The sequence below is a fragment of the Peromyscus leucopus genome, chromosome 3 (assembly GCF_004664715.2).
Source record: "Peromyscus leucopus breed LL Stock chromosome 3, UCI_PerLeu_2.1, whole genome shotgun sequence".
NCBI lineage: Eukaryota > Metazoa > Chordata > Mammalia > Rodentia > Cricetidae > Peromyscus > Peromyscus leucopus.
In genome coordinates this window covers 143,269,408-143,413,586 of record NC_051065.1, presented here as the reverse complement: position 1 = coordinate 143,413,586, position 144,179 = coordinate 143,269,408, and the positions used below count along the sequence as shown (strand labels likewise).

The 144,179-nt window shown below is 48.2% G+C and overlaps 1 protein-coding gene and 1 long non-coding RNA gene across 4 annotated transcripts; both read left to right on the top strand.

The window, feature by feature from the left end:
* The first annotated feature begins 28,325 nt into the window (after positions 1-28,325).
* Positions 28,326-32,270, top strand: LOC119087664. The gene is made up of 2 exons (XR_005091175.1): positions 28,326-31,295; positions 32,047-32,270. It is a non-coding gene; the product is annotated as an uncharacterized LOC119087664 (long non-coding RNA).
* A 40,732-nt stretch (positions 32,271-73,002) lies between these two features.
* Positions 73,003-141,217, top strand: Tspan11 (tetraspanin 11). Of its 3 annotated transcripts, none has more exons than XM_037204125.1 (8): positions 73,003-73,360; positions 99,625-99,720; positions 110,260-110,451; positions 126,941-127,015; positions 127,816-127,920; positions 130,172-130,330; positions 130,660-130,746; positions 130,899-132,658. In XM_037204125.1, the coding sequence occupies exons 2-8, from the start codon at positions 99,637-99,639 to the stop codon at positions 130,920-130,922; spliced, it is 726 nt and encodes a 241-aa protein (XP_037060020.1). In that variant the 5' UTR covers positions 73,003-73,360; positions 99,625-99,636; the 3' UTR covers positions 130,923-132,658. The 3 variants fall into 3 exon arrangements, with proteins under 3 accessions (XP_037060020.1, XP_037060019.1, XP_037060018.1); XM_037204124.1 differs by lacking the exon at positions 130,899-132,658 and adding an exon at positions 136,950-141,217 and having other exon boundaries at positions 73,005-73,365; positions 99,626-99,720; XM_037204123.1 differs by lacking the exon at positions 130,899-132,658 and adding an exon at positions 136,950-141,217 and having other exon boundaries at positions 73,006-73,360.
* The last annotated feature ends 2,962 nt before the right edge of the window (positions 141,218-144,179 follow it).

Genomic DNA, 144,179 nt, shown 5'->3' with positions numbered 1-144,179 from the left:
GCCTGAGGAGACCCTGCAGAACTTTGTGGAAGAAATGAAGTATGTGGCCATAACAGCCTGTCTTAACCCCCCACCCCCACCCCTGGGGACATCAGTGAGAGACGACAGAACGGCCTGTGGCACTAGTTGACAGTTTTTTGGATTTTTTGGATTTGGGAGATGTCCATGGCATTAACCACAGCTAGTAAAACCCCAGACAGTCCATAAGTGGTCACCTGCAGTGGAGACAAACCTGAGAAGCAGTCATTGCATCTTCGCCGAGAACGACGTGGTGGACTCTACATTGTTTAAAAAAATGTTTTGAGACACATCAAACCAAATATCTCAGACTATCAAAGCTGCTATTGTCCCCTTTATTGTCTTGTTCTCTTCAAATGACCGTGACAGCTGACACAACTCACAAGATGCAGTGGGCAGTGCCACCCAGACTGTGTAGATAATACATGAAGCCATGCTTTCAAAGCCTGAGGATGTTTCAGATGAACTCCTGTACGATCCAATTAGATCGTTAAAAGCTCATGATGAAGAGATTACTCCAGGTGCAGGACAAGGGTGGATCCTGACTTTTTTTTTTTTTTTTTTTTTTTTACTGTTTTTCAGCAATCTTTAGGTTACTCAATTTCCATCAAGGTCCATTTGGTTCAAACTAGATGACACGTTTCAGTGGCATAATTTTGCAAAGTGTTACAGTATGTGGACATTAACAAAGGCTAGTCAGGAGGTCACTATCAGCATCCTGTATAACGAATCTCCTCTCGGTCACATGTACCAAGTGACTGCTTGGCACAGGACATCAGTCTTTGTCCAGTATATTCGTTAAATAATCACCAATAGATAACTGTCATAATATCTTCCTTTTGCAATTGCATGATTTTTGTGGCCTTTGCTACAAGCAAGGGAACCAATTTTTCTTCCAGATGTAAAAAGATGAGACACAGGGATGTGACCTCTCGCTACGGGTTACATGATTAGACATCACAGAGAGACCCTGATGAACTAAAAGCAGGTGCTCTCTCCTTACTCTGTGGTGCCCAAGTCCCTTGATCCACAACCCCGAACAAGCTGTTTCAGCACTGATTGAGGCCCCTGGTTCCCATGGAAACAGCTCCCAAATGAAAGCCTCACATTTCACACAGGAGAGCGTCGGATGGAGGAAAGTGAGGCGATACAGCAGCAAAGTCAGTCTAGAAGCCCCTCCACTTGAGTTACTATCAGGTTAAGGTTGACTCTCTCTGTCATCCCCATGCCTGCCTCTCATGCAAGCCATTCTTCAGTTAAATGGAAACAATTGTTGCTGTGGCTGACTTAGTGACTACTGAAAAACGTGCAAGTTATAATAGCAGTTGCTAGGAGTGAACTTCGGAATAGTGAGCTGACAATGGCACTTTATGCTAATGAACCCATCAGAAAAGATGCTGGGATGTGTCTAAGGCATCAGAGAAATGCAAAGATACTAGATGTACTCATCATATTTGCTTTTAAAGGATGACATAATTGACAATACTCCTAGACATGGCAATGCCACCTCTCGAGTTTCTGGAATGTGTCGGAGGACCTATAAGCCTATTCTATGGCACCAGTCCCACCTGAAGAAGCAGCAAGGCAAAGGGGTCTCTTAAAATAGTGTTGAATAGACACTTGGATTTTGCAGAAAATTTAAATTGTGAATTTAAATAGAACAGAAAATTTAAAATTCTACCTATAGTTACCTAGGTTTTGATCTGTTCAAATAAAGACTTAAAAACAAATTGGCAAGCAGAGCCAGTACATTTCAAGATGAAAGGGGAGTATCATCCAAACTTGGAATACAATGTGAAATGCAGTTAGACCTGTTTCCAGTGCTCTCCTTATCCAAGCTCTGCAAAAACTTGAATACAAATGTGTAGCATACACAATGTGCATTGGAAAGTACATAAAATATGTAAAGTCAAGTGATAGATGTAATATTCTTGTATTTTCCTTAGGAGTTAATATTCCTACAATATAAAATACCTTGCAAATCAATATTTTAAAAAAAACAACATTCAGTAGAATACAGGAAGAGTTCTTGAGCCAGAAACTAATCACAGAAATTAATTTTAAAATAGCATTTAAAATTAAATGCTTCCATTTGGAAAGGAAAGCACTATCATTTTTAAAAGAGGAAAGGAAAGACGTTTAACACCAAGAAAGCAATCACTGCATCTCCAAGGGTCAAGAGCAGCCCCATAAATTGAGCCCATTCAGCATTGTGGAAACTCATTGCTATCTCCTTATTTTTCTCATTTCACCATGAGATGAACCAGCAACTGAAGTCAGTCTGTGACCTGCTATGTGGATCAGTGATCGAGAAAATTCTGAGCACATACACAAGCTTTTGCCAGTCAGGGATGGTAGAGACAGCAAAGGGGACCACCGAGGGTGTGTTGGCCCTACATGGAGCAGGCTCTGGTGAGAACACTCCCCATGTCCCTGGAGCCTGTTGTTGAGGAAGCTTTCCCAAGTCACCATGGTGATCTCTTGGTGAGAGAGCAGATGTGCTCAGGAAACTGCCCGCCTTAGGCCAGATCCTATCTGTTCTAAGTTTTTAACACAGGAGGTTAGTGCAACAAGGGAAGTTTTAATGACATGAGACAGTGGCTGAGCAAATGGTGAATGGCAGATAGCCACACAGAGCCATTGGCTTTGGTCATTTACACAGTTATTTGACAATGGCTGCAGCCTGCCAGCTGCCTGACAAGAACGCAAGGTGTCAAGAATCATGGTGTGAGGACCCTCCATAGGGTCCCTTCTCTAACCACAGAGCCTCCCCTCAAGATAGGGTGGAACTCTCTAGAGTGAGGAGCTCAAGAACTGAATAGAGGCAAGAAGCCCACCTCCCACCCACAGCTGTCCAGGGACACACTCTCTGTCCTCTGCTTCACGAAGACTATGCCTTTGGAGATATGATTGGCCTAGATCAAGCTGGACCTGCGTTTCTCTAACGTCTTCCTCCTGAGACCACTTCCACAAGACTCTGCACAGTCCCCTCCATATACAGCAGAGAAAACTTTGGTGAGGCAAAAGGACTCCCTAAACCCAAGTCACTGCAGGACTAAGCAGGCACGGTCTCACAGATTTCACTGGACACCTCTTCTCCTTCTAGCCCGACCGTGTCACTGCAAGCTGACTGCCACCCCGCACTTTTGCAATTGAAGACATTGGCATTAGGAAACTAAAAGAAGGTCCCTAGTATCACACAGTAGATGGCAAAGATGTGACTCAAGCCTCATTCTATCTATTCCCAAAGCCCTTATTTAAGCTCATTACATTCTCAGAATAGATGGGATAGGGAGTGGCATCAGCACCTTGAAACAAACCAAATACACCCCAGAAGAGGAAGGACTAAATCTGTAGCATGTGTATTGTGCTCATAGCATGTAATTATATGAAGGTATTAAAGAGAAGTGAGCTAAGTTTTAATGTTGGTCACGTCTCCTGCGATAAAAATGACATATTTAACAATGCAGGTCAATGATTGGCTTGACTAACATGACAAAGAGATTCAGAACATGATCAAGTCCCTATCAGGTTTTTAATTCTGCCATCCCATTCAAGATGTCACTCTTGAGGCCTGGAGTCTTCCTTTCTTCCTTCCTTCCCTCCTTTTCATTTCTATTTTTTCTCTAAATTCATTGGTGCTAGGATGGAAGCATATCTATCAGTCTGGAGAAGAGCGACCTCTGAGGGAGTCCGTTCGGGTACAGCCTGCAAGTCCTGTCCTGAGGCTCCAAATATTTCCTTGAGCCAGCTTGCGTCTTACCCCAACATCCCTCAATTCTTAAGTGGTGGTTTCTGAAGGTCATCTATCTTCCCTTATTCCTATCCTCCAAGGTAGAAAGGGACTCCTTATTTCATTTGCAAACTCTGAATGTTCCAGCAATTTTTCTCTTCTTCATATTTGCAACTTCGTGCCAATTTTGGGGATTTTCTTGGTGCTATTTCCTCTCATACCTTTTGAGCCTTGAGGCCTTGGGGTATGGGTCTTAGCACCATGTTTTTCTTCTAACTTCTGAGTAATTCTCTGGAAGGAAGCTGCTTCTGCTACAACTGCTGGTAACACAGCAGTGTGAGTTACACACTGCCCACACCAGCCTCAGTTGACTAATAAAGGCTCTGCCAGCAAAGCCCACGGTCACATCACCCTCTGCAGACAGCAATGTGGACAAAATCCATATGTCAAAGCCATGATGAGATAAACAGTGAGCAGAGTGGTAGAAGCCTTCCACAAAGTCAGAGTCCAGACTGGTTGGAGGAGTTGGGCCCCCATCTTTGTGGTCAAATACAGTGCATTGAAGCTTTTGGTAACCTGATGGAGCAGGATCTTTTGGGGTTGGTGAACAGCATCGTATATAACCGCAAGAGCCATTTTGACAATGAGATTCTTGTGTCTGTGTTTGTGATGCCCCAAGGAGAAAGTTTTCCTGTTGAATGAACAATGAGGCCCCATCTGAAGACATTAATATTGCAAGCACATCTCTTAATTGTGTGTACAGTTGGGGAAATGTTACTAGTAAAGATGTCGTCAAAGGAGAGACTCACCCACTTTGGTCACTAGCATCACTTTCAATGAGTGGTCTAGAGCAGCGACACAGTAAGTGGGTGCTCCCTCTTTCTTTCAACATCTTTGACTGGAGGGTGACTCTTTCAGAAGTGAGCAATTCACCTGGTTATGGCGATAATAGCATCCGGGATGAAGACCCATGCAACAGCTTTTTACTAAACTTATCCAATGCTTCTTGAAAGCACTAGCACTCTCACTGACCTCCAGTATATCACTCACTGATTCATGGAAGGCTCTTTCACACCTAGTCAAGCAGTCTGCAAGCAATTGCAGAAAAAGATGAATGTACTTGATTAATGGAGTAAGAGAAATTGAAAGGAATTGTCTCCTGCACCTGATCAATATGCAGAGTTTTCTCCCCAACCTCTCTGGCTTCTTCATCAGAATGGGATAAATGGGACCTTTGAAGTCCACGACTCCATTTTACTCTAATGTACTCAAAATAGGCCCTGGAGGCGAGCATTTGTGTTCCTGGAAATGGGTCTTTACAGCGTGCTATGTCCGTGTCTCGGGTCTTTGTCCAGGGGCTGGCCCTCTAGCTCAGCTAACTCAGTAGCCAGCATATCCAGACAGTGATTCTGCTGGCTCATATCTTACCATAGAGATTGCATCATTGCTTCCTTTGAGTCAAGCCTGAAGAATTGAAAGAAGTCATTAGAGCAGGCACCTGAACCTGTGCTTGTCAATTGATACCGTATTTTAAGCTTGGTGATTATGGAAGACTCCATTGGATTGTGCCTTGAGATACACTTTCTTAGACTGCAAAGCTGTCTCTGAGGGGGCCTATACATGAGGTCAAATGTGGAAACTCAAGCCTGGCTATGAGGCTGTATCCTTAGTGATGCAAATTTGGATGTTTTGCTATCCTAAGAGACAAGAGTCTTCTTTGTCAGAAGGAGATGGGGGCAATGTGTGCTTAATGGGTGGACTTTGTTTGAAAATCGGACCCAAAACATTTTCTTAATGTTCTTCCAAGAGCTAGAATTTATGCATATGAATCAAGAAACATACTGTGTGGGTAAATGGTGAAAAGGAGAAGCCAAAACAAATGTATATTGCATTATTCTATTACATTTTTCTTCTGAGAAAAGTCCTGCCTCTCTGAATTTGTTTATAGATGCATAGGCCATATATATATATATATATATATATATATATATATATATATATATATATATATATATATGCCCTGGTATAAACACAATCTAGGTACCTCTGGGGGTGGAGTCAAGGGGGCAGAGAGGCACATTCTGGCCTAAAATGCAAAATGGAGACCCTTGCTATGTACTTTGGACACATACTAGGAAGTTAGTGTTTGCTGCAGAATTGAGACAAATTATGTCAGTAGAGTCCATACTGCCCCCCTGGGGCTCACTACCACCTAGGCAGGCTATTAGAGGGTAGGGATGTGGGGTCCATGACTTTGAGAGTGGGAGGCCACCAATGGAGAGGAAAAGGCAGCCCACCTGCTCAGTCCATATCTCCCATTACCTTGGCTTTACTCCATTGGCTGAAAAACTTTCACCTAGTTGAACGGATTTTAGCATTTCTAGGAAGCGCAACTATGTTAGCAGGCCCTGAGCACAATTATGACTATGCACACAGCTGAGATTTCTCTATGCAAAACGGAGAAGCTGAGCAGGGCCGGCTGCATTGGAGCCTCCTCTTAGAAGTGTTGCTTGTGGATGAAGTCTTTGGTCTATTAATAGAGACCCTACATTCTGACAAAAACGGCTTCCAGGCCTGTAATGGCTAGAACTGGCGTGGCCTCCCACCAGCTAGGCCCCTGGTTTACTCAGGCTGCTGGTGGGGAAGGGATGGAGCGCTCTTGCTTTTCAAAGACCTGAACTTGAAAGTTCCCCCTGAGTTCCATAGTAACCTTAGGAAGGTGTATGCAAAGCAAATGCCTATGAAAGGCAAATGGGCTGAAGGATACTGTGAGGAAAGCCAGGGCCTTCTTCCAACTCTGAGCTGAATTTAACACTCATTTGGGTCCTAATTGTCTTCAAACAAATAATTAGGGCATCCAGGCAAGGGACTTCCTATAGCTGATAAAATGGGTCCCATGTACCTTTCCTTCAAAATCACAAGGTGGTGAAGACCAAGGCCTTTAGCAGCCGCACCACCAACATGGACTCTCCACGAACTCACAGCAGCTCCCTTGAACCCCAAACCCTCCCGACTCATGGAGCGAAGGATGAGATCTCAGTTATGTGGTCACGGCTTCCTTGCTGACCCAGGAACCATCTGACACATGTTCCGTGGGTCTTGGGGATGAAACAGAACAAGAGAAGGAGAAGCACAGCCCTGACCCTGACCAGGGGCAGCTGCACACGCTCACTCACAGCAGACCGAGGAGGCTTCCAAACTCAGATAAAACACGAGCCTTTGCCTTGACACGGAAAAGAATTTCAGAACTGGCCAGTGTGAAGCAAAATTTGGATTTATTTTTAAAAAGAAAATGAAAACTTTTTGTGTGTTTTGTTGTTTCTTTTTCTTTTTTCTTTTTTTTTTTTTTTTTTTTTTTTTTTTGGTTTGGGTTTGTTTTATCAGATGCTAAGCATGAGAATTAAGAGGCAGAGAGCAGTCTGGGAGAAAGGGAGACATACCTGCCAGCATGGGTGTGGGTGTGGCCTACTTCATTGTCTCTTCACAGACAGGATGGGGGGTTTGTGAAGTTACCGTCTTCAAAAATTTGCTAAGACGTTTCAAGGAGAGGCTTCTGGGGTAAGGGAGCACCTGGAAGGACTCAGGGGAGGCCCCATCCCTGAGCTACCTGATGCGAAAAGTTGGGATAGCTTCCTTGTAAGCAGTTCCTCTCGTTTCTTTGAGTTCCCAGAAAACACCTGGGAAAGGAGTAAAATCATACTTGAAGGTCGTACAGGCCTTAAGCCTGGTTCATTACTCATTTAACGTAAAACATACGTAGGAGTATTATCTCTATGCCAGCAGCCTTCACAGGAAATGTTGTTCATTGTGCTGGGATTCTTCATTCTCAGCTGGGGGGAGGCTTCAAACAGATTCCAGATTCTCGTGACCCCATCATTTTTTTTTCATATCCTACCTGAATGTGGGACATGTCCTTCCATATTATTTTTTGGAGCTAGAATATGACAAACATAAACTCCCCCTTACCCACAAGCCTTTGGGACTCAGAAGTGGCACCGAGGAGAAGAAGGTGTGTGGCACTTCACCGGTTGGGAAGCCTTTCCACGGGTTGTGTTTGTGACAGTCACAAAATGCCCGTTTCCCTGGAGTAACAGGGAGGGCTCATGATGCCCGTGTGATACATAAAAGGCTCAAAGCCAGACTGGACCGGCTCTAGAGCCCTCTCTACTCCCCACCCCAGTGTTCCACCTGTCACACAGCAGTGAAACCAAGCAAATGGCTCCAGAGGCAACCCCCACCCCTGCGGCTGACCCCTCCGCCTGACACGTCTGCCTGGCCTGCCTGAGGACAGCTGGCCCGGTGTCGGGCTTCTGGCCAGGCTTCGAGGCCACCCAGAACGGACACTCCCATTCCTTTCTTAACCCCAGATGCCAATTCCCCATTGCCCTGGAAAAGAAGACTGGTTTTAAGAAAGGGAAAATGTCACGGTTGTCCTCCTCGGGGTTTGAAATGTCACATAAAAGGCAGGAGGGGCCATCACAGCTGCTCTCCTTTCTTAGCAGGGGAGGAAGGTGCAAGCGGCTGGGCTGTGGAGGACCGTGGAGGGGCACCTCCTCCTGGGAAAGCATGGCTATTTCATAGATTTGGGGTTTTAGTTTGTTTGGGTGTTCTTGGTTTTTTGTTTGTTTGATTTGTTCTGTTGGTTTGATTTTTAAATTGACCATTACTAACATGGGTTTCAGTCAGAAGAATGGGGTCTGAGTTGTACCCTTGACCTTGAGTGGGTACAACTAAACTGCCCCAGAAAATTTAAGATAACAAAGACATTGTCCTATCCCTTAAGAGTTAACCCGAATGAACCTGTCAATCACCTGGACAGGCAAATGCCACACAGAAAGCCATACCGTGACAGGCTGGAAATGAGGCTCAGCAGGAGTGATTGCAGTCATGAGGTGTTTTTCTCTAAACACCGATAAAGTTGTCCTTGACTTTCCTTCTGAGTCTGTTTTGAAATTCTTTTATCTGAGAACCTGTAAAAGAGGCAGAGCAACCCTGGAAGTAATCCCTGAGCACCACACTGGGTGTAGGACCCAAAAAAGCCCAAGACACAGGGCTAAAAGTGTTATGAGACTGAATTTGATACAAAATTTTAATAAAGAACACACAGAGAGAGAATAGACACTGTGGATGAAGATGCAGCAGGCTAATTCTCAACAGAGACTTGTCCCCCTGAGGCAAATGAAATCCTTTTATAGCAATTGAGAGAAACCTTGATTCTTAGGCCTTTGGCATGAGGTCATACCTAGCACTCAAGAGGGTCGCTCACTCACTACCTTGAGGCAGTTAATCTTATAAGTTAGTATAGGGACCACCCCTGAGACTCAGGCAACTCTCCTTGAAAGATGTAGCCACCCCTCCCCTCGTAGGGCAATTCCCAACTCTTCTCCCCTGTGAGTGTGATTTGGCCAGATCTGTGCATGAGGAAGAGAGATCATCGAGGGCAGCTTGAGCCAGCATGAAGCACAAGCGCAATGACCATGAATCTGCCCTTGAAATGACCCACCAGCAGAAAACTCCGGTTTACCATCTTGGTATATGCTGATAGGGACACACAGCCACCAGTAATTAGAGGCTGTGTGGTCCATGCATACGTAGACCATCCAAGCTTATAATCCATCTGTCAATCAAGATAAGGAGCAGCCCAGCTCCCCCTCCTGAGAATCAGCTCTCCTTTCTACCTCAACTCATTAGAACCCCAAGAGAAAGAGTAGCTCTGGTGCCAGAGCCTGCTGCTCCCTCTCGGCTTCTCTGCCTTTTTCTTCTAAACAAAGCCTTTGCTGTCTTCTGCTTGTCTATGCCTTCTCCGTTGTTTGATAAAGTAACCAGTCCCCAAGGTCACAACCAGCCCCCACAGTAACACAACTGGTTAGCCACCCAGGAGGGAAGCACACCAAAGGCGTCATCACAGCCCACCCCTCTGAAGGTATTTTCCTCTCTCCTTCTAACTGGCTATCTCTAGAAGGCACGGAGAAAATGGTTAAAAACCACTAGAGTGTTCATCATTTAAAGATTCCCATAACAGGACACCAGGTATTAGGTAGCAATATAGGCCATGCCCAGCTCAAGGTCAGCTCACACATTATCTGAGTCTACGTTCTGTGTGTGCACATGTCTGGCACTAAATAAAAAACAAAACAAAACATTGTTTTACTTTTCATTCTCCTGAAATCCTCTCTTCTTTTCCTCTGTATCAAGATATCAGTTCCCAGTTTCCAATTTCATGTATAGATTGAGCTCTAGAGTTCAAGAACCTTCCCTTTAAGGTTTAACTGTCTTTGTTAAAAGGCCCCAGGTCTGATCCAGGACAAAAACAACTCCCTTACTGGCTTAAACCTATGAACCACCTTCTAAAATGCCCCCCCACCCTCCTGCACACACTAATGACTCTGGAGACGCAGCAATCATTAAGATTTACGGCTATCTACATCTCTCAGACAGGCCTAATGAGTTCTTCCTTTTGGCTGAAGCAGAATGCCTGATTCTCTTTGGTTTGAGGTGGTTTTACTTCTCTTACTTTCATTAAATGAATTGATTTGTTGAGAGAGAGGAGCTGGGATGACAGGCAGATGGGTGGCGCACATGCCACGGTAAGCATGTGGAGGTCAGAGGGGTGACCTGTAGAAATCTGTTCTCTCTTCCTCCCATGTGAGTCCCAGGAACCAACTGAGGTGGTCAGGCTCAGCAGCAAGTGAGCTCACCCGCCAAGCCGTGGGCCCCTCACTCTCTGTGAATATCGACAAAACCCAGCCTCCTCTTGTTGGTGTTGTGGGAGTCACCTAGTTCTTGCCCTCAAAAGAATGAACTCAGTCGCAAGACAGACAGTATAGTAGAAGTTTATTTAGCAGAGCTCAGCAGAGCGAGCTGCGCTGAGGAGATGTGAAAGGGACCTGCCTCTTGACATAGAAGGTTCTGAGTTGAGGAATTTAGTGAGGCTCTTATGGATATTTATCAAATGGGTGGCATATTTAGGGGTGAGGTGACCCTTTTTGTGTCCCAAATCATGGTTGACAAGATCTTCCTTTGGGGATATTTCTTCCTGTGATCGTCACAAAAGGAGAGAGGCCCAATTGTGGAGGTGACACAATGACAGCAGGTCTTTGAGTTCCGACCCTTCGTTGGGTGTATGAGTTGACGTGGTGGCCACTGCCTAACTGCAGCTTCAAGGCCATGTAACCACCAAGGGGCATTCTGACCCTCGGAGACACCGTGGCCAAGGCGGAACCGCAGCTGCCCTTGCTGACCTCTAACTCCTTTCCTTGGGGGTGGTCTCCTTCCTGGAATAGGTGGAGGCTTTCTGAGAAGTTATTCTTACAATTTAGTCTGTTGCAATTAGATACATTAGATGCAGGAGCCTAGGAAAGGACAGCAGAGCCTTGTATATATTTTTCAGGTGGAAGCCTGCCAGGACCGACTCTGTTATTTTTCCTAGAGACCGCTGCTCCCCTTTTCGTCTGACCAGCTCAGCTTGCCTATCTCATACCCAGCTGCAAGCCTTCTTATTTCCTCTCTGCAGAGCTCCTATCTGGCCGTTTGAACCCTGGTATTTTGACATTCATGTTAACCCACACCTTTGTTTTCACTATAACACTTCCCACCTCCAGGCAAGCATAGGACACATTTGCCTCTGACTATCTAAGGAATGCCACTGGGGGATGAGGCTAGGTAATCTAGATTGCCGCTAGATTATCTAGATTGCCGCTGTGCATACCCAAGAATGTCCCACCTGGTACAAGGACATAGGTTATGTGGGAAAACCTCCAGCTAAGGTTGGAGACTCCCACCTAAGAGAGATTCCAAAGCGAGGAGCTCCTGGAGTCTTCAGTATGACCTGCTTCCTGAACAGCCTAACCTGCAGCCTCAACACCTCAGGGTGGGAGTAAGGTCCGTTCTTCTCTCTATTACAAGTCATCTTGGGAATCTCCTCTCTTCCAGCAGACTCCTCTCTCAGGTGTATCCTTAACCACTGGCAAAACTTGTGTTTTACTACAATACTGCCTTGCCTCCATACAAACTGGGGGACGGAGAGAAAAGACCTCAAAAATGTTGCCTTAATTAAAATACTATTCTGCAACTAGATCTCCTTCATAGAAGGCAAGGAAAATGGTCTGAGACCTCATGTGTCCGGACCTTCATGGTTCTCTATCAAGATCCATCGGTCTGTCCAGGACTCAAAGGACCAGAGGATATAAGGAGAGAGAAAATCTTGGATGCTCTAGACAACACACTACTTCTAGTCTGAGAGTTTCTCGAGGGGAACTCCGGTAGTCCCTTATCAAATCACTCCTGAACCTGACTCCCAAATCTCTTTTCAAGTTCCCGACATGTGGATAGTGGAACCCCATGTCGACAAGCGCGACAAGAGCTCCCACCACTGAGAGAAGTGTCTGGAACTAAATGGACCGACCATTCAGATACAGGTGCCATTTCTGATATCCAGCAATGTAAGGGAAAACCGAGAAATCGCTTGAAGAACCCAGAGGAGTTTCCCAGTGGCTTACAGACCTGTTTAAGCTTGAAAATGACCACAGTGACTTCTAGGACTGTTTAGACTTCGCTACTCCCCACCCCACCCCACCCCACTCCACACTGCTTGCTTGTTGCTTTGAAGGGCTTATTTTTACTCATGAATTCCTTATTGACTTTAGCTGTTCAGTCCCTTTACTAGGGAGAAACTTGATAAAATTCAAGGTGATTTTACAATTTAGACAGCCCCCCAAAAAGCTCTCCTTGGGACAGAGGCTGGGCACCTCCCCTCTCAGATAGATACCAGGCTGGTCTTTAGGATTTGCTTGCTGATCAACCCAGGTTCGGGACAGAAAAAATCAGCCACATCCATTCAGATCCTTACAAGACCTCTCCTATTATCCTATCAAGGCAGGGAGGCAAAAAAAGGATTCCAACCTGCCACAAACCAGTTCCTAAAGTTTGAACTGTAAACTCTGCCAATCACTCTGTAATACTCCTCTTCTCCAGGTCATGAAACTCTCAGCTGGTCCAAGAACTGAGACTGATAAATGAAGCCATAATCTCTATCTGCCCTTTGCTGATCTTTGGATACTCCTAAGCCAGGTTCCCAAGAGACACCCTGTGGTTTTCAATGTCAGATATAAAAGATGCCCTTTTTTTTTCTCTCTATTCCACTACAGTCAAGACTCTAGTTCCTACTGGCTTTTAAATAAGAATCTTCACAGCCTGAAGTGGGCTGGGGATAAAACACAATACGCTTGTGCAGCATTCCCTTGGAACTTTGGGGATTGCCCACACTTTTGTGCCAGGGGATAAGGAAGGAATTTCAGAGACTTGATGCTGAAAGGGGAGACAGTCTTACAGTATGCAGATGGTCTGGTAATCTCACAGTATTAAGACCCCTAATTTTTTGGCAGAGAGAGGATAGGAAGTGTCAAAATTTAAAAGGGCACAAATCTCTCTCAAAAGGGTAACAAACCTGGGACACATGCTTACCCGGAGGACCATGTGACTCAGATGTGGACTATATTCACACTTCTTATACATGCGATCTCCGGTGACCAAACACCATTTCTTTTTTAGAACAAGGCAATTTTTCTATTTTGGCTCCCCAATTTGAGGCTCGTAGCTAGAACCTCTCTGGGGTAACTAAGGGACCAGAAATGAACCTACTGTGATGGGCTTCAGAAATACAGCCAGCCTTCAAGGCCCTCAAGCAGGCAGGCCTTCCTTGGGTCAGGACCTTGTCCCAGGAATATCTGGCCTGACAATACCCTTGCAGCAAAGGAAAAGAAAACAGCCATTTAAGGCTCTAACCCGGTGGCTAAGCCCCACATCCTGGAAGGTGGCCTGTGCTTTTTAGAAATAGAGACAAAAGTAAACAGAGGATGGCCCAATCGTCTAAGGGTGACAGTGGCCCCTGACCTTCTGTTAGACAAGGCTACCAAGATAACTCTAAGCCAACCATTGGAAGTCCAAAGCTCTACTTTGCCAAAGGCATTCTAGGAGTGAAATGAAATATCAGGATGATAGAGGGGGATTAAACTGATACCAAGCTACTCTCCCCAGTCATAAAAACTTATTGATACTTAAAAAACCTGCTCACCTTATGTCCCTGGGACAGGAAGCCAAACATTATTAGGAACAGGTTATTTCTCTAAATTATGCTGTAAGACCTGATGTAGAAGACCAGCCCGGGCCCATTCCAGAGGAAGAATGGTACACTGGTGGCCGTGGTCATGAGCTCCAAGGTGAAAAGAAAAGCTGGATACGCTATAGTGACCCAGACACAAGACTCCTCTCTCATCCCCACAGGACATCTGCCCAAGAGGATGAAATAATCACCCCGAGCAGAGTCCTTGCCCTAGGTACAGGGAAAAGACTAACATTTATACTGATTCCAGATATGTCTTTATGGTGTTGGCTACCCATGCTGCCATATGGAAGGAAAGAAGGTTGCTGACGGGAAAGCGCTCCTCCCTAAAACACCACGAAGAGATTCTTCGGTTGCTAGAAGCTATTAATCTCTCAGAGAAGGTGACAGTGATCCACTGTAGAGGGCATCAGAAGGACCACAGCTCAACCTCTGAGAGAAATCAAAAGGATGACCGAGAGGCAGAAGCCACAGTGCTGACACCCCCACCCCAAGCCTGTCCCTGTTACATTTCAATAAGACACTAGAGCCACTAGGACGATGGACGCCCAACTTAACATGTGTGTTGCATTGCATTTGTGTAAGCATGCAGGTATACTCGCCTGTGTGCACACATATGGAGGCCAGAGCAGGACATCTGGGGTCTTCTTCTCTTGCTCTTCGCCTTATTGCCTTGATGGTCTCTCACTGAATCAATAGGTCACTGTTTTGTCTAGGCTGGCTACCCAGCGGACTCTCAGGATCCACCTGCCTCCATGCCCCCATGTGGAGGTTACAGGCACACATAGCCATGCCTGGATTTTGAATGTGGATACTGGGCATTCAAACCCAGATCCTCCAGCTTGCACAGCAAATATTCTCCCTACACCAAGCCGTCTCCCCAGCCCACCTCCCATCTTTTGACAGGAATCAGCTTAATGACAGCCATCAAAGCTGGTGTGTCAGACATGTCCCGTCTGTGGAGTTAACAGTCCTAAACCAGGAATGCCTTCCCTGATTAACCCTATTCAAAAACAGAACATTTGTTCCGGCAAGGACTGGCCAGGGCTAAAGGGAACTCCTAGTAGCAGTAGATACCTGTATGGGGTGGATCGAAGGTTTCACTACCCGCTAAGGTGGTTAATGGATTCCTCAGAACAATTATTTCCAGATTCAGCCTCCCAAGGTCACTCCAAAGATGGTCACGACCACCCTTTACTACTTAGGGCACCCAAGGGGTCACAACAATAATACCCACATTGCAGCAGACCTCAGTTTTCTGGAAAGGGCCAATCAGACTTTTAACTATTCATTGGCTAACTTGTGCCAGGAGACCTTAGAAAATGGCCTCACCCTACTCCTAATACCCCTGATGGAGATAAGAAACACGCCATACATTCAAGATGACCCCTATGAAATGCTGCACCTCTCTTGGCTAACTTGTGCCAGGAGACCTTAGAAAATGGCTCACCATACTCCTAACAGCCCTGATGAAGATAGGAAACACATCATGTGCTCAAGATGACCCCTATGAAATGCTGCACCTCTCTCTGCAGAGGCCTGCTTATTGACCCTGAGGCTGTCCACCTACTAAGGTACCTCGTTGACTTGGGCCAGTTTCTACAAGCCACCCACGAGTACAGGACTCCAAGCCCTTTAAACTCTAACCTCACCCCTGGAGGTTAGACCAGGGGAACAAGCCTTCATACAAAACCTGGGTAAAAGGGTTTTATTTTTTTAGCTGACTCTGGCAGCTATATAAATTGCTCAAATGCTTAGCTGGATTCAGCTCTCTAGCGCCAAAGACTCCTCCATCCTTCTGTGCTGGAAAATCCCACCAAATGGCTTTGAGCCACATATGAAATTCTTCTTCAGAGGACACACTGACCAAGCAGATGAGTGACAGTTGATGGTTGTGCTCCGAGGCAGTCTCTGTTCTGGGTAGAAGTTTCTCTAGGATTGCCCCCTCTTATAGTAGATGGTGAGTACCTGCTCACTTACCCTAGGGTTGAATCATTCTTTGGCATGCCAGGCTTACCCTTAACGAGCCTTCCTCTGCCTTTTGCCATCACGAACACTCTACAAACCTTTCTTTCGACTCTTCTGTTCTCTCCCATGTTCCAGCATCTTAAAGAACCCACTGCTTATGACCTAGACAGTCCAACTGCTTCTCTCTGAAGTCTCACCCAGCTCCTGGCTGTGTCTCCACTTCAGGATGGAACCACATACAGCCAGCATCAGCCTGAAGAGTAGGCTTTAGGAAACACACGGAAACATGAGGCTAGTCTTTCTGGTCCTCTGCCAGTTGGTGGCTATTGGCCCAGAAAGAAAGAAAGAAGAAAAGAAAAGAAAAACTTGAGAAAGGTGACTGGAAACTGGTCCACTCCCAACTAACTACAAGTGGGAATCCTTTCCTCCCTAATGGATCGTTGTTCATATATGGGAAGCAACTGCCCGCTTTCTGTATATGTGATGTGGTGAAGGGGCACTGGTGAAAAACTTACCTGCCTATCTTTGCTAATGGAGTTCCTTGCTGGGGACTCCATAGCTACTTATCATTTGACTGGGATTAACCTTAAAGATATCTGTAAAGACTCTTTGCTTTCTGGTGTCTTACCAAACTTCTAACTTATGAATGATCTAACTCCCCTTTTTTCCTGAGAAAGGCCTACCTCTAGGTCACCCTAAGCCTCTTGCCTATAAAAAGCTACCAAGGACGGTTAATTTCCCTTTACTGGCATAGGGGATAGTTTAGCAACCTGGAGCTCCACTTGGCTTAGGCTGTGCACAGCACCTCTCTCCTAATACTGTGCTTGTCAGCCAAGACCTTCCTCAGCTGCACGTATTGTTCACATCTGTAAACAATGTCCCTTGCAACTTTTTAGCAACCCACAGATCCTCATATGGGTGGAGCTGTACACACACACTCCACTCTGAACAATGGAATAAGTTTCTCTTCCCCCAAATGACCAATCACCAAACTTAAACAGACTCTATTCAGTCATATTCTTCATATGTCCAGATATGTGACTAGGAAGGCATTCCTGACCTGAGCTAGTTTTGGATGAGTGTGCAGTAAGGCAAACTGTGTCCTCATGAATCTTTAATGAGAATCCCCGACTTACCATTTTATGACTAGGCATTAATTTCACACTGTCGAAAGGGGCACAACATAGTACAGAAATGGTTATATAATTCAAGCTGTCCATCAAAATAAAGAACGGCCCGAAGTGGGCCCCTAGGACCAACCTCCTCCTCCTCTTGAACCCCATAGAGGGAAAGTCCACACAATAACCAGGCCCTTGACTTGTAGACTCGCTCTCTATCTTGACAATGCATCTTTTTCTCATCTGTCAGCACTTTGCTTTGAATAAAGAACCCTTGCTACTTTGCAGTCTGTGTTCTCCTTTATTCATTCTTGGATAAGATGGCAAGAACTTGGAAGCATCAGGCCCAGAGCCTGACCACTGTAACAGCTAGAGTCTAGGCTCCTCTCAGTCCCTATGGGGTCCTAAAAGAGGTCATTGGTACTTCCAGAGCCTAGAAAAGCAAGCCCAGCCACTGAATTTGGGGTCCAATTTGGCAGCTCAGGGATTGATTCTACAGGGCCAGACTTGGGAGTAATAAGCCCATCATTTACTCAGATCCATATTTAGTGGGGTTTTTTAAAAAAGAATTTCATACAAATATTATTTTTTACATCATTCCCACCTCTTATATGTGTATATAAGTACAGCTTAATCTTTCACTAAATGCTGCTAGTATAAGTATGTGTTTAGGGGTGACTGCTCAAACTCAGGCACTCATTCCCAGAAAAGACTGGTTCTCATTTCAGTTATGTACTGTCTGCTAATTGCCTGATACTCTTCTTGTGGGGGTGAGGTCTTAGGAGACTTCCCCGACCTGTGCTGGCATGTCAGCTGGTGCTGTCATTGTGCAGGTCTTGTTTAGACAACCTTATCTTTTGAGGTCACATCGATGCAGCTTCTCTGTCATAGAGAAGACATTATCTCACAGTAGACTTCCTGGTCCTCTGGCTCTTCCAATCATTCTCCTTCCTTTTCTACAATATTCCTTGAGCCTTAGGTGTGGGGTTGTGTTGTATCAACTGGGATTGGGCACCCCATAGTCTGTTGTCATCTACATGTTGATAAGCTGGAGCTTCTTTCACGAGGAGTGGGGGTTACACTGATCTGCAGGGAGAAGGATCCCTTTTTACAATGCACTCAGAAATTATACTGGTTTTGGGAAGTGACAGTGGTAGAGTCCCCTCTAAGACCCATGGGGTTTACAGGACCAGGCATGCATGGGGTTTACGGGACCAGGCATGGAGTCTGTCCTGTTGAGCAGTCCTTAAGTCCAATTAGTTAGTTGTTGGCTACCCTCGAGACCCAAATGCCCCGATTGCACCACCACAGATGCTTTGCCATGTAGTTATTGTTGTGGTTCGTAGGCTTACAGCTGGATAGGACTGTTGGCTGTTTTTATACCTTGGCAGTTTTCAGAGCATTTTTGCATACCATGAGAGCTAGTTCTCAGAGAGGAAGCTTTCATAGAAGATCCAGCTTGATTCCTCCCCCCAAGTTCGGTGTCCAAAGTACAAGGTGTCTTCAGCAATAGGGTCTAGCCTTCAAGTTCTGTGAGCCAATCAAGGGCAAGAGAAATGGCCCACACTGTTTTGGGAGTCCCTTCAATCCCCTGACCAACAGCCCAAAGAGCGGTTTCCCATGACTGACACTAGAGAGTTTCCTAGCCTATGGTTCTTGAGGGCAGCTATATCAGCCCCAGTGGAATAACTTTATTCAAACTATATCTATATTCATAAAACACACACTTATGTATTAATTTTTAAATAGCTATTTTATTTCACGTATGTAAATATTTGCCTGCATTTAAGTGTACCGTGTGTTGTGTTGTTTGTTGTTTTACTCTTCTTACTCTTTTGGGGGGCCCGCCACCCAGCTCCCAAATAAATCACACAAAGTCTTATTCTTTCTTATAAATGCCCAAGCTTAGTATGGCTTGTTCTTTGCCAGCTTTTCTTAAAATTATCCTGTCTACCTTTTGCCTCGGGGCTTTTACCTTTCTCTATTTCTGTATTTTTTTTCTTTATTTCTTACTGGGTGGCTGGCACCTTGGGTCCTCCTCTCCTCCTTTTCTTGCTCGTTGATCTCTTTCTCCCCAGGTTTCTCCTGTTACTTATCCCCTCTGCCTGCCAGCCCTGCCTACCCTTCCTCCACCTTGCCATTCAGGTCTTTATTAGACCAATCAAAGTAACACAGGTTCACAGAGTTAAACAGATGCAACATAGAAGAATGCAACACACCTTTGCATCACTAAAGACAGGTGCCACAGCAGAAACAAATGTAATACATCTTAAAATAATATTCCACAAAGGTGATGTAGTGCTTGCAGAGGTCAAAAGAGGGCATCAAATCCCCCTGGAGCTGTGGTTACAGATGACTGTGAGCTGCCCTATGGGTGCTGGGAATTGAACCCCATTCTCTGCAAGAGGAGTCAGTGCCCTTAAGCCCTGAGTAATCTCTCTAGACCCCTATGGCTTTTTCAAACACTCTTAGTGGTATATCCTTCCCCCATTCCTTACCTTGCGTTGGCCTCTCTCCCTGCTTCCCAGTTAACCGCCTCACTTTTCTCATATCCCCCTTCATAGCGCCCATGTTCTACTGTCCCCTCAGTCTTCCTCTACCCCTATCTATGGTTCCTTTTTACTCTCCTGGTTTCTATGCTGACTCTAGGTTATATATTCACATCTAAAGCAAGAATCCACAAATAAGAGAGAATCTGCGGTGCTTGTCTTTGGGATCACCACAGTGTAATAATTAGGAACTTATCAGAGAACCCAACTTTAAGACCTCAGACTACTATCTTCTCAATAAGCAAAACTGCCAGATTTTCCAGGTTTCTATTAGACATGTGAGTATAAGGCCTGCCTGATATTATCTTTCATCTAGAGTAGAACTTCCCTCTACGAGACACCAGACAACTCCTTGGCCAGAAACATGCCTCTTTGCATTTTTCTATATAGAAACATACCCCCTAAGCAAGCAGCTTCCTTGTTAACACCACCCTGAGCGGATTACTTGGGGTCTAGGTCTGACAGCCTAACCACTAGGAGAACTACCAGGAATTCAACAATAGCTACCAAAAGAGACAACCAGGGCTCTTAGGGAAATAGCCCAGGGTCTCACCTACATCCAAGATCAATTAGATTCCCTTGACGAGGTTGTCCTTCAAAGAAGAAGGGGCCTGGGATGGAACAATAGCTCAGCCAGCTTAAGAGCAAATATTGCTCTTTTAGTGGGCCAGAGTCCAAGTCCTAGAAGCCAGGCCAGGCAGCTCACAACCACCTGTAATGACAGCCTTAGAGGTATCAGATGTGTCTGGCTTCAGAAGGCACCTGCACTCATGTGCACATACCCCCCCACAAACACACATGTACACACAATTACAATAAATAAATAAACCCAAAAATAATAAAAATCTAAAAATAACAGTATGGATGGGCCTTAGACTGACTTCTGGCATGAAAGTGGGTAAGCACTTTCCAGGAAAGTGCTGCTTCTAAGTTAACAAGTCAGGGACAGTCCCACAAAATGTCAAAAATGCCCTTGAAGGTGGTACTGGCAAACACCTGAGTAATACCTTCTCAAGCACAGGTTGGAAATCTTGGGTCTCATTGGTTGGCCTCCTTCCTCTGGTTGTGTCTGTTCTACCCTTAATTCTACTGACTCTTGCCCTCTCCCAGGTCTTCTCAATAAAAAGATAGTTCATTTCTTCCAGGATTCAACAAATCTAGCTCCAAATGGTATTATAAGGAGACCTCAGGCCATCTTCAGAAAGAGACTCAGATGTTGATGAATGACCCTACTGGAACAATGGGAACAGTGGCCTGATGAGTTCAGCAAGAACACCCCCTAGTCCCCACTTGACCATCTGGAAAGGGAATCGATTGGACAATTTTCAGCCCTCCCCAAGGTAGTCTCCTTAGAAACAACATTTGGAGAGACCATCTTCTAAATTTTACAATGCCCCTATTTCAACAGAAAGCAGTTATAAAATTTATTTTTGCATACTTATAAAGATTTAAGGAGAAAGTTCTCAGAGGGAAAGTTGAGGCAGATTAGTGTAGCAACAACTCCAGTGACCTAGTCAACTCTCCTTGAAAGAATGTCTGTGTGTCCTTCCCCAGCAGGGCAACACCTTGTTCCACCCCATCAGCAATTAGTTTTTGGTCAGATACCTGCTTATAGACAAAGAAGGCCAGCTAACCCAGTAGTTAGCAGGAGTGCAATAAGGACAAGTCTGCCCTGAAATGATTTGTCAAAGGAAAACTATTACCATCTCACGAATATGCATTATAGGGACATTTGCCTACAATTAAGAAATATATGGCAAGCTGGGCGCTGATGGCGCACACCTTTAATCCCAGCATTCGGGAGGCAAAGGCAGGCGGATCTCCGTGAGTTCGAGGCCAGACTGGTCTCCAAAGTGAGTTCCAGAAAAGGTGCAAAGGTACACAGAGAAACCCTGTCTCGAAAAACCAAAAACACAAAAAAAAGAAAGAAAGAAAGAAAGAAAGAAAGAAAGAAAGAAAGAAAGAAAGAAAGAAAGAAAGAAAGAAAGATATGGCCTGCGCACACATAGAGCATCCAAAGTGTATATGTTTAAAATGAGGTTTATGGCTCAAGTGTGCAGAACATTCCAAGTTATATGATAATCCATCTGTCAGCCAAGTCAAGGGTCCATCTAGTTCCCACACCTGGGGATCAGCTCCTTTCCCACCCCTTAACTCAAAAGAACCTTGAAAAACAAGTAGGGAGCCTGCAGCCATCCTGATAGAACCTGATACTAGCTTGCATGATATCTACTTAGTCTTCTAACAAAACTACTTGCTCTCAGTTCTGTGTACGTTCAAGAACCCGGAACTCAGAGCTATCACAAGACTCCACGTTAACACCACCAATTGTCCTTCCTGAGACTTGTCACCTGGAGTGAGGCTCCAAGGACTGTTGAGAGCTGGGCTCTAACCATACGTTTGTTCAAAGCATTGCCAGTCAGTGGGTCAAACTCTGACAGTTAGGGTCTGATCGTCATAGAGTGGGGGTAGGGTTCCTCCTTATTTGGGGCTTTTTGTCTACACTGGGCATGCATCCTCCTGGGGGCCCTGAAACCAGCCCTGCCTTCCCAGAATGGCAGCCCACAAGCCATTATGCACTCTGGGAGTCTCTACTGGGAGGATTCATCTGAGTTCCTTACAATGCCATCCTCCCTGGCACACACCCTGTGCCCCTGCCTCTCTGTACAATGCCTGGGGGCAGCTGTGTGTCCTGAGACAGTCCTTCTAGAACTTGGGACATCAGCTGTACTCCACAGTGAGCGAGGAAAAGCCACCATGAATCTGGTGAGCATCTGGAAGCTGAGCCATTTTGTGTCGTGTATGTTTAAATAGCATTTGCTCCCTAATTTTGTGTTGCTCAGGGTTATGTTAAAATTAGTATGCCCAGGAAACAGCAATGAGGAAGATGGCCTAGAAACCTTTTTTAGACAGCAGGGGGAATGCTGGCCTGCTTTTCTAGGTGCGTACAGGGATGGGCCACAAAGTGAACCAGAACTGACAAAGATGTGTGTCTCCTTACTGCTGTCTTTTTTGTGCCTGGCAAGGAGCAGATCATTGGGGGTGGTCTCCCTGTAACACTCCTTCCTGTACTGTCAGTCTCCTCCTCTAAGGACTACCTTCCTCTGTCCCTCAACAACCCAAATGGTCCCCAAGTTTTGAGTTCCTCATGCCCTCTAGGCCATAATAGATACACAAGTCGTTGTATGAAAGCCCTGGTTTTCCCTTTCATCTTGCCCCTAGCTACCACCTACAGGGACTCATCCAATGTCCTTGGAAGTCTATCCAGTCAGGGGATGACAGTCAACACACATTTCTAACCTGATTATGACATGAGCGTGATCCCAAGTTGCCACTTAACAATTCTTTCCCATTCCTTGGGGAGGGGGTGTGTGCTAAGGCCTCCCGGTGGGAGTCAGAAGGCAGGATGTGGTTCTTTCCTTCCATCACATGGATCCAGGGGATCCAACTCAGGTCATCAGGCTTGGCGATGAGCACCCTTACCTGCTGAGTCAACTCAATAGCCCACGCTTCACTTTGTGATTTCAAGGTCTTGTTGCTAAAGCTGGTTCCTGATGGCACAGAGCACAGTCATTCTCCAACTAAGGGGTTCACACCCCAACACCCAGAATGACTGGCTAAGAACTCAGATGATGCTGAATCCTACATATGCTGTGGTTTGTTTTGTTTTTTCATGTACACTATGATGGTCAATCTTGACTGTCAACTTGCTGAGATGTAGAAATCACCTAGGAGACAAAGCTCTGCCTGTGAGCTTGTTGCTACCAAAGCTGAACTGAGGCAGGAAGACTCACCCTGAATGGGCAGCACCATCCCACAGGCTGAGATCTCAGACTGACGGGAAAGGAGAGAGCAAGCTGAGCATGGGCATTCATCACCGTCTGCTTCCTGACTGTAGGTACAATGTGACCAGCTGCTTCACTTTCCTGCTGCCCCAGCTCTCGCTGCCAAGAAGAACTGTGCCCTCACAGTAATCTTTCGGGCATTTTGGTCACAGTAATAAGAAAATTAACTAATACACACAGATACAAATGATAATTGAATATTTTGTTTTTTAAGTATTTATTTTTAATTATGTGTATGTGTCTGTGTGTTGATGTGTGGATATGACTGTGGATGTTCATGGAGGCCAGAAGAGGGCCACTTGATATGGGGGCTAGGAGCCAAATTTGGGTGCTCTGAAAGATTAATGAGGGCCCTTAACCACTGGGCCATCTCTCCAGCTCCATGAAGCTTCATTTAGGTATTGGACACAGCAAGAGAGTGACAGTTGTAACTGGTGGTAAACTAGGACAATTCCGACAATAGCGTGAGTATTGTATGAGTGTAGTCTCTTCTCAGCAAGTGCCTTATTGTGCTATACTCACCTTCTCCATCTTGTGATGATGCTGAATAGATAGTTCAGTGTGGACAAAGTGCTGAGCCGAGGGTGGCAGTGCCAGGACTCCTTAGGCCAATGAGTAAGAGTCCCTTGAATACAGTGTTTTAATAGCATAACTGTCCATGTGATAGAACAGGTAGAGGTAGCTATAGATGAATACTGGGCGGTGTATTCAGTATGAATGAGCTGAACAGTGACAAGACTCACTTCCCAGGAAAAGCATAACAGGGCGGTGTGTAAATTAAAATGCACGTACTGTTTCCTTCTGGAATTTTCCATATTAATGTTTTCAGACTGTGACTAACCTAAGGTGAGCAAAGCCTCAGAAAGCAATATTGTGGATGAGGAAAAGGCACTGTACCCCATTCTAAGCCAGCCCATGGCACCAGCTCCGCCACTTAGTAGGCTGTGTGATCCACACTGATCGCCCTGTGTCTCAGGTCCCCAATACAGATCACGAGACAGCCAGCATGCTTACACTGCACGATTAAATGGGCTTTTATGACGGGAAGAGCTTTGAGAAATGCTTGGGTCACGAGAAGTGCTAAAACAAACGAACCCCCCAGCTAACAGTATTACTGCTTTTGCATTCCCCTGCTGCTGATGGGTGTGTTGGTTGGGCAGCTCTCTGTAACCTCACACAGCGTGTTGTGGACATCCTCGCTAAGTGTCCTCCTGTGATTGTCCTTGAATTCCTCTGGCTCACTCACTCCACAGGGGTGTTGAATAACTTCCGAATGATGAAGCAGCCGCTCTCAAGCTTCGGGACAGCTCCAGCCACCTAGGCCACTTCCCTGGAAAGAACATGTCTGTCCTTCCTGGGCGGCTGTGGCAGGAGTTCCACCAGCTGACTTGAGAGCCCTGGCTCTCCTTGTCATCATCACACTTGGTAGCAGCTTGCCTTCTAAGGCTGGTGATCAGGTGGCTGAGACATGGCGTCTTGTTTAGTCTCCCTTCTCTGGACACTAATGAGGTTGAGCATCTCTCTGGGTGTCTCTTGGGTTCCCGTGAACTCAGGTTGCTCGCTTGACTTCTGACCAGTTGTTTCCTGCCTCTTCCTTCCTGATTTGTGCTAGTTGCTGCTGTGTTCTAGAAACCTCCAGGTCAGTTTTCTTGTTGGATTTTCATTGCAGTACTGGGGAGAAGAGGGCGCATGCTAGGGAGTTGCTCTGTCACTGAAATATAGCTCTGTCCTTTTGTATTTTGAGACAGAGGCTCTCTGAGTTGTCCAGGCTGGCCTTGAACTCACTCTGTAGCCCAGGCAGACTTTAAACTTTGGATCATCTTGAATCAGCTTCCACGTAGCTGGGATTACAAGCCTGTGCTACAACATCCAGCTTTCAGTTTTAAAAGTTGAAATACCTTCACATCTACCATCAATCTGTTGCCTTGGTCCTTTATTAAATATCATTTTATTGTGTTTTATTTATGCCACACACACAGAGGAGAGAGAGACAGAGAGAGAGAGAGAGAGAGAGAGACAGAGACAGAGACAGAGACAGAGACAGAGAGCACCACCATCACCACTAATAACAACAGCAAAATGTCCCTCTCAATATCACTTTCACATTCACATTTACCTCTGGAGGTCAGAATGTCACCTGTGCACAAGTTATCCTAACTCTTCACTAATGGCCACGCCACCCTCTGCTGTCACCAGACTCTGTGGTACATCAGTGGGTGACAGGAGAATCTCATTTCTAATTCAAGATTGTCCTAGGAATCAATGGACCTCTCTCATGTTATACAGTTTACAACACTTGTTAAGGTGCTCAGTGGTCAAGAGCACGTGTTGCTCTTGCAGAGGACCTGGGTTCAGTTCCCAGAACCTACGTGGCAGCTCAGCACCATCCGTAACTCCAGTTCCAAAAGATGCGACACCCTCTTCTGTCCCCATAGGCGCTGCACACACATGGGGCACATACACACATGCAGGCAAACATACATACACACAAAACTAGCCACCTCCCTGTTTGCTAAGCCAGTGCGCCCCACTCTGCCATTCATTATTCTTAAAGTGGCCCTCATGCGTGGATTCATTTGGGAAGAACTTACATTTCCTGTATTGCAATGAACATCGTCCTAAGTCTCATCACCTTTAATAAAAGTTAGATTTTTGTCATTAAATGTTTTTCACATTCTTTGTTAGACCTTTCCCAAGGAAACAAACTCATATTTTTTTAGCCTGAAAGGAGTGCCTGTTTCTCCTATTCTGCCTTCTAGTTAGCTGTAAAGCACACTGGATATTTCACAAGTGATCCTCGTGGCTAATGACTTTGCTGGTGTTTTATTCTCTTGATTCTGTTGCGTTCCCACGTCTAAAGGAGACTTTGAACTATATTAAGTAACTGTGTTTTCTCAACACCGTGTCTTGTTCCAGATCATAAAATAAGGTTATGAATGGCCTCCCTATTAATATATATATTCGTAGCAAATTTGTGATATATAGACTTTATCAAAGTTAAGGAGTCCCCAGCTGTATGGCCATTTCTTTAATAGATTTCATGATTTTGAGTGGCACTTGATTGTTCATGAATTTACTTCTAGAGTTAATCTACCTGTCTATTATATGCTTTAAAATATGCTCTTGGATTCAGGGAGTTAATATTTAACAATTAGGAAATCCAAATCAGGTAGACAATAATTTTCTTTTACCACCTTATCAGATCTTGAAGCCAAATATCAACCAGCACCATAAAACACGGCAGGCAGAGTCCTCTTCCTGTTTTCTGAAATATTTTGGCTCCTTGCAACTAGCCTGTGCAAATGCAGATATGGGCCTTTTATCCAGGGCATAAGGCCTGGCCTTAGTTTTCAGTTCTTTTCATTGCTCTGTGCTGTAGACTACATTATGTATATTGTACATATCCTCCAAATCACACAGGGGTTTAAAAGGTCTTGCCTTCTTCCTTACTATATTATTCTCTTACTCTTTCTAATGTGTTATGTGAGTCAGCCCCTGCTCCTTCCCAATCCTCCATTCTCTGTCTACGTTACTTATTCCTGGTCACGTTCGCAAATGCCTTGTTTTAGTTTGGCTAAATGTCTCAATGTCACTACTCTCTGCTTCATTAATTTATGTCCTCATTTTCATGGCTTGATTTCTTATTACGTGCATCCTGTAATTGTGTGGTCCTGTTTCTAGCAACCTCAGTTGAGTGACTGGTCTTTTTGTCTGGTGATGGGCACACATCCATCTAAGCACTGATCTCTCTTCTCCCAGACGTCAGGTCAGGCCTCTTTCTTTACTCTTCTTCACTGTCTTGCATTCCTCCATATAAACGCCTCTTTAGCTACGAATTATTTTCAGAGTGGTGAGAATCCTCATAAACGGAACCTCTATTAGTAATTACTGATTCGTGCCATTTCGATACGAGACTCTCCTTACTAACCTCGTTACTGTGGTAGCTTAGTAGAGCTTTGCTGCTGTTCATCTTTGTTTGGCTGCTTAGGGTTTTGTTTGGAGGTTTTGTTGTCGTCTGTTGTTTTGTTTTTTTAAGGCAAGGTCTCATTATGGAGCTCACCCTGACCTTAAACTCTCAAACCTCCTGCCTCAGTCTCCCAAGTGCTGGGATTACAAACGTGCATGACCAGAGCCTGAGAAGTTTTGTTATGTTGGGTTTTGTTGTTGTATTAAGGTTTATGTGTATGCGTGTTTTGCCTGCACACCAGTGTGTGTGTGTGTGTGTGTGTGTGTGTGTGTGTGTGTGTGTGTGTGTGGACGCGCGCACATGCTCTCAGAGGTACAGAAAAAGATGTAGGATCCCCTAGAACTGGAGTTAGGGATAGTTGTGAGGCACAGTGTAGGTGCTGGGAACAGAGGCGGGGTCTCTGCAAGAGCAGCCAGTGCTCTTAACCACCGAGTCATCCTTCCAGACCATTCTTTGGTTTCCTGTCTGTTGGTTAGTTCATTTCAGAGAGGTTTTTGTTGTTGGTTTGGTTTGGTTTTGGGGGGTGAATGGGTTGTTTGCCTTTTCTTTCTCTAGGTTCATATTCCTAAATTTTACCATAGTGCTATCTAGAAAGTTTTTTTTTTTTAATTTTACCTATGACCTCTTCCAATGTGAAGTCTTGTTCTTTATTTCTTTTTTGTTTTGTTTGTTTGTTTTTTGTTTGTTTGTTTGTTTGTTTGTTTGTTTTTTTGGTTTTTCGAGACAGGGTTTCTCTGCGTAGCTTTGCGCCTTTCCTGGAGCTCACTTGGTAGCCCAGGCTGGCCTCGAACTCACAGAGATCCTCCTGCCTCTGCCTCCTGAGTGCTGGGATTAAAGGCGTGCGCCACCACCGCCCGGCTTGTTTGTTTGTTTTTTGAGACAGGGTTTCTCTGTGTAGCTTTGGAGCCTGCCTGGAACTTGCTCTGTAGACCAAGCTGGCCTCGAACTCAGAGATCTGCATGTCTCTGCCTTCCAAGTGCTGGGATTAAAGGCGTGCACCACCACTGCCCGGCTCTTTGCTTTTTTTAATATTTAGTCGTTATATACATTCATATCTCCTCTGCTGAGACATCTTTCATGGACCTTGGCATTTCTTTCCCACCTAGTCTCCATCCTGGGTTCTCCCCTCATCTCTCTCCGCTAATCCCCTCAGAGACCAAATCCCACCTTCGGGCTCGTCGAAACGTTCTTGGGGCCTTTGGCTCCTCTGTCCCACGCTGGTGCCTAGTCATCTACCCAAGCTGGTGGGTCTTTAGAACTGCTTGCTCTTTCTGTTTCCTTCTTTGAAGACACAGTGTCCGTTCCAAATTCTTATTTGCTCCGCTCATTACTGCTGCACCTCCCAGCCCTCTCCAACAGCTGGCTCCTCCCCTGTGGACCACGTGGCCAGGGACAACCACAGGGGAAGGTGTACTTCTGGGTTTCTGCAGCTGTGTCCTCATCAGTGAGGTGAAGGCAAAGAGGTCCTTGTCTCAGGGCAGAGCCTCCAGCAGGGCCACCTGGGCTCAGAGGTGGCCCTGCGCTCCCAGGAGCCCCACTCTCAAGGAATCTCCCAGCTAGGTGCTTCTCCTCCTCAAACCACTTTTACCTGGGCTTGGGGAAGAATCAAAATGAGAGAAAGTAATGGTTAGTGTTCCGTTGTTAACCTGACAGAATCTGAAATGGCCTGAAAGACAGCCTCCATGTGCACCTATAAGGCATTAATTATTCAGCTAGCCTCTGAGCATGCCTGTGCAGGGGTTGTCTAGATTAGGTTAACTGAGGGAGGCTCCAGTCCAGCTCACTTCACCCTGTCTTGATGCTGACCTAAATCCAGAGGCTGGAGTGTATCTATAGCTGCAGAGCTACATTTCCATCCAGGACGACAAAAAGAGGGCACCGCCTCCTGAGGAAAGTCCCTCCTTCCCTCAGCCTGGGTTCATCTCTGCACATGCTCTACATCATTTGTACCTGAAGTTGCTTCTTTTGCTTGCATCTTCAGTTGCAGTGGGGACAAAGGCCAGCATCTCGACTTGTTGGCCAATTTTTTCTGGAAGTGAGGTGGTTCCTTCTACCTGTCAATCAAGGTCCCTTCTGGAGCCAGAGACCAATCCGGATGATGTTGCCAAGTCCTAAAGATGAGACCCCGGGGAGGAAGGCTGGGTAGAGCCTGTGGCTTGTGGCCTCTCACCACAAGAGCCTTGCTCAGCTTTCCTGCCCCTCTTTCCAGTCATGTTGTAACCTGACACTTGAGTCCATAGTCCACTGCCTCAGTTTCCCTGCACTCCAAAAGAAATCAGAAACAGAAAGTGGCAAAGGAAAGTGAATTTTCTAGAGTTTGGACAAACGGGGGAGAGAAAGAACCCACTCTCCCACTGCTGTGTCTCTGGCAGTGAATTTTAGGAGGAGACAAAGGCCAGGTGACACACAGATTTAGCTGTGAGGAACAGCTGACCGTCTTTTCCTGGGAGAGAGTGACGAAGCCCCAGGCTGCCTCCATTCTCAGATGGAAGGGTCTGTTCCAAAGTTCCAAGTTACGCTATTACCGCAGGCATCTCTCAAGCAGTATTTGTCCAGCACTGGCTGCCCAAAGCCACCAGCTTTCCCTGGCAGGAGTCTCCACTCTCCATTGCCTTCCATGTAACCCTCTCTGTCCTCTGTCTCTCCCCACAGAATTCTCTAAAGTTATCTGGGAGGCCTTTCTTTCCTCATAGACAAAACTGTGAGGTCCACAAGGTCACACAGTACACAATGGTGGGCTATGCAGTGAGTGTCTGCAGAGACTGTTCTCTGGTGGCTTAGTGTCTTCTCCGGGCCTCTCCTGCCTCCTAACCCTTAAGGAGGAGTGTTCCCCAAGTCCTCAGCTCCACCCTGCCCTCTGTGGCCTCTTGATCCTGACTTCCTCAGCACTTCTCCATAGTGACTTTGTAACCCTGGACTTCTGCCTCTGCACGTCTTCCTCAGAGTGCTTTCCTTTGAATCTCACATCTACCTGGCCCTCTCTAAGGTGGCCATTCCCTTCAAGTCCACTGTCACTGTGGTTGACAAAAGACCATGAGCAGTCGCTGTAATTTCCCCAACTGGCCCTGCAGCCTCTGCTCTTCCCTTCCCCCACCCAGTCTCTGAAATGCAGACGAGCGGGTATTTCACAAACAACAGTCTATAGCACCCTTCTGTGCAAGGCTGCCCATTGGTTGGCTTCAAAATCAATTCACAACAAGGCAGTTAGGATGGCAGCCTAAGCTCTGATACCCCATCCCCGCACTGTCTCTGCCTCTGGTGAGGGGTTGTTGCTCATCTCCCAAGAGGCTGTGACCCTGCTTCTCTTCAGTGCTTCTGGAACCTCGCTGATTGCTCCCCTGACTAGGGTGTAAACACCTTGTCCTTCGCTTCTGTTTTTCTAACAGCTCTCAGAGTGTTCCTACAGTAGAAATACTGGATGAAGGAATGAATCAATGCTCTGCTCTGTAGTTCAAAACCTGCCTCAAGTATATTTGTTATGGTGACATCTTGGTGTCAGAGTGGAAGGTCAGATAAATGTTTTTAAATTGTTATTTGACAAGTTCAAAAACAGGGAAGGGACAAAGGTCTGGGGAAGAAATGGACCGCTTATTGGCTAGCTACTTATGGCTTCTGAGTAGGCATCTTTAGGAAATGCTACGGCATCTAATCACTACTGGAAAACTCCAAGAGGTTGTTTGCTTTGTTTCTTCCTGTACCAGGGAATAGAACTCAGAGCCTGTGTGATAGACAAGTACTCTAGGAGATAAGGGCTATCCAACTGTTATATCTGCCACCCCATTGATCATCAGGATTAACGCGGCTGATTTGCTGAGCTAAGCAGGTGTCCACTTCCTCTCTCACTGCTCGTGTATACCTTTTGCAAGCTGTACTTGATTGAAGAGGACAGTCTTTCCTAATAGAAGAGGCCCACTCTTTGGTCAAGGGTACGCGAGGATCTGGATTCCCTGGGAAGAACCTCTAAACAAGCTCCTAAGGTAAGTGCTCTGCCACTGAGTTAGATCTGCAGTGCCCTAAATAGTGTGCAACCAGTGTTTTTATCTATTGTGTAGCTCTGGGGTTAAAGTATAGAAAAGGTATTTTCGCTGAGGACTCATAACTAAATGGCCACAGTCCCGTGTTGTGCATGCACGAGCCCCTGTGTCACCCCAAATCCATGCTCTTTCCAACATATTAGGCCACATGATTGCCTGAGTAACCATGCGGGTTAAAGGGGCTGGGGAGATGGCAGAAAGGTCAACAGCAACACTAATGTCAGTGCCTTGGTAAGAGTCCAGACATTTCAGCTAGCATGCTTACAGAGATCTAGACATGGTTCCGTGGGCCACTCAGAGGCCACGCTGCCCAGCTCTGTGTCCGGTGGGACATGTCCGTGAGAGCAGTAAGGGTGATGGTGATTTCAGGGCCTTAAGATGTTTGGAAGTGTCATTTCAGAGAGGTGTCTCCCAAGAGGTAGAAGGGGGTCTGATGTCTGCTCTCTGCAAGGAAGGATTTTCTGGCCTATGTGCAAGGAGATGTCTACACAAGTGTGGGGAGATAGTCCCTGCACATCACCCCTACTGGGACAGCGTACTGTGGGCACCAGTATCTGTCAGGCTTTGGGAGGAAAGGCATGAAGGGAAGCAGCAGTCATCACTAGTGTGTTCCTGCCAGCAAGCCTGTGGTCTGATTCACTCACGGACATTAATTAGGCAACATAATGATTTTTTTCTTTCACTTTTCCCCAAGGTGTCAAAGATGAAGGTTCCTAAGTGTGGTTTGAACAGATCAATTTTTTAGCAGAACTACCTTCTATGAGCCAAATATGGCTTCCTCAGGCTGTCCAGAACTAACAACAGGCTTTCTTCTGTTTTGCTTTCTGCTCGGAAGAAAACCAATGATCTTTCACACCATCTTTAAATTCAATGGTACTAATGCATATAACCAAATAAACTTGCATCATTAAAACAGAATATTTCTGGGATGGTTTCTAGGGATTTGTTTCCATTCTTGTTTTTTTCTTATCTTGTTCCTTTTATTTATTTTCAATCAATAAAATGGCCCTCCTGTACTGCCTTGCACTCTGATGGTCTGAGATCAGGGACTCATAGGCAGTCTAGCTATCCCAAGTTCCTCATCTGTGTCTGAGGCAGCAGCAGATAGCCAATTGATGTCCAGGTAGCTATTGCTGTTGTATTCCTTCATTACCCAATAAATCCAAAGGCACTGAGGCATTTGTCCCGGGTCCTGTTGGGGGACCTCAGGCATCATTGTAAAGACTGATGGAGAAAGTCATACCCCAGAACTGCAGTCTGACCCTTGCAGAGGCTTTGGAGAGTCAGACACTAGAATTAGAAATGAGCTCGGGGAACATAGTGTTATATCCAGATGAAGAAACTGAGGTACGCACAGCTTAAAGGAGGACTGTTCCACCCCAACTCCATGTATGAGTCTGCTATAGACAGTACCCCAGCTCAATGTGCCTCTAATTCTTCATCCCCACCACCCCTCAAGAGATGGAATCCGCTTCCCTAGGCTACAGTTCAGTGACGTTTTCCACAGAGACACCTTCTAAATGGCCCACCGTGGTGGTAGCCTTGGCCTTGGTCTCTAGTTACTCAGCTTAGTTCTTCATGAAGTTAATGGCTTTGCTTTTCTGTAAGTCAACAAGTTCTTTATAGTTTGTATTAGTGTGCACGTGTGCTGCCTGTGCTTGTGTGTGTGGTGCATGTATAGTGTGTGTGTGTGTGGTGTGCGTGTGCGTGTGCGTGTGTGTGTGTGTGTGTGTGTGTGTGTGTGCGTGTGCATGTGTGTGTGGTGTCTATGTGTGAGGTGCATGTGCAAATGTGTCCACAGATGCACATAGCTGTGTATACACGGAGGCCCGAGGAGGACACCGGGTGTCCCACCCCATCACTTCCTGTCTTCTTCCCTTAAGAGTTGTCTCCTGGGGTTACTGAAACATGAGACCACAGCCAGCTTTTTATGTGGGTGCTGGGAGTTTGGACTCAAGAGACCATGCTTACAGACAAGTGCCCTACTCCTTGGGCCGTCTCCCACCTCCATAGTTTTTGTCTTTTGATGTTTGGATGAAATACTGTGTCTTGAAGAGTCTCCCCCATAGACAGAGCAATGCAGGGAAGATGGGTGTCGGGGTGGGAGCCCCAACTGTCCATTTGTCCCCAGGAATGCCCCTCTGACGATTGCGCCTGGAAACTAACAGAAGTGTCAGAAGCAGTACCTGGACCTTGGGAAAGGCCCCACCACTGATGACAGCCAAACCCACAACAGCCTCATGCTGGCACTGTGCTTGCTCTCAGTGCTGAGCATCCGGAGGACGAGAGTCCACCCAGTTTCCGGGAAGGATGCGTAGGGTGAACAGGGCGGGAGAGCTGGCCCTTAGGGAACCCATGCTTCAGTGTGAGATGGTTACCACCATGGCAGAGCCTGGAGCATGGTCAGCCAGATGAGTGTCTTTCTGTCCTTCTGGACCACAAGATAATGGTGGCATGGGAGACTGCAGAGACAGGTCCCTGAGCACCCCACCGCAGGGAATAAATGCTGGTGCCTATGCCGGCAGTCTACTGGAATGGACATTTTGGTTTAACCAAGCGTGTTCCGAAGCTAAATTTAAGACATGGAGGAGGAGGAGTGGGTGGGCTCTCTCCTGGAAGATAAGGAGGGTGCCTACGTTTTCCTTGTCCTTCACACAGAGCCTTCTCGGTACCTTAGCCCCACAGTGGAATACCTGGGGTGTGATATGGGCTCATTTTATTTAGCTTTGTTCTGAGTTTGGGAGACAGGATCTCTCTCTGTGGCCCAAGCGGGCCTTCAACTCACAGATGTCTTCCTACTTCACCTCCCAAGTGCTGGGCCCAGTGCTGAGTCAGTACGGACCACCTCGCCTGCCTGGGATAGCACTGCTTGCTTGTTCATTTGGGCCACCGGCATTTCAGCTTTTTGTTTCGATACACGTGCAGTGGATGCTATGCTCTGGCTCCAGAGTTTTGGCCCACACCTCACTGACGTACCCCCACCTACAGAGCTTGCATCCATCCTGACACCAAGTGAAGCCGTGAACATTCGAGCCAAGACTCTTGGGTCCAATCACAGAATCTGACTCTGACCAATTTAGAAATGGAATTCTGGGGAGGAAATATGGTGTCTCCCAGGACTGACCAGACACACGGGGGGAGGAAGCCAAGTTTGAGCCAGGCATGGCAGCATGTGCCTGTAATCCCAACACTCGACAGGAGGATTACAAGTTTGGGTCTAGCCTGGGCTACATAGTGAGTCCCTGTCTCGGGGTACAAGCCACAGAAAGAATACAAGCTACATTTATTCTACCGGAAGATCCTGACCTGGACTGCACAGTGAGCAGCAACAGTGGCATTTTCCACACTTCCGCTGCCTCTGCTGCCCTCAGATCAAAGACCATCCGACCCCAATCTCACATGGGCAGCTCACTCGTCACTTCAGGGCCCTCGGGGGCCTTTGTTGGCTTCTTGGCCTGGCCACCAGCAGCAGTGGCAGCAGTGGCAGCGGCGGCGGCGGCAGCAGCAGCAGCAGCAGCAGCTCATACAGTGGAGATCCCCATCATAGGAAGGCTACTCAAATGCTGGGCAACCAGAACAAACAGAAAGTCTTCCACACAGAGGCCAGTGAGGGGCACAGGAGGGAGGTGAAAAGGCCCAGTCTCATCGTTCAGTGTCCCAAAGGCAGCAAGAAATGTCACCTCTCTTAAGGTTGCTTCACCCAGTGAATCGGGACATGCTTTGTTGGCTGAAAGACACAGCCAACCAGCCTCCTATTTATTTACTGGGTAATGAGAGGCCAATTAAGCAGGCAAGGTATTGGTCCCCTGCAGCTAACCACACCATCCAAGTGGACCTGGATTCTGTCAGCTCAGCCTTGAATAAATCCTCCTTGGGTCTTGGTCTCCCAGCTGTTGCCAGCATTTCAGGGCTCTGTGGACCTGTATTTGAGGAAGTGAAGGGCTGTGTAAATGTTGACTGCTAATAACAAACCATCCACAGAACGTGTGTGCATCACCTGGGCAACCCAGTGGCTTTAACAATCTTAAGTGGCTCTTGTTCTGATTCATTGCAATCTATGCATTTAACTCCCAGAACAAATTTAGCCCTCAAAATATCTTGGTACATTTTCTACCCACCCCTTAACATTTAAACACTCAATCTTCCACGCCACTTCAACATCTCTGCATCACCTGCTCCCCAGCACACCCGCGTCCTTTTCTCCTCCAGCCACCAGCCTGTCCCCCCACCCTTCCTCCACAGGGGACCAAAGCCACCAGAGCAAGGCTTGCTGGGCCTGCTCCAGCAGAACAAGGAGGGTAGAAGGAAGGATGCCGCTAGGGAAGCAGAGGAGCTGAAACAGGGTCAGAGTCCAAGTCAACAATTACAAAACCCCCACCCACCCACCCGCTGTGGGCATGAAGATTGACACAGGACCCCGTTTTCAGCATCTGTCTCATTCTTTCCAGTCACTGACTTGAGCCCTGGCATCAGCGGCAGTGAGGTCATCTCCCAGGCTTCATTGGAACTTGAAGCGCATCAGAAAAATGATGGAGCTGCTTTACTGGAAACATTTGCCTTAGCGATGCGTGGTCCAGGCCTCACCAACTCTTTTTTTTTTTTTAAGCATAGATTTTCCCTCTCAACTCCAGGATTTGAAACACGGGGTTAAGGTAAAATAGGTGAGTGCTAAGGAGAAGGCTGAAGAGTCTTCCAAGTGTTTGCAGCGGAGAAACGAGGACCTTGAGGGATGTTTGCCTCCTCTGAGAGCCTCAGCCATGGGCTCCTCCACACTTGGCCAGCGCTCTGATGGGAAATGGTTTCAGAACAGCAGGGACTACCATCTCCAAAGCTCATAAAAGGGATAGAAAACATTTCTCGAGTACTTGATACTTGCCAGGAACTGTTCTAAGTATTTGCACATGAATTAACTCAGTTAATCCTCACAACCCTATGGAGGAGAAAGGATTATTTTTATTCATCTTATAGAAGGAAAAAATTCAGGTGCAATGACATTAGGTAACTGGTCCTGAGCTCCCCTCCAAGCTCACAAAGCACCCACAAGGTGCCCAGAAGGCAAAATAAACCAAAGCAATGGGATTTTGTCCTTCATCCCCACATCTCTTTCCAGGTGCCCCTCCCGGGATGGGAAGATTAATTCCATCTGTGAGGGTGGGGTGGGATCAGGATGCAGCAAGTCGGGTCATGCCCCCTGCCCCCTGAAACTCAAGCCAGGATCAGGTCACCAATCCCTTTTAAACTATATTAAGCCGCTTTGTTTTCAAGGCACCAGAAGTTCTTTCTGTCCTGGCTCCTGGGTCCTCACTCACTCGCCTCAAACATTTCTATCTCCAAAGTGGAGCACTTCTCATATCCTTTAAAAACACTTCCCAAACCCACAGAGTCCTTATTTTTAGGTAAACAACACGAGAGCGGATGCTCTTCCCTGTTCCCCACACTCTCTCAGATCTACTTATTCAGAACAACCAGGGTTTTTGAAATGTTAACCCTTGCTAGCCTGGCCTATGAGAAACTGTCCAAATCCTCCAGCCTGGTGAAAGGTGAGATTCACTCTGTTGTTTCATGCCTATGTTGATGTGAACTAAATAAAAACCTCTTTTCTTTGTAAGTTACCCAGTCTTGGATGTATCAAACCCACCATGAGTGAACAGAGAGGGATATACACATGCAGCCTAGTATTCGGCTCATGCCCACAATTAAGATGCGTGTTCCCATGTCACTCAGCATGATGCAGACAGTCTCAGAAGCTGGCCCTAATCTAGATAATCCTCACAAGCGTGCCCAGAGGCCTGCTTTATAGGTGACTCCAGATTCTGTCAAGTTGACTGTTAACACTACCAATCATCTACCTAACTTTCTGATGCACCCCATCCCCCTTCCTGGACACTTATACCGCTGTACACACTGTACACAATGTATGCTGTGCATTTTATTTGTTTATTTTTGCTGGTTGTGCCTCGTTTTGCTTGGGTTTTGTCAACTTGACACAAGATCAGGTCATCTGAGAAGAGAGGACCTCATTGAGAAAATGCTCCCATCAGATTGACTTGTAAGCAGGACATTTTTTTGATTGATTGGTTGGTTGGTTGGTTGATTGATGATTGATATAGGAGGATCCACTCCACTGTGGATGGTACTATCCCCTGGGGCAGCTGGCCATGGGTTATAAAAATAAATAAATAAATAAATACATAAGTACATAAATACATAAATAAATATGCAACCTGAGAAAGCCATGAGGATCAAGCCAAAAGTCAGGGCCCCTCTACGGTCTCCACCTCAGTTCCTGCCTCTAGGTCCCTGCCTTGAGTTCCTTCTTGACTTCTTTTCATAACAGGCCCACAACTGTAAGGTAAGATACACCCTTCCTCCCAAGTTGCTTTCGGTCATGATGTTTTGTCACAGAGAAAGAAACCCGACCAATGCACTCCTCCAGTGCGTTGTAAGCTCCACGAGAGACATTTTGATTGTCTTGTCCACTGCTCTGCTTAGAACAGCATCTAACATGTGACATACGCAATGGGATGTCGTCCAGTGTTACTGTGTTAGGAGCAGGGCTTGCTCATGGAGATCCGGGGGAGCACACAGCCATTCTATAGAATGTCATTCCATCAATGGCTTCATAGGTAAGCAGATGTTCCCTAATTGCCCTGGATTGTGTCCTCCGTCAGCAGCAGGGACGGAGAAAACGCAGCCAGGGCTTGTTACTCTCCGTGCCTCAGTCTAATCAGCCCTGTGTACTCCATCCTGTGCAGAATAAGATCTGAGCGTGGTTTGGATCCCACAACTAAGGAGCCATTATGTAGTGTGCGGCCCTGCAGGCAGGAGGATTGCAGGGCCTCCTGGGGCTGCGGCTGCAATTAGTGCCCTCAGGCAATTATGGCCTGGCTTCTGCTGGCTTCCCCCGCCCTCACTGCTTCTTTCTTGGCTCCCACACCAGGCCAGCACAGGAACACACTGCCTTGGACAGTGTTCCAGCTCTCACCTAAACGTTGGAACCGACAATCAGCTCTGAGTCTCCAATGCAGGCAGTGGGAGCAGCTTGATCAGTTCCCCCCCTCCGAGTCCACGACAGCACTGCCCCTGGACCCTTCCTAACCAACCCCCCCCCACGCACACATTCTTCAAGCCTGCACATTCCCATGCCTTGTCTCCCTTTCCTTGGGAGGTGTCACATTGCCCAGCCAGCTCCTAAGTGGCATTCTTTCTTTTCTGTGACTCAAAAACACTAAATATGTGGCATCCAGAACTTGGTACGGCTGTGGCTATGGACTGACACTTGGTCCACTGTATCCTTGGGTTAAATATCTGTGGTTTCAACCACACCGTGAATCTAAAGGTTCTAGAAAAATGTCTATACCTATCACATATAAACTTCCTCCCCATTACTTATCCCTAAATAGTACAGTGTAGCAAGCATTCACATTGTATTACTCATAATTCATAATTAGAGAGATTTAAAATGTGTGTGTGTGTGTGTGTGTGTGTGTGTGTGTGTGTGTGTGTGACATGCAACCTGCTGTGCCATTTTATAGAAGGGACTTGAGTGTCCTCAGGTGTCGCTGTCTAAGAGTCGGTGTCTGGTGAATGCTGGGGGGGGGACTTATTTCTCCCCCTCTCAGCAGAAACCCCTAGAGGCTGGCACTGTTTCCTTTTGCTCCTGCACCTAGCATAAGGTTTGGTATACAGGAGGATAGTGAATTTGGGGTTATAATAAACAAGAGAAGGAAGGAGAATGAGGGACAGGGAAGGAACGCTTTCAAAGGGCTAGTCCAGGAATGGTGGACGAGGGGACATTGTGACAAAAGAACAGAGTCTGGGAAAGGAGTTGTTTCCTGTCCTGGGCAAGGGTCCGACAGGGCCCATGTGGCATGTGAGCCTGGAGACCTGAGTTCCTGGATCGTGGTTCACCAGCCATAACTCTGAACAATGGGGTCGCCACACTGGGACTCACCTTTGTCACCTGAGTAGGTGGCGGGCAGCTTCAAGAAGCTGTCAGAGTACCTCCAGTTTAGTATGTTACAGCTTTCAAACCAATTATTGGCTGGCAAATTTGATACTATTAGAAAATATGCCTCCTGTCCACATCGTAGATTGCCCAAGGTTTCCCCTTGTGGGACAACTAAGGGCAAAGCTTCTTGCAATCACTCCTCTAGACTGAGTTATGAGCCAATGGAACACGGCCCTGGGCGACATTAGCTCTCATAGAATGACCCTGGCCAGCAGAGTCCTGGGATTCAATCCAAGCAGGACTCCATAGCTTTGAAACCTTCGCACAAACGCTTAACTGACTCTTCATGTTCTGGGTGATGGAGGGGAGCGAATTGAGCGCCACTGTACTTCAGGGGAGGAAAGTACCTGGGGATCAAGAAAGACGAGATCAGAGAGATGAAATGAATTGTGTCGTATGTGATCTCAAATATCATATTGCTCTTGTCTTGCCTGGAGCAAAAGAGATGAGAAAACGGCTCCAGATAATACAGTAGTGAGAGGGAGGATTAGACGCTGCCCGACCCAGAGGAAATCCCAGCTGTGACTCTCATCAGCCGTGGAGCCTTGGCCTCTTCATCCGAAGGGGTCAGAGTGGGTTGAGGGGGGCACAGTGACAGAATACTTGACAAACATGAGTGAAACTCTGGGTTCAGACCCCCAGCACCACAAGAAAACAAAAATGTTCTTGCTGGGTTTGGTGGCATAGACCTGTAGCACCTGGAAATAGGAGTATCCCAAGTCAACCTGGGCTATATAGCAAGAACAATGAAGGGCATATATGAGGGAGGACTGGTGAGGTAATACATCCCATAGTGATATCACAGCCTTGCTAGTTTGTGTGTGGACGCTCTATGGCAACGTCACCTATTGATGTGTATCACAGAATATGGCCTGTCATCAAGCAGTGTGTGACTAAATGTGAGTGATTACAGCACCTACTTCAAGGGGTTACAGTGGGAGAATAGACTGAGTGACACAATTCTCATATATAGATGCTGAGACTGTTGAAGGAATGGCTGATGGAGGACAGACACACAGCCTCAAGCATCCGTCCACAGACTGCTTACTAACTGAAAGCAAAACACCTCCATCATGCAGGCTCCCAGAAAACCGTCCTGTAGCCCAGGGAGCCCCGCATCATCAAGGAGGGGAAATGGTGACATTTTACACCTCCCGAGGTGATGCACGGAGAACAGAACACTCATGTGTCTTCTGACAACAGTGTTTGACATGACCTGTCCCGAGGCAGCATGGCACAAATCCAAACAGCCATTTGGCAGGGTGGCTCCCTTGTGGCCTTCTTTGAAACTTCAGTGCCATGAAAAGCAGGGGATCTGGAAAGGGCTCTAACCAAAGAAGGCCAGAGGAATAGGGAAAGTAAGCTCAGTGTGATGGCAAGATTCTGAACTGAAAGAATGAAAGAGAGGGGGAGGAGGGAGGAAGGAAGAAGAGAGGTGATTACAGAGAAAACCTTTAGGATTTGCATAAGAGTCACTGTGGTTTGAAACCCAAGGCAGAGGTTAAGGCTGGGGACCTTGTGGAGGTGATAAGGTCAGGGGGACTCTCCCCAAACTGATGAACTAGTGTGGGTGTCATGAGAACAGGGTAATTATCACAGGAGTGGGTGCCTGAGGAAGGGATGAGCTCACCCCCACTTCTACCATTTCACCATGAATGACAGACACAAGGTACCCCTCCAAATGGTGCCCGGATCTCAGAGTTCCCAAGCTTCAGAATTATTTGTAATACATACACCACAGAGTAGGTAATTTAAAGAAAAACTTTGTGCGTGAGTGTGTGTGTGTACACATATACATATACACACATATTTAATATGTATTTGTGTGTACATAGATATGTGGAAAGAACAAAATATAAAGTATAAAAATAAGCATTTAAAACTGGATGTTTCGTTTCATATTTTAGATTTTGTTTTAGATTGATCTGTTTCATCATTTTACGTGTATGGGTGTTTTGCCTGAGTGTATGTCAGCACACCATTTGTGTACATGGTACCCACGGAGGTCAGAAGAGGGCATCAGCTCTCCTGGAACTGGAGTTACAGTAATGCGAGTGGATTGACCTCCTACTCACCACATCTCTCTACTTCCTTGTAGCTGGAGGGCTTCTCTCCAGGTTCCCCAAGCCCCGCAGCCCCACAATCCACTTATAAAATAATCACTCAGACGCTTATATCACTTATAAACTGTATGGCCGTGGCAGGCTTCTCGCTAACTGTTCTTTTATCTTAAATTAACCCATTTTTATAAATCTATAGCTTGCCACGTGGCTGGTGGCTTACCGGCGTCTCTACATGCTCTTCTCCTCGCGTGGCTGCAGTCTCTCTCCCCTAGCCTTCCGCTTCCCAGAATTCTCCTCTCTCCTTGTCCCACCTACCTCCTGCCTGGTCATTGGCCATCAGTGTTTTATTTACATAGAGTGATATCCACAGCACTTCCCTTTCTTCTTTTTTTAAAAAGGAAGGTTTTAACTTTAACATGGTAAAATTACATATAACAAAACAATTACCGAGCAAGAATTATAGTTACAATATTAAAGAAGATGTCCTATCTATCTTATATTTGGGAGTTTAAGGTTTTATATCTAACTTATCTTTTATCATAACTGAGGAAATTACAACTATCTAGTTTTCAACCATATCAAAGACCTGAGAAGGAACATAATGGTACCTGAGAAATGGTAGATGGATGCAAGCAACTTTCGGGAATCTTGCAAGAGTAGACCAAGACAGCTGGCAGCCTGGACAGTCACTAATGTTTCTCAGCATTGTTGGTGCATTCAAATTGGCTACAGGCCTAGAGTATCTGACAGACCATTTTCAGAAGCAGGAATTCTGAGAGACCATCTTACCCTGTCTTGGCAGAGTACAGTGGTCGCTTTCCTTGTGTCCCGTTGTCCAGAAAGGACAGCATTGCATTTGTACTGTCAGCCATCAAGGTAAGGGCAGTTCTTTGCCCAGTAGGCCATTTTGTGCCAAAAAGACAAACTTCCAAATGGAAATGTCTTAGAAGCCCAACATTCTCTCGGGATCAAATTGGTGCAGCCAGGAGCAATTGTGTCTCACGTCAACAGAATTCTAAGTTATTTAAATGCCATATTTCCAGGTCTATGAAGTGTTTGAAGATTACCTATCTATCTGAAATATATCTATGTATACCTAGAAGACTTAACTAACATGGCTACAGATATGATTATCATAGATGACTAATTATTAATCTATTTTTAATCATCCATTACAATTTTAAATGAGTTAAACATAATACCTCAAACAAGAATAGAAATATATATATACAGTATAACAAAATTAACTTCAAGTTGTATTAATAAACTAAAATTTTTACCAATGTAAAACATTTTAAACATAAACTAAAATCTATACCAATGTAAAACATTCCAAACAAGTTGCTCTTTAAAAGTAGGTTCATCAATCCACCCTTTTATCTTATCATCTCCATATCCTCCTATATATCTATATTATATCCCCTTTTCTTTTTTAGAAGAGATCACATTTATAATCAACCTGTTTTAAATAAAAATATTGGTTTTTCTCTGTCCCACACCAGAGGCTCTTCTGATTTGGGACACAAGAATCTTTTAACCATTTTTTTTTAAAGCAATATGTCTGGGTTTAGAGGGGGAGTGAGCCAATTCCACCTCTAAAGCCAGCTTGGTATATTTGGGAATTTGGGCGTAGCATCTCTTACTACTTCCTGCTGGAGGGGGGCGCTGTATCTTATGGGGATACAAAGAAAATTTTAGACCTATGGGTAGTCCGTGAGGCTGTATTGTGTGAACCAGTTGCCTTGAAACCGGTCTGGATGTTGGATCATCTGGGCCATGGTGTCATCGGAGACCTTCAGGGGGTCTTGGCTGGTGAAACCTGATGTATCTTAATCTGGAACAAATCCACAGCCTCTGGCTTTCTGTGGAGACAAAAGCAGAACCTCTTTTCCAAAGTAACATATCCTTATATCCAAATTTTGAAGTCAAGGTACTTTTAAAATATACATTTTGGCATAACTCAACAGCTTTTGTAATCAAATGTTTTTCTTCAGTTACGAATATCAAAGACAACATAATCCAGATTCTCTGTGTGATAGCCATCGTTACGTGGCTTATTTTTTATATTACCTTGAGCCTTGAGCCTATTGCTTTAAACTGTACCATTCTAAGACTGAAACGGCGCTGTGGCTGCTGGCTCCACCCACTTCAGCTTCCCAACATGGCAGTGGTACATTTTCCGCCAGCTCTGGGAGTCATCAAGTCTCAGAAATAGTGGGTCTAAGCTTTTATCAAAGCAGCGTGTAGCCCAGAAACCTTTTTTTTTTTTTTTTTTTAAATAATAGTAAAGACTAAATCTACCACACAGCTTAATTTGGCGCTGGCAGATGCCTCATTTCTGCCATACTGTGGGTCAAACGCACCCGCCAGGAACCCGCCAGTGTTCAAACCCGCGTTTTGCGGCGTCTAGCTGCCCGAATGAGACAAGAAGCAGGAACCTGGTTTTGGCTCTGTTTAGAATTTGAGCTCTGACCTCTTGGCTTTCTCTTTTACATTGTTTCTGTGTTTCTTATTTAATAAGACGGTTGGTTACATCAACACTTCCTTGTATATTCTTACAACTGTTTTTAGGTTTGGGGCTTTGAAATAAAGATTTGAAGGCAGGATAATGCATATAAAGCTCTTACCACACACTAAAGGCTGGATTGGTGGTAATAGGGTGTGCTGGCGATGGTGGGGCTAACGTTATGAGAACCTAAAATACCTGTCACCTCCCAACATCACAGCTTCTCCTACTCCACATGGGGTGTCTCAAGCCACTAGTTTATTCTGGGGTTCAGTTTTCCTATCTGTGGAACAAGGGGCCATCGTAACCATACATGGGATGGCAAAGAGAAAAGGGATTATGAGAGGATAAGGAAGATTAAATGGGTAAGGAGTAAACTAAATCATTGGAGAAGTGGAGGTAAATCTACCCATGTTACCATGATGATGAAAACGAAACCCTCTGATTATTCATGGAAGCAATCTCCTCATGCTTTTCACTCTCTTTTATCCCCTTTCATGCTCTGATAAAAGTATTGTTTCTCTGTGCTATTTAAATGTCCTATGAAGCTTTACTAGAGAAAAGGAATGTTTGTTTTAAAAGAGAATTAGGCCCCATTGGATAGACAACACCACCCCATAAATACTGGTTGGATAGGTAGTTCCTCTATGCCAGGTTCATGGGGTGCAGGAAAATCAGTAAGAACTTTTTCTGTCTTTGCTAGAATGGATCACAACCTAGCAGGGAAGAAACACATAATCAATAAACTGGAAAAGCCATTTCGTCTCCTTACTGAACACTGTGTAGAATGTAGAGCAGAGTAAGTAAGTACGTTCATAGTAAGAAGTACCTACTGGGGCTGGAGAAATGGCTCAGCCAGTAAGAGCACTGGCTGCTCTCTCAGAGGTCCCAGGTTTGATTTCCGGTACTCCCCTGTGGCTCACAACCATCTGTAACTCTATTTCCAGGGTATCTGACATCTTCTTCTGAACTCCATGGGTACCAGACACACATGTAGTGCACATACATGCAGACAAAAAAAATCCATACACACAAAAAGATAATAATAAAATCATTTTAAAAATAAGGTATCCACTACATCATGGATTAATGAAAGAAGAATGAATGGATAGGTGAATAGGTGGATTATAGATATGGATGGATGGATGGATGGATGGATGGATGGATGGATGGATGGATGGATGGATGAACAGTTGTCCACGAGGGTCGGTTATGAGTAACTCCAAATCCAAACATAGTTTAAGTGGTGATGTCCAGAGAATTGCTTTCTTAACGCATATGTCTACACCAGAACCAACAGTGGCTGTCGTAGCTTCCGGATTTTTGTGCAGGGAAAGAGGTTCACAATTCCTGGAATCAGTTGGGAAACAAAAGAAAACCAAAGCTTAGACACAGCGTAATTTAAAATGGTGCTTGAGAAAGAAACTGATGCTGGATGCCATATCTTAATTTTGTTGTAATCATATCTTTTCCTAAGAACTGTAAAGCCTGGGTTATAATTAAGACATAGCCTAATAGTTAAACTGTTGATCTAATAATGAGTTTTCTTTTAGGAAAAGGAAAATAATATGGCTGAATCATCCTCTTCATTTCTCCCTAGTCACGCAGAGCCCGAAGTCAATTTATTCCTCTTCCATCTATGGGTCCTCAAATTGGTGAGGGCGGGGTTGCGTACACTCTAGGAGGAGTCATGTGGCCTCTGGAGAGTGCCTTGCTGCCCCCGGAATGCATGCTCGCTGAAGACAGTAAAAGTTTCTTTCACTGGGAAGCAGTGGAGTCAGCAACCAATGAAGCCATTCTAAACGAGACCCTGGGCAACCTCATCAATCTTTCTTAACATCAATTTCTTAGTGTGGTGGCAATCTTCGATGTCCACTTGACGAGCTCTAGACTCACCAGCAGGTGGTGAGAGCCACCTCTAGGTGTGCCACAGAGAGGCTTAACTAAGGAAGAGAGAATCCCTCTGAGTGTGAGTGACACCATCCCATGGGCTATAAAGAGAAAACGGAGGCCAGCTGCCTGTCTCCTGGCCTACACGAAGTGAAGGGCGCTCTCCGCTACACCTGTTCCTGCCATCTGAGCACCTGGGCTGGGTGACCTCAGACTGGATGCCCTGAATCCAGGAGTCAAATAAAACCCTCCTCCCTTCGGCCACTTCTGTTGGGTAATCTGTCATAGTGGGGGAAAACTACTACTCTTACTCTGTGAGCAGCAAGCAGAGGCCCTACAGGGTGGTCATGACCATCTGTAATTCCAGCCACAGGGGATCTGACACTCTCTTCTGGCCTCCATTACACACATGTGATGCGCAGACATGTATGCAGGCAAGCATCCATACACATTAAATAAAACTAAATGCGTCTATTTTTAAAAAGAAAGGAAAGACAATAATTGAGAACTCAATGTATACTGTTTAACTGAAAGAGGCTTTGTGCTGTCACTCCCCTGACCAGCCAGGAACACAGCCCCGCACTCTGCTGGATTCAGTGCTTTCACCTGGAAAAGGACTTTCATCATCTCCAAGGACCCCTCCAATCTAAGATCACTATTAAAACAAGATCCCAGGGAGGAGATGAAGTAAGCCTGATTAAGAAGACACTCCCAGGGCCTAGAGAGATGGCTCAGCAGTTAAGAGCACTTAAGTCCACTTGCAGGGGACTGGAGTTCAGATCCCAGCGAAAAAGTTTCCCTCACCCTTCTTTTCCAACACAGGGCTAGAAGCAATTCAATACAAGCAAAACAGATGAGATAAAAGTTGTCAGACTGGAAAAAAGAAAGAAGTCTCCTCCTTTGCATATGATATGATTGCGGTAACTTCCGAAACTACCCCTAGAGCCGATCAGTGGATGCAACAATGTTTCAAGTGACAAAATAAATGTGTTTCGTTTCTGTATACTACTGGAGAATCCAGGGCCATGTAAAATAAAACATAGGTTATCTTTACAGTAGCTCAAGGAAAACTAAAAAGGAAACCTTTGGGTGTAAATGTAACAAAGCATGGTCATGACTTCGGCTCAGTTAATTTGGGTTGCTGTAGTATAAAACTCATCAGCCAATGAAATTCTTTTTTCGTAGTCTGGGAGGCTGGGAAGTACAAGATCAAAACACCAGCAGATTCAGTGTCTGGAGAGAGCTACTCTCTGCTTCACAGATGGCTTTCTCCGGCTGTGTCCTCGCGTGCAGGACAGTAAACAAGTTCCCCATGTCCTGTTTAATCCGGTTCTTACTATTCCTGTATTACTCGGGGTTCTTTGGAAGACCGACAGAATAGACTCAGGGTATTTATCAGATCTGCTTACACTGTGTAGTCTGGGTAGCCCAACAGCAGCCGTCTTCACAGTGGACAGACTGAGCCCAGTCTTCAGTCAGCAATGGAAGCCAAGTTCTGACATCAGCCGAGGAATGCAAAAGAAGCAGCAGCAGTGGAAACATGAGGGAGACAAACTCAGTTCACAGGTGAGATGTGAAGGCAACGAGGCAAACCGCCAGGCTGTGCCCACCAGCCCGCTTTTATCTGGACTGCCACAGGAAGGTAACCACCCACACTCAGGGCAGGTCTTCCCACTTCAAATAACCTGATTAATAACACCCTCCAGGAGCTCATTTCTCAACTGATTGAAGACCCAGTCAAGTTGAAAACCAAGACTAACCATCCCAGGAACTGATCCCAGCCATGACTTAGTCATCTCCCAGAAGCCTCTGGGACTTCCTAAGATGATTACATTGGGAGTCGGGAGTCAAGTTTTAACATATTAATTTGAGGGATCTATTTGTTTACTTTGTGTTGCTATAGTAAACCAGGTTTAAACATATTGACTTGAGGGGTCTGTTGTTTACTTGTGTTGCTATGGCAAACCAGGTTTTAACATTAGTTTGAGGGGGTCTATGTGTTGCTAAGGCAAACATACTTCTAAGGAAAAGCTTAGTTTTGACTCATGGTTACAGGGGATTTCAGTTCATCTTCAGTGGGGAGGGCAAAGCAAAGTAGCTCACTCCATGGTAATAGGAGCATTTAGCAAAGATCCTCACAGCCCATGGACCAGGAAGAGAGCAAAGAGTACCAGAACCAGTGCAGAGCTATACTCTTGAAAGGTCTACCCCTTGTGACTAGCTTCTGTTAGCCACCCACTCACGACCTTTCCCCAAAACAACATCTGACCAGCTGGGGAATGAGGGTTTAAAACATAAGCCTTTCCAGATTTAAACCACAGCATACCATCTTTGTTCTCCAAAGTTTCATGGCCACCTCAAAATGCAAAACACATCCAGTAAGAATTTATGACTCCCCACAGCCTCGGCAGTCCAGACACTTCAGAAGTCCAAAGCTTAAAGTCTCTTCTGAGATGCAAGGTGCCCTCTAGGGCTCAGAGTCTAAGTTGTAAGCTCCTGTGAAATCGCAAAGGAATTTGTGTACTTTCGCTCTACAGTGGAACAAGGCAAACATTCCCATCCTAAAAGAGAGGAAAAGAAGGATAACAAGGAAAGAAAAAACCCAGCAGGGAAAACATCAAACTCTTCACCTCCACGTTTAGCATCCAGAGCACACTGCAGTGGTTCTCAGCCTTCCTAATGCTGTGACCCTTTAACACAGTTCCTCAGGTTGTGGGCACCCCCAACCATAAAATTATTTTCATTGCCATTTCATAACTGTAATTCTGCTGCTGTTATGAATGGTAATGTAAATGTCTGTGTTTTCTGATGGTCTTAGGTGACCCCAGTGGAAGGGTCCTTCCACCCCCACGGGGTCATGACCCACAGGTTGAGAATCACGTATGCATTGGTTTGGGAGCCTCCCTGCAGTTTCTGTTCTCCACAGCCCATTTGGGCTGGCTCTACTCAGTGCCTGTAGTGTCCTTGGCAGAAAACCCAGGCTCCTCCCATCTCTCTCCAGCATCCTCAGGTCTCCACTGTGGTGTAGTCTTCACCCTCACAGCTTCATTCACCTTGTTATTATGTGCTCCATGCAGGGACTCTGGCCCTGCTCACCCAGTACCTGACCTCCTAGGTGCTTCTCCCAAATATACACAACTTCTGTGATCCTGTAACTCGCGTCCTCTCCATGCCTAAAAAAATGTGATGCCACACAGATACTGCCAAGTTCTGCTGCCAAGATGTAGCCAGAGCACCACAGACAATGGCCATAACCTCGGAGGGCCTCCATGTCTGAACCTGGGAAAAGGGACCCCTAGATGGCCCTTTTCCAGAAGGACACCTCAGTGACAGTCTTTTTAAAGGAAAAGTTTCAAATGAGTGTGCCTTTTTTATATCCCAGCCCTCGGTAGGAGGGGCCTTGCCCTGAAGGCGGTCTGCCTATTGCCCCAATACGAAGTGTATGGCTCCTGTTTGATAGTGCTAAACTCCTTGTCAGTCTCAGCCTCTGTGTTTACCTTTTATTTGTCTACAACTTTAGACAAATTCCCTAACTATGTGTTTATCAAAGCCTTCTGCTTGCTTTTTGTTCTGACTCTCACTATAAACTTGGCTAAAAGGACCCAGCTGTAATCACGCTACAGCCCAGCTCTACTGCACTGTCTTAAAATTTTCTCCATTAAATTAATTGGCCTCTCGCTGAAATTTTCAGGTCACAGGCAGAACATAGTCATTGTGCTGGCTAGATTTATGTCAACTTGCCATAAACTACAGTCATTTGAGAGGAGGGAGCCTCAGTTGAGAAAATGACTCCATAAAATCAAGCTGTAGGCAAGACTTTGGCATTTTCTTAATTAATAATTGATGTGGGGTCCAGCCCATTGCAGACGGTACCATCTGTGGATCTGGTGGTCCTGGGTTCTATAAAAAAACAGACTGAGCAAGCCATGGGGAGCAAGCCAGTAAACAGCACCCCTCCATGGCTTCTGCATCAGCTCCTGCTTCCAGGTTCCTGCCCTGACTTCCTTCAATGATGAACAGTGCTGTGGAAATGTAAGCCAAATAAACTGTTTCCTACCCAGTGGCTCTGCTCATGGTGTTTCACCACAGCAACAGAAAACCTAAGATAACTGTAGTTAGAAGTTTTCCTGTGTCCCGGCCTGCCAGCAGTTGGAACAAATCTCTCCCACTCGCATCTCCCAAGTAAACACACAGAGGCTTATATTCATTATAACTGCTCAGCCATTAGCTCAGGCTTTTTTACTGACTAACTCTTACACTTAAATTAACTCATAATTCTTATTTATGTTCAGCCATGTGGCTTGGTACCTTTTCTCAGTTCTGCCTTGTTATCTTGCTTCCTCTGTGTCTGGAAAGATCAGCCATTACAAGTAAACACAAAAGTCAGGCAACAGTAGCACACACCTTTAATCCTATCACTTGGCAGGCAGGGATCTGTCTGGATCTCTGTGAGTTCAAGGCCACACTGGGAACAGAACCAGGCATGGTGGCACATGCCTTAAATTCCAACACTAGTAAACCATGGAGGTCTGGAGGTCTGTACAGACAGACAGGAAGTGACAGAGCTAGGCAGGAAGAGGAAGTGATGTAGCTAGACAGAGAGCAAATCAGATGGCAGAACAGCAAGGCATACAGGCATGGGTAGACAGGAAGTAAACTGCATTTGGAAGCTGAGGTATTGGTGAGGTTAGCTTGTGGCTGTTCCTATTCCTCTGATCTCTCTCAGGCTTTAACTACTATACCTGGCTCCATGTTTATTATTTAATAAGACCATTTAGAAATTCATCTACAGATAACCACATTCTTTGTCAGAGTGTAGTATGAATACTACCGAGTTTGATTTTTAATAGACTCCTTGCTCCCACCTGAAGCCTCGTGAGCATGGTCTTTTCTGTCCACATTTCTCCCCATGTTCCGGCATCTTGAACTCCCACCAGAATCACCCATTAAGCTCTGCTTACAGCATCTTAGGGCTTCTCTAGCCTGCACCTCCAAACTCTTCCATGAACCATTTCCAAAGAGTCAGATTTATTAAGGAAACTCGCTCCCCGCCCCAGCCAATTGTCTGTGTTAGTTACCTCCGCACTGCTGTGACCACAGCACCTGACGTAGACACCTTAAGAGACGAACAGTTTCTGTTGGTTCATGTTTCAGGGTGTCTCAGCCCATCACAGTGCTTACTGCCACTGAGGCAAGTGATGGAGGCTGCTCACAGCACAGCAGCAGGAGACAGAGACAGAGCCAGGACCTCTGGTAGGCTCGAACCTCCCAAGGCCTGCCCCTACAGCTACTTCCTACAAGCAGGCCTCACCTCCCAAAGACTCCACAGTCTCCCGGGCTAGGGATCAAGCACCCAAAACATGAACCTGTGACGAACACTTCAGATGCAAACCATGGTGGGAAAACACAGTCAGATTACAGCAAATCTGTGTACCAAGAGCTAGCTGTAAGACTCTGTTAAGAGAAAGCAAAGATCTAAATAAGTGCAGAGACATGCTGTGTTTATAGTTTGGGAGGCTTAATAGAGGAAAGATGTTAGTTATCTTTCAAATGTATATACAGGTTTAACATAAATCCCATCAAAATTTTTATGAATATAGACAAGCTTACTTTTCATATGGAGATGAAAAGGAACTAGAATAGCTAAAAACCATTTTGAGATGGAAAAATGAAGTGGGAGGAATCAGTCTACACAATTTTAAGACTTACTATCAAAATAGAGAGCTCAGCCATCAAGACTGGATGGGACCATTGGTGGGACAGGCATGCAGCAACCTCACAGACCCCAGAGAGACCTATGTACCATGTGTGAGTTTGAAATGAGTATGGGAGCAGGTGGATGCAGGGGAGGAAGTCTCTCTGAGCAACTGGAAATTTCAGGTGGAAAAGCATCTTGCCATATAAAATTTAACCTGAAATGCACCACAGGCTTCTGAACAGTTGCAAAGCTCCTAGAGAGGGCCAGGGGAGAAATCATCATGCTCTAGGGCTGGAAGGGCTCTCTCCTGGTGGACAGAGGGGTATACGGTGTGACTTGTTGGGTCACACTGCAGCTTCCATGATGACATTTTTTAATTCCTTCCCTTTTTAAATTTTTCTCATTTTATTTTCCTCTTGAATTTTGCTCTATTTGGCAGGGGCAGTGCAGGTATGGAGGGCAGATGTGAAGGGATTGGGAATGAGTGGGATCAAGATACAAGATGTGAAAAACACATGGAAGGAAGGAAGGAAGGAAGTGAGGGAGGGAGGAAGGAAGGAAGGAAGGAAGGAAGGAAGGAAGGAAGGAAGGAAGGAAGGAAAAAACAAGCTCTTAGCCATGAAACCAAAAGCATGAACCAAAGAACAAACCGATCTTTAAGAGTTATGTTAGACAGCTCAACTCTGTGTGTGTGTGTGTGTGTGTGTGTGTGTGTGTGTGTGTGTGTGTGTGTGTGTGTTTTGTTTGGGATGTGTGCATGTGCAAGTGAGTGTGCATACCTGTTTGTGTGTGCACGTGCATATGTAGTCCACAGGTTGATATCATGTATCTACCACAATCATTCTCCAGCTTGGTTGTGAGCCAGGGTTTCTCCCTGAACTCTAAGGTCATCAATTGGCTGGACTGGATGCCCAGCTCAGGGAACCCAGCTGTCCAAGCCTACCCAACGCCGGGCTTACAGATGCACACAACCTTCCCAGCTTTTGTGTAGATGCGAGGATCCAAACTCAGGTCCTCATGCGTGATTGAGCACACAGCAGACACTTCTGATGGACTCCCAGCACACCAGGAAAAGGAAGGAGAGGGAGACAGGGATGAATAGAGGAGGGCAGGAAAGGAGTGAGGGAAACAGAGAGGAAGGCAGAGGAAAGAGAAAGTATTTGAAAACCACTTGTCTGAAAGGGACTAGTATCAAGAAATTATATGAAAATGCTTAAAATCCAACAGGAGAAAAGCATCCTCAATTCTAAAACAAGCAAAAGAGAAGCTTTCACCAGTGACTGGGAAATGCTCATTTGAACCACCACAGCAAACACTCCTGCCAAGGGACAAAACCAGGAAGACACACAGATGTTAGATTCCATGTGCAGAACTGCTGGGCTTGCAAAATGGTACAGCCACTTGCAGAGACCATTCGTTAGTTTCTTTAAAAGTGTAACTGCTGTGTGACCCAGCAGTGGCACTCCCGGGCATTTATCCCAGAGAAACGAAATGCGTGTTCACAGGAAAACCCGAGCGCACTGTTCTTAGCAGTTCTTAAGAGCTCAAAACTAAAGAGAGCTCTGATCCCTTCAATAAGTAAATAGTTCAGCAAACCACAGCATACCTTGGAATGCTACTCGAAGGGAAAGGGCTATTGACACACACCGAATGTGGGATGAGTGATATTTACACAAAAAGCCAGTCTCAGAAGGTCCCAGACCACATGGTTCCATTTATGAGGGCTGCGTTTGGACCAGTGTTCCCCAAGGGCCGCATGGATTTGTTTCCAAGGTAGCACTGGGAGATAGTAGCACTTCAAGAGTGGAGCCAAGAGGGGTATCCTCCTTTGTCATATGCCCCTTGCCATGAGCTCAAAGCAATAGGACCCATCAACCATGGAGCCCCCAAAACTGTGAGCTGACATAAACTTTTTCTCTTTCTAAGTTGATAGTCTTGGGTATTTTGTTACAGTGATGAAAAGGTAATACATACATGTAGCTTTCCAGAAATGGCCAGGTGAAAGTCGCCAAGGATAAAGCAGGGAGACGTAAGGAGAAGTAGGTGTGGCTATAAAAGGCAGCGTTACAGATTCTCAAGACAAAAATGTTCTACTTCTTGACTGAATCAAGGTCATTGGTCTGGTTGTGCTATGTTTTTGTTATCACTGTAGGCAGCATGATGCACGACCCATGAAACCTTGCTGTATTGTTTCTTACACTTACATGCGAATTTACATTTATCTCAAAACTACAAGTTTAATTAAAAAAAACAAAACTCCACCAGTGTGGAGCCATGAAACCCACAGCAGTGGAGTCTGGACTTAGAGACAGAAACGGGCCATGGAGGAGACAAAGAGGATAACAGCATCACACGACTTCAAGATCACGGGTGCCCCAGTTCTCACCTGCTGAGAGAAGGCAGGAAAGGCATCACCACAGAGCTGACTTAGAGATCGCTCCCAGCCTGCACCCATCCCAAGCCTGTCTGGGTCAGACACAAGTCCCCACCCCTCCCTGGGGCAGACAGGGCCTCTCTGAAGCAGCCTGGGTAATTGGATCCTTTGCTCCACATGTGTTTGCAATCTGAGGGCTTCCTGTGTGTTCGCAGCCCCCTTAATAACTTTGCTTACGGGAAAGTTTTGGTTTGAGAAGCCAAGCCAGGCTGGAGTTGGAGTGAGAGGCAGCCGTTCAAAAGCAATGTTTTTCAAGGCCTGTTCTCCAGCCAGCAGGCTGGACGGTGGGGAGGGGGGAGGGGGGCGGGGGAGGCAGCCGCTCAGTAGGTTTCAGAGAAAGAACACTTCTGTGCTTCCTTGACCTGAGAAGAAAACCAGGGCTTCTTCTGTGCGTGCCTGCCTTTGCACCCCACCTGGCCCAAGCCCCGAGGCCTCCTGAGTCACAGTCCTCCCAGGCCAGCCTGGAAGATGCCCCTTCGGCAGCTGGAAAAGCACTGCGCCCCATGAGGACTGGCCTTTGCACACCGTCCGCTTCAGCTCACTTTACCTGATTCACACATCAAGGGCAGTTATCCTTCTGAAGTGTCCCACAGACACTTCAAGAGATTTTACAAGTCGAACACACACACACACACACAAACACAATCTTCTGTATTTGTCCCACCAATATCCCATTGCCTCTGCTCCAAAGGCCCTCAATTTATTTGGAAATCGCTGTTCTCTCTTACTGAAAGCTCATACCCTCCTAACAAGTTCTTGACCTCCTTCTGCTTCAGAAAAATGGAAGTCGGAGTTAGAAATGACAAACTGTGCCTCAAGATGTGACCTGTGAATGGGGGTCCTGAGCCTTTCTCCATCCCTGGGTCACCTAGAAGCTGTCCTCAAAGGTCACATTCACAGGCAAAGGAAGAGGGACTCATTGATAAGAGGCACAGGGACCCAGGACTCCTTCTCTACCAACTTCTAACTCATAGGGCTGGAAAGATGACTCAACAGTTAATAGTGAGAAGAAAGAACCAGAGTTCTGTTCCCAGTACCCACTTCGGGAGGCTCACAACTGCCTGTAACTCCAGCTGCAGGGGATATAACGCCCTCTGCTGATTGCCATGGGCACTTACGGTCATGTACACATGCACACAGAGATTCATAAATATAGATGTGATTTTAAAATAAGAGAGGAGCTGGAGAGATGGCACAGTGATGGAGAGCACTTGTTCTTGCAGAGAAGTGGGATCCAGTTCCCAGGACCCACATGGCAGCTCACAGCCATCTGTAACTCCAGTTCCAAAGCTTTCAATGTCCTCTTCTGGCCTCTGTGGACACCGTAAGCATTCAGTATACAGACACACGTGAGGGCCAAAACCTCATATATAAAAAAACTAAAAACAGAAGTAAATATTTTGGAATAATACTAAAATGAAATGAAAAATAACTTCTAACTCATGGGTGGCATGGTCTGAAAGCCGGCAGGCTGCAGGCAATGAGCATGGACTTCTACACATCATCGGATCTCGTGTCCTATGGAACAGTGCAGGAGTAAGACAAGAAAATACACTGTCCCCTGAGGGTGAGGAAGCTGTCGCCAAGGTGGCTAACAACTGAGAGGCTGGCTGTACCTAACAGGGTGGAATCTCCTGTTCTGGCAAGTTGGGCAGAGCATCCTCCTGAGTGAAGGTCAGGAGTAACAGTGTGACTGACTGTCCAGTCATTCATCCCACTCCTTAGCTGTGCCATGAAGGTCCTGTGTAAGTAAGAAATCCATGGAGCCTGTGATATGTCCCCCCCCCCCAGCTCACGACTGTGCTTTCCTTCCCGACCTGTGTGACTATATTAAGGAAAGACCTTCAATGGCATGTCTTGTAATACTGATTATGTTTCCCATGAAAACCAGGATTGTACCAGGAGCTAAATGGGATCTTTAATTTTCTCCATCCTTGGCCTTGTGGTAGCAAAATGGCTGCTGTATGTTCAAGCATCACATCTGCATTGCAGGCAGGAGGAAAAAAGAAATGTGAACGACACCAGGGTTTGCTCTTCTCGACGCTTTCTCTTTTTGGTTAGGAAGAAACACTTTCATAAATGTTTGCTTATATACCATCCAGGACTGTATCACGTGGCCACCAGCAGAGTGCTGGGAACTTTACAGTTTTACAATTTTATAGATTTCTAGGCTCTATAAAAGAGGAAGGCAAGGTGGGGGCTTTCTCGGGAGTAGAAAGCTTCCCTAGCATGGCGGTGGGTTCCATCCAGCACTGTAAAATAAAATATAAAATAAAAATGTAATAGGAAGGAAAGGGAGAGAGGCAGAGTGGGCCAATCTATCATGTCTGCCACCGTGCTCTAAAGCACTAACACATTCTGGCACGCAGTGGTTGCTCAATGAAAAACATTACACAAACATGGTCTGTGCCGGGGCGGGGTAAGCCAGCTCGCCCAATGACTCCACTTTGGGGAAAACTGCAGCCTGCACCGTGTAGGAATGCAAATGACCTTTACCAGGGAGAACCATTGCCTCCTTCTCAACTCCCCAGTTCTGCAGAACTGCTTCACGAGCCTTGCATGCCGGCAGAATCAGGGGCACAATATTCAACAACTGTTGGCTTCCCTCACCGTGAGTTGCCATGCTCTTCCTCCACCAAGCTGAGCCCGGCTCCCACCTCAGCTCTGTGATGGCCACAAGTCCTGAAGCTACCTCACCCTCACCAACTTCAGTGGGAACAGTCTGTGGGCGGGCACTAGGAACCCAGGCATGAGGCCACTTGTGTGCCGTGCTGTGCTCAAGCACAGACAATGGGAAGGGAGTGGGCAGCTATCCCCCTTCACATGCATTAACTCACTGGGGCCTTGCTGTAGATCTGTGAGCAGGATGTTTGCATCCCACGTGCCAAAGCTGGATCTTATAGAAACTGGGAAAATGGTCAAGTCATCCAGCTGCTAAGCAAGGGGCGGAGACACCAGCCTGTCTGGAGCCTTCCTGCCTCCAAAAGTATTGCTTTCTGTTGAGTTCCCAGTTTTAGGCCAAAAAGGTTTTATTTATTTTTAATTGTAGGCATCTCCTCCAATATCAGCATCTGGTAGATGGGTTGTTACAGTGACCATGGGAAATAGAGGAGCTACAGATTCGACCACCCCAGAGCCCCCAGTCCGCTGGGAAGGCTGGCCTCACGTGTGGTGAAGGGTCCATATTGGGTGGTCTCGAAGGCCAGATTCCATGCAATCTCGTTCCTCAAAAGAAAGAGGAAGAATCAGAGACCCTAAGAAAACAGCAAATGGCAAAACAAGGTTGACATAATTTTCTCAAAAAGTAAAATAAACTTTAAACTACAAAATACTTTGTCCCCTAACTTGGTCGTTAACTTTGTAATGAAGTAAACATGAAAAATAACAAAATCTAAACCACTTTGTGCCTTTCATCAACTCATGCTTCTTGGAAAATAGACTCCTTCTTTGGTAATCCCCAGTCCGAACCATTAGTAATAATCACCCACATGTTTATAGCGGCCTTAAACTTGTATCCAAGGAGCACTTACACATAGCACCTGTTCTGTGGTTGTACTCGTCACTTTTCTCATTGCAATGAGAAGTCACCAGATAAGAAGCCACTGAAGAGAGGGTTTGTTTCAACTCACAGTTAGAGGGGAAACAGCCCATCGTGGTGGGGAAGTTCTGGGTGGGAGGACCTTGGGGAAGCTAGTCACATTGTGTCCACAGTCAGGAAGATGAGGGAGATGAATATCCACACTCAGCTAGTTCTCCCTGTTTTCTGCAGTACAGGACCCAAACTCAGGTAATGGTGCCACCCTCCTTTAGAGGGCATCTTCCCACCTCAGTTAACCTAGTCAAGATAATCCCCAAGCAACCTGCCCAATGATTAACCTAATCCAAATAACCCTGAATGGGTGTATCTGCCAACTCTTCTAGTTGACTCTAGAAGGGTCTTAGCAAGTCAACAGGATTAACTACCACAGTAATCAATGCTAATTGGTTCATATATCATTCTTCAGACTGATGTGATGGTATATACCTTTGTCCCCAGTACTCGAGAATTGGAAGCAGGGGGATCACAAGTTGGAGGCCAGCCTGGGCTATCCTGTCTCAAAAGGAAACAATAGAAGAAAAAAAAAACTTGACTGTTCTGGAATAAAGTATATGTTGAGTGGACTGGTCTGGGCAGACACTTGGTATCAGTGTGTTTCCTGTCTTTTTAGACTTAGCAATTTTGTGGCTTATGTAGACATCAACCAAGAAAAAGAAATGTTTTTTTTAAAAAGCAGTTAAAAGTAATAAGGGAGCTGGGTGGTGATGGCACATGCCTTTAATCCTAGCACTTGGGAGGCAGAGGCAGGTATATTTCTGTGAGTTCAAGGCCAGCCTGGTCTACAGAGTGGGTTCCAAGACAGCCAAGACTACGCAGAGAAACCCAGTCTCAAAATAAACAAACAAGCAAGCAAAAAATTGTAATAAGGGACCGAAGAAATGAATCAATGTTTAAGAGTGCTTGTTTGCTGCCTTTTCAAGGACCCAAGTTCAATTCCCAACACCTACATTGAGTAGCTCACAACCGCCTGTAACTCCAGCTCCTGGGGAGCACATGCTCTTTTCTGTCTTCCCTTGGAATCTGTACCCCTGTACCTCCAAAACACAAATTGTGGTAGTTTGAATGAAACTGTCCCCTGTAGCTGTAATTTTCTCACCCTGGCCCACAGCTGCTCAGACCCAAATAAACACACAGATGCTTATATTAATTAAAACTGTTTGGCCTAATGGCTCAGGTTTCTTGCTAGCTAGATCTTACACTTAAATTAACTCATTTCTATAAATCTATACCTTGCCACATGGCTTGTGGCTTACCAGTATCTTTACATCTTGCTTCCTCTGTGTCTGGCTGGCGACTCCTGACTCTGCCTTCCTGTTCCCAGAATTCTCCTCTCTGCTCATCCCACCTATACTATACTTCCTGTCTGGATACTGGCCAATCAGCATTTTATTTATTAACCAACCAGAGCAACACATTCACAGCATACAGAGTGATATCCACAGCAGTCTCCCATAGGCTCAGCTATTTGAACCCTTGGTCCCCAGTTGGAGGAACTATTTGGGGAGATTTAGGGGGTGTGACCTTGGAAGTATGTCACTGGAGGCTGGCTTTGAGAGTTTGAAGACCCATGCCATTTCCAGTTTGCACTCTGCTCAGTGCTTTCAGCTCTAGGTATGAGCCCTCACTTTGCTGCTCCAGCAGCCATGCATAGCTTGCTTCCGGGATGGACTCCTACCCTCTGGAACCATGAACCCAAATAAACCCATTGTTCTGTAAGTTGCCTTGGTCTTGGTGTCTTATTGCAGCAACAGGAAAGTAACTAATATACACACACACATGTGATTTAATAAAAATAAATCTTTAAATCGTGTAGTAAGAATTATGGTAAGTAACGGGAAAGATTAGGGGAAGTAATTAAGATGGTCTTGTTAGCGCATGAGGGTGGGGTAGGGCCCTCTGGGGAGGCGTTATGACAGCCAAGGGCCTCCGTGACTGCTCATGTCCTTCCACAGTCACATATTTTTCTCCTCTCCCATCTATCTACCAAAGAAATACTTGCCTAGGACTGTCCTTTCCGGTTATCTCTCCTTCTCAGTCCCCTGTGTCCATGCTAAGCCCTATGACTTGTGGCTCTCAGTCCAGAACTGTGGGTAAGGCATCCCTAGGAAGGGGTGGGAGATAGGGGATGTCCTGGGTCACAGGCAGGCAGCAGCATAGAGCCCCTGTTTTGAATTTCATATTGTGTTGCATTGCATTTATGACCTCTGGGAATCACTTCCTCTTTCCAGAAAGCTCAGTATCTGGAATCCCTAAGCAAGTGCCAGAGTTGACTGTCCTGTGCAGATATCCTTGGATGGCCCGCCCAGCAAATGCTGACTCCCAGGCCACTAGGAGCAAAGAGACGAAGAGCAGACTGAAGCTCCCTGAGCACTGATATAACCCCTCCAGTCTTTGTTCCACAGCTCTGCCAGACCTCATGTGTACAGGCCTCCCAGACTGCCTTGCAAAGCCCGCGTGCTGGCTCCACCTTGTCTCCATCAAGGCTTCAAGCCACACAAGAGGAGATGAGGCATGCAGTGGGAGTTCTGGAGCTGAGGGAAGTGGGCGGATTTGGCTTCTAGATGCTGTACTTGACCCTCAGACTCTTCTGCCTCCTTTGCAGTCCTCTCCCTGAGTTGACCCTCCCTTGCCCCAGCCTCCATCCAGAAGGTTCTATTTATCAGGACCATCTAAATGATGTTATACAATGCCTCTAGAGAGAAACTGAGAGGGCTCTTGGCACTGCGGGATGGGAAGGAGCCAAACTCTGCTGCCATTGGCTCTTCTTCCAGGCTTCTGCTCACCACCTCAGAAAACAGGACTGGGAAACAGGTCAGTGAGCAGCTCCTGGGCCAGATGTGGCCGGGAAGACCACAATGACCAGGAGGAAAGGAGGAGATGAAAGCACACACTTGTCAGCTTCCTTCCTGGTTCTGTGGGAGAATACCCTGACAAAAGCAACCGAAGGGAGCAAGGGTGCCTTGTAGCCCACAGTTCCGGGCTGCAGCCCATCAGAGCACAGGAGCCTTGGAGGCAGGGGCCTAAGCAAGCTGGTCACATCACATTAGAGCCAAGAACAGAGAACAGTGATGTGTGCATGTCGGCATCCCTCGGCTCGCTCGTTCACACAGCCCAGGTCCCATCCATAGTTAAGCTGGGTCTTTCCACATCGACTAAAGTGATCAAGGCAATCCCCTGAAGGAATGCCCAGCAGTCCATCTCCTGGCTGATTCTAGATTCTGTCAAGTTGACAGTTAACACCACCCATCATACTTAGCCATGGGTGGTAGGGGATTGGCAACCCTAAGGGAATGCTGTTTGCTGTTTGATCAGTGGATGACAAACTGCCATCACCTTTCTCTCTCAGTCCCTGTTTCTGGATAAAAAAACGAGATTAGAAAAAGTGGCCTCTCTGTCAACTTACCCTGGCTAAACTTTCCAAATTCTCAGTGGATGCTTGTGGTGGTTGATCTTCATGATTGACTTGACTGGGTTTAGAGTCACCTAGGAGACACACCCCTGGGTAAATCCGTGGGGGTGTCTCCAGAGAGTTTTAACTGATAAGGGAAGACCCACTCTGGACATTGAGGGCACTACCCTGTGGCGTTGGGTCCTGGATTAAATAAAGTGGGGAGGGTGTAGAAAGTCAGATGAGTACCAGCATTTCTTTCTCTCTGATACCTAATTGTCCCAGATGCAAGCAAACAGCCTCACACTCCTGCTTCTGTGGCTGAGTGCTCCCCCAACAATTGAGTGCTTCCCCACCAATTGAGTGCTCCCCCACCATCTGAGTGCTCCCCCACCATCTGAGTGCTCCCCCACCATCTGAGTGCTCCCCCACCATCTGAGTGCTCCCCCACCATCTGAGTGCTACCCCACCAACTGAGTGCTCACCCACCATTTGAGTGCTCACCCACCATCTGAGTACTTCCTCACCACTTGAGTGCTCCCCCACCATCTGAATGTTCCCTCATCATTTGAGTGCTCCCCCACTATCTGAGTGCTCCCCCACCATTTGAGGGCTCCCCCATCATCTGAGTGCCCCCCACTATCTGAGTGCTCTCTCACCATCAAAGTGCTCCCCCACCATCGAGTGCTCACACCCCCACCAACCACGCTGGACTGTATCCCTTCACACTGACTGGAAACAGATCCTCCCTTTCATAGCTTCTTGTCAGTTATGTAGCCACTTCAGTGAGAAAAGTAACTAACACAGACCTCAGTTCTAAATCCGTGTTCACCCCTATGTGCAACGGAGACCATGGAGTGGGGATCCAGAATCCACGGCGTCCCCAGCCTTTCACTCCATAACAATGACCTTGATGGAGAGTTTGGAATGCTGCCATGGATTTCTGGGAACTTCTACACAGATATGAAGGACCCAGGGCTATGTACGACTTGGGTGGGCTGGAGCGGGCTGGGGAGTGGAGAGGACAGATGTGCTCCCACATCCTATCAGTGTACTAGACTCTGTTTAGGAGCCAGCAGGCCAGACTGGAAAAGGACTTTCAACAGGAGCCCAGTCACGCTGCACTGTCTCAGCAGAGCCCGCTCGAGCACTTTATAATTCATTCCACATTCGTTAGTCTGTTACCAGCCGGGACTGGACTGGAAGAAGTGAAGGTGAGTAGAACCCAGGCTTCACTCTGCATCAGTTCCCTGCTGACATACTGTGGTACCCAGAGTGTCCACAGCCAGAGCAGCCTCAGCACAAATTAGGAAATTTGCCGCTCCTGTACAAATTAGGAAAAGATGACACTTCTGGGCAGATGCAGTCCAGTGGGCACAGCCTGCTAAGCACCAGTACTGCCTACTAAGCACCAGTACTCCTTTACTCCTGTGACTCAGAGCCCCGGTGCAGTTAAGAACCTGTGCAACTGATGCTGATCACAGTGAGCTGCTAAATTTCAATCAAGATCGCAGATGCAGCCTTGCTCTGATGGAATATGTTAACGGTGGTGGTTCAGTGGAGCACAGACCCAAATGTGTCACCTGGCAGAGGGTAGCTAGATGAGCTGACCTGATTGGAACATAAGAAAATGGAACACATGAGAGAGATGAGCACACCTAAGAACAGAAAGCTGGAAGAGTGAGGGATAATATGGCAAAGTGGACATCTTATAGCCTCTGTGAGACCCACTTCCACAGCAGTGGTGGTGTTATAATTATCCCTGACTGTTTAATGTGGGTCTAGTACTTTAGGGATTTCAAGTGAGCTGCATGGGAAGGGGAAATATTATGCACACACACTACACTACACACACACACACACACACACACACACACACACACACACACACAAAATGTTGGGAACTGTCAGTCTAGAGGAAAATAAATTAAATTTGTATTACAAGACTGAGTAGATGGAACTATGGGTAAGCACAGCTGCCGTGCATTCATGAGGACCTGGATTCAAATTCCCAGACCCCACATGAAAGCTGAACACATAACATGCACACCTGTGACTCCAGGGCTCCTATGAGGAGATAAGAGGCCGAAACAGCAGAATCCCCAGAAGGTCATGGGCTAGCTGGCCTGGCACACACAGCCAAAACCCAACAAAAGGAGCCTGTCTCAGGATTGACAAACCACAATTGTCCTCTGGCCTCCAAATGTACATACATGTACTCTCTCACTCCCCTCCCCCCCCACATACACACTCATATTAGAAATGAGATTTGAAAAAGCGTGCCCCCAGCTCTGCCTCAAAATGTCAAAGAGAACTGGGTAGGAGATCCCCAGGCAGGCAAGGCATTAAGGGTATTCCCAGGCACGGGAGCCAGCTGGACAAACAGAGAAAAAGGATAGGTTTTGTGTTCTGAGTGGCCTGCTGAGGCACAGCCAGGACAGGAAACTATGACCTCAGCAGCAGATTTGACAGAATGTCACCAATGAGCACCTGTGGGAGTGGCTCTGGTCACACCCTTTCCCAGACCCGGCCAACATTCCCACCACAGGCAGAGTTTGTGCTGGTGCGTGCTCCAGCACACATCTGCAGCTTTTCACTGGGATAGACCATGATCGCATGATACACGCTAAGTGTGTTGGTGCCGCGTCAGGACACAAGCCTTTATTCAGGACCAGCCGCCCAGTTATCACAATGCAGTATAAAATGACAACATAAATCTTCTGCTCAAAATTCCCAGGAATTTCACGACAGTGACAGCAGAAGAGTCGGTGAAGTGCCGGGTGCATCCGAGCCTGGAGCCTTACGTGATGTGCGGTCACACAAACCAGCACCACTCCTGGTTGAGGGAGACCAGGGACCTCGGTAGAAGATTTGCTTAAGCAAGGAAGAGGAGAGAGAGGTAAGGAGAGAAAGGAAGAACTACATCAGTAAACGCCTATGGTGGTTTGAATAAAAATGACCCCAATAGGCTCATAAATTTGAATACTTAGTCACCAGGGTGTAGTGGTACTTGCTCCGCCCATGACCTTGGGCAAAGGAGGCTTACTGCCATTGTACATGACCTCTTATAAGGAGTTGGAGAAGGGTCACATGACCTTTCTCCCTGCTCCTGCCTGCCTGCGAGGTAGATTCGCTCCTGGTCAGATCAGAGGATGACTTCTGCCGTCTACTCCATTCTGTAATCATGAGTGTATTCCCTCAATTTATATCTTAATAAATTCTGTTATCCATTTAATAGACTCACGTGGATTGATCATAATACCAGAAAGTGTAACTGTTTGAAAGGATCAGAAGGATTAGGAGGTGTGGCCTTGTAGGAGGTAATATGTCACTAGGGGCATACTTTGAGGTTTCAAGAGCCCATGTCAGGCCCAGTCTCCTTCTCTCCTCTTGCTGCCTATAGATTAGGACATAGCTCTCAGCAGCTGCCCCAGCACCATCTGGGCCACCATGATGACAGTGGTCTAAGCCTCTGAAACTGTAAGCCAGTCCCCTGTTAAATGCTTTATTTTTATAAGAGTTGCCTTGGTCAGCAATAGAACAGTGACCAAGACAACCTCTTTTTAGATGAAATTCCAAAAATATTGTTCTTTGTCATGAGAGGCCTCTGTGATACAAAAGCCCTTGCAGTCACGCGGTTCTTCCGAGTGCTGTCACTGAAACATGCACATGTATTCTGCACTGTTCCTAATGATAACGCAGGGCTTCCTGTGCTGCAAGAACTGTTATTAGAGAAAGTGGCTGGTTCTAAGATAAATGCTCAAACTGGCACCTTGTCACAGAACACAAATTATATTGTAGAAAGGGAGTAAATGTGTAGGGACTAAAGAGATGGCTCAGTGGTTAAGAGCCATGTTCCTCTTCCAGGCGAACGGGGTTCAGCACACCTGGTAGCAATAAGCACACGTCAGGCAACTCACAGCCACCTGTTAACTCCAGCTCCATGGGATCCAGTGTCCTCTTCTGGCCTCTGAAAGCATTGCATTCATGTGTCATACACTCACAAACACATAAAAATAAAAATGAATCCTTTTTGAAAAGGAAAAATGTACAATGTAGCTGGAAATTATGGAAGGATACTACTACTGTCTAGAAATACTGAGGTTGGCTATTTAGAAAGTAATATTAGATTAATAAAGGAAAAAAACCACAGCACAATGTGAGTAAACTATACAAGGGAAGAACTATACGAGGGCACCCCAAGTTTGAAATGGAAGAGAAAGCCTTGGAATTCAGTGTCATCAACTGAATGAGTCCAGCACATTGGCTAGCCACTGGGCCCACCCCCTCAGTCCTCCATAAGCACAGAGAAATCCACAGACAGGGCTTTCCTCCCAGGCTAACCTGCCATCATTGATCTGTGAAGGGGTCTTCTGATGCAGTAGCAAATCGTGTGAATTGGAGACACCAGATAGCAAAAAACCTCAGACAACTGGGTTCTCAAGAGAGACAAAGCTCCCTCCCTTCAAGGTCAGGCCACAGACCTCTCCCCAAAGAGGCCCTTCCCCAAAGCCACCTCAGAGGGTAACAGTCCTTGAACTGACACCAGGAAGGTCCACTTAGCCTGTGAAAAAGCATTGTGCTTAGATGCCATAGCCTATGTATGAGCTATTTTCAGATGTTTTTGAGATGATTCTATGGTCAGGTAATGGATCAATTTATAAATATTACACATATAAAATAATGGAAAATCTCCAAGTGGAAAGTGTTCTACACACCTCATCGGCATTTCTCACCTGTGTCGATGGAAACCCTCTTGTCCACTTCTCAGCAGAAGTATAATGCAGAACGTCTTGTTTTTTATTTCTAGTAACCATTTTATACACTGTAAAAAAAGAAAATGGTGAGATTAATTTGAATAGGTTTTACTTAACTCATACCTAACAACCTTTTCTCTGGGTAATCAATATCTTAAAATATTAATCAAAATTTAAAAAGTTGTTCCAGTTTGTAGGAATTCACTGTGTGTTTTACCACTACAGCACAACTCAATCAGAACACACCCTATAGAATGTGCTCAGTGCCATGGGGGCTACTGGACAGACTCTGTGGCTAGCGGCTGCTCAGCTGGATCGTGTGCTCTGGAACCTTTGGTTGTGTTGACTTGTGCAGCCAGAGTTGTTGTATTTCCGTTGAAGCTATAGTAGAGTCGGCCTGTAATGAACGACTCTCCAGCTCTGTAACTTGCTCTGTGAGCCCTCCCTCTCATGAGCCCCTAGACACAGCATCCTCTCGGGTATTTCGTTACAGTGAGGGAAAATGGGCTAATACATCACTGGAGCAGAACTGATGCCATTCTAACCCTAAGTATTGATGCATGGATTCACGTTGTTCACGAGAATGAATTTCTCGATTGTTGCATTTTCCTATTGACTCTTCTCTGTCTTCTATGTCTCACTCCTGTCGGACTAAAAGCAAGATTTTAGGCATTGTGGGTTTTTTCCTTTTAGCAGTTTTGATATTTATGTAACTTAGTTATAATTTTTTTAGTCGTGTTTAATTTTTCAGCAGAAAGCTTTAATTCTGATGATGTGTGGCTGTCGGCGGATAACAATTTTGTGCTATTATATATATGTATGTATATGTATATATATATACACATATATATATATACATTACACACAATACACACACACACTTACATACACCTGTGACTCTATCAACCAAACCAAAGCATTTCTGTCTTTCCATTCTTAGGAATTTATCTGAAAAATACTTGTTAAGTTGTCAATCTCATAAAATTTACAATGTGATTTACTATTAAAAGGATATTTTCTCAGGTAATACAGCGATGATCTTTGGTGCTAAAATTTCCAGTGACTTCTTTAACATTTTATATTGATCAATTTTCCCACAATGCACAGAAGTGGATGCTGCTCGTTATGACCTAAAAAGATTGTATTTGTATACAAATTTGTGGATGATAAATACATTATAAAATATTTTTGAAAACCTTCTCTTTAAAAAAAAAACACATACACATATAAAATGTTAAGTAGCCAAAGTTGCAGGAAATTTTGTGGGGTTTATGCAAAAGCTTTCCTCCAACCCTCTGTCCTTCCCTACTTCTCTCCCTTCTCCCCTTCTCCCCCCCGTCCAAGGCATGTGACCTGGATGCAGAAAGCTTAGACTCCAGTCGCAGGCTATGGGAGCTCTCTAGAGAAACTGAGAGGGGGTTAGCATCGTCCTCTCCGTGTACCCAAAACTCGCAGCTGCGCGTATTTAAGTACCATTTTGCTTGTTATTTATACACTTGCTTGGCTGTCTTGTTTGCTGTATCTACATGTGTTTTTCTATGTTTTGCTTTAGAGAATACTCTCCTGAGGGGAAAGGCAGGCTGTGAGGTCTTTCATGTGGAATGCCAAGAAAGCACAACAAGAAATTAGACACTCGTGCAGTGCTCTTGATACTGCTAATGAAGATCAATAATTATTTCAGGTACTAATTAGTGCGACTAATGTTCCTGGTGTCACAGACGTGTACCACACAGCAGTTCAAAAACTCCAGCTTCTGCTGTAGTATCGCTCTCCTGGGGACTACACCGACACCGTGAGGCTGATTTACACCGCCATTTCTTTACACACTAAGCATTAGGCATAGGTGAAAAACTGCACAGCCTCACCTGTCAAGTTCAGGGTCAAACACAGGCACGCTGGTCACCACTGATCAACAATTGGTAGCTGACCATGCCCAGGCCTCCTGGGACAGGGGGGGTGCCAACAGGTGTCAATCCAGTCCCGTTTCTACCGTGGATGAAGAAACCAAGACCAGTTCCTGCTCTACGAGGTCAGAAGGAAGCACTGCCCCTGAGGCAGGCAAGTTGTTTGTGATGTGTATCTGGGTTGCTCCCCCCACCTCCAGTGCATGGCTTGTATCTCCTAGAGTGGCTCGGCAAGAGTCTACACAGAGCTATTCGGGGGGCCACAGCAGCAGCTTAACCAAGCAAGGCTGGCAGCAGGGCAGGAGTTGGGTTGCCAAGGAAACCTTCTTTGCCTCACAAGTCTCCTAGGTAGTGGTTGGAAATGGTTCTGAAAGACAGGCTGATGCTCCAGGATGGAGATGCAAGTCATACAATTCCTGACCTGCGAGCATTTGAATGCTAAGCCAAGGGTCCACGTGTACTCAGAGAGCCACCTGTGACAGGCTACATTCCTCACTGCTGCTCTCTCTCTCTCTCTCTCTCTCTCTCTCTCTCTCTCTCTCTCTCTCTCTCTCTCTCTCTCCTCTCCTCTCCTCTCCCTCTCTCTCTCTCTCTCTCTCTCTCTCTCTCTCTCTCTCTCTCTCTCCTCCTTTCCTCCCTCCCTCTCTCCCACAGCTCTCAGGCACATGCAGCTGTTAAACTCTCCAGATGTGTTAAGATCCAAATGCAGTAGTATGTGCCTGTAATCCCAGCACTTGAGAGACAGAGGGAAGAGGACCAGAAGTTCAAGGCCAGCTGGGATACTCGGTGAGCAGAAGCAGGTGCTGAGTGCAAACCAAGGACAACGGTTTGTCTGTCTGTCGGTTTGTTCATTCAACCTAAACATTAATGTAAAATTCACTATTTGACTCCGTAACTGGAGAGCTCAAATGTCTGTGCTGCCTCTGAGTGTCACTCCACTCTGTTTTTAAATGGCTCTGTGATCTGCATGTAAGCTCTGGTGAATGCAGTGTCTGAACTCAGATGCACAGTAAATGCAAACAGCTGGCACACTAAGGCTGGGACCACTGAGCAGTTGAACAGCATTTGTCCAACACACCTGAAGTCCTGTGTCCTCCTCCACACACACCCCCTCCCCCATCCTACCCTCTCCCCCAACCAGTGCACAGCAGAATTGAGAGATGGAGTAAGCCAGAGTGTAAATGATCACACTGTTAATTTTTATATTAACACGTGTGAACTGATACTATTTTAAATGCATCACATTAAATAAAACACATCATTAAAATGAATTCCTCCTGGTGTTTTTACGTACTGAATTTGCACAGACAAATCACAGTTGCATATATTTATAGGCTGGAAGGAGATATTATGATTTCTAATGCACTGTGGGATGGCTTGATCAAATGAATTAACTCACCCATTCACCACCCCCCAACACTTGACTTTTTTTGTGATGAGAGCATTTGAAGGTTACTCTGTTCACATTATTGAAATATGCAGTGTTTGTTGATGAGTGCCTGTGGTTTGAACAGTTTTCCACAACTCAGGCTGAAATCTGATGACCAGTGTAGAGGAATTTTAAAGTAGGGCCTTTAAGAGGGAATTGATCTTTCTTGAGAAAGAGTGTCCATTTCTTTGAGATCATGATGCTACAGTGTCCCCCATTCTTTGTCCATTTTCTCGTTTTTCAGGTACCACCCCCTTCTATGCACATTCTACCAAAAGGCAAGCAAATACGACCACATCATCTTGGACTTCTGTCCCTACAAGCATGAGCTAATAAACCTCTTCTCAAAAGTAAATTATCCAGTCTCAGGCACTGTGTGACAGCAACAGAAAACAAAGGAGCTTAGACATTTGCTCTACCCACCGTGCCACACCACCGATCCTCTCCCAGCAACGTGTCTCCTCCTGTCTGAAGGCCTGTAACCATTACCACCCTCCCTCCCCTCTGTTTTCATATGTTTAAACACGGCTCCTGACAACTTTTAATTTAGATATTGTATTTCTTGTTCTAGACATTCAATGTTACTAGAGGTAGTACTGGAGAAGGGATGTGCTAGCCCAGATGTTTCCTTATCTCCTGGTGTCTAGGATCATTCAAAGATCCCTTAAGGGTGATTTTATAGTCTTATCTTTCCTAATTATTGTTATCTTATTAATAACTCTGATGAGTGCCAACTCCCCTTCATCCTTAACCCATATAACTCACTTCTCCCTGTTCAAGGCCACTCCACCTTTCTCCCGACCTGGCCCCTAAATTCCCACATCTTTTTAGTAGTCCTTCCCATGACTGTCCACTTCTGCTTTGCATTTATTTCATTTTTCATGTGGGTGTGTTTTCCCTGCCAACGTGTATGTACCACGTGCCTGTGGAGGCCAGAAAAGGGCACCAGATGCCCTTGACTGGAATTATAGATGGTCGTGAGCCGCCATGTGGGTGCTGGGAATAGAGCCTGGGTCCCCCAGAAGAGCAGCCAGAGTTCTTAACCACTTTGTATCCCGGCATCTCCCCAGGCCTGTCTGCCTTCAGTCTTACTGCCAGCTTCTCTAACGTTTTCCGACCCTCCCTGCTCCCCAGAACTGCCTCATTGTAGGTCAAGGTGACGGTGAAGACCATCATAGCATATGCTTGCCCAAGCCTTGCTCCTGGCATTATTGACTGTCCATTACTCCTCATGGTCATGCAGGGTGTTTTACCTCTATTTTCACATCCTGGTCTTTGTACCATCAACCCCTCCTCAGTGACCCTATATCCAAAAGCCAGACAGATGAAGCCTTGCCATCTTTGACTTCCAGCCTCCAGAACCATAAAGCTAAACAAACTTCTTTTTTTTAAAACCTACCCCATCTTGAGTATTCTGTTACAGCAACAGAAAATAAGCTGAGGCATCAGCTATACTTGCCACACCATGCAACAGATGGAGATCTGCATGCAGAAGGTCCACTAGAAAGGGCTTCCAGAACACCTCAAGACTTAGCAAACAGGGTTAGCTAGAGGACAGACTTGAACTGGGATTTCCTTTGGGAAGCTGTGTAATGGGAAACCTCTAGAATGGAACTGAGAGATTCACCTTTGTATCCCTGCATCAGTGAGTTGGGTCCAGGATCCATGTTCCTTCTGCTGAGGCTAGTGCATCAGTCAGTTTTCCATCACTGTGGCAAAATGCCTGAGGTAAACGACTTCTCAGAGGACAAGGTTTCCTTTGGCTCACGGTTTCAAAGCTCTCAGCTCATGGTCACTTGACCACATTGCCGAGGGCTTGTGGTAGAACAGAACACCACAGTGGGAACATGTGGTAGAGCAGGGGTACTCACAGGAGCCAGGAAGCAGAGAAAGGGGAAGAGACCTGATGTAAAGACCTTCCACTTGGTCCATCTCTTAAAGGTTCCAAGTCTCCCAAAAGCACCACAGTTTGGGACCAAGCCTTTGACACCCAAGCCCCTGGTGGATGTTTAAGACGAGAACCATGACAATGACCATGTGGTTTATACAAGCCAGCACTAAGGAATTATTTTCAAAGTCTCTAAAAGCGTCCTAAGTTCTGAGTCAAGGCTTACACCTGTATTCCTGAGCACCCTCCTCGTTGCCTCCCCTGTACACTGAGCTGCCATTGACCTCCACTCAAGTTCTGTGACCCGGAAGGCCCAGCCCTTCTCCTCGGCTCCATCTCTTCCTCAGACCTGGGTTCGTCTTTAGCTCTGTCTGTTCTTCCTACACTCCCTCCATCTCACCCTCTCTCTCAGTCCATCTCCTGCTTCCACCCCTCTCCTAAGACTTCCAGAATCACTTTTCCAGCACATGGATGGGCACCTTCCTCTGAGAAATCTCAAGCCCTATTGACTCCCCCCTCCCCTTACCCTCCCACCCCCACCCCCCATCTCCCACCCCCAGTGAACTCAGCTTTGCCAGCTCCAGGCTGTCCTCCAGACTTCCGAAGTTTCCAGCACCTCAGCTCCCCCAGGTCTCTCCCTCCCAGGCTCCGTCTCCCGCAGCACAGCACTGTAGACCTCTCTGTTTGCACTTTTTCCTTTCACCGCTCCCATCCCCAGTTCATCTCTCACAGATCTCATCACCTCCTCGCAGCCCCTCCATCCCCCTGCCTTAGTCCATTGCTTCAACAAAATAACTGAGACTGAAGAACACAGAAAGAACCGAAGTCTATTTGGCTCATGTTCTGCAGGTCAAGAAGCCCAAAATTAGACAGTCATGTCTGACAAGGGCCTCACACTATTACAGTGTGGTAGAAAATGAAAGAAGGGAGTTATTGCCTTCAAGAAACAAGGGGGACATCATGCTCTGGTCTACACACACACACACACACACACATTATGCACTTGTATATACAAGAATACACCCACACACATGCACATACACCCAAATAAAAATGAAATAAATACACCCTGCTCTCTGGGATAACCAGTCCAGGGTGGGCCCATAGAAGCTGACTTCCCAGAGAATTAACCCTGTAGTGTGAGAGCAGCATTAATCCCTCCAAAGCCCTCACCACCCAAACACTCGGAAAGGTCCCACACTCCTCAACCCTAGGCACCAAGTCACAAAACATGGCCAAACCACAGCCCCAACTCATGCTCTCTCTGATAGCCCATTCTTAGCAGCCAGCTGGGCACTTAGAGTGCGGTGCCTCAATAGCCGGGAACTTTCAGCTTCCCCTGCCTCTCTCATGACTGAGTTGTCAACTTCACCGGATTTAGAATCAGCTAGGAAGCACACCTTTGGATGTGTCTAGGAGGACGTTTCCGGGAGAGGTTTCACTGAGGGAACATTGGAATCGGCACCGGATAACAAAGAAAAACACAGCAAAGCGGTCTGAGCACAGGCCCATCCATCCATCCCTCTCCGTTTCCTGACTGCAGACACAATGTGACCAGCCACCTCTGCACTGGTCTCTGTGCCATTCAGTCGGTGACCCACTGCACGCTCACACCGTGAGCCAGAACAAACCCTTCCTGAAGGTGCTCTTGCCGGGTATTTTGACACAGCAAAAAAGAAAAATACCGAAGCAGGGGCAAGCCTTGCTCACTGCAGTCACGGCTGGCTAAGCGCGGGTTGTTCCTCTTGGTAAATCACACAGGGTGCTCGGCCGCTGCTGGGCAGCCTGGGTCAGCAACTCTGATTCTTCACCCACTGGCAAAGACTGGGCCTTTGCGGTCTGCCCTTCCATTGTGTTCCAATCCAGAAGGGATCTGGCTTTTCTTTGGTTCCAAGGAGGGTAAAAATGACGGTCCACGGGATTTGGGGAGATGGCTCTTGTGTCTCCAGGAGTGATAAGTGGGAGGCTTGTCTCTACACCCCATGAAACCCCTCAAGGATTTACTTCTTCCGGGATCCTGAGATTCTCCCCCCACCTCATGAGGACCAATCTAAGTCTGAGACGGGGATTATAGAGTGAGTGGGTGGGACAGGGATGGAGGGCCAGCCCCTCTCCTTCTCCTCCTCCGCCCCACCCCCACCCCACAAGTTTCCCGGGGCCACTTCTGCACTACTGCCAGGACCAGGAGCTCCGTGTGCTCTGAATTGGAAGAAGAAGAAAAAAAAAAAAAGCCAGCTCTAAACAAAGAGCAGCCGGGTCCTCGCCCGCCCCGGGCCTGTGGGCGCGTCCCCGCCGCCGGCCAGTCTGCGTGAGAGGGGCGCACGGCAGCCTGCCGGGAGAGGCAGGAAGCTCGGGGACGGTAGACGGCTGTGGCCAGGACAGCGGCAGTCACCACTCCAGGCTCCTGATCCTTCGCTACATCCAGCCGGGCTGTTGTGGCCTGCCTGGTAAGTACAGGTGGCGGCGGGAGACTTGCGCGCCGCTGGTGGAACTGGCACCAAGTGCCAAGGGGATGTCCTGGCAGGGGTCCCCCAGCTCAGCTGCCTGTCTCCAGCAGGACCCCCACAGGGGCTTGGTGGGCAGGGAAGTCACCCTTGAGTGAGGATGGGACAAGATCTCACTGGACCTGGGGTGGGTGCTTGTGTGGGTGTCACACTATGCTCAGCAGAGGGGAGTGGGGGAGGTCGGGACTACCCTAAATGTCTGCCTTGCCTTTCTGCCCTGGATTACTGTTAACTTCTAGCTGGGCCTCTGAGAGCCTGAGCCATGAAACATGCCCCTTACATAACTGTCTCTCCAGAAAATGTCCCCCTCTTTGTTCACCCCAAATGCCAGGGGCTGCCTCTTGTTTGTTATCTGAGGCAAGGCTTCAGGACCCCATGAAAAGCTGCTGGCAGCTGCTGAGTCTAGGACACTGGGGGATTGTTCCCGGGCAGTCTGTCTTCCCAGGCTGGGCTATCCATCAGGCCCCAAGGCCCTGCTGGGCATTAGTGGAAATGGAGTTCGGCAGGCCTTACCACCTGTGTGCACGTGCTGAGCCCTGTGCCTGAAGCTGACTGCCTCCCATGCTAAGGAGAAGGAAGAAGTTTCTGGGATGTGCCGGTTCCCAGTGCTCACATTCGTGAACTAGCTGGAAAGTAGGGGAAAGGAGGGCTGGTGGACCTCTTAATTTGGTCTAGACCTCAGAGGGCACAGGAAGAAGCAACCAGAGGCCTCAGCAGGAGGTTAGAAGGGGCATCAGAAAAAGAGGTAACTTCTAGAAAATTCCTAAATGTACTGCAGGGCATAGGGTGGTGGTGAAGGGATGGGGAGAGAATGAGGGTAGTATGGAGCCAGATTACATGTTCTGTGTTTAATTTGTGAATCATAATGAAAACAGCTGGTGGAGTTTGGCACCCCGAGTTTAGACCAGAACTTAGGAGGGACTTTAGCTGCCAAGACTGTGTCACAGCGCTGTGTCCCAGAAAGATTATCAGAGGTCCGTGGCTTATTGTACACGGTGGGGCCAATAACTGTGGCCCTGCTGTCTCCTAGGTGGTTGGAGGAACAGTGTGGGCAATGTCTGGGATGGGGCTTTAAGGCAAGGGGATGGTGCTGGGCACACAGGTGCCAGCTGGTGGCTTGGGAACGCCCTGGTGGTCTGCAGCTGCTTGGTCTGTGGTGGTCAAGGAAGCCCTTATGCTCAGCACCAGAGGGGTGTCTGTCTGGAGCCTGGGTCTGGACTCTTGGTTGGAAACGTGGAAACTACAGACAGGCTTCCCACAGTTTCTGTGTGAATGTCTTTGGCAGCGCAGAAGAGAAGCTGGCTTTGGTGGCCTTCAAATCCCCTGGGAGCCTTCCTTCTTCAGAAAGCACCTCTCCGGGGGAATGGGGGTGATTTGATCTGCCATCTTGCTTTTTGGCTTTAGACCTCCCTGCAGTTTGCTCCCCAGAAAGTAGGCAGTGAAGAAGTCTGTTCCCCAAGGCCAGAGGTTTGGGGCATTACCTGAAGAAGTCTGACTTTTGTGGATCGGGGACTTCAGAACCAAGTCCAGTCTCGGGCCAGGGCAAGGCACTGATATGCAGACAGCACCAGCACCAAGACCTGGTTAGGTGGCTTATGGCCCTTGGTTGTCACCTGTCACAGAGACCTCTTCTCATGCAGTAGCTATTTAGTTAATGATTGTGAAAGGAACGGACCCTGGGTGTTGGGGCCTAGAAACCCAGAGTTAAGTATTGTTTAAAAAAGAAAAAGATCACTTTCCATCTATGGATCTGCTTCCCACTGGTCAACATCAGGGTGTCTCCAAGCATCATTCTGATCTTGCCTCCTGTGTCAGCCAGTTGCTTGAGGCCTTTCTGGGTCTCCCATTTGAAATAGCCTGTCTACAGCTAGACCCCAACATCCCAGTGTATCCCACTGACAGCAATCGCCACATTCTAAACTTACCGTTGCTGCTTGCTGTAGTGTAAGTGTGGAGAATTACATTATAATGTACATTATATTATACACTGTAATGTGTAATTATACATTATACAGTATATTATAATTACATTATAATAACAAAATACATTATGTTTGTTATATGTCAGCTTCCAGGTAGGATTTTCTTTGATGATGGAGTCTTCCCACACAAGCTAGAAAACCACCATCCCAGAGGCTTACAGGCATGTACCCAGCTCCACGTTAAAACATTCTATTGTAACTAGCCACTAATAGCTATTTAGCCTTCGAAGAGGACCTATGCAGCCCCTCCCCATACAGAGTGGTTGTTCCGCAAACCAGGGGTGGTCATGGCATCCATCCCAGGCTTGTTTTTATACACCTGGCTTTAGTTCCTAGGATGTTCAGTCAAAATCAATATGAAAAGAATTCTGTACACATACAGCATTGAGGGGCATGTGGGATGGGCATGAGATGGGGAGGAAACATTGAACAGCAATGAGGTGGCTGAACTATTCACAGATTTAGGGTGGCTGTATCTGCCCTTGTTCTCCCTGAGTGTGTTCCCTGGCTACACTGCCCAGATCACCCACAGTGATTTTCTTTGAGCAGTGGGCAGTGGAGGGAGAGCCTTTTCTCAGAGCTGTCTCTGAATGCTAAACCAGCCATGGGAAGGAATCCGGCCTGCAGGTACATCAGCATGCTTCCTGGGGTCTCGAATCTCACCCCCAGATAAAGAAATCACTCATACTCCCTTCCTAAAAACAAAATGGCACATGAGGATGTGACTGCTATGTCCAATGCCACCCTGCCACCAAACTCCTTGGGAGAGCACTCCTAGGCCTACCTGCAGTGGAGAAGGAGGTGGCATTGCACACATGTGTTACATGTATTCATCAAGTGTCAACCATGAGCCTTGAGCTTCTGGGCCCCAAGGAATACGTGAAGACACAGCTACTTCTCTCTAAGCTCCAGTCACTGACATATTTTCAACCTCACTCCCAGGAAGAGATGAGAAAACAGCAGGGTGGAAACTACATCACACACACACACACACACACACACACACACAACACACACACACACACACACACGCACACGCACACGCACACGCACACACACACACACAAACACAGGAGCCATACCTGGGGCACAGGAGAGGCAGGCCCATTCTGGCTCTGCCCTTCCTCCTGTGTGGCCTTCTGTGTGTCCCCTGACCTCACAGTGTGAGTATCTCATTTTCTCATCTGTAGAGCTGAGAAGTGATCTCTTCTAGTGAGGTGTGTGGATGGCTGAGTACAGTGGGAAAGCGTGGCAGACAGCTTGGATTCCCATGGGTGACCACATTGGAGTAGACGGAAGAAGGCTTTGTGGTCAGAAGGCCATGGACGAGGCAGGCAACTACTGTACATTGTGCCTCACATGGGAATGATGGAGTCCTGGGAATTATGCATAGACCAGCCTTCATCTCCCTGGACATCTTCCCTGGTCCCTGCCTGTTGTAATTTGAATGAGAATGGCCCCCATTGTTTCATATGTTTGAATGCCTGGTCCCCAGTTAGTGGAACTGTTTAAGAAGAATTAGGACATGTGGCAGTGTGACTTCATGAGAGGAGGCATATCACTGGAGGTGAACTTTGCAATTTCAAAAACCCACATTAGGTCCACTCTCTCTCTGTCTGTCTGTCTGTCTGTCTGTCTGTCTCTCTCTCTCTCTCTCTCTCTCTCTCTCTCTCTGTCTTTCTGCCTGCTGCCTAAGGGTCAGGATGTAAAGCTCTCAGCTACTGCTCCAGCACCATGCCTGTCTGTTTCCTGCATGATAATCATGGATTAACCCTCTGAAATTGTAAGCAAGCCCCAATTAAATGTTTTCTTCTATAAGAGTTGCCTTGGTCATAGTGTCCCTCCATAGCAATGGACCAGTGACTAAGACACTGTCCACTCCAGAAGCACACCTGTGGGGTACAGCTGCCTTTCAACAGCCCCGTCCCACCTTTCCCACAGCCCTTCCTGAAGGCTTGTGATCTCCAGGAAGTGGGCCCTTACAGAGGGTTCTGAAATGTGAGACAACTTCTCTGGCCGTCCCTGAGGTGTTCTGGAGCAAGGAGCAGCCTCCCTTTTTGGCAAAGCCGTGGGATGGCCTCTCAAGGGTTCTCAATCCTACCCCAACCTTGGGGTTCTTTCTTCCTTTGTCAACATGGAGTTCATGTTTTAAAAGATCTTTGTTAATCAACTTTTAATACATGCAAGATATTTGTTTCTCTAGTTTAAAAAAAAAAACTTAAAAGATTCAGTACCTGGTGGTTTCATTTTACTATGTCTGTTCTCCTTTCTCTGTTATATTGTTTTCATTTTAGACAATCAGTTTACACCATTCACTAAGAGGGCAGGTGTGAGGATGTTTAAAGAGAAGAAAGGCAAATGGGGGGTGGGGAGAAGTTTCCAGTATGTCTGAGGCTTGCAAAAATGAAGAAAATTAGGTCAGACTGTGAAACCCATTTGGCTGGTAAGGGTCTCCATTTCTCTGAGTGTTCTTGAAATATTGCAACAAGACTTCTTTCTCAGAGTTGCCTCTGATGAATGAGCATTAACCTCCCTGCACTTAAAAACCACTGTCCTCTTCCCTGGCTTTGAACTTGTGTCCCTCAGCATCAGCTAGAGATGGGATCAGATGATTGGTTCTTTTAGCCCTATCCACTAGCACAAAGTTTGGCTCAAGGAGGTGATATCCACTAAATGCTCATGGCATGGACATTTCAGGAAGAATGCCAGTCATCACTGAAGATATGTCTTGGGAAGAGTTCTTTCACTCATCAGAGCCGGCTATATAATCTGGGGGAGCCAGTGCAGGCTGGAAACACAGACGTCTACTCCCTTGTGCAGGAGATGCCAATAAAAGCACAGAAACCAAAAGCCTTTCCTTTCTTGCTTGCTCTCTCTGGGCTTGTTGTGTTATTGTTTCCTGGTACTAAATGACATTGAGTAAAGAAAGATTGATTGTAAGTGACCAGCATAACTCCTGCCACCAACCTTTCTACTACGCAGTGCCCACGTAAAAGGCAAACACTGAAGCATTTAAGTTGTATGTGGATTCACCCAAATCCCACAGTTCAGAGGTCATAGGTGTGTTTCGTTCTTACCAAAAGAGTAGCAATGAGCCGGGTGGTGGTGGCACACACCTTTAATCCCAGCACTCGGGAGGCAGAGCCAGGTGGATCTCTGTGAGTTCGAGGCCAGCCTGGGCTACAGAGTGAGTTCCAGGAAAAGCACAAAGCTACACAGAGAAACCCTGTCTCAAAAAAACCAAAAAGCAAAAAGCAAAAAAACAAAACAAAACAAAAAAAGAGTAGCAATGATGCATGAAACCAATTCAACTGTAGTTCACATCCTTCTAGAGACACAGTTGGCAGCAGCACTCAGCCTTCTGCTCTGAGGAGGAAGGAAGGGCTGAGGAGAGAGAGCTATGGACCTGTCAGGCACTGTCTTCTCACCCACTGTCTGTGCCAGCTTCATTTGTGCTGTCAATAGCTGGCTCTCGCAGGAAGCCGTTCATAGTGAAGACAGGGCATGGTAACCTGCTTCTCAGGATGCTGGCCTTGCCGTGTGCATTGGAAGCAGTTTCTGTTCCAGCACAGAATCTCAGAACTAACCCAACCTTTTCTCTGCTGCATGTGAAACACCTTATCTTCTATGGACTCTTAGAATTCTGGGCTCATAAGCAGCTGTCAATGTTGTACACGTGGAACAGCATGGAAGAGTGGAATGTGTGTAAATGTGTCCCTTTCTCACGTCTATGTCCCACTGGATCACTGGATTTCACTGATAAAGAACAAGTTCAAAGATAACATTGTTAAACATCTCAAGGTGTCAACAGCAGAGCAGTGAGCCCAGCACAGGGCCCTTCTGAACCCAAGACAATGTGAGCCTACTCTGGTTGCATGGCCATGAAGCTGCCTAGCCTCATACTTTGGCCTTGTTTGGGGTCATATTTTAAGATGCTGTGCTATCTCATTGTATGTCAGCTTGACACAAGCTAGAATCATCTGAAAGGAGGGAACCTCCATTGAGAAAATGCCTCCAGAAGATCTGGTTGTAGGGCATTTTATTAATTAATTATTAATTAGGGAGGGCCCAGTCCACTGCGGATAGTGGCATCCTTGTCCTGATGGTCCTGAGTTCTATAAGAAAGCAGGCTGAGTAAGCCATGATGAGCAAGCCAGTAAGCAGCACCCATCCATGGCTCCTACCTCTAGGTCCCTGCCCTGTGTGAGTTCATGCTCTGACTTCCTTCTGTGATGAACAGTAATACGGAAGAGTAAGCTAAATGAATCCTTTCCTCCCCAAATTCTGCTTTGGTCACGGTGTTTCAGCACAGTAAGAGTAGCCCTGACTAAGGCAGATGGTGTCCCAGTTAGGGAAGAACAAACCCTTTCAGCAAAATGGGAACATGGTGCTTCCATTTCTATGTCTGAGGCTCTGCCTTTCTGATGTCATCACTTACATTTGTGTTGTGTATGGGGTATGGGGGGGGGGTGCCTGCCTAGCATGTCCTCAATGTCACTAAACATATACATATATACACACACAAGAAAATACATACACGGCTCAGAAGAAGGACTGGTACAGTGGCACATGCCTATAGTTCCAGCTACTCAGGAGGTCGAAGCAGTGAGATTACTGGAATTCAAGAATAGGCTGTACATCATAACAAGCCCTCTCTCAAAACAAAGCTCCCAGAGAAAACAATAAAGGGTAGGGATGGAGGTGAGCAGCATTGTACATTTGGTCTGAGGTTTGAAACCTACTGAAAAGTAAAATCTCCTCACTCTTGGCCTTCGGGATACACGCTCCCTGTCTGAGCATGCTCACTTGACCTTCGGGATGCATGATCCCTGTCTGAGCATGCTCACTTGACCTTCGGGATGCGGGCTCCCTGTCTGAGTATGCTCACTTGACCTTCGGGATACGTGCTCCCTGTCTGAGCATGCTCACTTTTGCACCAAGGCTGAAAACACAAGAGGAATGAAGGCTTTGTCATCAAGAGAATATTCTTTGGGTTAAGGAAAAGAAATGAGCAGAGAAGGGGCCGTGGAAAAAGTACTGCATAACTTCAATCTGGGGGTGCTTTGTGTAACACAGAGCCTTAGAGCAGCAGGCTTTCTAGAAGATGATAACTCTTCTGTGATGGGGAAGAGAACATGAGACAGGAAGTGAAGAGCACAGCACAGGAAGGGGAGGGAAACAGAGGTAGGTGACGCCTCACTGGGCAGGTGGCTCAGGGCTTTCAACTCAGGGCAAACGTAAAATTCTACTCAAGTTCTAGAAAGCAAGTACCAGTATAGTGAACAAGGGGAGTGATTTAGGGGGAAGCACCCTCCCTTTTTAATGTAGAGAGGAAAACAAGACTAGAAAAGGCAGCAATCCAGAGGAATGGTGCAAGTTAAGCATAGAGAAGCCATGTTACCATGGCCCCCGTTTCAAGTACTTTTCTAAGCACTGTGATGAACTATCTGACAGACGTGACTTCAGGGAAAAGAGGTCCATTTTGACTGTCCTGTCAGGGCGGGCTTTGAGGTCTCAGATGCCCAAGCTAGGCCTAGTGTGGCATGTTTGACTATGCCCTCAAACATTCATGTTTCAAAGGGCGTAGTCCATCAAGACCATGAGCATGGCAGCAGATTCTCCTGTCCCTGGCAGTAGAAGGATGGAGGCTGCTGGTCACATCATAGCGCAGACAGGAAGCAGAGAGCTCAGGCAGGAAGTGGGGCTAGGCTGTGACCCTCAAAGGTCCACCCCCAGTGACCCACATTCGCTATGTTCTCCCCACCCCACCCCAAAGGTTCTACAATCTACCAACGTTCAGACACATGGGCCTGTGGGGCATTCCACATGCAAGCCATGGCCCCATCTGCAAAATGGAGATAATGACCATGCTCTAAATGTCAGACATATTGATGCAGAGTCCATGAGATAGATTATAATCCCAGCCCTCTGGATGAGGCAAGAGAGTTGAAAGCCAGCCTAGGTTACATAGGAAGATCTCATCTCAAAAGACAAAATGTAAACAAAAACACAAAACCCATCAACTAAACAAACACTGACTTTGTAGGGCTATGATGATTATACATGTAAGAAATGATTTTTTTCTATCAAAGGCAGGTAGCCTACCAAGGATCAATATTGCCTAAATATCTCTCATCTTATAACATGCCTATGTGCCCAGCCACTAGACATTACCAAGCTCTGTCACACCTTTCCCCTTCAAGCTCCTACTAATGGGATGTGATATGGGCCACCTGTGTTAGTGTCTTAGTTTGGGTATTGCTGTGAAGAGACACCATGACCACAGCAACTCTTATAAAGAAAACATTTCATTGGGGCTGGCTTACAGTCCAAAGGTTTAGTCCATTATGGTCATGGTGGGAAGCATAGTGACATGCAGGCAGACATGGTGCAGGAGAAGGAGCTGAGAGTTCTACATCTTGATTCACAGACAGCAGAAGTGAATGCCACACTAGGCCTAGCTTGAACATCTGAGACCTCAAAGCCTGCCCGGACAGTGACACACTTCCTCCAACAAAGCCCACACTTACTAAACCTGCTAATACTGCCACTCCCTATGAGCCAAGCATTCAAACATGTGAGTCTATGGGGCCATTCCTATTCAAACCAACCCAGTTAGGGAGGAAAGACAGACAGCATCTTGGTCATGTACACTCACTAGCCTGGTTTGAGTCAGCGCATACTCTTTTTACAAAAGGAAATTGCCTTGCCAGGTAACTCTCACTTTATTTGTGTGTTTCTTTATTCAATACTAAGGATACTCACATACATCCTCATATAAATGATTCATAAACTACATTGTTGGAGGAAGGGGCTTCATCCTCACCTGGGACATGCAGGTAACTTCCTAAACCTTAGAAGCAGTGGGTAATGATGATGCAGGGATGGAGGGTTACACATGATCAGGGGACTGAGTTCGGCAACAGCCAGGGTGTTCTAAAGCCATGTCTTTTGCTTTGGAGTAGAGCTAGGGTGATTATGATTTTTTTTGGCCAGTGGCCAGAAGAATGTGTTATTTCCTTGCCCAGAAAAGTCAAATACCTTTTAAAAAGACAAATATCTATATGCTTGGCTCGCTAGTAAAATGATTCAGATATTTTTCTTAGGAATTACAAAGTCCCTAGAAAATACGTTTGTAATGACTTGAGAAGGAACGCCATGGTTTATTTACCAGGAGCCTAAGCAGTTTCCACGCTCATCTCACTGAATCACAGCATCTTCTGGACTTTAGACCCAGAAGATTCACATCTGAGTCCCAAAGTGAACACTCAGATTGAAATTTAGACATAAGACTGTTCTTGCATTTGCATGCACAGACACACAGTCTCCCGAATCTGTGTTGTGAGGAGACAGCGAACTGAACCAGGAAGCTGGACTTGTGGGATCCTTGGCTGAAGAGGTAACCCTGACTCGGCAGCATCCCTGAACCTGCCAGGTCTGGTCTTGTCCCTGAGACGTGGGCCTTTTCTTTGGAATGGGCAGGCTTGTCTATTGCCCCTAAAAGGAGAAGAGTGTCAGTGGCCCTTAACCTCAGGTAAGGGAGCCTTTGGATCTGTGAAATCCCTCAGAACCCAATCAGTGGTAACATTTTTCACATGACTGAACAATCACACACACACACACACACACACACACACACACCTCCGAGGAAGGAAGGGTCTTATGGCTCACCACTAAGCCATAGTGTTTTATTCCAGACATAAGACAGACACTATTTGGAAAGTAAATGAGAAATTGTACAAATCCCCCTGTCTGGGAAGAAAGGTAAGTTTCTGTGTCATTGGGACACTTTGTCCAATTCCTATCACCCAGAGTGTGTGCCCATCTAATTCACAGCCAGCAGGCTCTGAGTACACTTAAGCAAGGAATAATGTACACGTGATGATAGCCTGTGGGGTCAGCCTTCCTTCTCCCCATAGTGTAGCTGAAGTTTTCTCCAGTCCTGCCTGGCCCACAGTCAGGACAAACCTCTCTCATCCGCCAGTCCCGTAGCCGCTCAGACCCAACCTAGTAAACACGTAGAGACTTACATTGCTTACAAATTGTATGGCCGTGGCAGGCTTCTTGTTATCTAGTTCTTCTATCTTAAATTAACCCATATCTATTGGTCTATAAGTTGCCATGTGGCTCAGAGCTTACCAGTACCTTACATCTCGCTTTTCATGGCGGCGGCTGGCAGCGTCTCTCTGCCTCAGCCTTCCACTTCCCAGAATTCTCCTCTCTCCTTGTCCCGCCTATACTTCCTGCCTGGCTACTGGCCAATCAGTGTTTTATTTATTAACCAATCAGAGCAACACATTTAACATACAGAACATCCCACAGCACCAGAGTGCACAGAACGTAGAAACTGGGGCCCCTTCTTGCTGTGCTGAAACTGGGGGGATTCTGGGTCTGGTAAAATTTTTTTTTTTTTTTTTTTTTTGGTTTTTCGAGACAGGGTTTTGCGCCTTTCCTGGAACTCGTTTTGGAGACCAGGCTGGCCTCGAACTCACAGAGATCCGCCTGCCTCTGCTCCCGAGTGCTGGGATTAAAGGCATGCGCCACCACCGCCCGGCTGGGTCTGGTAAATTTCTAGGAGGTGTTATCACTTGGCTGCAGGGTTTGGAACTTCTGCCTCTGATGCTTCAGTGCAAACTCTGCCCGCGAGAGAACAGTTGCAGAAACAATTGGAATGGCGTCCAGCAGCTGTCATGCTGTGGTTACGTGGACTCAGAGCTCGGGGCCCCAAGAGTCAATCCACTCAGTGCCCTCAGCTGAGGGCAGGGTCCAGAAAGCTGTGGCAACAGTGTTGGTCCATCCAGGGCTGCATTTGGGAAAGAGAAATGAGCCAGCACCCATCCTCAGCCCATTGGTGCTGGGGGCCGAGCTGAGGGCCAAGCACAAGGGACGACTGTCCAGAAGTGTCCTGAAAATGTTACGGTAAGAAAAGCGAGATGCAATAGACGTAGGACATAGGACACTGTGGATAGGAAATACTCAAACTAAGGAAATCACAGACAGGAAGCCGAGTAGAGGACCCCAAAGGCTACAGGAGGAGCCGAGGAATGAGTACTTCAAGGTGTGGGTGTTGGGTTTTTGTTGTTTTTGTTGTTGTTGTTTTGTTTGTTTGTTTGTTTGGTTTGGTTTTTGTTTTTGCGGCGCTCTTACCCTGTGAGGAAATGTCACGAACCATGACAGAATCCACTAACAAAAGTTTTATTAAGATAAGGGAGAGGAACAGATGTGCACAGGCCTGTGGGAAGACACGTGAGTGAAGTGGGCTGGGAATCATGGAGCCGGCTTATAAAGGCTGGGCCGCGCCTGCGCACACAGGCCCATGTGGCTACTCCATGCATGTGCGTAGATCAGATGGTTGCGCTGCGTGCTTTACACAACCACACAAAGCCAAGGGGTCCTGGCCACACAAAACATTTTGACTCAGAAATGACTAGGCGGAAGTGACCCGGTCCCACCAGGCATGCGCAACCATGCCCAACCGTGGGGGCGTGATGTGAATCCATATCAGTGAGGTTTCCAGCTTGGGTGATGAGAAAGTTCTAGAAATGTAAGAGGGTGATAGCTACTCAACCTTATGAATGTATTTCAGGTCCCTGGATTGTATGTGTTAAAATGGTTACTGGGGTCAATTTTATATTTTGTGGATTTTGTCACTATGAAAATGGGTGAGGTGGGTGTGACCGAGGCCCAGAGATAACAGCAGCCAGCTTCCCAGGTGACCTCACAGGTGTCCTTGAGTTCGTGCTGTGCCCGGGGTCATTCTAACCTTGGACAACTGTGCGATGATGACACTCATTAAAGAATCAGAAGGTAGGATCTCAGAGTCCTAGAGCTGAGGCTGTGTTGTGGTCCCGGCTTTGGGGAAGTGGGAGGGGAGGAGGAGATAGTGAAGAGAGAAGCTTAACTTGGAGGGATGCTCTACACCCCTCTTGCACCAGCAAGGCTCCACCTGACTTAGTCTTATGTATTGAAGTCTACCGAAAAAGTTGTTTGAAGAACATACTTCCAGAACACCAACCTTGTCAGGTACAAACAAAGAAACTGAGGCAGAGAAAGGGATAGCACCCTGTTCCCTTTTTAGCCAGTAGAGAGCGGAAGGAACCCCTGATACTCGGCCTTCTGCTTGCCCACCCCTGTCCTGCCATGAGGTCAGTGGACTTCCGAACAGCCCCATGAGGAGTCCCTTCCTTTGGTAATCCTGTAAAGCGAGGACTTCCCTCAGCCCCTTCACTCTCCTCAGTAGGGGTCCAAGAGCACACACACCCCAAACTTCACCCAAAGAAAGAAGCAAGCAGCTCCTGTAGGTATGGGGCTTGAACCCTGCCCAGCCTGGACAAAGAAAAGAGTAGCTTTTCCTCCAAGGAGATGTAGCTCCTTCCAGTGAAGACAGTCAAGGAAATTATAGCATAGGTACCTCTCTGAATGGGGGGAAAGCATAGGCTCTGTCTTCACTTGAATGATGCTGGGTTTGTTAAGAGTGCTCAGTCTATGGCAAGGCTCCTAAGCTTTCCAGAGTGTGGTTGAAGCTGGCATGTGCAAATTCAGTCTGCTGTGGCAGCAGTTTCTCTAGGTGGAGGTCAGAGTTTGACTTCTCATCCTAAGTTTCCTCCACTTCCTTGGCTGGATCTACACATGCAATTGCCATCCTGGAGCAGTTGTTAGGGACTGATGTGGTTGTGCTAGGCTGGGCTGGACAGCCCCTCGTGGGCTCTATGCCCCTATGTCCAGCAGAGCCACGGGACATCAATTAACGTATGCCTGATGGTCCCTTCAGATAACCGTATTTTTTTCAGAACTCATTTAAATGAATGCTCATTCCCCACCCCTGGACTCTGATAGACACTTGAGTTTATTTACCTTAACCTCCTAAGTGGTGATTCTGATTCCTACTCCTGGGCCAGAGGTGACAGATCCCCATTGTTTATGAAATCCAGGTCAGGTCTCTGAGCCTGGTGTACACCCTTCTCAGCCCCTTCTCTTATAAACCATCTCCTATAAACCATCCTATAAACCTTCTCCTATAAAGTTCCCTCTTCAGCACCCCTGTAAATACATCTTGGCCTTGAACTTCCTACACTCTGCTAAAGTGATATTACTCTGCCTGCTGCCCCAGCTCTGAGTGTTTGGAGGTCAGAGACTGCCTTATTAATTCTTTTCAATCTCTACCACCTAGCGCATGTGTACACATATGGGGACCTTAGACATTTGGCAAGTTAATAGACTATCTAATCTCAGGGGAAACGGATACATAAATAACTTCCCCATGCAAAGTGAGGAGAGGCCTGAGGCAGGGAGGTGAAAGGAATGGAATGGGCGGATTCCCAGGATGCTCACTGAGGAGGATGCAAAGGGGGTGGCTGGGACTGTGAGGATGAGGGATGAACATTAGACAGGTAGGTGGAAGCTCCCTTCTGAGAGGATACCTAAGGGCTAGAGGGGTGGCACTGAAAACCAATGACTCTGTTTTGAATGGATTGTGGTCCTGGGTGAGCCTGGATCTCAGCAGGCTCTAATAGCCCTTCCTAAATTTCCCTGAACAGAATGAATTTAGCTATGGTTCTGGAAGGTAGAAAGTTCAAGACTATGGCGATGGCTTCTGGAAGGGGTCTTTATTCTATGTCCTCTCAAGCCACAGAGAGAAGGTACAAGGAGATGAGGGACAGTGAGCAAGAGGAAGCCCAATCTTGTTTCACAACAAATCCACAGGAGAAAATTAGCCCACCCTGTGAGAACGCCATTAATGGGCTCTTGTCTGGTCCTTCTCCGCTGTCCTGAGGATTAAGCTTCTTACACATAAGCTTTGGAACCATCTTCAAACCATAGCAATTAAGGCTTATTAGAGGCAAACAAGAAGCCTCTGAAGAAAATGGGATCATGAAATCAGCGAGGCCGTCTCTTAGTCACTGTTCTGTTGCTGTGAAGAGACACCATGACCAAGGCAACTCTCATAAAAAGAGCACTTAATTGGGGGCTCACTTACAGTTTCAGAGGCTTGGTCTGTCATCATCACGGCAGGGAGCATGGTGGCATGTAGACAGGCGCTGGAGCAGTATCTGAGACCGGTCCTGTCGTCTGATGTAAAGACGCAGGCAGATACTGGGCCTGGCATTGGCTTTTGAAACCTCACAGCCCACCCACAAAGACATATTTCCTCCAACATGGTCATGCCTACTTCAACAAGGCCGCACCTCCTAATCCTTCTAATCTTTCCCAAATAATGTCACTCCCTGGTGACTAAGCATTCAAATGCATGATTCTATGGGGGCCATTCTTATTGAAACTACCACAGGCCATATCAGTGGACCCCAGGGAGGGTGCTTCAGAAGGAAGGTGTGGTCGGGTTGTGGCTCAGTGGCTTCAACAGTGAGTCCAGCACTCATGAAACTCTGGGTTCCATCCCCAGCACACACAAGAGAGAGGGGTTGGGAAATGAGGGTGTGCCGGCGTCTCACTTCCATCAGAGAAGACCAAAAAGCCACTTCCTTGGCTGTTAGTAGTAACTCTGGGAATCATGGAGTGGTGAACTTCAGACAGCAGTGAGTTCAGAGTGTCTGGACGAGGGAATGACCTCCGACCTCAGTGGTGCAGGAGGACTAATCTTCATTGTCAGCTGGCTGGGTTTAGAATCACCTAGGAGACACACATCTGGGCGTGTCTTTGATGGTGTTGCCAGAGAGGCTTAACTGAGGAAGGAGGACCCACCCTGAGTGTGGGCAGCACCATCCAGTGGGCTGAAGTCCCGGGCTGAATAAAGATGAAAGGAGAAAGGAGGAGGAAGCCAGCTAGACTCTGTCTCTCTTCCTCTCTCCTTCCCTCTTCCCTCCACCTCTCTCTCTCCCTCTTTCCCTCTCTCCCACCCTCCCTCCCTCCCCTCCCTCCCCTTCCTTCTTTCCCTCTTTCTCTCCTTCCTTCCCTCCTTCCCCCCATCTCATGATTACGGACACAGTGTGACCAATCACCGCATACTTTGGCCACCATTATCTCTCCACCATGATAGAGTCTCTCCTTCAAACTTCAAACCCAAGTTCCCCTTCCTTTGTTGACTCGCTTCTGTCAAATCTGTCACCATAGCAACAGGAAACGTGATACCTCATCGAATACTAAAGGGAAGCAGGGCCTGGGGCCACCTGGGAGACCTGAGATACAAGGAGCATTGCGTCCAGACACAACTTTGAACCTTATACCTGAGCTCACACCATGGTTGTCATTATTTCTAATGGAAGTCTAATTCCTCACATCTAGAGGCAGAGCCACAGTAGAATTTCATTTCTTCTTTTTGAGAGAGACATTAACCAGAGAAGATTGACTCCCAGAGATGCAATCCAGTAAGAAAAAAAATATTGAGCTGCTGAACCAGAACCCAGCAGGGCAATAGCTTGAAAAATAAAGAATTGTCTCCGGTGTAGCAGTCCAAGATGGGTAGGCAGTTCCATTGCACATGGTCATTCCGGATCCAGGAACACATGGTCTGGTTCCTTTCCCTGTCATGCAAAGGGCACTGTGTGTGCCCAGACCAGCTGCACCAGCATCAGCTAGACACACATGTTCGCTGCTCCCCTCAAGACTTTCGGAATGAGATTTCTAGGGAAGGGTCTGGCTCCAGGGGTAGCGGTGGCATTTGTGTGACTTTTGCAGTTTTGGGGTGTCTTAGCTCGGGTTTCTATTGCTGTGAAGGGACACCATGACCAAGGCAACTCTCATAAAAAAAAAAAAAAAAAAAAAAAAACAAAAACATTTAATTGAGGTGGCTTGCTTACAGGTCAGAGGTTTAGTCCATTATCATCATGGTGGGGAGCATGGGGGCTGGGAGTATGGCATCATGTAGGCAGACATGGAGCTGGAGAAGTAGTAGTGTGTCCTACATCTTGACTTGCAGGCAACAGTAAGTGCTCTAAAACACTGCCTCTCCAGTGATACACTTCCCCCAATAAGACCTCACCTACTCCAACAAGGCCACACCTCCTAATAGTCCCACTGCCTTTGGGGGCCATTTTCTTTCAAACCACCATATAGGGATAGAGCCCCATGCCCAGATCTCCCTGTGTTTCTGCAACCACCCAGACAATTCTAAAATGCCCTTGAATTTGAGAGCCGCTGCACTTTCCTCTCCTACCTTTGTCTGGGCAGTTCAAACTGGATTTCAGGGGTATGTATGTTCCAGCTCTTAGGAAGAAAGGTTATGAAGTGACTGGGCATTGAGCGCATGGAGTATATTCTGTATGTGTTACCTTTGCATCCAAATGCCAGAAAAAAACTGAGAGAAACAACTTAAGGAAGTGTGGTTGTTTGAATGAAAATGACCCCTATAGGCTCACAGGGAGTGACACTATTAGGAGGTGTGGCCTTTTGAGAAGACAGGTGTCACTGGAGGTGGACTTTTAGGTTTCAGAAGCCCAAGCCAGGCCCAGTGGCATTCTCTCTTCTATTACCCACCAATCCAGATGTAGAAATCTCAGCTGTCCAGTGCCATGTCTGCCTGCATGGTGTCATGAAGATAATGAACTAAACCTCTGAACTTAAGCCAGCCCCAATTAAATGTTTTCTTTTGTAAGAGTTGCCTTCACAGCAATAGAAACCCTGACTAAGACAGGAGGAATGATACTTTTCTGAGAATTTCAGTCCATCATAAGGGGTGAGGCACAGCAGAGAAAATCAGCTATGGCTGCAGGAGTGAGTGGCAGATGCTGTTCACATCCTAGCAAACCAGAAAGAAGAGGGTGCTCTTGGAAGCCAAGAATACAAATTCCAAGGACCTGCCCCTAGTGACCTGTCTCCTCAGCCAGTCTCCTTTTCCTAATGGTTAAACAGCTGCCCATAGCAGAGACCAGCTAGGGACCACATATTCAAAGTGTGAGCCTCTGTTGGACATTTAGGATTCAGGCCACTACATACATCCACTGTCTCCAGCTCCAGATCTTTCAGCTTGGAGCACTGCAGTTGGGCAGCTGTGTGCCCATGACAATGAGAGAAGGGGAGAACAACCTCTAGAGGACCATGGGAAGCCTAGGCTACGTTATGACTCAAACATAAGTACGTTTGATGCCACTATCCATCTCTGGAAGAAAGACAACCACTCTCCAGGCCCAGTTTGAAGGGATCTATAGTCTTCTATTTTCATTTTGTTGCTGTTTGTGTGTTTGTTTTGTTTTGTCAAATATAGCAACCCCAACTGTCTCCCGATCTTTCCTGAGATTGCACAGCCCAAGTCTTAGACTCCTTCCACCCATTATATATTACACTGCCCAGCCTCTGCTTGGCAACGGAAGGAGAGTACCTATGTTTATCAGGAAATGATGGGTGGTATGGAGCAATGCTGGCTCCATACAATTGGAAATGGGAGAGAGAAGGAAGGTGGGGAGCTTGTTAAACTTCGCAGCTGTATGGACCGCACACTGAACAATTCCATGAGTAGCCATGCACATGAACCATGAGAAAGCTGTCTCTTCCCAGAGCTGGATAATGGAGCTGCGGGATCTGTCTCACTCCCTTGAGGAACCCAATGTACCCCGAGCTCTTGGGTCTTCCTGTAGTCAATGATCTTCACCTTACAGATCCTCGGTGCATCCTAAAGAGGTCACCTAAAACATCACTCTGGTCTGAGGACCTGGACAGGAGGGTCTCTGAGTTCCCAGATTCAAGATCCAACAAGAGAATGTGTGGGAGTTCTCTCCTCCAAGCCTGAGGCCTCAAACCTGAGAAGCCACTGCTTCGACATCACCCAGACTTGATTCCAGATCTACCCTGAACATAAAACAGAAACTGTGGCCCAGCCTCACTCACTGAGACAGTGCAAGAGACCCCTGGTCTGGGAGCTGCTGTCCTGTACCTGAAACTGGATGGCTCACGATCCAGACCCCTGGCCAGGCAGTCTGCATGGCTTCTCAGGCCCTTAATTCCCTAGTCTGCAGACTAAAGAAACCATATATTCCTGAGCTGAAGGTAGGATGACCTACTTACCTTGTACTTGGCATTTATGGACATCCTGGGCTGTTTTAGGTTCCACAAGCACAGTATATCTCTAACCTTGGGATACAGGAAGGTTGGGAAGGGAGACAGAAGACAAAAGGGAGCCCTTTGTGTTATCTTTGTTGAGTGTCCCTTGTGATAAGCCGTCAGTGTCCTAGACTTCCCCAGCTTTTGTGTGGATGCAGCTTAAGGACTATAACAATGGCCAGACAGAGAGGGTTCAGGAGCTGAGGCAGGGGGATGACTGTACGTACATTTTGAGGTCTGTAAGCTGCCTGACTCCAGCTAGGCTTCTTCTGTGGTCTGACTCACTCAGGAAGCACTGTTCATTCTTACAATGTTTCCCATTTGTGGAATGGGAAATGCCCTGTTCCCAGAGGGTCTTGTCAAGATCAATTTAAAAAGGCTGTCTACTTTGATGTGTGGTGGGCATAGGTCTGGATTTCTTATTTGAGGATAAAACTGAGAGGAGAAAGAGGATGTTGTGGAAAGGACAGAGAACACCCAAGGGGAAGGCAGGAGTCCCCAGAGCTGGACTGGGTGAGGCTGTCCTGGGAAGCCCTCGATTCACTGAGCCATCTCTGCGGAACTCCCATTGTGCACAACACAGGCATGGGTCACAGAGGCCATGCAAAAGTACACTTCTCTCCCCTCTGTGATCTTCAGCTCCACTCCCTTGGGGCTCTGATGGAGAGGACAGAGAAGTATCTGAGTAACTCTCAAGAAGTTTGAGAACTTTCAGGAGACTCTTCAGTGGATCTGCCCAATGGTTCCATCATTCCTTCACCACCAACTGATGCTCACACCTTCTGCACACTATTCTGTGCTCAGAATCCAGAACTGAGTTCCAGTTTCAACTATGACTAGGGTTGAGGGTTGCAGCTTGGGCTTCACTAAAGGAGCTTGATGACCATGGCTTTCAGAGCAGCACACAGTTGGAGAGACCCGCTGAGGTGGAAAGGATGGGATGAGAAGATACAGAGGCCTTGGGGAGTGAAGATGATTGCAGACAGATGGCCTGACACAGTGGTGATGAGCCTGCATTTAGCATCCACCCATCTATATAGCCAGGACATTTTTTAAGTGAACAGGACATTAGTAATAATTACAATAGCAAGACAATAGATATCAACTGGCATTGTCCCAGACATAATAGGTGTAAACAGGGGTGGTGTATAGACTCACAAGAACATGTCACCTGCTAAAACTGACTGACCACTCTTAGCTTACTGTGTGACCTCTGTAGCTGAAGTTTTCCTGTGTCCACCCAGCTCCTGCAGCCACTCAAACCCAAGTAAATACACAGAGACTTATATTACTTATAAACTGTATGGCCATGGCAGGCTTCTTGCTATCTAGTTTTTATATCTTAAATTAACCCATTTCTATTCATCTATAAGTTGCCATGTGGCTTGTAGCATACCAGTACTTTTACATCTTGCTTCCTCTGTGTCTGACTGGCAACGCCTGACTCAGCCCCCCTGTTCCCAACATTCTCTTCTCTGCTCATCCTGCCTATACTTCCTGTCTGGCTACTGGCCAATCAGAATTTTATTTATTAACCAATCAGAGCAACACATTCACAACATACAGAGTGATAGCCACAGTACCTCGGTAGCCTTTTCTGCATCTGTGGCAGGAAATGGTTCTGAAGCCCATCTCATGGGGTGTCTGTGAGCCTTAAAGAGATTTACTTATGAAGTACTTAGAGTAGCACCCAATGTAGTGTGTGACAGCCATGATTGCTGCTGGGCACCTCCATCTGGGATGCATAGATAGTCTGAGATGATGATGTGGACAAAGGACTTGAAAAGGACACCTCACCTGACTCAGTAAGGGAGGTCATCCTTGCAGCTGAATACACGGGAAAACTATAGCTTGACATCACAGAGAAAGTTAGACACAAGGTTGGGGCCAGAACCCAGGTTTCCTTAAGCCTGCCCTCCTGAAGTCACAGGGGTTGGGGAAGCTGATGTAAGCACCAAGACAGATATTACCATCTGGACTTGATGACCTCCTGCCCACTGTCCGAGGCCATATAGTAGCCCCTGTTGCAGCCCTGGCTGCAGGTCGCCCAGGCTGCAGCCTGCCTTTCAGCACCTGTGCATGGGAACCTCCAGAACCATGAGCTACATTAATCTCTCCTCCTGTAAGCTGACTTTCCTCTGGCATTTTGTCACAGCAACAGAGAGTTGACATACCACCCACTTTCCACTCACCTTCATTGAGGAAGACCTTGGAGGTCTGGGTTCAATCATCCCTCGAACATTTCAGTACACAAAGTTCTTGCAAATTCTCCAGCCCATTTTTGATCCTCAAAACTACCTGAAGGAGACAGAATTGGCCCTGCATCATCTCCAATTCACAAAGCAGGAAGCTGAGACATGGAGGTCATTTGGCTTGTCAAGGATCATGGTGCTGGGTGACCACTGGTGTTCACACTCAATTAGTGCTGCTGTTGTGTTTGTTCATTCACTGACTCTTGTCATGTGTACAAGAAGTCCCTGTTGCAAAGATCAGGTTGAAATTTTTAAAAGGAAAAAGAAAAAATCAGAAGCACTTAACAGAATGTGACAGCAAACAGAACCTGAGGAGACTTGTGTGTGTGTGTGTGTGTGTGTGTGTGTGTGTGTGTGTGTGTGTGTACACATGTGCATGTGTTTTGCATGTGGAACCTGATGAGAGCACATAGCTAAAGACAGAGCAGAGAGTGGACTCCTGCATCTAATGCATGTTGATGCTGCAAATGAGGCCAGAAACAGGAAGAAAAAAAAAAAAGTCCCATCCTGTGCTTACGAAAACATTGCTCAGGACAAAAAGGCTAGGAATTCTTATTGCCAGGATCTTAATTCGAGGTCCACCTACAGCACCATCCACGGGACTCTATAGTTAGCCGTCAACCCTTAGTTTGATCCAAGCAGTGGCCCACATTCATCCATGTGTGTGCAGTAGCTGACATCGACATGTTGACAAAGTGGAGCCTCCCCAGAGACTCAAGAACATGCCTCACTGTGGTGCTCACAACCACAGGACTCCAAACCTCAAACTCAGGCAGCCAGAAACAAGGATGTGGTTCCCTCTAGAAGGTTCTGTGAACATCAGCTGGTTCCTTTGTAGTGCACAGCATGGTGGCTCTCTTGACCCAGGGGCCTGCTGCCTCCTACAGACCCAACTACAGTCTGTGCCCAAGACAGACACCATGTTCTTAGCTTTCACATGAGACTATCAAGCTGAAGAAATCTGCAAGAAACCAAAATTAGAGACACACTGCCCTGCCAGAGATCACCCTCAATATTCCCACCAGGGGACTGAGCAGCAAATTAGGGGCACACATGGGCCCTCAGCTTCGCTTCCCTCTCTAGCCCTCGGTCAGAACTGCCCATCAGGAGTGGAGGCCTTCTGTAGACCGCAAAGCCACAGTGTAACTTCTGGCTCCTCCTGCCACCCAGGGCTTGGCTTCAGTTCTCAAGGAAGCAGAAAGAGGGCACAGTAGTCAAGCGGCTTGCCCTGAAAGCCTGGTGGTCTCAGTTCAGGACCCACAACGTAAAAAGAAACAGAGAGTTTCTTTTACATGGCCTGTAATCTCAGCATGGTCACACTGACAAATGGGAGACAGAGGCAGGAGAGTTGCTGTAAGTTCAAGGGCTAGCAACTGTGAATCAGAGCCCTTGTCTCAAAAAAGGTGGAAAGTAGGATTGGAGATTTAGCTCAGTGGTAGAGTGCTTGCCTAGCAAGCACAAGGCCCTGAATTCAATCCTCAGCTCCAAAAAAAAAAGAGAGAAAGAAAGAAAGAAAGAAAGAAAGAAAGAAAGAAAGAAAGAAAGAAAGAAGAAGAAAAGAAAAAGAAAAAAGGTGGAAAGTAAATATCAACACCTAAAGTTGCCCTCTGACCACACACAGAGAGAGAGAGAGAGAGAGAGAGAGAGAGAGAGAGAGAGAGAGAGAGAACAGAGCCAGGGGTCCTTGTGGGTCCTTCCAGCTGCCCCTTCAGCTCTCAGCTCTGGAATCATTAAGAGCCCTACACTCCTAGCTTCTTGGCCTTGTCAGAACCATGCCTGGCTCACCAAGACAGCAGGCCTATCTGGGCTCCTATGGCCTCTCCTCTTCTGAGCTCTTTGAGAGTCATTTCCTGGGGGTAGGGGGCGAGGCTTGCAGCAGAGAGATAGTGGTCCCCAAGCCTCACAGCTGGTGACATATGACATATACATTCAGTCCTCAGGAATGGCCCAGAACATGACATCACCACCCAAGCATCTGCTCTTGCTTTTCTGAGATGGCCTGTAGCATGCCTGTGACCTCAGCAGCCTCTGAATCCAGCTTTGTTCCTCCATCAACACCAGGACCCAGGGAAGGTGCCTGAAGCCATTGCTGATCAGTGAAAAAGCTTTAGCATTTTGGTGGAAACTATCCTACATGTGAATTCCATGAGTGGACATGCCCACAATGCTTGATTCTCACCACACCTGACTGGGTGATGCCTGACTGTCCCCAGACATGGCTCCCAGGACTCTGAGTCAAGGTCAGGTCCTGAGATCAGCAGCATCTTGAAGCAAGATCACATAAGTCCTTCCTGATCCAGCACTCAAAAACCTTGTCTTTTAAGAAACATCACTGTCCTAGGAAATTGGGGTCATTGGTCACCCCCTGCCCAAGTCTTGTCCCAACCCTAAAGAGCAGTTTGATGAAACATGGGGTCTGAGGAACACTTGCCTCTTTCATACTCAGATGCTTGCTTATGATTCCGCATCAGAGGTTGATAGGGGGATGGTGAGACACATTTGTAATGTCTGCATCAGGAAGGCAGAGGCAGGTGGATTACGAATTCCATGTTAGACTAGGATATAGCAAAACCCCATGTGATGGTTATCATTATTGCCAACTTGACACAACCTGGAATCATCTGAGAAGTGATTGTCTACATTAGATTGGCATGTTGGAAACTGTTTAATTGACTCAGTTGATGTGGAAAGAACCAGTCCACTGTGGGTAGCACAATTCCCTAGTCAATGAGTCCTGAGCTATGTAAGAGTGGAGAAACAGAGCTGGCACAGAGAAGCCAGCAAATGAACATGTACAAATTCATTTCTTTCTGCTATCGACTATGGGTGTGATGTGACTCACTGCTTGAAGTTCCTGCCTTCACTTCTCCACCTTCCCCACAATGACGGACTCTAACCTGAAACCGTAAGCTACGATAAACCCGTCTCCCCTAAAGTGCTTTTTGTTAGGGTGTTTTATCACAGGAACATAAATGAAACTAAGATCCCCTGCTTGATCCCTTCATCCCCAGGAGTCCCACATGCCCCCACAGTCTGACCCCACCCTGGGACAGATTCTCCCAGTGGCTCAGCTTGTCCAGCTCCAAACCCTTATGAGCAGAAACAAAATGTACATAGGCACTCAGCCTGTCTCATGGGAACTGGAAGCTGAGTGAGAGCAGGATGCCAGTGGTTGGCAGGGACTTTCCAAAGCCTTGCTGGGAGCTGAGACTCTGTGATGCCATGTCTACCCTCTCCTCTCCCTACTCTGCTCCCACTATCCGATTAGGGAAAACAAAGACACATAGAGGTAAATGCACCATGACAGGATGGTGGGGCATTTGTTGTCAATGGAACTAGTCCCATTCATTCCTCACAGGGGCTACAGAGCCAGTGCATGGGCCAGGAACCTTCCAGGGAGCCAAGCAACTCTCCTTTATGGCACTGGTACCCTCTGTCCCACCCTCCACCCCTCCCCCTGCCCATATGAAAATCTCCTCTCTTGCCCCTTCCCATATGCACCCTCGTTTAGCACAGCTGAGATCAACCCTCATTGAGAACCTGGCCCTGTGTCCTCAGCCTCCAGCCCCTCCCCTCACCTCTGCCTACTAACTTCCTCCTTGTTTCCCATTCCTCTGATGATCTCTCCTTCCCAGGCCACACCTTCCTTCTTTCTCCATGCTTCTGATCTGCACAGGGAACTATCCACTGTGCTCAGTAGTAGTACTCTGTCTCCTGTCCACTATCCTGACATCATCTCCGCATTGGACTCCAGTGCCAGATACACATTTCTACCCTTACTAGAGAACTCTGGGAAATGTGGGACTACCCACTAAACACTCCTGGACACACTCCCTGAACTTACATGCAATGACCACGCTGGGACCACTGCTCTCTAGGGAACTTCAGTCTTGAGCCTTGCACCCATATCCTTCTCATGCACTGGAGGAGACACTGACAGTCCCCTGGGCATAGGCAGATCTCACTAGAACCCCTCCTCCTAATCATTATGGTCTTCAACAGTGGCAAAATTAGTCCATGATTAGCATCTCCAGTGCAGATTGATGATAGTACATGAATGAAATGTAAAGCAAATATCCATATGTATGAGATACACAAATAAAATGTATAAGCAAATATCCATATGTATGAGGCCTATGAATGAAATACATAGGCAAATACATGCATGAGATGTTCGGTGGCTGCAGCCAACATCATGCTCTGAGCACAGCCCAGCTGCAGCACACTTGGCACATGCTGGCACATGCGCTGGTCTTTACTGTTTGTCCTACCAGAGCAGAGATATAACTGTTAATTTTCATATATTCAGACATGTGGTTTAAAGAAACTCCAAGTTTGCTGGAAGTGACCAGCCCAGGGACAGTGTAGCAGCTCCAAAATTATCAGAGCCCTGAGTTCTTTGGACCTGCTGCACTGCCCTTTCAACCCAGGGTTTACAGTTTGGGGCACAGAGTGGCTGCTTGAAGTTCAGCAATAACATCAGCATGCCAAGTGATCAGGACCAGGCAAAGAGCAGTACAGCTTTTTCTCACTCTAAGGATGTGCCTGACTTTATCAGAGATAAAGAATGGTGCTTGTTAAGGCAGAGAGATTGACCTATCAGAATGATGTCACAGCTCCAAATCTGTGTGTGCTCTACAACATTGCTGAGAAATATATGACCTGAAAATTAGCAGAGTTAGAGAGCTTGACAAATCTTATATGAATGCAGGAGTCTGCCAAAAACCTCCAATGACCAATGAAACAAGCCGGCACAGAATCAGAACAAGCTCACCTCTAAAAATTGATCCACATTCTTTCCAAGTACAAGGGAGCCCCCCCCCCCCCAAAAAAAAAAAAAACAATGCCTCAAGAAACCTATCTGCCCCTTCTACTCACATATCATTTGCCTGCCAGTGGCTAACCCTGATCACACATCACCGAGAGGCTGGGATATAACAACACACTCCAGGTGGCAAAGTCCCCAGCTAAAATAGAAAGGTTCTCTTCCAAGAGAACAGAATGAGTACAGCTCCCCTGCTGCCTTCTAGCCGGGAAGTACTGCCAAGCCTCCTCACTTTGTGATGTTGCACAGAGAGGTTAAGTGACCGGCCACAGCCCAGGAGCAGAGACAACCTGCTGAGGTGCGTACCTACTGAGAAGCAAAGAGGGCGATGCCCAGCAGGCCTTCTGGAACCCCACTGATTTCACAGTTCTCCGATCCTCCATCCAGGGGTCAGAACAGGACAAGGTGATGTTGAGTCAGACATGGGGCATCTGGGAAGTGGAGTAGGGCTCTCATTTACTGAGCACACACTATGTGCCAAAGCCTAGTTAGACCCTGGACCGGGAGGATCTCTCAGATCTTCCTGAGGGTCCTGCAGCAGAGCATCATCTCTGTGCTTATAGATGAGGTCTCTGGGTGGGAGGGCGTGGACTTGCCCACAGTACACATCGAGGACTTGAAGTTAGCAGTCAGCATACAGAGCCTCCTAACTCCTTCTGTCAGAGCCACTAGGACCTGCTTCCTCCTCTGGGAGCTGGGGAGCTGGAGACAGGTGAGGTGGCCTAGGCCATCATCAAGGTCCCTTCCGAACAGGTACTTGTGCACAGTGACTCATGCAGAAGTCCTGCTCAGATCTGCAGCTTTGCCAAATGTGTGAGTATCGTGAGCAAGTGTGAGCATGTGTGCATTCATGTGACAAGAAAACATGTCCTGCAATGGTAGTGAGACAGGGAGACAAAGGACTCTGGAGACCCGTGGGTTAGCCTTGTGTCATAATAACAAAACTGAGATCCGAAAGTCCAGAAAATTCCACCCAGATCACCCTTCCATGGTTGTACATCTTCATCTGGGGTCCAAGCTACACATGTACACCCAGCGCTTCAGCCTCAGACTCACTGGGAACCAGACTGGTGGAGCCATTGCAGAAACTTGGTGGGAACGACACCAAGAATCCCCGTGGTATCCCCTACCCAGCATCCTTGTGTCCTCCACAGGCCCAGCTACCATGGCACACTGCAAGACGGAGCAGGATGATTGGCTCCTGGCCCACCTGAAATATCTGCTCTTCATCTTCAACTTCTTCTTCTGGGTAAGTGGAGGCTATGGCACACCCCTCCCTACCCCTGCAGTCTGGCCACGTTCACTTTTGAGTCACTGTGGCAAGGTTGACTTCTCCTAAGTCAGAGACCACGCTGGGACCCATCCTGCCCTGCTGCTTGGAGTCAGCTCTGTCCTGGCTATGAAGGCGGGTAGAATCCAGGCTGCCCCTTTCATGGAGTCCATCACAGTAGACCCAAGTCAACCTGTCTGTGTGCAACCTCATCTATCGTCCCTGTCTCCAGAACACCACGCCCATGTTATCCTGAGTGCTGAAGTGATGTCCCCTTCCCACTGAAACCCACTGGCCTTGCCTGGCCATGGTCTCACAGCTGCACTGTGATGGGAATGGTTTCTATGGCACTTGACACAGGTTTTGCACAGTAGTGTGGCCTCTGTCTCCCAGAGGGGCTTACCTGTTTAATTAGGAACTCGATACCATCAATCCCTAGAGGGCCTGCAGAGATGTTGCATTTTACTCTAATTCATTTGTGAAGATGGTGTCTCGCTATGTGTTACAGAATGGCTTTGAACTGGTGATCCTCTTGCCTCAGTTTCCCAGCTGCAGGGCTTACAGGGGCTTGCCATCACATCCAGTGTTTGTTGATTGTGTGTTTCCTTTTGTGGTCTCACCGGATGTTGGAAAGACTAAGAGGGGATGTTTGTGGTCAGCAGGGACCCCGACAGCTGTGGATGCTGTGGCCCAGGGTGACTTAGTCCAGATCTTTGAGTCTGTTTCCCACATTTTAGTTTGGAAATCATCTCTAGCCTCTCAGCCTGAAAATGCCCCCAAATTAACATCCCAATGAGACAGGGCTGGGCTCCAAGTACCAGGCAAAAAACATCTACTCCCCCACCCCCATCTCAGAAACACAGAGGGACCATAGGGTCCCTGGTTCCAAGTTCAGGGCGGTTTCAAAGCATTGGGAAGACTGCAGGCATCAGATACTATCTATTAAAATGGTGGACACAGTGTTCGCTTAAATATGTTCTATAAAGTTCGTGAGAACAAAAATAAATAAATAAATAAAAATAAAAATAAATTGATCATCCCAAGAAAGAGTTTTCTGGAGCAGTGAGGCCTAGGGTACAGATCCTGAATAATTAAGCTCTGTGGCTGAGGACTGACCACTAGGCTACATGATCCGCAGATTTGATCCACAGATAAATCACTTCTGGTGTGTAGAATTCTAGCAGAGCAAGCGTTCTCCCTCCTTCCCCCTCCCCTTTCTTCCTTTTTTGGGTATTTTTAAGGTTTGGTGGTGTTGTTTTGTTTTTCGACAGGATCTCATACTGTAACCCATGCTGTCCTCAGACCTGTGGCAATCCTCTCAGCTTTAGCTGAGATGACATGCATAAGCCACCATGCCTGGGTCAGACTTTTCTTTGTAAGACTCTTTTTCCTGACCATAAATGTCTTCTGTGCCCACCTCAGATAATCTCCAAAAGATTGACAAGTATAAAAAAATTAATTACCCACATCCTACCATGTTGGTCTCCTAGGGTGACCAGATCAGAGCACCACAGTCCACAGTCGGGGTGACATTAACCAGCACAAATGGTTTTTACTCACTATTCTAGGCCTAGAAGGCCATGACCCAGCGTGATACTCAGGTCGTTCAAATTGAACAGAATTTACCAGGGAAAGAATGTTTAGAGAGTGAACTCCTTCCCCACAGAGAAGGTCCCTTCCTATTTGAGACAAACTCCAAAGTCCAATTGTTGTGGCCTACCTGATCCCCAGTCATAAAAGAGATGAGTGTCTGCGTGTCTCCCACCCCTGAGGTCACCATGGCTTCTGCCTTCCTGAAAGAACTGCATCCAATACTATCTTTCCACATCCTCCAGCCTCCTGCCCACTGCCCCTTTACCTTCCAAATACAGAAACTGACACAGAGCACAGCCCAGCCACCCGGGCTAGGAGTGCAATAAAGTACAAGGTCCTCTTTCATTAACACAAAGCGCCTCTTGAGTGCAGGTCCACATTGCAGGGCTCTGCTAGCATGGAGCAAAAAGCCCAGGAGGCCATCTCGGTGGCCATAATTCCCAGTATTGAAGGATTCTGCACAGGACACCCCAATGACCTTCCATTCAACTATAGTAGTCAGTATTACTAGTATCCTTGCCGTATAGATGGGGACCTGGCTCACCAAGGCAGTCATTGACAGTTGTCTTAGTTACTTTATTGCTGTTTAGAGACAACATGACCAGAGCATCTCATAGAAGAAAGAGTTTATTGGGACTTACAGCCTCAGAGGGTGAGCCCATGACCATCATGGTGGACAGCAAGGCTGCAGGCAGGCAGAGCTCTAGAGCAGTAGCTGAGCGCTGCATCCTGATCCACAAGCATAGAGCAGAGAGAGCTAACTGGAAATGGGTGGGCTTTTGAAACCTCAAAGCCCAGCCCCAGTGACACACCTTGTCCAACAAGGCCACACCTCCTAATCCTTCCTAAATAGTTCCACCAACTAAATAGTTCAAACCTATGAGCCTATGGGAGACTTTCTCATTCAAACCACCCACAACAATCAAGCTGCTAGGCAAATCACTTACTCTCATGCCATTGTTGTTGTTGTTTTTTTGTCTTGTTTTGTTTGGTTTGGTTTGGTTTTTGTTTTGTATGTAGAATAGGAATGCTAGAACTGTAAGAATTAGAACTTATTATTATGGAAATGTCTAGCACAATTGATGGTCTGTATTGGTGCCCTGCTGTTAATGGGATGGGACGAACCGGTGATTGCCATCTCTTCAGCAGTTTCCTCCATTCCTAGCACTGGATTTAGAGCTCGGCATCATGACCTGCACAGAAAACAAGAATGTTCACATGAAACGTTGCTTTCTGAAGCTAAACTTGCCTGCATGGGGTGTGATGTCCTCTGGGACTTTGCTGTTTTGTCAATAACAGTGTCATTATTACATACATTATTACACACAGGCCTGAGCGGACCACATTCCCACATCTGAGAAAAACAGAACAGACCCCACTCTACTCACCCCCGGCAAGACTCAGGCACCAGCCTTCCCATCACCCTGTCCCTGAGGCCTCCTTGGATGAGTCTGGTCAGGAATCTCTGAAGCCACCATTGACATACCTCCTGGGTGACCCTGAAAAGCAAACATGCCCAGATTTCCTGTATGGCTGCCAAAGAAACACTTTTCTTCCTCCCTGCTTCCTTACGGAGCTCCAGTCACCCCTCTGTTGTTCTTTAATTTATTATTTTAATTAGCTGCTTGGCTGTGTTAATAATCAAAATGTTCCCAACCTCCCAGAAGATCTGCCAGGCTATGGGAGGAGCCTGGAAATGCTCAGCTCGCAGCTTGTCCTGCCTTGAGGGTCCACCCAGGCTTTGGTGCTACCAATGGGGACCTCTTTAAAGACACATAGGTGGCTAAGGAGATGTCCAAGTGGATAAGAGCAGTTGCTGTGCAACCTTGAGGACCTGAGTTCAAATCCACAGCACTTATGACAAAGCCAGTCAGAGAGACAGGCTGGAAACAAGAGGATCATTGAGCTTGCTGGGTGCAGGCTAGCTCCAGGTTCAATGTGAAATCCTGTCACGTACATAGGACATCCAGACTCCTCCCGTGGCCTCCAAGTATGTGTGGGCATGCACGCCTTAACACATACTTCACACAGACACACAGACACACACACACAGACACACACACACACACACACACACACACACACACACACGGGGGAGGGGGAGAGAGAGAGAGAGAGAGAGAGAGAGAGAGAGAGAGAGAGAGAGAGAGACTAACTCAAGGCTGAGAGTGGGAGCTGAAAGAAACATGGAAGACTTGAGCACCACCCACAGGGAAGGTCGGAGAATACCTCCTCAGGAGACCCTCACTTGAGATCCAGCCACTTACTCACTCACTCCTGCCTAGCCCCACATGGCCTCAGGTGTTGGAGTACATGGAGGGCTGAAAGCTACCTGAAAGGGTCTCCATCTAGGCACGCATGAGGGAACCATCTCCTGTACTCAGCAGGGCTTTTCAGAGAAGCAGCTGTTTGAGGGTATTGGGCGGAACTGCCCTTGGGTCTAGTGTCAAGGCCTTATTTGGAGTGAGTTTGTTCGCATCTCCCAATGCAACATCATCCAATGGGACAGTAAGATTCCTGGATCTCTCTGGTTGCACGACCATGGAAATGCTGCTTCTTGTCTAGCCTACCTCTAGAATATGAAATTTCCTTTTGATTTTTTCCTTTCTTCCTCCTTCCCTTCCCATCTTATTTTCTTTCTCTTTTCCTTCCTCGATTCTCTTCCTCCCTAACGACATCTGCCCTCACTCTAGCACTCTCCCTGGATACCAGGGTAAACGAAGATTAATCAAGAGGCTAATGGGGAGCCGGTGTAGTGAGTAAAACATACCTCCTGTGAGGAGCGTAACTATAGAAACACACAGGAGGCTCGGTGCTGATACGGGGGTTAGCACGATCGGCTGGGTGTTCGGTATGCACGACTCCAAACAAGGTTTCCTATGGCTTCTTGGGAAGGTGAGGCCGCGTCATGACTCTTCCTCCCAGCTCCAACCCTCTGCGTCCTGTGAGATCTTGCACTCATCAGGACAGACGAGGCTCAAGATGAGAGGGTCAGCGATGCGTTAATTCATGTCATCAAGGAGTGTCTAAAACCAAACAGCTGTGAAGAGCTGCGGGTAGAAAGCCACTCCTAGGCCTGCGTGTAACAAGCCCATCCTTACAAAGGTGATCCCACAGAACTGGTCCAGAGCCGACAGCCAATGGGACCTGCGCTGCGCGTGGACAGAACTAGGAGAAATGCCTACCTGGTATTTGAGAAGTGTTGCTCATTAACAGGATGCAGAGCAGCCTCCTGGCCCTCTGCGACCCAGGAGGCTCCAGCCTCAAGCAGTACTGGAGTACCGCTGACCTCCCGTGTGCACTGGGTTCAGCCAGTGCTGTGAGAACTGAAGCTTCAGCCAGAGACTCAGCTGACTACAGACGGGCAAGTGGAGGTTTGTGTTTTAAAGGTGGCCCACCTGGGGCTGTGGCAGGACTGGAGGTAGAGCACTTGCCTAGCATCTGCAAGACCCTGGGCTCCATCTCAGCATGCACCCCAGAGCAAAAGGATCCAAGTAGCCAAGGAGACTAAGCTTGGTTCAGACCAGGCACCCCAGCTGTCTCCTCAGCCTGGTCCTAACCTCAGGTTACGTCTATCTCCTTTCCAAACGAGACTCTAGTAATTAAAGTCACGGTCCCTCCACCCCATCACCTGCAGTAACCCGAGGGCAGGGGCTATGGCATGCTTGGCCCTAAGAGTTTTCAGTAGGCATTAGTGAAAAGACAGAATGATAAAGCATTGATCTGACATTATATATTGGCACTCCCCTAGGCCTTCCTGGGAGCTTCCTAGTGGGCTAAGGGAAAGTCCAGTTGATGTGAGCACAACCCTCCACCTAAGTCTCATCACGGAGCTCCTGCATGCCAGGAGGGGGTGGGCAAAGGACTGCCAGAGTAAGGAGTTCAGAGCTCTCCCGCAGAGCTGGAAGTAGGTGCACACTTGTGATGGGCTTGGAAGAAGTTCACTGGGATAAAGAGAATAATGTAAGAGGGATGAGAAAGGCGGAGCCTGATGAGTGGCAGTATGGTGTGTCTGGATACATACCCCCACACGCCAGGCACCCAGACTGTCACCTTGCCCAAGTTCACAGTCTTGTTCACTGGCGCAGCCTTACTTTAGAGGCACTGACAGTGGGTTCAAGAGCAGCAGTCACGGGTTTAGGAGATGGATCAGGAGATGGCAAGCATGCAAACATGAGGCCCTGAGTTCAAATCCCCAGAACCCATGTAAAGCCAATCATAGTAGAGCACAGTCTGTAATACCACCACTCCTACAGCAAGAGGGGAGGGAGAGACAGGAAAAGCCCCGGAAGCTAGAGGGCCAGTTAGGCTGCTGTGTGCAGTGGGCAAAGCGAGAGAGGAGGACCAACACCCGAGGTTGGCTTCTTGCCTCCACACACACTGTGGAGCCATATTCTCACACACACACATCCGCACACACCCCATATACACATCATACCACACAGATGTACAAAAATTAAAAAATAACAGAGTTTAAAAAAATAAGTGTGGACATTTCCTACATGGCCATTAAAGGCGGAGTACAGGGGAAGGAAAGTGAGAGCTGATAGTTAAAGGCCCCCAGGCATGCAGCAGCGTCTGGGCCTGAGGCTCTGGTTTGGGGGAAGGTGTGTACACATCAGTAAGTAGCCTGGTGCAGCTCTGGGTAGAGCAAGAGCTGGAGGCTGACCTGGGACAGGAGCCGAGGTGGACAGTACAGTGCGGACAGGGAAGTGGACCAAACAGCAGGTGGAATCAGCATGTAAATGTCACGGAGACACATCAGTGCCCTTGCAAGGGCTGCTAGGTACATGAGTGATGGTACTGTTGAAGAGGCTGCCCAAGGGCCGTTCATGGATGAGGAATGTGGTCCTGAATGGGCCCTATCTAACCCCAAACCTTTAAAGAATGCCACAGAGTAGGTAGTAAGCAGCCCTGCTCTGCCTCTGCCCAAACACACACACACACACACACACACACACACACACACACACACACCATGCCACCACCCTATGTGTTTCCTGCCTTTCCATGCCATGGGCTGCCCAAGCACAGAGGGCAGAGAACTTTGCCCAAGGCTTCCTCCCTAGAGGCCCCACAGTCCCTCCTGTATCCGCAGCAGAGGAAGCCTACCTGTGAAATCCTGACCAAGAAAAGCTCTGTAATTGCCCTCACATTCTCCACCTGCTTCCCTGCAGATCTGCACTTTAGTTCCATCAGGCCTTGGGCAAGGATGGCTGCTCCCGCTAGACCAAGTGCCCTGGATCACACAAACAGCCTTTTGGCGATGTGACTCTTCTATAAATGAACAGTTTCTTCAATGGCCCTGTATGGGTGACCATCTCTGCCCCTCCTGTCTTGCTGTGTCTTTACCCAGCCCCCCCCCCCAACTCACCTGCCATAGTGTTTTCTGGCCCACTGGTTACAGTCCATGGCTGAGAAATTCAGGAACTATCTGACAGAAGACCATCTCTGTCCTACGAAGAGCTGAATGCTACAGAATCAACTTGATGCAAACGGCTGGAGAAATGGGTTCTGGGGTCAGTGCCCCACCCCCACAGCCCTGTCCAGTGGCTCAATCTTCAGATAAAGACACCAGGACTTAAAGAAGTTGTTGTCCATACAGCTAATCATGCAACCAAAAGAACTTGGCCCAGTCTTACTGGCTTCTGCCCTCCGGTGACACCTTCTGGTAACCCATCCCAACACTGAACATTTTTACTTCATGTTCAGAGGTGACCAAGTCCCCTACAAGAAATAAAAGGCCCCAAAGGACTTAAGACCCTCTCGTTGCATTCCTCATGGCTAGTTACAGCACTGGCCCCTCAGTAACTACCCTACTCTATTAGCTGGAATTCTCTGCGGAGGGGGATCTTGGGGTCCCAGACCCATTGATTCAGACTATTCCCTTGCTGTCTTCAGGTCATCAGACCTAGCGTGAGCTTGTCTTCTAGACCTTGAGCATGCCAGGATGTCCCTCTAGATCCCTCCCAGACCTTGTGTTGTGGCTGGGGACCCAGCTTTCTTGCTTTGCAAGATCTGAGCGTACTGAGGCAAAGCGCTCTGCTCAAGCCCTGAACCTAAGTCAACAGCTCCTGGGACACCTATTCTAGGGAAGGGCACAGCCATGATCTGCAGTACTTCACACAGCACCACCTACTGGGAAGAGAAGGATGGGATGCTTAAACCCATGCTGTGGTTCTCCAGAGGGGCTTCTGGGAACTTTATAAGATGTCCCTGCCTGGGTCTTAACTCCCAGTGGTGCTGACTGGCCTGGGCTCCTGCCCTGGTGTTTCATGGATCCCCAGGTGATTATGTAGCCACAACTCTGGGGATCTGGTGAAAACTTGGAGACTTACCTGGATGTGTGCCTTGCCCACGGTGTATGAGCAGATTCCAGCCCTGCCCAAATGCATTACCTTATCCGCTAAATGATTCTTTTATCAGATTCTGAGTGGCTTCCTGTGCCCCAACAGATTAACTGTCCCAAGGCCAGTCTGAGTCTATCCTTCTGCGGGTCCAAGGTATGGGTGCTCAGGTTACTCCCTGACTTGGGAAAGAGTGGGGGCTCAGATTTAACCTGCCTTGTAGAAAATGTGCCCCCATTTCCATACAGAGATTGTACCCATTAAACGCTATGTTTCCCAGATTTTTAATGGCATTATAACTCATCAAGGTCACACTGACTGTCTCATGATGTTCAGAATCTCTGCTTGGCAGTATCCTATATTTTTAGATAATTTGTTTTGAAGGAGAATGGGGGGGGGAGAGAGAGAACACACACACACACACACACACAGAGAGAGAGAGAGAGAGAGAGAGAGAGAGAGAGAGAGAGAGAGAGAGAGAGAGAGTAGTTACTTCTTAGTTAATGTACTGTGTTTGCTTGGCAAAGACCTCAAAATGTAAGACCCTTGGAAGAAAGTAACTCAAGGGGACTTTAGTAGTTGTAGATTAGAACCACCAATCTAACGAGGCCCCCTCAACTTGAAAGATGGAAGAACTGAGGGCCAAAGAGATTAAAGAGTCATTTCCCAGCCAGATCATTCCAAGTTGAGATCCTCACTCAAGCTCTTTAGCCAATACAGTTATATAAGGGAATTGTAGGGTAATGTTTTACTCTAAGTCCCCAGTGGCCATGAAAGCTGACCAACGGGGGCATCCATTAGTCAGTCAGTCACATCTGTTGTTCAGTTACATCAACCCAGACTCAGAGAACCCATGTTCGCAGAATTTGTGTGGGGCCTCCATTACCTCCCCTCACAGGGACTCTAAAAGTCAATTGTGCCCTGGGATTCCTGACATTTGTAGGCTGTCGTTGCTTTCTTTATTCCAGGAAGAAAAAGTGTTTCCCAGTACAGTGTAAGGTGCCATTCATCAAGAGATACACTCTAAGTTTAGAGAGGTAAAGGCGGAAGGGGGAAACCACGCATCACACAATGGAGGGAACGTTAGCCTCTCCAGTTCCATTTAGCAGCGCGGCTGTGGGCCTCTGTGGTGCCCTTCTGCTGGCTTCTCTCACTTGGAGGTACCAGTGGAGATAAAAGAGTGCTTGGAAGGAGTCATCCATTTGAACAGCAGAAGCGGAGGAGCAGGCACACCCACTCCGTGGGATCCAAGGACAGTCCTGCCTCTGTCCTCAAAAGACCTGGCCCTGAATCAGTTCTGAAACTAATGGTGTCATCCTGGGCACGCTGCTGTTCTCTGCAAGCCTCAGTTTCTTCCCTCATCTGCTACACAGAGGTAACACAGCCTTCCCCACCCTCCCAGGATGGCTGTAATATTTAGACAAGAAATCGGCAGAGTACGTGCCAATCACATGATGTAGGCGCCTGGTGTGTGTTAATTGCTAAGAAGAACCCCCAAGCATTGTTCCACTGAGGTCTGTGACTGCACAGAATGGAGAGTGGGGAAGTGACCACAGAGCCACTGTGGTGCAGATGCGGAACCTTTTACAGGGATGAGCATCCAAGGTGTGGGCAGAGATGGAGTGGGACAAGAGCAGGCTTCTCTAGCTTTAACCATGCTAAGACCTCTAAGGAGTCCATCTGGAGTAAAGAGTCCATTTTGAAATGGAGACCTGGAAACTAGGGGCAGGGGGAAGTTGACCTCCCCAGGATCCGGAGGCAAAACTGTTCAGAAGTCCGTGAGTCCTGCGCAAATGGTCTTCATATTCCGTGTGCGGCACCTGGAATACACGTGTGGTGCATACATGCATTCTACTTAAGCATCACACCCACCAAGATGGTTCTTCGGCCTCATAATCCCTGGAGGCTGACCTCGTGGCTGTGTCCATGAACCCCTCCTCAGAAGCAGCTCTCAGACCAGCAAGTGAGCAGGCTCCTATCTGCCCCATCTCAGGATCAACCAAAGTATGCCAGTTAGCAAAGAAGGAAACTCAGCTCCCTCCCAATCCTGTGTAAGAGTGTGAGGAACACGGACACCTTTCCAGGGAGCAGGCACTGCAGACACATCCCAGCTCTCCATCCCTCCTGCATCTGTCCTCCTAGAAGCAAGGCCTCAGGCAGGGCACCTTTCCTTAGTGAGCCTGCTTCTTTCCCCCACTGTCCAAATGTGAGAGCATGGACCAGCATAAAAGGTCCTCTGGAAAAATTTGAAAGACCAAGGAGCACTCAGGGGAAAAGACCACGCAGAACGGCATGGGGAAGGCAAAGGGTCTTTACCGCTAGTCAGTAAGGGCGTAGATTTGAACTCAAACTTAGATTCGAAATCTCTCTGCATCTGGGGTGTGTGTGTGGCCTGGCAAGTCCACCGGACACCTGAAGCCTCCGTTTGCTCATTTATAAACAGAGAAATTCTTCCTTTAGGTCCTTTGGGAAACTAATTGACGAGGTGACTGAAAAGGGTCTGGTGCCCAGTGGGCACTAGACAGGTGGCAGCTGGCAAAGCCTCAGGTGCCACCTGATCTCCCTTGTGTCTCTGCAGGTAGGTGGGGCAGCTGTCATGGCGGTGGGTATCTGGACACTGGTGGAGAAGAGCGGCTACCTCAGCATTTTGGCCTCCAGCACATTCGCTGCCTCTGCCTACATCCTCATCTTCGCTGGTGCTCTGGTCATGACAACTGGCTTCCTGGGCTTCGGGGCCATCATCCGGGAGCAGAAGAGCTGTCTCTCCACAGTGAGTGTCCCTCTGTCCCTCTGTGGAGACTGTCTCTCCACAGTGAGGACTCTTGCATGGAGAGTGAGTGTAGGCCTGTGCTCTGTGGGGGCAGGGAAGCATCACACATGTCCCCCAGGTTGGGCTTACCAGCTGAAGCAGGGCACTTGGGATCCTGGGGAGCCAGAGCAGGGTGGCTGCTATGGGGACTGTGGTGGCCTTGCTCTCCAGGTATGTAGGACCTAAGCCAGGAGGTCAGCTGTTGCTGGAGAGCTTCTCTCCAGCTTCCACCAAACCCCGCAGTCCCACAATCCACGTATAAAATAATCACTCAGACGCTTATATTACTTATAAACTGTATGGTCACGGCAGGCTTCTTGCTAACTGTTCTTATATCTTAAATTAACCCATTTTTATAAATCTATACCTTGCCGGTGGCTTTCCCGTGTCTTTACATGCTGCTTGTCCTGGCGGTGGCTGCAGTGTCTCTCCCTCCTTCTTCCTGTTTCCCCAATTCTCCTCTCTCCTTGTCCTGCCTAGACTTCCTGTCTGGTCACTGGCCATCAGTGTTTTATTTATATAGAGTGATATCCACAGCAGTCAGCCTTAGCAATTCCCATGGCATTTTCTAGGGTCTTCCTTCTTCCTCTTCTTCCTCCCCTTCTCCTTTCCCTTCCTCTCTTCTATTTCTCTTCCTCCCTTTTACTTCTCCTCTTCCCCCCCCCAAATCTTCTTCCCTTTCTCCTCTTCCTTCTTCTGTCCCTCCTTCCTGCTCCATCTTGCCCCCTTTCTCCGCCTTTCCCTCCCCCTCCCCTTTCTCCCCCACATCCCCATCTCTTCCTCCTTCCCCTTCCAGACTTTAGCAGGCAATTTTCACAGAGATGCCAAGATTGAAAACAGGGCTATGGTGACCCTCACCATATGGTCCCATCACCCAGAGTTCACCTTGTCCTCTCATGGTCGCCTTCATCAGGTGCACACCCACCCTGCCCGTGTCCTACACCCTCTTGTGAAGCAGCCCCAGACACTGCGTCGTCTGTGCTCCAGCATACGTCTCTCACACCTAAGGGTCCTTCATCACAGCTAAATGCAATCAATAGCCAGTCCTTCATGTCAGGAATAATGAGGTGGCTTCTGACTTCCCCCAGCCGACCCACGCAGTGGTGTCTCTTTTTAAGTTCGTTTAATTAGCCCATGTGTTGATTTGTCTCTGAAGTCTCTTCCTACCTCTGGATTTGTTGAAAGCTCCAATGCTTCATTCAATGGATTTTTAGGGCTTGGGGTTTTTTTTTTGCTATGCCCCTGTATGTTATTTAACATGCACTCCTAACAGTTAGTGCCATGGAAAGGCCTGATCAGGCTTAACTGATTTGGTCATTCATAGAGAGTATTTCATGGCTGGCATTTGTAGGCACCATGGACTCCATGACACTTTTCCCTGGGGGTTTGGGGGAGACCCACAGCAGCTGCTCAGGGTCAGGAAAAAGGCCAAGGAGGAATCCACACAGACTCTGAGGCTGAGACCACCCCTAACACCCAGTAGTACCCTTGTCTGTGGCTACTTCCCATAACCTAGAGGTCTCTCTGTACCCACCTCAGAGGACCAAGTCTGATGTCCAAAAGAAGAAACAGAGAAAACTGACAAATGCCTGGGCTTTGCAAGGAAACCTAAGCTGAAAAAAATAGATGCAGATTTCAAAGAGAAATTAGGGTGAGCCTGAAAGGAAGCAGGCAACGGGAAGAAGCCCCACAGGGCTCTTGAGCTCCCTATATCCCACTCTGTACCCCACCTCCCAATATCCACCATACACTGTGCAGCTCCGTCTTGCACTTGTCCTTGGGAGTGGGAGGCAGGGGCTGCTGTGGGGAGCCTGAGGCCTGGCCCCTGCAGCAGCTTTCAAAGCAGCGACCTAGTTTTTGGCCTGGATATAAAAGCCGCTCTGTGCAGGCCCAGCTGGATGGTGCTCCCATTTTGAAGAATTCTTTCATTTTGCTCCGAGGGAGAGCCTGGAGCCAGGGTGCTGGCAGGGTACATGGTGATATATAGGGTAAAGTTCAATGGGGGATCAACCTTCAGGGTGTGTACTCTGAGTCTCTTTCCAGCAGTGAGGTAGAGGTGCTGGGAGGCAGCCACAGCTTGCCTGGCTATCTCTCGTGCAGCCTGGCAAAAGCGGGTCATCTCTTGAAGCCCATAGAAATGGGTCCTGGGAAAAGCCCCCTCACCCTGTCCTACACGCGCACAGACACACTAAGTACAGACACACCACAGCAGCCCAGTCTCCCTCACATGCCACCCAAGGCTAGTTGACCTCATGGATGCAGAGGGCCAACTCTGTCTCCAACAGATCGTGAAGAGTTGGCCACCTCAGGTCCATGAGAGTCTTTGGTATGTCCCAGATCTGACCATTTCAGCTGGAAGAAGACACTGGGTTGTAGCTAAGAACTCAAGCAGAGACTTGTCCTGTGCTTCACAGACCAGACCTGTCGTGATGTATTGTTTACCCTAATAAACTTGCCCGAGGATCAGAGGACAAAGCCAGCCACTAGATTAGACACAGAGGTCAGGCAGTGAAGTCACACACTTTTAATCCCAGTACTTGAGATCTCATGTCTTTGCTTGGGAAACACACGGGCCTTTAATCCCAGAAGTAATATGGCAGGGCAGAGAAAGGTATGTAAGGCGTGAGGAAACAGGAACTCGCTCTCTTTAGGCTGAGGATTTCGTAGAGGTAAGAACTAGTAGTTGGCTGTTCTGTTTCTCTGATCTTTCAGCTTTCACCCTGACATCTGGCTCTGGGTTTTTTATTAAAATACCATCCAAGATTTGAACAACACAGACCTCATGGAGACAGAGTCTCATGGGGATGGGATCAGGCTTAGAGAAAGACCTTTTTCCTTTGCAGACTCAGTCCCTGGGTCTGTGTCTTGCTGGGCTCGGAGAGGCCTGGAGATCTAGGTGAGCTGCTGCCCTGGCCCGTGGGACCTGTCCCAGGAAAACGGGATGCTAAGCCCTGTATCCCCTTCCTTCCTTCCTTCCTTCCTTCCTTCCTTCCTTCCTTCCTTCCTTCCTTCCTTCCTACCATGGACTCTGCCTTAGAGGGCATCTCAGGGAACAAGAAACAGAAGAGGAGCCTTCTGCTGGGGAGACCAGGGCTCCCTTTTGTCACACTAAGAAGGAATGCAGACACTGTCCCCTGAGGACCCAGCTTCTGACTCAGCCGTCCATCTCAGGGGGTGAGGTGTCCCCAGCAGCCTGGGGAAACAGCCTCTGCTGACTGGGCACAGCTTGCTGACGACACAGATGGCCACTGTTCACTGAGCACCGCCTGCCGCTCCTCACACTCCACCAACCCTGCGAAGGCACGGCCATCTGCGCTGTTCCCAGCGCTGGCGCGTGCTAACTCACTCAGGCCTTACACGCCCACACACTCAGACTCATGATGTGCACTTGACAGGAGCTGGGGAGCAGGTACAGGTGAAGTGACCTGCCTGGAGAGGGGTCACTGGGAGGGGCATGAAGGGAATCAACCTGTCAGGGAGGGGTGGGACACACAAAGAAAGGCCAGAGGGATGTGTTGGTGCCTTTGAATGTCAGCAGGTCAGAGTGGAGAAGTTGGGAAGAGAAATTTACGGCAGGGCCCGATACTATCTGTCTGATCCACCTGGTCACTAGTTACTGGAGTGCTCACAATTGAGGAGTTGAGGCAGTGAAAAAAGTACAACGCACACCTATAGGCAGAGGCAAATGGTCCATTTCCTGTACTCTGACCTGCTACATCTATCTCCAGAGAGGCAAGACTCACTCTCCTTTACAGCTGAGGAGCTAGGCCTGGAGATGTGGAGTGACAGGGAACCCAGCACGCAGGACCCTCTCTACTTCCCCTAAGCTGAATGGTTCTACAGTCAGGTCTAGAATCTGCCCAGAAAGTTAAACAGAAGAACATAATCTCCAGATATGCTTTCAGATCAGAGATACAAAATGTGGCAGGCTGTCTGTCCACCTATGACTGCGTGTGTGTGTGTGTATACATGTATGCACACACACACACACACACACACACACACACACACACACACGTACTCTCGCATGCACGTACGCTTACACACACATTCTGAACCTTCTTTTTCAGCACATTCTGAAGCTTTATCAGAGCCCCACCTAAGGTGGGATGTAGGAGCCCCCTTCAAGGATCACCCACCCACACATTACAAAGCCACCCTTCCTCACCAAGCCGCATGCTCTCTGTGGCACCCCAGCAGCACTGACCATATGGCTAGCACCTCCACTTTGGAATGAATCAGGGAACGAGCTGCCAGGGACAGGACCCCAGAAATGACCCTCATTCTTTGCATTTCATTTGGAAAGAGACCAGAGGTCCTGAGTCATGAGAAGGACATGAGCTTGAGACCTTCTAGGAGGCACATGGGTGGAGAAGACAGCATGTCTGTGTAGTAGATAAGGCCTCGGAGCTTATGAATTCACCAGACTTTCTGGGCCCAGGCAAGTGTCTCTGGCTAGGAAAGTCATGGAGAGTAATGTCTATAGGAAGGGGCGGATAGGGAAGTGCGCTGGGGCTTCAGAAGAGGAGGGCTCATCCCAGCAGGCCACTGTGAGGTTTTCCTCATTGCAATCTGAACGCGTTTCAGTTGGGGGCCTTTCTTAGTGAGCCCAAAAGAGCCAGCTCTGTTGACTCGGTCTCTACGCAACCATTGCAAGGTCTGCTCTTTGGGGCATGTGTGCTGATGATCAGGGAAATACTCTCCAGTTCTGTTGGGAACTAGAGCCTTAGCAATAGGATCTGATCCTTAGGGACTTCCTAGGTCACTGACTTCAAGTGCACAGAGGACTACTCTGTGGCTGAGTAGAGGGCAGAGCAAGACAACTTAGGGAGTCACAACTAGGCTGTGGGGGCTGGTCCTGGTACCCTCCAAACATCTTCCCGTTACGGCGTCTATGGAGGATGTGGCCTCACCCAGGCTGTGGGCACGCTGGGAATGGTGGCCCTAAAAATAACTGCTAATTTAGGTCCCTTCTCAAAGGAGTTCCGCTATGATGTGTTGATTGGAGCCATGTTTTTATGATCTTTACATAACGTGGCTTCCCTGGACTTTATTCTCCCTCATTACCCTCACACCGTCTCCCCTGTAAAAATGGGGTTACTACGGTGGCTAGGAGAAGCTGGGTGACTCATCCGGGCTGGAGGTTGCAAGCAAGGTGGACAAGCTGCGTAAAAACTGCTTTTGAGCCCCAGCCCAGATACATCTGCCCTGAATTCTAGACTTTGTCCTCCCGGCTAACAAAGCCTCAGAAGCCCAGACGGAAGCGTTGTGATTCTGGGTCCCTGGTTTTCAGAAACTGGGTTCTAGAACTTACTTTTTTCATCCATCCCCTCCCTAAAAATAAAAAAAGCTCCTGACAAAGACCGGGTTTAGTCTGTGCCATCCATCACGCTCTCCTTCATTTGGCTGAAGATAGAAGTTTGCGGGGCCCACATTCCAAATTCTAAATTTAGGCCCCTCCTTTGATCTGGATGGCATGGGTCCTGGTCATCAGCTTTCAGCTCAGATGGCCTGAATTATCTGTCTCTCTCTTGTAGTCTTAGCTAAAATAGAAGACCTGGTGTGAATAATTTAAAATCCATCCCTTTCCCCCTCTGCAGAGTTCTCATGCCAAGCTGATTACTGCCTCAGCGTCCGAGAGGATGAGCTATTCCTGTCCCCAAGGAGTGTCTGCTTCTTAGGAAAGTGACTTTTAGGGGTGGCAGAGATGCCAGGACAAAGGGTGCAGGAGGGAGGAAGAGCAAGCCTCGGTGCAAGTAGGCTAGCCCCTCGCAAGGCGTTTCCTGGAACGCTCAATGCTGCTCCTACCCACTGCCGTCCGCCTTGGGTGCCCATCATTCCAATGCCTGTCTTTCATCTTTTCCCTTTTCTCTTCTGGGACCACTTTGTGTAGAGCTGGCTGCGCTGTGTTTCTCCTTTGGGGCTTCCTGCCGCCTTCATCTGATTCAAGATTTCACAAGGAGGTTAAGACGGGGTGGGGCCGGGGGAGATGAATAAAGGCAAGGCAGTCATCTGCAGAAAACAGAACACTTCTAAAGCAACTTATCCATCTCTTTAAGCCAAAGCTGGGCTTTGAATCTGCTTGTGTTAGTTCAAGAAAGCACTGATGTTAACGTCTTAGTTAAACAAGCCAGAGTTCAATGCTTGAAAGGATAGTGAGCCAGGAAGGGGGTGACCCTGGGTGCTCTACTTGTCCCCATCTGTCCTTGGTCTACTTTAGCCGTTGCTTCTACAATAGGCAGGGCAGAAACACAGAGAGAGGAGGCTCTGGGCTGTGGTGCCTGTGAGCCTGCTGGTGCAGATGTGAATCTCAGCTGTCATGTTTGTATACGGCGTGCACACGAGCACACACACACACACACACACACACACACACACACACACACTTTTCCTGTCCTCACTGAACAGTGACACAGAGCCAGGGAAATCACTAGTACGGTGTGGGATGCTCATGGAAGCAGGCAGGCATCTACAGAGGGTATGATGCAGATCTGTGAGGAAGCAGACACATCAAACACACATGTCTAACAGCTGCTGGGCCCGAGTCTCTCGTCCCAAGATGACAAAGCTGCTGTCTGGACCCCTGAAGCTCAAAGTAGCAGAAGGAGTACCTCCAAGAGCAGGGCACTGGCTTTACAGTCTCCACATCTTTCCTGTACAACCATCTATGGACTCTGGTCCCCTTCTGGGAAGGCCATCTAGACCAAGGGACGGTTAGACTGTACTTGAGGAGGCTGGAGAACTTGGTCTAAAAGGTGGGTGGATGGTTGGACAGATGGTTGTGTGAACCATGAAAGAAGGAAGGAAGCAGGAGGAGCTGATGACAGTGGTGTGAAGAGTCGGGTGTCAATGGCTTCCCTCTGACCTATAAGACTGCCTAGGGGACAGCTTTTGTGACAAATTGGTCTCCTAAGATGCCAAGAACTCTGGTCCCAGTACTGACCCACACTGTCACCCAAGCAAGGTTCTGAAACATACAGTCTATGAATGGGTATTAGACACCTTCAAGTCCCTCCCAGCCAAGTGTGCATCAACCCAGGAATGTTGTTTACTTCTACCTAACTTCTGCCTTACTTCTGGTGTGTAAGAAAGCCCTGGGACGTGACTAGACCTTGTTCGTAGCCAGGTTCTTGCCTCCTCCCCTAGGCCTTTGGCCGGACCCTGCAAGAAGCCCTCTTGTACCTAACCATATCTCCATGCATCACTGCTGCAGCCCAGCCTTGGGAGCATGGACATCAGTGGTGCACATCCCTGCATACATCCTCATGCCTGCCAACCTGAAAGATAGCTCCCCTCTTTGGGTGTCCAGCTCTCATTACTGAGCCCGTAAGCCAGGCTGCAGAAAGCACCCCAGGGAAGGTGTCAGAACAGCCGGGAAGAGGTGGACAGTGGAGAGAAGGGGTCATTTACAGAACCGCACCCCTCCCCCACTTGGCTCTATCTAAGCCATTGAGTCTTTGCACACCCACCCTGGGAAGCAGGCACAAACAGAGGTGTTGTGTTACTTTTCCTAGAGACCCAAGAATCTATTCATTCCAAATGTGCACCAATGAGGCACCAAAGAAACAAACTCACCCAAGTCTACCTTGTGGAAGCAGTAGTTGCACCCCAGTAACTTACTGTTACAAGAATCCCAGGTACTTACAGGAACACAGGCAACCCTCAGGGAGCTGCTTCACTGAAGGACCCATCCCAGTATGGATGCCAACTGGAAATAGCTGTGTGTCTGAGCTCCCTGTAACTCGAAGGCAGCTCACTGAAGAGCCTCCTCTCCCTCGCAAATACTATTTTTATAACCTTGGGGAACGACATTGTGAATCTTCTGATCCCTGTAAGTTCCCTGAGCTTCCGGACTCTTATGAGTCAGCTCACCCCTTTAGGAGGGAAGGCTTCAATTTGGAGGAAATAGCTACACAAGAGAGAAAGATTGCCTTCCTCTCGAGGTCAGAATCATGGCAACAGGCCTTGGGGCTGAGGTTCCCTCTGCCTTGGGACCAGGAGAGGTGGCAGCAGACATTTGGCTATGTCTCCTTCATTCCAAGTCCTGGACTTGACTGTGGGAAAGCCTTCATGATGACTGTTGGTGGTCAATGCCCTAAACAACACTGAGGTTTAAGTGATACCTCAATCAGTTGAAATGTAACACTCTGAAGCTAGAGGTCTTGGGACTGGAACCTCCTATAATAACTCATGAAGCTGACTAAAATATATGGCTTTCCATCTGCAGCCAGCAGCCTCTGCCTCTCTAGTTTCGACAAGCTTATGTACCTCATTCAACCCACCAGAGTAGAGAATGTGACGTCCCAAGGACAGACTGGTCCCAAAGCAAGGACACAAGACCTACTCATCAGAGAGGAGCTGGAGCTGCTGTGTAAAGCTATGTACAACAGTAGGATGTACAAGAGAGGAAGGAGGCCCTATCAGACTCTTCCTGGCATGCTTTGTGAGCATGCTGCACAAACACACCCTTTCCACCTCAACTTGCATTTAATGCAAGACTCAAAGTGTACCGGGCTTTTGCTTTTGGGCCACCAACCAGCTCCCAAATAAACACATGGAGACTTCTTATTAGTTATGAATGCTTAGCCTAGCTTAGGCTCGTTTCTTGCTAGCTCTTATAACTTAACTTGTTTCTCTTCATCTGTGTTTTGCTTTCGGGCTTTTTACCCTTCTTTCTTTATGTCCTGCACTATGTCTGCTGGCTGGTGGCTGCCTGGCTGGCCCTGGGCATCTCCCTTTTTTTCTCCCTCATTCTCTCCTCTCTTCTCAATCAAGCCTAGATTTCTCTTCCTACTTATTCTCTCAGCCCACCAGCCCCACCTATCCCTCTCCTGCCTAGCTATTGGCCATTCAGTTTAGTAACCTTAGGCAGGCAAGGTGAAACAAATGCAACACATCTTTACGTAATTAAATAAGTGTAGCAAAAACAAATGTAACAGGTCTTTAGGTCATTCACAAAGGCAGCAGAAACGAATGTAACACACCTTTACACAGTTAAAGTAATATTATGAAGCATAAACAAATGTAATCTATCTTTTACATCATTAAATAGTCCACAACACCAAAGGGTGGGAACTTCACCCCAGTCACACAGCATCTTATCACAGAGGCAAGCTAGGACTGGACTCCCAAGCCAGGCCACCTTCTGTGCCATTACCTCCCAAATAAGGACCACCTTTCTCTGTACCCGATCATTGCCACCTCCAGCATCGTGTTCTATAGAAGCAGTTTTGGGGTTTTGGTTTGGTTTGGTTTTACAGCCAGTTACCTTCCTCCATCACCCCTCACCTCCAAACTTCTGCAGCTCCAAACTTCATTATCCATGGAAGGGTTGAAGCTGAGCCATCAGACTCAATAGGTATTTGCAGCACATTTGTTCCAGACTTTCCTTCTCTCTGGACATAGTGAGGGGACAAGAAAAAGGACTGTGACCCTGCTATTGGTTTGAATTCTAGTGGGGAATACAGGACCCTGTACTGAAAGGGTTCCTCTCGGATACTTTGCCTTCCAAGGCCTAGGACCTTTCCTAGCCCACAGGCTATCTGTTCCCTGGAGCCTAAGGTCTCCCCTCTCTTGTTATTGGTAAAAATTTCTCCTCCTTATTTCTGCTTTCCCCATCATTAGTCTTGTTCTAGAATTCTCTGTAGCTAGAGTTTTCCTGCCTGGCCCACAGTCAGGACAAATCTTTGTCACCCGCCAGTCCCACAGCCGCCCAGACCCATCCAAGTAAACACAGAGACTTTTATTGACTACAAACTGTATGGCCATGGCAGGCTTCTTGCTAACTGTTCTTATAGCTTAAATTAATCCATTTCCATAAATCTATACCTTGCCACGTGGCTTGTGGCTTACCAGCATCTTCACATGCTGCTTGTCCTGGCGGTGGCTGGCAGTGACTCCTTCTGCCTCCCTGTTCTTTATTTTCTCCTCTCTGTTAGTCCCATCTATACTTCCTGCCTAGCCACTAGCCAATCAGTACTTTATTTATTGACCAATCAGAGCAACACATTTGCCATACAGAACATCCCACAGCAATTCTCACCAGTAGAGACCACACTGTGGCCCCATCGTGGGCCCTGGCCACCATCTTTGCCATGCCCTCATCATGTTCTACCTGTGCACAGGTGGTACATGCTACTCCATCTCCCCATTAGCCTATAAAAAAATGGGAAAGTCAGGCCATTCCAGGGGCTCATTGTATCAGTGATTAGTCAGGTCCTCAAGCATGAGTCTATCAGCAATAGCTTCCTCTGGGTTCCCTGGGCTATGTGGTCCCCATGGGGAGCCTGCTCCTCTCCCTGCAGCCAGCTGTAGGCCCTGTGCCCATTCTGGATTCTGTTGTCACTCAGCCCATTGGGATGGAACCCTAGGAAGCCCCCGAATGAAAGCTGGTAGACATCTGTCTTTGGCTTGTCTCACAGGAACTGTGTTTTGCTTCCATGCTGCCCCAACACATGCAAGGTGATCCTCTCTGGCCCCAGCAGTTAGCCTTGCACTCTGGATGACCTCGGTCACACTTCTTCCACGTGTTTCTGGAACACCTCCTTCCTCCCCAGGGCTTACCAGCCCCCTCCCTGCTGCGTCTCGGTCTCCCTACAAGCTGTCAGCCAGCTATCTCCATGCCAGCCCTGGTGCCGTCTATGCCCAGTCCCCCCCCGGCAGTCTGACTGCGAGAGCTAGCCACCTCTTGGTACAACCTCGCGGCTCCAGGTGGGATGGCTGAGGCCCAGCATGCAGCAAGGCTAGGCTGTGGTCCGATGGCCCAGTCTGTGAGTACTGGACTGGCTCCAGGAGGACTAGAGGTCACCTTCGACCTCCCAACAGTGACATCTTGTTAAAGGAATGGCTTGATGCTCCCAAGTCCACATCCTCTCTCTTCTGCAAATAGCCAAATGCCTCCAGCTGGTGGGTAATTGTCAGAAAATAATTCGCCCCAAGGTCGCTTGCTGCTTAAACAGCTGGCTCTGACTTTTCCGGTTTGGCTTGGTCTGAAGTCCCTGACCCTCCCTCCCTCGGCTACTATAATCTCCCCATACTCAGCTGCTGGGATTTTCTGTGGGGCCCTTCCCACTGCCACTTAACTCTGGCCATGTCTTGATGCTGCTCTTTCTTCCAGACTATTCTGAAGATAGCCTGGCATCTCCACCTGTCCCAGCCCTCCTGGACCAGCACCTTAATGGCTACCTAGTGGCCGAGTGGCAAGCCTTGCAAACTGCTCTTGTTTTACTCTCCTGTGCAGAATGGTGAGGGATGACAGGAACGGAGAGGGGCGCTTTGGCACGGCTTCCTTCTTTGTGGCAGAGTGCATGCAACAGAGAATGTCCGAAAGGCCAATTTTACCAGGTTCTTAAAACTGACCACCAAGATGGCAAAATAGACGCTGAACTGCTTCCCTGTGTCATTTGCCCCTGCGAATCTGACCTAGAAATTACCTGGCACTCTGCTTGCCCCAGTGCCGGGCCAGTCCAGCTGAAGACTGTTTCTAATTAATTGCTCTAATGTCCCAGGGACACATATTTCTGTAGATTTCCTGCAGAGCCTCTCATTATAAAATATGCTGGTTTGTTTCAGAGAATACTGTGCAATCCCAGATTCCTTGTAGATCTGTCATTTTAGAAAGGATCCAACTTTGTTTCTAGTTAAAACTGTTCCATGAATGAGCTATCAAGGGGGCTGGGTAGATCGCTCCAAGAAATAAAGGCTGTGTGAGTGTGAGTGTGAGGACCAGAGTTTGGGTCCCCAGAACCCAGGCAAACGCCACTCCTATGAAATCCTATGGCAATACACCTCTCCCCAGGTCACCAAGAGCAAGCAGAAGGACCCACTGCTTCAGAGAGTAGAGTTTCCCAGGGGTTAAATGTTTTTTTCTGGGAGATGCGAACACATGTCTAGTCACCCTACATAGGGTACCAACAACAGACTGAAGAAACGATTCCACTCAAGTCCAGCTTAGTGAACCAGTGAGTTGGTCAGCTCTCCTTACAGGAGCATGGTTGACTAAAAAGAAACTTTCTGACTGAAAAGCCCACCCCAGCACAAAGGAGGCAGAATCCCTGGTACTCCTTGGACAGCTTGCAGACAGCTCCACCCAAAGGTCCCCCTCTCCAGCGGTTGTTTCCTGCTTATGTAACCTTGGGCAGAGGCCATGAATCTTGTAACTTCTCTGCACCATGAGAAAATGCTTCAGTTTAAAGGAGGTAGTTACACAACACTAGGGCATCACTCCAGCCTCCTGACCCTTGCTTAGGTCAAGCTGACTAGTTTCATGTGCAGATGTGTCCTTCCAGACAGGCAGAATCAAATCCCTCTAATGCTTATGTTTCTGGGTTCCATCTCTGACTTCTTGGCAAGTGAGTAACTTTCTCCAGTCTTCCTCTGTGCATCCCAGAGTGCCTAGGGACACATATGCAAATCAAGGCTCAGCATCAGCCTGAGAGCCTGAAGGGGAGTGTGTCTCAGGCTTTCCCAACCTCTGACTCATTGGCATGTCGGCTGGGTAGTTTTGTGCAGCGGGAACTGTCCCATGTCTCAAAGATAGTCAGCAGTACCCTGGTTCTGTCTTCTGGAAGTCCATAGCATCTTCTGTCCTGGCTGTGATAACAGAATAATGTCTCTAGGATTTGCCAACTGACCCCTGTAGCAAAACCTTTCCAGATTGAGTGAACCACTGAGTAACCTGAACTGAGGTAGCAGCTGTGTCGCCTTCCAGATAGAAAATTAAACTGTTTTCGCCAGCGTGGGGCTGACCTTGCTGCCGGCTCCTGCTGTCTCACACGCCTCCTCCAGCATAGGGTTATTTCCCCGAGCACATATCCAACCCTACCAGGCACTGTGGAAAGAGCCAGGGAACTCCAAGATGTGGTTCTTCTCCCCAGAAGCTCACAGTTACTCTGGTGAGACGGGACAGATAGCTGCAGCGGAAGCTATGGAGACAGCCATGAGTACAGCTGAGTCAAGCGAAGGCCCACCCACAGCAAAAGAGCAGCGGACGAGCAGCAGCAGGAATCAGAAGCAACTGAGTCCAGAGAAGAGTACCAAGCAGGCAAGGCTGAGTCAGGCAGATGTTATGCAAGTGATACTACGGATATCTTCAGGGGTTGGCATCGTAGAGCCGGGGCTGAACTGGGGAATGAAGGACATGTAGGCACTGCCAGTGAGATTGGTGAGGGCACATGCTTGAAGGCTAGACAGATGGCCTGGTGCGGGAACTGCACAGGTTTGCAAGCAGGGCTTCTCTGACGCATACAGAGGGACTGAGCATCTGCAAGAGCTGAGTGAAATGAGTGAGACATTCATTAGGGCTCATGGCCTCCTGTCACAAATCCAGCAGCCTTCTGGGACCAATGAGTCCCATGCTCAGAGCTGCAGGATCCCCTGAGACCTTCGCCTGCCTCCTGGGAGCTGTCACGGGAAGCTGTGACTCAGGGCCTCCCCCGCCCAGGTGAGTCACACACCTGCAACCCTCTTGCGGTAAGAACTGCTGCCTGAACTGTCACCTGTGGCCACGTCAGTTCCCTCAGAGCACCAGGTTCCATCGACCCTTAATTCACGGGACACCTGCTCATGCTAGAGTATCACTTCTTGCTCCGTTGGCCATTCCACACCCTACAAATGTACCACTTCTGCAGAACAACCCAACGTGTCAAATGACCTATGGGATCCTCTGAACAGTCCCAGTGGTAGTGTGTGCTACCTGACATGGAGTCCAGAGATGCGACATGGTTTCATGTCTCTCTCCTCCCCCTTCCCCACCTGTTTTCAGGAGCTACAACAGCAGTGATTTCCCCATGGAAGCACTATGAAATGGCCACCTCCTCAGGACTGGTATCTCTGAGTGACTCACAGCTGACAGGAAAGCAGGTGGCAAGATATGTTCTCCTAGCTGCCAGAAGTCCAATCCCGCTGTTCAGGGACAGGCACTCCATCACCTCCTCCCTGATGTCTTAGAGGACATGCTGATATGCATTCAAGAGGCCTGGGTTGACCAGTAGTCCCTGCCTATAGGTCCTGTGTGGCAGGACAAAGTCTGCCCTCAGTACTACATCTGGGTAAGAGGAATACAGGACAACTTCAATCCAACCAAAAGCACAGACATATTAGAGAGGAGCCCTGGGCCCTGATGTGAGGTGGTGGGACAGTCTCCTGAGTGGGTTACAGTGCAGCCACACTGTGTGATGGGCTAGGTAGTTCCAGGACTATCCTCTACTGATCTAGGCTGTTGGTCCCTGATACTGCCGGATAAGTGCTGCTTACCTTAAGCCTACCCTTGGCTGTGCTCTGGGAGGAAGCAGGTCAGAGCTCTAGACAGTCCAGTCTTCTCCAACCAGTCAGGGTGGGCAGCGTAAGTGATGCCACCACCATTGCCACTGGCAAGGAAACAAAAACCCAACCCCAAGGTCAGGACTACCACAGACTACCCCAAAGCCTGTATCCTACATATGAGGACCACAGCATCCCTCCTGCACAGCTCTTATTGAACCACATCACCTTTGTCTGAGTGTGTTTGGTGCAATGGTGCCCATCCAGTCAGTCCCAGTGAGCACAAGAACCTGGGCTTGTCCCAGATGCCAGGCTGGTTACCAGCTTTCTCCATGTCTTCAGACTCATTCCTGAGAGCAGAAGCAGGCATCCCAGACCTCTTAGACACCTCAGCTTACTCTAGATCCCTTCCCAAACAGGTTAAAGAGTCCTAGGGATGAGGAATGTGTGCTGGAAAGCCTTCACCCCTTGCCATATTCCTGGTCCTGAGCCTGACACCCAGAGTCTGGAAAGCCCTCTTTAGACAGAGAGACAGGGACAGAGCTCCAGACAAAGCCCACAGCAGATGGGATCACTGAATGTGTGCCCCTAGCCTGTACCCCTCACAGCACCCCACTCTGTCTTCCCCATATCCTCAGCCATGGAGTGACGAGGTGCATGGGGCTTGAGAGAGGAACAGACAGAGCTTGGATGTCAGGCTGTGTGTCCTTTTCTATGACAGCATAGGAGAAAAAAGGAAGGGTGATCAGGAACATCTTTTATCCTCTCTTCCTCAGGCTCCATGGCTAAACCCCCAACTACAAAGGCTAGCAACATTTCCTGGTCACCAATGATGGCCTGTCACAGTGCTGAAAGAAGTGGATGCAATTACATTACTGAGAGCTGTGTATTAATTTAAAGGGCAGCTTTGCCCGGGTGCTTTCCCTAGGATTTGAAAGAAATCCCACCCCTTGTGTTTCCCAAGCCCTAGCCATGTAGTCTCCCTCATCTAGTGGTCCAGACTCAAGGTTAGAAAAGGTCTACAGACTCTGTGTTGCCCTCCTGAGGGCCCATGACAACTGCCTCCTCCTGTTCACATGCCTTTCCCTAGTTCATGAGCCTGGCATCTCAAATGGCACCCATAGGTGACCTCCCCAAGCCCTGTCATCCCAATACACATTGGCTGCTGCCCTGTTGTAGCTAGAAGGGGCTCCAGCGAGAGGAGAGATGTTCTTCTTAATGGTCCTCCTCTCTCTCCCTTTCACTCTGTTCTCTCCACCCTCTCCTCTGTCCCTTGTCCCTTGGGTGCCTGTGGTCTGCTTTCCCTCCATGTCCCCATCCCTCTCCCAGACCACATGGGCCTGACCTGACCTGTTGACTCTGACAAGGCTCAGGAGTGTTGCTAGCAGTAAACAGCTGGGTGGGAGCCAGGAGAGAAGTGCACAAACAGGTATCTGAAGCTCAGGGCTGGCACCAGGGAGCCTGGGGGAGACAGGCATGGTGAGGGTGCCAAAAGTCCGGGAGAAAGCTATGAAGAATGGAAAGCAGGTATCAAGGCTGGAATATATCACTCAAATCACCATCCAGGGACTTCTGTCTTTGCCTTCTCCAGAGCCTTAGCTCCTGGGCCCAGCCTGTCTCTCCTTTCCAGTTTGCCATTGTCCAAATTCAAATGCCCTGCACTTCCTGGGTTGGTGCTTTTCTCCTGCCTGGAATGTGGTTCTCCCATTCTCTGCCTGGCAAGTGCCTCTGTACCCATCTCAGAGAGGTACCTCAGGTGCCACCACCTCCACAGAGCCTGCTCTGACTCCCCATCATATCAGGAGCCTCTAGGGTTACCCCACAGAAATTCTGACAAGACAGCACTCTAGTAACTTCATATTGCCCCCACTCCCCCCCCCCCCCTGACTCCCTCATGAGCCAGTAGTATCTTATCCACAGTGCCTGGCATTTGGCATCCAGTCAGTGTCCACTCAAGTCTGGATGGGCAGTTGGATTCTTGGGCCATCTGTAGACCAGTGAGCAGAGGGATGAGTGAGAAACTTGGTGGTGGCAGCCAGCAGGGGTTGTGATGTCCAGATGTGGGTAAAAAGAGGGGGTGGGGTGATAGGAGTCCTGGCAGGTATCCCTGCCACCTCCCACTCCTTTGCAGAGACTTTTGTTACAGGGGAGCGCTGGTTCCCAGGGTGACCATTGCTCTCTTTGCTCCTAGTATTTCTGCCTGTTGCTGGTCATCTTCCTCGTGGAGCTGGTGGCAGGGGTCCTGGCGCATGTGTACTATCAGAGGGTAAGTACCAGGTTCTGGTGTAGCTTCCTGTTGCTGCCCCAAGGGAGTCACGGCAAGATGCTGGGGTTCATGCTGCCCTGGTGGCTGAGGCAGATGTCTAGATAGGTAGTTCTGTTTCCTGGGCTAACACTCTTCTGTACCCCAGTTTCCTGTCCCAGATCCAGTAAATCTCTCTGCCTCTGTTGGTACTGCTGGGTTCCATGGGGGAACCTGGATGAGAGTTTCTCAGGGAGGTAGTTCGTCCTTCTCCCCTCCTGGGATCCCAAAACAAGGAACCCACTTGCTAAGACAGGGAAGGGATCAGAAAGTGTCAAATGGCAGACTGACCAGAAAAGACCAGAGCAGGCCATGCCTACCGGGCTGGGTGAGAGTCAGAATCAGAATCTCTCTCTTCCCATGCATACGGCTGCTGGTTCAGGATCTGAAGGCAAGGACAGGGTGACGCTGAGCTGGAATAGACCGTGTGCCCATCAAGCAGGCCATTTGAAGCCAGTGCGCACACAGTTGCCCGGGGTCACAAGTGCCCCCATATTGAACCTCATCTTGTAATCAAAGTCCAAGTCCACAGCAAGTGGAAAGCAGCTCCCACGTGACACAGCATGAGTTGTGTCAGCCTCAGGCCGGCTGTCAGCTCTGCCCTTCCCACCTGTCTTCCTGTCAGCTCAACACTGCCTGAGTCCTTAGGTGTCCTGAGGCCAGCTGGGGAGGATTCAGAGACGCCTGGCTCCTAGAGGAATAGAGGAAGGTTGCGGGTCGGGGAGGGGGCGTCTGCTGACACTCCTTCATGCGCCCCTCCTCAGCTGAGTGACGAGCTGAAGCAGCACCTGAACAGCACCCTGACCGAACGCTACGGGCAGCCGAGGGCCGCAGAGATCACAGCCTCCATGGACCGGCTGCAGCAGGACGTAAGCCCACGGAGAGACGCAGGTTTACATCTTGCCTCTGTCTCTCCCCGTCTGTGTGACCCCAGGACAATTTACTCACCCTCTCTGAGCTCCTGCTGCACATCCCTAACCTGAGCCACGTAGTGGAGGGATGCAGCAGTGGTGATCACCTCTAGACGTGTCCCCTGATGCATGGAGGGTACTCAGTGAACCCTGGCCTCCCCTGTACTCCCTCCACTCTGTCCAAACTCCGTCCCTGCTGCCTTCCAGTTTGGATCTACTGGGGCAGAAAGCTGCTCTCAGCTCCTCCTGTCTGCGAACTAATTCCATCTTCCCTCTGAAAGATGGACACCAAAGCCCCAGTTCTATGTCAGGCCACTGTGGCTCGGAGCAAGAAATAATTTTCTGGTTGTGAGCCATGAGGGACAAGAAAAAGTCTTGTTTGCAAGAACACTCAGCAGATCCCAGAGACAATGACCAGGGGCATGTGTATACACATCGGTACACAGGACACATGCAGTCATGCCCCACATGCTTAGCCCACGAGCTGGGACGGGGCAACCCACACTGTTGGTCACCTGTTGCAAGCAGCATGCACCTGCTGGATCCCACGTGTAAGGAGCTGTGTGAGACAACAGGTGCGGCAGGAGCCTTGACTGGGGTGTCTCACTCATGGAACTGTGGACAAAAGGGTGACAACACCAAGCAGTTTTTCCTGGGCACCTCAGACTAGAAAGTAGGGGGGTGGGGCTGGAGGCCGCCTGCAGGAGGGCAAGGCTTGCCTAAGTGGGAGGTGGGCAAACACAGGGACGGGTTCAGCTTAACGTAAAGCCTGCCACTGACCTGCCTCCAGGGCATCAGTATGTGTAACACAGACCTCCCCCAAGCTAGGGCAGTGAGTGTCCCAGCCAGCATCCAGGCAGGAAGGACTGAGCCTGAGACAGAGGCGGATCAGAGCCAGGGCCACATCTGGGCCACATGTATATAAATGACCCACGTGCACACGGACCACCCCTCACACAGGGAGGGTGGTGACAGTTGCGCTTCGGTATCTGCTGGCCCTGCGCAGATGCTGAGTGCTCTCCAAGCACCCGCTGCTCTGTCCATCCTTACACATTACACCACAGAGGCTATTCCCCACATCTTATAAGTGATGCAGCAGCTCAGGGGCACCAGCACACACACACACACACACACACACACACACACACACACACACACACAGTGTACGACTGCATGTGACTCTCAGCACAGTCCACCCCAGTGGTTGCTTTGTGTGTGCTGTCATAAGCAGTGGTCATGCTCTTATCACACTTACTCTGTATGTGCTCTGGGTGTGATACTATGTAGTGTTCATGTTCTCTGTGCACGTGCTGCTTTGTCGTGTGTATGCTCCCGTCTTGTTGTCACATTGTGCATGCCCTACGGGTGCTCTCTCGTGCTGTGAGCGTGTTTAGTGTGCACAGTTATGTGCAGGCTCTCTGTTCACACTTAGAGGTTTGTGCTGATCCCAGACAAACCACTTCCCCTTCCTCCTCTGTGCCCCTCTGAAGGACAGGAAATGGTAAGCAAAGAGCCAGGTCCTCGGCACCACTCCTGGCATGTGGGTGGCTACCATTAGAATCAAATGTCCCCACACCCACACCCAGGAGACAGACTCAATACAACTCATGTACCTGTGCACGGTCTTAGGACCTCAGTGTCCTGACTTACAGAGGGGACAAATGACCAACATTTGTTCTTTGAGTCACTCTGAATGTGGTAAAGTGCAGACCTGCTGGGTTGTACTTGGCATTCACACCAGCCTCTGTGGTCAGTGCTGACTGGCCTGTGTCCTGCCTGGCCTCTGGAACACACTCTATGCCCCTCTAGTCTTGGAGTTCTGGACTTCAAAACCTAAACAGGCATCCTGGCAAGTTAAGTCCTTGTCCCCAAGTCCTACTACTTCCTGGATGAGCAGGGAACATCTCCCTTGTGATTTCCCCTGCCCTGGATCCTAGCTGTACACCCTAATGGCACCCAACTTCACAATTGTGAGAGCCCTAGATCTGTCTGCCCCCCAATCTCACAGATAATCCCGGCCCCTAGAATGCTTGGCACAAGGTAGCCAATGGGTGTCCTGCAGAGAGAGGTCCCAGAGAAACCCCATCCTTCTCCAAAGGGAAAATCGCAGAGGAAAGAGGGACTATAAAGCCTGAATAGTGGCCCTGGACCACAGGGGCGGGAGTGCCACACAGACCCCTCTCACCCCAGCTTCGTCTCCTCCTCTCAGTTCAAATGCTGCGGCAGTAACAGCTCAGCCGACTGGCAGCACAGCACGTACATCTTGTCTCAGGAAGCCCAGGGGCGCCTGGTGCCCGACAGCTGCTGCAAGACAGTGGTGATGCGCTGTGGCCAGCGGGCCCACCCCTCCAACATCTACAAGGTAGAGGTAAGTGCTGAGGTCACCCAGGGGCTAGAGGGGGACCCCTGGCAAGTCCAGCTCAGCAGGCAGCGGTGGAAAAGTAAAACACAAGCTTTGGCCTGAGATCACAGAGCCTGGGGCACTCCAAGGTCTGGCAGAGGACTGAGAACTAACAGGTCCTCCTGGAAGTCTCAGACACCGTGGCCTGGCCCCTGAGGCTCTCCAAATGGCCAGGAGGAATTTCAAGGCTGGCTTCCCGCCGTCTCAGCTGCACACAAGATGACAGCCACTCATCTCTCCCCTCCCCCTTGCCTGCTGCTGGGCTAAGGCCTGAGTAACCCACTTCCACTTTGCAGGGAGGCTGCATGGCCAAGCTGGAGCAGTTCCTGGCTGACCACCTGCTGCTCATGGGCGCAGTGGGCATCGGGGTGGCCTGTCTTCAGGTAAGTGGAGCAGGGGATGTCTCCCTTCAGCCGACGTCTCGAACACTGGTCTTGGGGAAAGTAGCTGATGCTTCACACATACATGCCCGGCCCTGCCCCACCCTTTCCCTTTCCAACCAAGGATGAACCACACTGTTGGTCTCATTCCCCAGAGAGCTTTGAACAACTTGACCTGAGTGTTGGATCAGGTATGTAGCCTGTGCCCTGTGTGCACAGCACAGCCTGCAGGGTTTGTAAACATCGGACTGGCTGCATGTGTCTGTGTGTACGTGATAGGGAGTGTGTGCACATGTGTGTGATTAAGCTGCCTATGCACATATGCATGCATGTACCTGACGTCCTTCCATGTATGTACAAGTATGCTTCCAGGAAGAGGCGCCCATCTTCCTGAGGATGGGCAAAGCTGCACTCTACTCTCAATGCCTCTCCCTACACGCCCCTCCTCTAGCCTCCATCCAAGAAGGGAGCATCAGTGCCATCATTTGCTCCAATCAAGGGACCCTGGGAGAGGAGCCAGGAGGGAGTCCTCAGAGGCTGATCTGGTTCTTCCCTCATGTATACTCCTGCTTCCTTCCAATAGTGGGAGCTGTGGTGCTGCCCTTCTAGAAGGACCTAGGCATCCCGCTGCCCTGCTCTGCCCCTCCCACCCCAACGCTGTAAAGTGGCATCCCAAGAAGAGAAGAGGCTGAACAGTCAGACCTGGGGTCCCAGTCTGGCTCTGGCTCTACATGATCTTGACCCACTGCTTACCTTCCTTGTCCTTCAACTTCATCTGCAAAATGAGGCCCATTTCCTCTTCTCACATTGCCCACACAAGAGCCAGGGATGCACAGGAGAGCACATGGCCCACACAGGGCGCCCGGTGCACACACATGCCTCTTAGGTCGGGGCGAGCTGGCTTTATCTGATTCTCTGTGGTCTCAGAGCATTTCCAGATGCTTCTTTCTAATGGATCGTCACCCCAGACCCAAGCCAGGTGGACAGAGTTCTCTCCACACTTCCCGGATCAGAGAACTGAGACCCAAAGAGACTATGCACAGGTCTCCCACCTAAACCAGCAGCCACAGCTCCTGGCTTTGGCCCTTGGCATTCCCAAGTGCATTACCCCACACAGAGGCCTGTGGGGAGGAAATGCGTAGAAGGCTAATGTTACCTGGCTTGAGGAGACTCCCAGTGTAGGGTTTCTCCAGACCATGTTCCACTCCCCTCCCAGGGGGACTGGAGGCTGCCAGCTACAGCCTCACATGCTGGGAGGAAAGTCGCCAGCCTCTCAGGGGAGAGCCTTCTTGATTCTGCCACTGATGAGCTGGACCACATGATCTAGGGCCAAGTATTTCATCTCTGAGCCTCAGTGGTTCATAAAATGAAACCACCTCGGCCTCCTGCAGCAGTTGGTCACATGTACAAATCGCAGGCCTTGTACAAGCAGATGCAGGTACCCCATAAAAGATGCTTATAGCTTTTATTTCTACACAGGTCCATCATCTCTCCAAAATTCCCCAGTGGCTCCTTGGTCTCCTTGATGCTAGACTAGGGAGCCCAGGGGCACTACAGAGCCCTTCTTTGCTTTTCCCTTGTAGTGAACCCAGAGGAGTTGCTGCTGAGACCAGGCAGGGGTTACCCATCACTCCAGCTTCTGGCTCATTGGGGTTTCCTGAGACCCATCACACAGATTTTTAGAGGACTGCCCTAGAAGGACACTGACCAGGCCTGGTCCACCTCTGTCCACTTCTTCCTGGCCTTTGTCTGCAGAAATTGTAGCCAAAGATAATGAACCGGAGGACCAGGCACAGGATTGCAAATGCTTAGAGCCCAAAGTTAGAGCAGATCAGTGCTGCTACGTAAGTCCAGGGGCCAGGTCACTGGGCAGGCAATGTACCTGCAGACCATGACACCGCTCCATACTATGACTCTGCATAGGTTTCTCCCTTGTGGTTCACTGAGCAGAGGCTGATAATGGCCAAGCCTCGGTTAGAGTGCCCTCTGCTGGCCAAATACAGACCCAGTCCTCCAGGCAGCCTTGAGAAAGGGCCCAAATCAGCCCTTCCCCAGAAGAGTAGTGTTCCTCCAGAACAGACACCAGCACACACACACACACACACACACACACACACACACACACACACACACACACACACACTCACATAAGCACCAAGGTCAGGATATCATCCTAAGACAGTGTCCCTTGGTGTCCTTATCAGTAGGATAGAGAGGCTGGACAAATAAAGCAGCAGCCAATGGACATTGTCACATAGGAGACTGGTCTGTTAGGCTCAGAAGGCAGAGCTGTTGGCATTGAAACAGGAGGGAGGCCACGTATAAGGGCCACCAGCCACTGCTCTCATGTCCCTGAGGTACACATATAGTTTCCAGAACAGCTTGGAATCTGCTGCTCTATCCCATCCCTCAGCAACTTATGCTTCTATGGCTCAGAGATTCTGGTAAGGTTCCTATCTCACTGACCAGCCACCTTAGACAGATGGTCTGTGAACTCTGAAAAACTAGGCAAGAAATACCAGGCTATTCACTCTAATCTCAGCCAGGTGTCTGGTGGCCTGTCTGTCACTGCCTTACAGACATGTCAACCAAGATGTACATGCTCGGGGAAATCATGACACTTGCACCATGACATGCGTGCTCGGGAGAAATTATCGCCTTGGCCACATGTAGGATCCCTTGACAAATTCTGAACCCATCCAAGGCTCAGGGCTATGCACCAGTATGTGTACGTACAATGGCCAAGGCAGCTGCCAGACCTCGGTATGTCTTCAAATTTCCTCAGATTTCAGGGACTCCAGAGGAGACAACTGGAGCTAAAGATAAGTTATCTTTAACTTAGGACATGCGAGGAGAAAGTCACATGGGGACTTGTCCCTGGGAGTCTAGCAGCAAGGTGGGCACTGTGGGTAGAATTTACAAAGAGGCCCATCACAAGCCTCTGAATGCAGGAGGAATGGCCCAGCTGTGACCTTCACAAAGCACTGTCTCTGTGATTGCAAGCTGGAGCAGAAGCTGAGCGGCAGGAATGCTAAAGGGAGGAGCCCTCCACTCAGAGAGGCTGTCCTCTGGGCTCACACTTGCTCCTCTCACTGGCATTCCCAGGCTTGCCATGGCCTCAGTGTGTGGCTCCATACACCAAGGGACCTGTCAGGCCATCAAACCTGTGCTCACTCAGGGCAGAGGGCTGTGGAGCCCCCATCTCATTCATATACATTGACTATGACTAACTAGTGCTAGAGATGGAAAGTCACTCGCTGAGGATCACACAGCCACTGTGGCAGCACCAACCAGGCCTCCTATTCCTGGTGCTCTTTCTTCTCCACCGGCTTCCTCTCTTGTGGGTGGCTTTCCACTCCGGCGTAATCTTAGAAAGTAATTTATAGAATATTCTATCTGGGAAACTTAAAAAAGGTTATAGTAGCCCAGGGATCTTTTCTGGCTGTCCTCACACACAGAGGAGGCACCTCCCGCCCAGAGGACACTCTGAGGAGGCTCAGAGGCACACTCTGCATGGCTTTGTAGCAGGCATGCTCTCTGTGGGGGAGGGGCGGACAAGTACACAGGACGGTGCCCTGCAGTCAAGCAGTGTTCCGCTCATGTGATGGAGTCACAGGAAAGAATGAAAGCTGCCTTGGCCATCCCTGAGGCCAGGGAGAATTCCTGGAGGCGATGGGTACTAAGTTCTGAGGGGGGTTGACAGGAAGTCAACCCTGTAGCAGGAAGTGTCTACAGAGTGAGTGGGGAGTCGGAAGCAGCCAGCATGTGAAAGGCCTGACTGCCTCACATGGTCAGTCGTCTGAGTCCCGGAGGCCCTGCTAGCCTCTCTCAGCTGTTCTAACTTGGTCTAACTTGGGAAGAATCTTGTCTACTAGGACAGGCTTAGAGAGGGACGTTACCACCCCAAGGTCACACAGCCTATAGGTGCTTAGATGAAACAGAACCTACCTTGACAGCCCGCAAGTAGAATTTTTTTTTTTTGCATTTAATTTTTTTTTTTTTTTTTTTATTTTGTTTTCACTGTATTAATTTCACTCCACAAGTAGAATTTTGATGTGTTTTAGAGCCTAGAAAACAGGTGAGTCTGGGACGGAAAGGTCATGTGGGCCACACCCCTACTTTCATGCTGTCTGAAGACCACCAGTGCTGGCTGAGAAGCCTCTTAAGAAACGAAGAGCATCACAGCTTCCCGGTTAAAAATGTAACCCACGTGTAGCCAAGTGCTGTCCCGAGCAGCTCCCCAAGGGAGCCCTGTGCCCTGTGCAAGTGGAGTGGGTGGCAGGAGCCAAACCCAGGAGACTTGGTTACCTTGGCTATGTTGCACTCTGTTGTTTCATGTCCCATGCTGGCTGCTTGGGCCAGCCATGCTGGCTTCTCTGTGGCCTCTGCCACCAGGGAGAAACTGGTACTCACTTGGTACCTCGTGGGCTACTATCCTTTACCCTCTGGATACTTCTGTGTGTGTGTGTGTGTGTGTGTGTGTGTGTGTGTGTGTGTGTGTGCACATCGTGCAATTCAGGGTGAGGAACATGTGCATGTATGCATGCATGTGTGCACACACTAATGAGTGTATCATCCCGTAGAGTTCAGGATAAAGTATGTAGGCATATGCATGTACGTGTGCATGGACATGCTTTAATGACAGTGCTTACTCCATGCACTTGCTACAATTGTTAAAGGCACCCATCTCAAATAGAAAATGCATGCCAGGGAGTTTGACTCCTGCAAGACCATCTAGAGTAACTGCATGCGGAAGAGAGGTGAATACAGCCTACAACACAGTTAGACCAGTCTAAGAGGTTCCTCCTGCCTGCCCCTTTGTGTGCATCAGAAAGAACCCGGTAACCCATGGGAAAAGCATCCAACCTTGAGATGGAGCCAGGGGCATGCCACAACCCCTGGGTGCATGTCTATGGATTGCTGCGATAACCCATGGGGAAAGCATCCAACCATGAAATGAGACAGGAGCATGCCACAATCCCTGGGTGCATGTCTGTGGATTGCTATGGCCATGCCTGCTTAAAGCCAGTGGAGGCGAGATAACCTCTTAAGCCGCCTCTGGGCTTCTGAGTCTGAGCCCCTGAGGTGGATTAGCAGGGCTCTTAGCAAGAGGCTAAAGCCAAAAGCAGCACATGTAGTCTCAGCTGCTGTTCACCCTGTTGGGCCTGGAGCAGGGGAGTGGCCAGGAAGGTAAAGAGATAAACCTGTTCATGATGACCAGGAGATAACCTGAGGACACAGGCAGCTGCCTCAGGCTACGCTCATCTTCGCGGGTCTAGTCCTACTCTGGCTGGAGCTCCATCGGCACCCAGGCCTGCACAGCCGAGGCCAGATCTGTAGAATAAGCCAGGGAAAGACAGGATTCACCTCTTTCATCCCCTGTGCCATGTGACAGTTGTGGGACCACGACACAGGGCTCCTGTCCTACACACAGAGTGGAGACAAAGCGGCTACACCATCACCATCAGGACCAGGATGACAGCAATGGGGCACCTGTTCTGACACAACCCCATCTCCTTGTCCCCAAGGCATCCCTAGATGGGAAGGGGAAGAGGGGAAGGGGTAGCTTCAGGGGTGGGAGAGCAAAGAGCCTGGGGTGGAGAACACAGTTCCTCTGCAGTTTGGGAATGGGAACTATATACTGGGCAGGTAGGATCCTCTGAGTCCTTGTTCAGCCTGGGGTTCCAGTAGGGGTACCGGAAGACAGGAGCCAGAGTCTCCACACTGAGCTCATAGGAACACTGAGCGATCCTCCCAGAATTGGGTCTGGAACCCTGGGGCAGCAGGAAGCAGGAAGCAGAGATGCTTCAGACAGCTCTGGTATGAGCGGCAATGTCGTCACAGAAGAGTCAGATAAGCAGAGCTGTATATAGAGAACCTCTAGGCCCATAGGCCAGCAGCACAGACTGGGTGAGTACTGGAAGGAGGGCAGCCACTGGACCCCAGCCAGACCCACGAACTGAAATGTGTTGTGTAACCAGGCTATAGCACAGTCCTACCCTTTGGGGAGCACTCCTCAGAGCTTCCCCCTGCCACATCAGCATCTCCTGGGATCCTGCGAGAAACACAGGCCCTTCCAGGTGGGCAGGGTCCGAAGGGGTGTAGATAGCCAGCCCTCTCCAGTGTGAGCAACTGCCTCCCAGCATTCAGCCAGCAGCCTATAGGCTTCTCATGTCTCCTTGCTCTCTGTTCTTTCCATCTGACAGATCTGCGGGATGGTTCTCACCTGCTGCTTCCACCGAAGGCTCCAGCAACACTTTTACTAAAGGAGGCCCCTGTAGCCTGCTGACTACCCCGCACAAGGGCCCTCATCCCCGCATCCTGAACCAGGCCTGCAGAGTCAGCAGTTGGGCCGTGGACTGCCCCACCCTATGCAGAGCCCACCAAGTGCCTGTGATTGTGGCTCCTGCGCGTCCCACCTGGGCAGGGTCCTCGGCTCACTCCTCCTTTTATTAGCACTCATTCACCGCCAGGATCCTTGGCAAGGGATGGTCCTGGCAAGAGGCAGCCTGAGTCCTTTGCCAGGCATGAAACACTGGACTACAGGAGAGCCAGAGCTCAGCTTCCTCTGTACCATCTCGTTGCCTGAGTCTGGGATAGAAGGCTGGCAGATGGGTCCTTCCAAGACTCCTGTAGGACTTGGTGTGTGATTCCCACTGGCACGGGATCCCACCCAGCTCTCCACTTTGGGCAGACTGGGTTAGCTCACCCCTCCCAAAACCTAGCTGGTTTTCGGATCTTCCCATACAGTAGCTGGCCATGCCCTTCCTGTGGGCCTAGGACAGGAGTAGTGTAAGATGGGGCAGCTTAAGGCCAGGCTGTTGGAGCCACCAGGACAGGGCACGAAGGAGGCAGGTTGGTGACAGCAGGGTACATGGCACCTTAGAGAGAGTCACCTGATGATCACGAGCCCCAGCCCCCAGGGATATGATCTGTTCCAGGTCTTGACTCCCAGGACGCCAGGATTAAAATGTTAGTGAATGTAAAACTCTTGCCCCGTGGACCACACCTTGGGCTGGTAAGTCAGAGCTGCCGAGGAGAGGGAGCTGTGAGGAGGGAGTTACTCTGCCTGTACCCCAGTTACTGGTTCCTTCAGGACGCCACTGTTTCCCGCCCACTGTGCTCTCTGCGTCCTTCTCCACTATCCCGGACTCGACACCGTTCTCTCCTTTGCTTCTCTCCTTAGTCACTGAACAAAATAGAGACTATTCAGGAAGAACTCCCCAGGCGTCAAAGGAGACAGAAGAAAATCCTAGAAAAAAATGAAAGGTTAGGAGTAGGTATCAACTCGGAGACAACCATAGGGGATCCCCTCTCCGGTGATTATTGCTTCGGGCAGCTTTGCACACCAGGACTCCAATCCAGCTGCTGCTCCACATGGGTTCTGCTCATCTCTCCACAATAACAAACCTCAGCTCCCCCGTGAACCAGTGGCATCTTGTTGACCCAAACCGCTCATGACTTGCCTTATACCTGACCCAGTTCTTACCACAGAGCATCCAGATCCTGCTGAGCTGGGTCAGTTGTTGGGGAGAGATGAGCTCCCAGTCGTTCATGGTAGACTAAGGGTCACTGGTTGCATCCACAGAGGGAACATCAGGCTGTCATCGGGCCAGCCTCCTCCACTCTGGGCTTCTCCAGGGGCTACATGAAGCCCAGGCTTGCTTGTGTCATCTTCCTGAAGGGCCCTGGGTTGTCTGTGCAAACTCAGAAAGAAGGAGACACTCCTAACAATTCCAGAAGACACATGGCCAAGGGACAATCTTAGCTACCCTCTCTCTTCCCAGATTCTTGCAGATATTCAAAGACTAGCTTCGATCTCCAAGCTTATAGACTCCATAGACTCATATAGAGGGAGGATTGAGGACAAAAAAGGTGTGGAGCCCAAACCATGTTCTTCCTGAAGTGGTGCTGAAGGAAGCTATAGTGTACAAAAGGACACTATGGCCTCAGGCATCCACTTTGGTAGACTCCCTCAATCCTTGGGGAAATGAGGACAGAGGCGACAAGTAGGTACCATTTCTACAGCCTTGATGCAGAGGTAGTCCAGGAGAGCATGGCTCATTGGCCTCAGTCTGAGCTGCAGAGTGAGTGGACAGCCCCAAATGTGATTTCCTTGATCACAACAGCCTTGGTGACAAGATAGGGTTAGAGGACATGAAACACATAGTAGGCCAGGTTTGGTCCAGCAGCTGCAAAGGCTGGAGCCAAGGATGGAATCTGTAGTGAGGTGTGTCCAGTGCTCAGGATATTTCTTCCTATTTAGCCCTAGGGACAGGTCCCTATTCAGAGGGTGTCACTCTGAGTTCCTTACAGAGACGGAAGGACATACCTATAGAATGTCATCCTCAGTCCTGAGTCGGCACAGACATACTGGGGTCCCACACCAGGCCCTGAACTTAGCATGGCTGAAGCCAGCATATCCTCACCCTGAGCATGAGTCACCTTTCCCTAAGCTCAAAGTGGCTACCTCAGAAACACAGCTTGCCCCCAAATGCCCCAGGTGGCCAGTGTTTGGGGAACAAGGGTGAACCCTAGTCTATGATAAGAAAATGGGGTGTCTACATACATTTGTCCCTTCCCCCCCACAGCAGTGTGCCCCCACCTCCCACAGCACCTCTGACATTGCTTCAGGGATGTTCACTGAGGACCTGTATGCCTCCTTCAATATGTTAGCCACAGTGACACCAATGGGATGTGCTATAGTCCCCATTCTGCAGATGAAGAAACTAAGGCTTGGGCAAGTTGAACATCAGTGGTGATGGCTGTTGCCATGGCACCAGCTAGGTGGACTCAAAGAAAGCAGGACTAGAAGCCCCTCTCCCCCCAGCACCAGCTGTCAGGTTGGCATTCAAGAACAGAGTATCCAAGGTGGTATGGCCAAAGAGCGGCAGCCTTAACTCTCCAAGGTTGGATGGAACCATCCAGCATGTCCAACACCAGCAGCTTCTTGCATTCACAGTTGAAGCAGACACCTATCTTATTTTGGAGGCCACAGCTCCTAGAAATGGTCCAGGCCACACTCAGGGGAGGGGGCATTGTAGCCATCATAGTGAGAGCAGGAACTATCTTTAGTGCTCTGCCTCCATATGGATGGGAACCACACCATGTGAAGATCATTGGCTGGGATGTGAAATGTCTCTCCCTGCCCCATAAGGAGGTCAGGAGAGAAGCCCAGATTATATCCACTCTTAGAGCCACCCCAGGTATGGGGGTGCCCTGGCTGGTGATGCTGAGCCTCCCCTTTAGGCAAGGACATCTCTGTCTTCTTGCCCCCTCCCGCTCTGCTATATTAAACATTTGTTATATCTGGGCTCTGGAGTGGACACAGGGTGACTTCTGTCTTGAGCTCTCTCAACCTTCGCATGGCCGTAGAGGTTCATATTTGAAAGGTACAGGCTGTAGGGAGGATGTGCAGCAGGTGAGTGTGATGAGCCACTGTGAGCTCAGAATCTGCCACTCCAGACAGCTTCCAAGGTTTTAAAGTCAAGGGAATCGACGGATCAGCTAGAACCCTTCCAGATTTGGAAGTGCCCTCGGCCTATTGGCTCTGCTGGGCTGGGGCAAAGAGGCAAGAGAAGGGGGGTGGCTGAAGCTGTTCAGAAGAAAAGCAGCCATCTTTGTGACTGCCGGCTGGAGAGACGTGTCTTACACTTGCTCTCCCCTCAGCACCTCCAAAGGAGCCTTCAGAACAGGATGCTACCTCCCATAGCTGCTCTAAGGAAGGCCAGATCCAATAGCTGGCATTCCTGATAAGTTCCCAGGTGGTGGTGATGCCACCGACTAGCAACCACACTAAACCACAGTGTGGACCCCACAAGGCCACTGCTACCTTCCTCAGATGTCTGAACCCTCAAGGGTCAAAAGTCACTTCAGGCCATTTGGCATGAGTCACACGTGGAGCTGCTTGAGACTGTTCCCACTGGGTCCACAGAGAGGGTGAGGTGAGGCCAACACCTCAGTAGTTTACAACCAGGCATACACATGCCTGTTGGCAGGGCATACCTGGCACTCCTGCCCCTACTGAGACTATGACTTTGGCCAGTAGGCCAGATGCCTGGGTCTTCTTCCTGGAAGGGGGCCCCTTATAGTCCCAGATCCCACCTTCTTTTGTGTGCCTTTGGGTGGCCCTGCTGCATCCTGGTCACTCCAGCATATCTAGCAGGACATCAAGCCTCCCTCACCCTTCCCCTCCTGCTTACATACCTGTGAAGCCTGCTTCTACTCTATGCCAGTACTGACAGAAATTCCAGGGAGCCCATTGTTAGGAGTCCAGGCGGGCTCCTGGATCTAGCAGGCCCATGGATGTGAGATATCTGATATTCGACAAAGACAGAAGTTGCCTTAAACCTGCTTACAGCGAAACTTCAGATGTGAGGTGCACCTCTCCACTGACCTCAACGTAAGCTCGCTGCCTTCGGCTAGCGGACTCCATAATAAAGGACTTACACCCAAGAGTGCCTCCTGGTGTTCTGGTGTTACAGGGAGGCCTCGAGTCCTCTGTTCGCCCAATGCGAACACTGACACTTCTGTGTTGGTCATGGCTTCCCTACAGTGCTGACCACAGCCACCAGAAGCCTGCTCCCCTCCCCCCATTCAATATCTCAGGATTTGTTTGTCAGGAAGGATCTCTTCTGTGCATGAGTGTCATTAATTTGACACTTTGGGCCGCTAACAAGGGCCGAGCTGAAACCAGCGTGAAAGTTGTGCTCACAGCTTCCTGTCTTCAGTGGGTGCGTATGCTGGTATTTTCCTGCCACCTGCCGCCTGCCTGAGCTGGCACTGGATCCGCCTCCTCCTGCGGCACTACTTCAGAGGCTGAGACAGGAAGGAGGACTACCGAAAGTCTGAGGCCAGGCTTGGATACTTAGTGAGTTACTACCACTGAGCTAGTGTAGCAATCTGTTTAAAAAAATAATAATAATAATTCAGGGTATGTGAGATGACTCTGCACGTAAAAGTTCTTATTGCATACACCTGACAACCTGAGTTGGATCCCCAGAACCCACTGTGAAAAGAGAGAACCTAGTCCCCAAGTCTGCCTCCTGATTTCCACACATGCACCATGGAGCACGTGTTCTCTCTCTCTCTCTCTCTCTCTCTCTCTCTCTCTCTCTCTCTCTCTCTCTCTCACACACACACACACACACACACACACACACACACACAACACACACACACACACACACACACCACACACACACACACACACGGGGGGGCAAGTGGTGAAATGGGCCAGGTGTGATGAAGCACACCTTTAATCCCAGCACCCAGGAGGTAGAGGCAAGTGGATCTCTCCGAGTTTGTGTCCAGACTGGTCTACACAGTGAACTCCAGGCAAGCCAAGGATTATATATAAAGACCCTGCCTCCAAAAATAAAAAAGTAACAAAATTTTAAAAATTACTAAAAACAAAACAGGAGCTGGTGAGAGGTCTCAGTGGGTAGAGGCACATACTGCCAAGCCTGATGACCTTAGTTCAGTGCCAGGAACTCATATGGTAGACGGTGAGAACTGACTTTTTTTTTAATTCTGCTCTCTTATATTACATCCCGACTGCAGCTTTCCCTCCCTCTACTCCTCCTAGTTCGCCCCACCTCTCCTCTCCCCCAGATCCATTCCCCCCACCCCAGAAAAGAGCAGGCCTCTCAGGGACATCAACCAAACATGGCATAAGATACAATAAGGCCAGACACAAATCCTCACAGCAAGGCTGGACGAGGCAATCCAGTAAGAGGAAAAGGGTCCCAAGAGCAGACAACAGAGCCAGAGACACACCCACTCTCCCACTGTCAGGAGTCCCCCCAAAACACCAAGCCAACAACCATAACATATATGCAGAGGACCTAGTGCAGACCTAGGAGGACTCCATGATGGCTGCCTCAGTCTCTGCAAGCCCTTACACTCTCCAGTGTGTTCCCACACTTCCTTTCCTACCTTCAGTGGGGTTCTCTGAGCTCTGAGGAGGAGAGGGGCCTGATGGAGACCTCCAACCTGGGCTCTCTCTCCACCTAATGTTTGGCTGTGGGTCTCTGCATCTTCTCCCATCAGCTGCCAAAGGCAGCCTCTCTGATGATGACTTGACTAGGCACCGATCTATGAGTATGGCAGAACATCATTAGGAATCATTTCATTGATTTTTTTTTTTTTTTTGGTCAGTCATGTTTGGTCTCTGGGCTATCCAGCCTCTGGTTCCTGGTCATCCAGGCAGTGTCCAGCACGGTATCCCTCTCGTGGTGTGGGCCTCAAATTAGACCCATCACTGGTTGGCAACTCCCACAATTTCTGTGCCATTGACCTGGCACACCTTGCAGGCAGGACATATTGTAGGTTGAAGGTTTTGTGATAGGGTTGGTGTCCCAGTCCCACCGCTGGATGCCTTGTCTGGTTACAGAAGATGGCTGGCCCAGGCTCCATATCCTCCATTACTAGGAGTCCTCATTAGGGTCACTCTCATAGATTTCAGGGAGTTTCCATTGCACTAGGTTTCTACCTCGCTCCACAAAACACCCCCAATTCCAGTTATCTCTTCCAGTACTCTCCCTCCATTCATCTCCTGCCACCTGATCTCTTCTGTTTCCATCCCCACCCACCTATAATCCACCCACAAAATCAATTTCCCCTTCCTAGGGAGATCCATGTGTTCCCCTTTGATCCTTCCTTGTTACTTAGCCTCTCTGGGTCTGTAGATTGTAGCATGATTATCCTTTACTTTACAGCTAATATCCACTTTTAAGTGAGTACGTACCATGTTTGTCTTTCTGGGTCTGGGTTACCTCACTCAGGATGATTTTTTTTCTAGTTACACCCATTTGCCTGAAAATTTTATGATGTAATTTTTTTTTTTTAGCAGCTGAGTAGTATTCCATTGTGTAAATCTACCACATTTTCATTATCTATTCTTCAGTTGAGGGACATGTAGGTTGTTTCCGGTTTCCGGCTATTATGAATAAAGCTTCTATGAACATAGTTGGAAAAGTGTCCTTGTGGTATGGTAGAGAATCCTTTGCAGATATGCCCAAGAGTGGTATAGCTGGGTCCTAAGGTAGATCAATTTTCAATTTTCTGAGAAACTGCCATATTGATTTCCATAGTGGCTATACAAGTTTGCACCTCCACCGAGCAATAGAGGAGTGTTCCCCTTGCTCCACATCCTTGCCAGCACGAGCTGTCTCTTGTGTCTTTGATCTTAGACATTCTGGCAAGTGTAAGATGGAATCTCAGAGTCACTTTGATTTTAATTTCCTTGGTGGCTAAGGATGGTGAACATTTCTTTAAGTGTTTCTCAGCCATATGAGATTCCTCAGTTGAGAATTCTGTTTGGATCTGTACCCTATTTTTCAGTTGGGTTATTTGGTTTGTTGATGACTAGTTTCTTGAGTTCTTTATATGTTTTGGATTATTCGCCCTCTGTCAGATGTGGAGTTGGTGAAGAT

Excerpts from the sequence above, each read along its gene's own strand:
- Tspan11 (XM_037204124.1), top strand. The coding sequence starts at position 99,637 with ATGGCACACTGCAAGACGGAGCAGGATGATTGGCTCCTGGCCCACCTG. Across the intron at positions 99,721-110,259 it reads TCTTCAACTTCTTCTTCTGG|GTAGGTGGGGCAGCTGTCAT; the intron begins GTAAGTGGAGGC and ends GTGTCTCTGCAG. Across the intron at positions 127,016-127,815 it reads CGCATGTGTACTATCAGAGG|CTGAGTGACGAGCTGAAGCA; the intron begins GTAAGTACCAGG and ends GCCCCTCCTCAG.